Consider the following 142,892-nt stretch of genomic DNA (forward strand, 5'->3'; position numbering starts at 1 on the left):
TTAAATGGCCTGGGAAACAGAATTTTTATTTGCCCTTCAATATGCTTAGCTTTAAACCAGTTTAAAATTATTTAAAGGTGTTTGTTGTCTTTTTTATACAAGACCATATTTACATGCAATTATTATTTGTAAAAATAATGCCTTTCTTGAAATGCTAAGGTCTAGAGTGAAAAAGGTGCGAAAGCCTCCATTCAGAATAGCACAAGTGGTAAATTGACTTGGAGTTCCAAAAAATAAGATTATGTATATTGAACTTCTAGATTTTCTAGTTTGCTATTACTGAAGTGACAAGTCCATCTTGGTAAGGCAGATGTTACTGTATATTCGCTACCCAGATCATTACACTAAAATTACAAGCAATAATCTACTCTAAGCAAGTTTAAGCCAAAATGCTTTCCATTTGGGCACAAAATACAGCTGATTTCTTATTTTCATAGCAGTGATGCCTTGTGACTTGAATTGTGATTTTTATTTTTTAATTTTTTTTAATAGAATTTTGAATTAGATAGGTCTGGCTTGAGGGCAATGCAGTAACCACCTCCAGTCAGCTGCTGCAGACAAGTTATTGGAAAGTTCAAATTTTTTAAATAGGGAATTATGAAAAAGGTTGTTAACAGGAACACAGACAATTAAAGTGTTCACTTGAATCTTAAAAAATCTACTCATGATCTAGACTTTATCATTTCAAAGTGGTTTGTTTTTTTGTTTTTTGGTGTTTTTTTAGAATATGCATGCCAAATGTCTTGTCTTTTTCAATGATTTGTAATATACATTTTATGACTGGAAACTTTTTGTACAACACACTCAAATAAATGTTTTGCATTTTATTGGTTTCCTTCTGTCTATTACCCAAAATAGGTCATGTGGGCTGTTCAAGATGATTCATCCAAGGAGGTCTTTAAGCATAGAGAGAGGACGCAGAGAGCTGCTGTGCTAACAGCGATCAGCTGAATCACAGTGTGTCTCAGCAGGGATTGTGGGCTGTATTCCAACAGGGATACTGAGGGGTGTTCCAGCAGGGATGGTAGGATGCACTCCAGAAGCAAATGAATGCTTTCCTTAACCGTGACCAAGCGCTAGTGGGATGTGCTGTCCTCTGCTCAGTACCAACAAAAGCAGGGGGAAGAGTAGCAGGAGCTGGAGCAGAAAAAACCCTTCCCTTGCTTTCTCATCACCACTGCACTGAAGGGGTTTTTTAATTTAACCTACTTGACACTAAATAAGAATGAGAGCAGATACGTATCCCTGGCAGAGACGGATTCTTAGGGATGGACAGAAGTATTGCCACAAGCTGACACATTTGCCAGCTTGGCTCAACTTGCAGCCTACTTTTGAGTCTGTACTCTTTTTAAAATTGTCCCTTAGGTGGCTGTCCCGTGGTTAGCACTAGCTGATGATGCTTCTGTGGGGTGGTAGGAACGGCTTCTTCTTGAAGTGGGTAGATCTAAAGATGGGATGATATGGTTTGCAATATTCTGTGGGCTTGGGCTAGTGAAGATGAGCACAGTTTTGGCTTTAGCTCTGCTGTCATACTCAGTCCCCTCATGCCATCTCCTACCTGCACATGAGGTCTCACTGTGATAAATAGGTATGATTCCTGCTGACAAAATTGGAACAGTAATCAATATTTTAAAACAGTAGTTAAAATGTAACTTTTTAGGAGAAGTCTCCCCCCCTTTTCCTGCAAGTGTCTCCAGATGTTAAGTAAAAAGTAGGAGAACAGGAAAGAACCGAGATAAAAAGAGGCAAAACCTGGGAAAATTCCAGAAAAGTGGTAATTACATTAAATTTATTGCCTCTGTGTACCATGAAATTATTCGGATGTGCATGTATAGTATTTACTGACATAATATAGGCTTAGTACGCATGTGTAACCAATGGGTTCATTGGAAGGACGCAAGAGGAAGATGAGAGCCTTCATCCCTGCAACCCCTGAAAATGCAGAGACCCCTAAAAAGGGGATGGTGGAGTATGCATAGTGAAGGCAGAAATAGGCAGTGATGAGACCAGTGATGTAAATTGAAATAGGAGGAAATTGAAAATAGGAGGAAATAAAAGGTGACATACAGTATAAAAAGGTTAATTTTAAAGTGTCTTATTTGTACAGGGGACAGAAGACTAAGTCCTGCTCCATACCCCGCGGGAATGTATCCCGTGGTATAAATTTGCTTTTGTATTGTTATTTAGAACCAATGCTCAAATTAAGATTGCTGCTATATTTAATTTTGTCTGGAGGTTTGGGGTTTTGGGGAAGTTTTTTTTTTCTTTTCTTATTTTTTTTTTTGGATTAAAAATGAAGCAGCACACTCATTTATAACATCACCCTTGAAAAAGAGCTCCGTAGCCTTGTCCTCTCCAATTTGCTTCTACCTCGTCCCGCAGCATTCTTAATGGAGGGAAGTGTAATGGAGTTGAGGCAGACTTTAAGGGCATAGGCCTCTCACCCGAGTCACGTAAGGCAGAGGGAAGCCTCGAAGAACAGAAGGATGAATTCCAGAGAGATCCCAAAGGGGAGTTTCCGCAGAGATCCCAGCGGAGCTGGTGTTTCACCATGGAGTGCAGCTGGGCAGCGTTTGCGTCCCTGGTGATGCCGGTTTAAAGCCCCTTCCCGTTGCCTCAGTTGGTGGAGCTGCGCTGAACTCTGGTTACTCGAACGCTGCTCTGACCCGGGCCTGGCTCGGCCCCGGGGAGTCCCTTGGGAGCTCGCTCGGGGCCGCCTCCTCCGCGGCCGGCGGTGACACCAGGGCTCAGGGACACGGGCCACGAGTGGCGGCGGGATGGGTGTCCCCTGGCTGGGGACATCGCGGCGCGGCCCCGCGGAGGCGTCCCCCGGCCGAGGCGGCCCCCGGCTGAGGCGGAGCGCTCAGTCCCGCCCGGCGCGGGGGCGGAGGCGGCGCGGTGCCTGCCGGGAACCGCAGTCCCGGGCGCCGCCATTTCTCCTCCGGTAGCGCGGGGGTCCCGGGCGCGGTGACTGGGCATGGAGAGCGGCTTCGGCTCCGACTTCGGCTCCGGAGGAGGCGGCGGGGGGAAGCTGGACCCGGGGCTCATCATGGAGCAGGTGAAGGTGCAGATTGCCGTGGCCAACGCACAGGAGCTCTTGCAGGTCAGAAGGGGCGGCGGGGCCGAGTGGGGGTACTGGCTGGGTGCCGGTGCGGGCGGCAGGGGGCGGCCGGGCCGCCCCGCTCCCCTCGCAGCAGGGGCGGCGGCTGCGGGCCGCGGCCCTGCTCATGGGCTCTCTCCGCAGCGGATGACAGACAAGTGCTTTCGGAAGTGCATCGGGAAGCCCGGCGGCGCCCTAGACAACTCCGAGCAGGTGAGGACAGGCGGGAGAAGTGGGGACCCGAGGTCCTGTAGTTCGGGGCTGCCGCTGAGGTTCTGTGTCCCGCAGAAGTGCATCGCCATGTGCATGGACCGGTACATGGATTCCTGGAATACAGTTTCGCGAGCCTACAATTCTCGGCTGCAGCGGGAGAGAGCCAACATGTGACGCCTGCGCCTGCAGGCCTCCAGGCCGAGGGGGACCATGTGGGGAAGGGACGAGCGGCCAATCCAGGTGGTTAAGGGTGAATCCTGCTTCCTTCTCAGCCCCTGTCATAGCGGAGCAATAAAACCTCGCTGAACCTTTTGCATGCATTGGCTTTTATTAGCACCAGCGCCAGGAGGGAGTGATTTTTCTTTTTTTTTCCATGAGCTGTTCGATTTACTTCTTGCCCTTCCCAATTGTCCAGGCTGACCCAAGGCATTTTATCAGTCCCTGCTGAAAGGGCTGTGACACGCAATGAAAACGGGCCAAGCCAAGCCAGCAACACAGTATCCTTGCTTGGGATTCCAGTGTCGACCTATCTGTAAGGTAGTTACCCAGTCCCTTTTCATTAGTGGAAGAGCTGCAAGAAGATTCTCCTCATGCCACCTTGGCTTTTTCATCCCTTTTATCTGTATAGTGCTATGTGGGGCTATCTCTGGGCTTGTAGGCTTTGACTCAGCTCAAGTACAGCGTTGGGGAGCAGGACAGCCTCTCAAATAGTTGTATGAGCACGGCTAGGAATGAACAGGTTGGGAAGTACTTAGGTTCTTTATAGAATAATGTGTGTTATGTGGCTGTGATACTCTAGTTTCTGGTTTGGCTCTGGCACAGATGTTCTATCTTGGGGCCTACATCCTAAGCATAATTTTTTGATGGAGGAGCATGTCTGCGACAGGGGATGTGGGTCTGCTTTGGGGCACAACACTATTGTTTTCTGCTTACATACTGCTCCTGGAAAGGTGGGTTCATGCTGTGTGGTCAGCAGTGGATACAAGAGCTGGAAGAGGAGTATTGGAGATAGCCAGTGGCCATGCAGTGAGTTTTTTTAATCCTTTCTTTTGAAGCTCTTCTGTATTTTATAAAAGATTTCATGGTTTGCTGGACACAGAGACAGACTGGAAGAATGACATCTCCATACCTGCTAGGATGTTCAGAGGGATGTGATAGAACCTGAAGTGTTTTCACACAAGGTAAACTGTGAGGAGATATTTGGGTATTTGGACTTACTGTAACTGGAGTTTCCAGACTGTCAAAATGACCATTTGAAAATAAAGTATTTTCAGATATATTTGCTTAGGGGGCTTTTTACTTTTCTTTATGGCTGTATGAATTTTGTGCCACTGGCTCTGCAGCAGTCCCATTTCATTCATGGGAGCATCCCACAGGTGTTCCAGCCATGAATCTGAACCCATCTGGAGCTGAGCCATGCCTGGAAGCCAGGTCTCTCACCTAGCTGGTGCTATGTCTGGGAAGGTTGTAGATCTTGCTGCCAGCTGGATTGGGATGGAAGAAACCTCTTTCTATGCCCAGATGCAGACCTTAAAGCACCAAAAATGAGGAGGGGGTTTGGGCTAGGAGCAGCCATTTGGTTTTGGTGGCTGAATCAATGGGGACATGTCTAAGTCTGCTCTGCCCAAGACTTGGCACATGAGCTCTGCTGCAGTTCTTTGCTTGCGAACAAAGTTGTCTCTGTATCTTACGCTGGCTGGTAGGACCTGACAAGTATACTTTGCATCACTATCTCATCACTTTAAATTTTTCCTACCTAGCTTAGCTAGACAGTTGTCCGTGTAGCCATGCCTTAATCTTTGCTGGTTTAATCACCTGTCACCTAATGCAAAAGGAGCTGCAGGAGGGTGTGTGAGAAGCCCCTCCTAATAGTCTGCTATAGTCTGCCTGTGCAGTTTGAACTCCCAAGTGTTCTAGTCCTGAATTCTCTTGGGATCAAATAGTGAGCCAGGAGCTTATCCCTGAGTTCTCTAGTAGCACACACTAATTGGAAACAGCATCACATCCTCCCCAAAAGCCACTGCACAGCCCAACAGCTCCATCAAGTCAGTGAGGTCTGAAGCTTTTGCAGGGGCTTTGAGCTGGGGTAAAGATCACAAAGGTGTGTTGGCTTGGCTTTGGGATGACAGCTCATAGGCAGAGGTCAGCCAAACTCCATTAATCTTTGGCAGATGTTTCCAACACCAATCCAACTAGAAAGGTCGTGTTTTAATGCACAGTATATTTGGCCAGGTCTTAAGATGGGACAGGCTTAATTTATTTGTAGAAAAGGTCTAGGATTTGTACCTTTCTATGCAAAGCAGTTATTAAATGCCTCGGTGTAACAACCAGCAGGTCACACAATACTGGCATTTGCTTAATACCTGCAAGGCCATCTTCACCCCTTTGCAACATCAGGAAAATGTATAGTAGCTGTGGGGTTAGTGTATCCTCTGGCAGTTATTCCTCTTGTTCATTGCCTTCCCTGAGTGATGAAATGCAGTTTCAGAGCTTGAGGTTCTGCACAATCCAGCCCTGGACAGCTGTGACTTTGGTGTAGACACCAGGGAAGTATGGCCTGGCACAGCCATAGCCCCAGCTTGTGATTCCTGCTAGAAACCACTTCCCTGAAGGTTCTTTACATGCCAGAGGCCCACCTGCATCACCCTGCAGAGAGAGGAAAAGGATCCAGTGTCAAGCCACAGGCAATGCAGCTTCCTCAGCTGTGAAATGTTCTTTCTCTCTGGAGCATGGGCATTTGCTGTCCTGTTCCCCACTTCCCCAGGAGTCCCATTACAAGCTGGAGGACAGCTCAGTGATGTACCTGCATGAACAGTTTGAGGGGCTAGAGTTCTGGAACATAGAAGAGTGTGTTTGGAATTACAGTAGGGTCATGGAATAGGCTCCATGTGGTCTCTTGCTTAGCATTACTTCTCTGTGTATTTCCCTGACCTGTCACAGGTTAGTGGGGCAAAGTAGCATGTGTATGCAGGACGGACATGGATAAAAGCAGCAGCCAGTTGATGGATGGACAGACAGCTGAGCTAGGGGAGGCAGGGCAGGGCCCTCGTAAGAGAATATAGTCTAGGGACTTGGCACGAGCATGCTCTGTCCCAGCCACAGCATTTGCTGCTCTTGCACTCACTGAACAGCTGTCGACGGTGCCCTGTGGGAAACCAGCACACAGCATCCTGCTGCTGATCTGGACAGGGTAGAACTTTTTGCAGGCCTGGTCTCCAATCATGTTCACTGCTGCTTTTTGCAAATGCTTTGACATTAGACCTGAGGAGATAAGTATTGCTGTTAGCAGGTTGAAGAGCACATGAGAAACAGCAGCATGTGAAGCAGTGGGGTCTCTGCAGCCTTACTTGCTTGCCAGAGGGAGAGACCTGCTCTGGGAAAGTGAGTCACGCCTGGTTCAGCAGAGCAAACACAGGAAGGTCCCTTGCATGTGTAGTTTGTCAGGCAGCTTGGCTGACCAGACACAAATGGTATTGGGGTGGTCCTTGTACTGCAGGTGCACAGCTGGAGGAGCTGCTGTGGGGGTGGAGAACACAGTGGCTGGCATGTAGAAAGTTTGGGAAGGTTCCAAGAGGGCAGAGGTGTGATAAAATGGAGGAGTAGTGTGCATGGTAGTGGTGGAGGAGGTGATCACACCAGGGCTTGCCCAGCGTGGTATCCTCTGCAGTGTATGGCCTAGGATGGGATTGCTTGGGGTAGTGGTTTGGGAACTGTAGATGTTTGGGGTTGCAGTGTAGGTGGCACTGAGCTTGGCCATCATGGATTTGGGAGTACCTCCTTCCTTTGTGGAGCCCCAGCCTGTGATGAAGCATCTGGCCCCTTCATGGAAGATGTGAGAATTGTCTGGGAGACATATAGGTCTGATGGTCCTGCTGAATGTGACAGGTGTGCTCAGTTCCAGTAGTGCCACATCATAGTCTAGGCTGTAGACGTTGTAAAAAGGGTGTTTGTAGATACGGAATATTTTCTCCATTTTGCCATCGATGCCACTCAGGAAGGGTGTTCCTAGAAATGCCACCCACATTTTGGGGTCACTGTAACTGCAGAAAGACAGTAAACCTGGCTGTTAGGAGCATAGCTTCACAAGGAGGGCCATCCCTCCACTTGTGAGGCTGGCCACACCTTGGGAGGTCAGGACCCCTGTCTCCAGAACGGTGGGTGTACTCAGGCTTTGCTCCACCCATTCCTCTTCACACTTACCTGTAGGGGCATTTCTCTGATAGGGGTGTGTGCTTCCTGTGGGGCACAGCATCCCAGCCAGGGTGCTGGACCGCAAGGGAGGGGAAGGGCAAGTCGGCTGATGGAACTGAGGCAAGAGCCAGCTGACTTAACTAGTTCATCTCAGACTTACATGTCAAAGCAGTGAGCTGCAGAGAGCAGCCACTGGTCAGCAATAAGGACAGCCCCACACTTATGCTCCTTCCGCTGAAGCCAGAGACTGACTTGCCAAGGCCATTCTCCTCGAGCTGCACTGCTGCCACCCACGATCTTGCTGAAGGCCAGAGCAGTTGTTAAGCCACAGTCTGGAACAGAGGAAGAAGCACTCTGGTTTTAAGTAACCATAAATAAATGACTGCCTGCCTTCCATAACCTGTGCTGTGGGAAAACCTTCTGGGGGAGCGTGTACAGGGCAGTAGGATGTGATGAATTCTGTTCACCCAGCTGTGGCAAGGCTTGACAGACAGGTATATTTTGCAGACTTGTTATCACAGATCAAGTAAATAAGTAAATACGTTCCAGGGATGTGGTATGCAAGAAGCGGATATTTGGATGGACTGTCTGAGCTATCACACAACAAGGAATGTGCAGCCCAAAGTGCAGTCCCAGGGATGACAAGACACTTTCTGGGCTGCCGTGTTGTGCAGAGCTGTCTTGCCACCTTGTACTACCAGACTGACTGGCCAAAAGGCCCATGTGCTGGGAAACCTAATATCTAGCAGAGTAGAAGAGGCTGCACTCTCTCACAGTAAATTTGGAGCCGGCTCATCCAGCTTTATCTTGTTTTAGGCTCTGGCAGAGCAAGTAGGATCTGTACCACAGTGGGCTGGCCTAGGTCCCCAGTGTCTGGGCCCAAGACAGCCAGTGTGAATATGGTGGGTGCCACTGTGGAGTCCAGGTCATGTAGAGTGCAGCTGGCAGCAACCCCAGGCTACAGAGGAGAACTCACCACAGTTGCGCTCATCGAAGCCATTGCTGCAGTCCACAACACCATCACATTCAGGATTTTCTTTTCCGATGCACACCTTGCTGGAACACTTGAAAGTGAGGCTGGTACAAGGCACCACTGGAAGGCAAAAACCCATGGCCTGCTCAGTACCCTCTATGCTGGAGGCCTCCTGCCAACATGTCAATGAATCAGTTATCAGTTTTACCTGGGGTTTGGGTAGGCTTGGCAGTCTTGGTCATTCTTAGAGCTGTGGACGTTTCACTCATATTTGTGCTCATCTTTGTCCCCAAGGTGGTTCTGCTGGCTGGACTTGCAGGCGTTGTGCTGGGCTGGATAAAAATGGCTGTGGTAGAAGTTCTAGGGATGACTGAACTGGAAGGGATGCTTGTGCCACCACTGGGCAACTGTGAGATGGTGTCCAGGATCCAGTCTATGAGTTTGGTAATTCTGGAGTACACACCAGGTCTCATAGCCTGGGCACAACCAAATCCCCAGCTCACAATGCCAGCAAGGTAAAACACTCCTGGGGTCACCTCACAGGCCAAGGGCCCACCGGAATCTCCCTGTGGAAGAAGCAAGGCAACAGCTGCTTAGTCCAATCAGGTCTACCCCTCAAACACACCAGAAGGACTTAACCATGTCCAACTCTTTTTTCTCCAGCCTTGCAGGTCTTTCTGCTGTAATGCAGTGTGTATGCAGGGCATGTGTGTGCAGAAGTTGAAGCTAGGGTTAGTGGCTCAACCTGGCTTCTGTCAGCACCTTTCCATATAGCTGCCACCAACTGCTACTGACTCACTACCACAGGAGGACACCTGCTTCATCCAGGATTTGTCTGGCCAGACAAAGTGGTGGGATGTTGATTTAAGTAATTCTCAACTTGGTGGAGCTTTACTTTTCTAAATCTCCAAAGTAGTGGGTGGAGTTTTTGTGCTCAAGTACATATGAATTACACAGCTGGATTAGAGAAGCTCAGTAAATATTTCACAAGGATCTGCTGAAGGCAGAGTTAGCCCAGCTTTCTAGAACAATCTACAGAGTAGAGAAATCCCACACTTTTACCTGGCATGAGTCTACCATCCCTTCCATGAAGCCAGCACAGATCATTTGGTCAGTGAGGGAGAAGTTGTAGAGAAAGTTGCACGTGTTCTGTTCTATGATGCCCACAGATGCTTTCTGCAGGATCTCAGGCTTGGTGTCTGCATGAAAATCACAGAATTAGTGAGTGCAGCAGAGGGAAGGAACTAATGGCTTTTAGACTGATTCAACACATCTTTTGGGGAAACAGGCTCTAATCCACATGGGAATTAAGTTCAATATAACCTGTTTTTTCTGCAGCCCTGAACCTTGTGGCTCACCCCAGGGTGCAGTTTCGTGTCTGTGCTAAGGACTCTGCACACAGTTTTTGTTCCATGCTCCTGAGAGTTTGTGGGCTTCTTGTCAGCTGAACTTCTTTGGTAGCACATGTACCACTGTCAGGCCTTCTCCCTATACCAGGATCTTTGCTTATACTCATTGCTTGGAACATCTCTGTGACTGAGAGTGGCTGCTGTGGCTGACATACCATCCTGCCAGAACTCCAGCAGGCTCTGAGGCAAGTGCCTGACACTTGCTTAGCATGGTAGAGCTATTGAAGGCAGTCCAGCAGGTTTCTCCTGGTTCCCACCAAACTGCTCTCTCCATTTTCTTCTTTGCTGATGACTCATAGGTAACTTAAGGTAGTGCTCTGGGTACTTTAATTCTTGCTTATTCTTGTGTTTTTGTCAGTTTCTGACTGTCCCTGTTACTGACCCCTGTCCTATACATTCCCAGGACTGTGGGTCACAGTGGCACAAGCTTTGCTGCTCAGGGTATCACTGTTTCAAGGCAAATCAGCAGGTAATGCATAAATGCTTACCGTTCCCTTCCTGGAGGTCACCCCATCCAGAAATGAGGCATTTGTTGCCAACAGGAAACTTTTGCACGGCAAGAGGGAGGCACACGGGCTGTATGTATTTGTTGAAGACAAGTGGTCTTGCCAGTTCAAGTACAGCCACATCAAAGTCCAGAATCATGGGGTTGAAGAGGGGATGTAGGATCACTCTTGTTACATTGACTTTAATTGCATTCTCATCTGCTCCATTTAGTGATGTTGTTCCCATATAGGCTTCGATTTCTTCTGTCATTGTCCTGCAAATACATAAACCTAAATGTGCATACTCACATGCTTACGCCTGGCATGAATTCTGACATTGAAACTGCAGACAACTTTACATGATCAGCATGCAGCAGGGCAGCCCAGCTGAGTTAGGCCCAAATAACTGTTTCCAGCAGTGGCACCTGTTGGATATTACCTGGAGGAGCAAATAAATGTAATAATAATCCTCTCTTCAACTTCAGAAATTTGTGATTTCAGGAGTGTTCTGGCACACAGGTGGTGTCTCTGTATTCAGTAGGTCTTGCTGGATTTTTTGGTTTTAGTTGGATTTTTCTATAGCTGAGTTTTATTCTTTTTTTTTTAACCCCAGGTGAATTTTTAATATTCACTTTAAGGCATTTATTTAAAAAATTGCTTCCTTTTGATTGTTTTCCACCTGCTCTTGGTGATAATTTGGTATCTTAAAAAGACCGTCAAAAGGCATTCCCTAAACGCTTTGTACCCTTCACTATTGTACAGTCCTATCAAACAGTGCCTTCCCATTAGTTGTTTTTTTCCCCCCAGGTCTAGTCTGATCTATTTTGTTGTACTTGCTATGTATTCCACACCCAGCTCATCCCTGAGCCTTGTGTACACATTCACGCAGTGTTACTCCTGCCCTCCCTGTGATGTTGGAGCAGTCGGTGTGCTGTGCATTACCAGCAACATCCCGCTCATTTCCCTTGTTTTTACTGCATTCCTATGCTCGTTAATGGTCCCTGCCACAGGACTGCTGCTCTCAGGGCAATATTCACATGTTTCTGACCTCTTGTTTTGAATTGCAACAGCTGCTGGAGACACATCCTCATTCACAGACAGATGGCACTGCTGGTTTTGATGTGTGCTCACATTTCACACTTGCTTACCTTGCATTTCACTTGCTCCTTTATTGCCCAGCTGTTTAATGCATGCGGTTGTCTTAAAACCCTTCAGAGTTAGTGACCCATCTTTTCTACCTTCAGGAATTTATTCTTGACAAGCATTATCATCTTGCTACTCCTTTCTTTACCTAGGCTACTTATAAATATGGGCTTGGGTTCTTGAAGTTTAATAGAACTATGCAGGATTGAATTGACCATTTTCCCTTTACCAGCTGACCATGCGTCTCTGTTTCATATATTACAGGCAATTTTTTAAGGTTAAGTTTATTAAAGAAATTGTTTTGTGGCACCTTCTTCCACTTTTCTTAGATGTGTTGTCCTTGCTTCCTGCTCAGGCTGCTTTAACCTTTCTCTGCCTCATTCCAACCTCCCCACAAACTCCTTTTTACTATGAATATCTAGTTATAGCAAAAAAATAATGTCCAACATGTGTTCTTGATTTCCATTTCTTGACTCCAGTGCCACATTGAGTTTGGCTGTGCAGCTCTGTGCTGGTGGGCAGGTGAGCTGGAGCAGGGGAAGGGATGGGCTCTTACTCATTAAAGCAGTGGGCTGCCGACAGTAGCCAGCGGTCCCTAATGATGGTGGCTCCACAGAAGTGTCTTGAGTCTTCTTTCAGGCTGACTTGCCAAGGGATCTCTCCTCTGGAAGCATCTGTTCCTCCCACAATCTTGCTGGGTTTAGAGAACCCAGGCCGTCCTCCACACTCTGAACAAAAGTCAAAGCATGATTTGTTAGTATTCCTAGCAGAAGACAAGCAAGGAGAAACTTTGCTCTCTCTAACCAATAAGCCTTAGCAGGGACAGGTTAGTGCTGAGGTGTGAGACATCTACCCATGCCCTGCCAGCTGATAGCGGCACTGCCTGATGGTGGCCATATACAGCTGGACTTTCACACACACTACTGTTCTACATCTTGTTCTTGGCAAGTCGTCACTCCTGGGCCTTTCTTGAAGGCAGAGTAATCAATAGCTCTGTGCCTCTTAGCCTTGCCATTCCAGATAAAAAGTTTACTCTAGATTTAGAAAAATACCCTTCATCTGCATCTCCTTGCAAAGCTGCTGGGAGGGCTCCTTGAAGTGGACAGGTCGTCCTGCGGACACCTGCCCTCCTTCCCTTCAGGGAGAGATGCGTGGCTGCTGTGAAGGGGCAGCCATCAGTTTTGAACTGCTGGGAGCTCCTTAGGTGGCAAGCAGAAATAGGTGATCAACAAGTCAGATGCTGCTGTGCCTTAATGACCCATTCTGGGCCTGCCAGAGCAGACCAGTTACACAGCAAGATTACACAGAAGCAAAGGAGCACATGGAACTGCAAAGGTACTGAGTGACTTTGCCAGGCTGCTCTGGACTGAGCCAGGTTCTGTTTGGACCTGTACCTGCCACTCTGCCTGCAAAGGTGCACCTGCTGCGGGTGCTTATACCTTGTGGTCTTGCTGCAGTCACTGGCCTGCTGGCAGCTGGGGCTGGTGAGGTGGTAGGGGTTGCTCTGGTGGTGGTGTTGACCTCTTCAGCACTGACCATGTTACTGTTAGTCCTGAAATGTACTGGAGGAACAGTACGGACTACGGAGGTAGGGAAGGCAGAAATAGCATCCAAGATCCAGTCTCTGAGTTTCGTAACGCGTGTGTAAACCCCAGGCCGTCTGGCTTCAGCACATCCAATACCCCAACTCACAATTCCTGCCAGGAAAAACCTGCCAGATGGTTCTTGGCAAACCAGGGGCCCACCAGAGTCACCCTGCAAGAAAAGCCAGATGGTGAGCTCTCCCTGGGTATGCACTGAGCTTGCCCTGGCCACCCTCAGCATCCCTCTACAAGCTGGGGTCTCTCTGTCAATGTGTGTCCTAACTCGCTTCCAACCTAGTGATGAGTGGAGCATCTCTATGCTGGCCTTTGGGTGTTCCTCTGTGTGGGCACACTGTCCTGTTGATACACAGAAGTCTTGTGCCCTTTATTTGACAGAAGAACAAAGGACGCTTGGCAAAGAACAAAGACGTAAAATCTAGGATTTAGCATTTCTAAGCATTTCTTCGGCTTTCATAATTTGTTAAACCTCATAATGGTTAATCCTAGAAGCCCATCCATACACAGCGGGATGATGGGTGTTCATTGCCTGATACAGAACCCAGGGAGACCATGTTAATGTTTGCATCAGGTTTTCTTGATTTGGTCTATGGTTCCCTGGTCAGTTCTTGGTTATTGTGGGGCCCTGTGACTATCACTGATGGACATGTGGTGTCTGTGAAGCTGGTAATGCCTTCTGAGGATGAGATTGCTCTAGATCAGTAACAAAAAAACAGATGGGTCACATTCATCACCCAAACTTGAATCTTCAATTCTTGGCCCCTTCTCTGGTGTTTGTGCTGTATTTGGTGCAGAAATACGAAGCACTTCGACCAGAAAAGTGCAGATTTGTTTAGCTGGTTTCTGTTGGTGTGAACGGTCCTGCCAAACCACAGAGACAGACATGGAAACCACAATCCTCCTCCCATATCAGTTCTCCTGTCTCCATACTATGAAAGGCAGGCCTGTCTCCAGCTGACCATTTGCAGTCCCAGGATGGATAAAGGCTAACTAAAAAAACCACTCTGTTGTTCACCAAAAACTGTTGTGTATGTTTTAGTTTCCACTGCTGCCCTTTGCCTATCTGGATTTTGATCTGAAGACATGTGTGGAATATTGGTAGGCCCAGCCCTGATGACAGCTCAGGAAGAAGAGAGAAGTAGTTAATTAGCTGAAAAAGCCCCTAAGCAACAGTGCCCTGCTCTAAACAGTAGAGAATTTATCCTCATTTGTGTTCTTCTGTAGTCACTGATCTGTGCTTGGGTCCAAGGCAGGGTCTCAAACCTCAAAGGGAAACAGTGACCATAGTGTCAGTTCTGCTTCTTGAAGTGTCACTTGGTGCATACTGGGAGGAAAAAGCCTTATGCAGGCAGGTGTGCTGTCTTCTCTGGGCAAAGCTTACCTGGCAGGAGTCAACTTTCCCCTCCAGGTAGCCAGCACACATCATCCTGTCTGTGAGGACATGGCTGTAGAGACTGGAACATAGGTTCTGGTCTAGGAGCTCCACTGTTGCTTTCTGTAGGAACTCGGGTTTCACCACTGAATGAGAAAGACACAATTGTGAGCTCAGTGCAGGGAGCCCTGCACAGGATCAACAACTCAGGGTACAGCCCATCACAGCTGGCCAGGGCAAGGTCCAAGTTCCCTTCCCCAATGCCTTCTGCCCTGCTCACACCCCACCATGTCTCCTCTGCTGCCTGCCATGCTTTGCTTACAGAAATCCTCTTTGAGGTAGCCCCAGCCAGAGATAAGGCACTTCTTGCTGGTGGGGAAGTGATGGCCAGCATCCGGCAGGCATACGGGCTGGATGTACTTAGTGAAAGTCACAGGTCTCTTCAGCTCCAGCACGGCCACATCATAGTCAGCTGTGTCAGCATTGTAAGAGGGGTGTGGGATGATCTGTGAAATGTCCATTTTCACTGCACTGCCATCAGACCCTCTAAGAGAGGTGGTCCCTGTGTAAGCTGCCCACATGGCTGGGTCCTGGAACCTAGAGGAGAGACAGTGGGGGCTATGTGAGCCTGCAGTCACAACATTGTCCTGCAAACCCAAGCAGTCTCCTGCCCATCCTGCCATGTACTCCAGGAGTGATGGAAACTCCTAATTCTCCCTGTGATGGGGCAGAGTGGTACAGTGGGAGCTTGAGCAGATACGGCAGTTTTTGGAACACGGATGGAGGGTGGAAGGTGGTGTGACACAAACTTACTCAGTAAAGCAGTGTGCGGCAGACACCAGCCACTTCTCTGTGAGGATTGCAGCACCGCAGAAGTGTTCGTTGTTCTCTCGAAGGCTGACTTGCCAAGGGAACTCCCCTCTGGATGCCTCTGAGCCTCCGACTATCCTGCTGGCAGTCTGCATGGCAGGGCGACTCCCACAGTCTGAAAGGGAGGCATCAGGCCAGTGCATCAGGATCCTGCCACTGCACCCCAGCAACACACTCTTGGGGGCAAGTGGGAAAAGCTGCTTCATCTTTGTGTGTGCTGCTGGCATAGGCTCAAGCAGCAGGGTGGTACTTGGGATGTCACAGGGCAGCCTTTAACCCGCAGGCTTGGGAAGAACAATACAAAGCACTGGGCCATTACAGCACCCTCCCTGAAACTCTTCCAGAGCAAGAAACTGTAGAACAGCATCCTGACCAGTTTGACGAGCTCAGCTACTGCCTCATGATCAGCTTCCAGCAGCTCAAAGGTATGTGGCTCTTGTCCATTGTGCCAGTCCATCAGGAAGGTGGACTTTGTCACAACCCATCACAGTTAATGGGACTAAGGTGTTTCCAAGACACAGTTTCCCTCATCCTGATGCAGCCATTTACAATTGGCTTGAAAAGTCATGTCATATCTTTGGCTCTCTTCAGTACCTGAGAGCCAATGGTGTCCCACCTCTCAAGGTCTGCCAGCAGTGGGTTGTGGCTGGCCTCTATGTACAGGAGACCTGCTGTGGGAGATTCAGCACAGCCTCTTCCATCAGAGGCATCAGCACAGCCTCTTCCATCAGAGGCATCAGCACAGCCTGTTTGGCTGTCACATTCAGGGCTTTCTTTTCAAATACTGCCTGTGTCTCAAGGGCAGCTTCCTGGAGACAGTGAAGCCTGAGTCACTCATGTCTTCTGCAGTCCACACAGCAACTCTCCCCTGGCTTCCCCAGGGGCAACCACCACTGTATCCTTGTTCATCTGCTCCCTGGCTACCCCAGAGTCCCTGGATGATGGTGCTGGGATGAGAGCAGTTTTGAGTTTGCAGGCCCCTGGGCCACCAAGCTATGAACAAGAAGGGCCCAAGCACCTTTTGTATCTGTATCCAGGCTGCTGGTGAGGAAGAGGAGGAAGAGGCTGCAGAGTGCAGGTGCTGGCTGTCTGGCTCTTACCTGATTTCAGTCCCTGTCCATGGGAAGAAACCTTGTTGGGACCTGGGAAAAAGAGGAAGGAATCAGGATCAGCAAGGGCAGGGCAGCCCAGCCTCAGGTCCTGGGGCTGTGTCAGTGGGCTGGGGCTGCACCTTCATCTCCTGCCTGGTGATCTCTTTGCCCACCTGTGGCCAGTGTGAGGCAGGGCCCAGGTCCCTGCTGTGGACTTCTGCTCTGCCAAAGGGAAGGGGAGGAACAGCTCCCTACTGCTCTGCAGGCTTTGGGGTGACTCCACATGTGGAGAGAAATTCCCAAAAGCTGTGGCAGTGAGCTGCCTCTCAGGAGCAGAAGCTATGCAAAGCTGTTTGCCTAAAGCCAAGAAGACTCTCAGCACCTTCTATTTTGGCAGCACAAGACTCCCAAAGGGACCCTGCCCATTGTGGCAGAGGGTGCAGAGGGGGCTGCAGAGGAGCCCATACCTTCTTGTTTCCCAGGCTCATGTTTTTTTAAATTGGCTGGACCTGGAGTCCTACAGTCACACACAGCTCCACAATCACAGAAGGAAAGGAGAATTTATTGGCAGGTGGTTTCAGAGAGTAACTCAAGTATGAGAAACAGCAACCTGAGCTGTAGTTATTGCTACAACTCTGAGGTCTGCCTAAGGGCTGCTGTGCACAGGTAGGTACAGACAAGCCAGCCGTTAACCTCCTGGAGCTTCATTCCTTGTCCCTCAGACTGATTCCAGGAAGAATAGCTGCAAGAAAAGCCAAAGCAATTGCAATTTATGCTTTAGGTTCTGTCGTTGCTGTGGGCCCCTCAAGCTGCTCATGCAGCACAGAGCAGCAGGTCAGCATTAGTGTTGGAGGGGTATTTGAGAACCCTGAAAATGTCTGTTAAGCAGCAGCCAAGATACTGCCTGGTTTCTGCTGCTGTCTGGTGAAGCTGGAGCAGGTGGGAGCCAGGCAGATAATTTTATTCATTTGCTGGGTGTCTGGCAGCACCCCCATTTCTAACATTGCTGATGGGAACAAAGCCTTGACTGGACATCCAGAGCTAAGCCCTGCAGCAGTTTGGCTGAGACTAATGGTGGCTTAGCTATGTGACCTTGGGTGCCAGCAGCCCCAGAACAGGGCACCCTGCTCTGCCTGCCCAGCAGTGGCAGGAGGGCCATACCTGTGAGAGAAGCTGAGGAGATGGTTCCATAGGCAGCCAGGGAGAAACCCTGCTTGTGGAGGGCAGCTGCCAGCCCATGCCTGAGAGCTTCCTCCTCCAAGGTAGAGCTCAGGGGCTGGGAATCCTGGGGGGTGAAGAGGAGGCGGAAATGGACGATCACACTGGAGTTCCCATTCCTGCTGGGAAACAGAGAATGAGCGGGGACCTTGGCTTCATGATCAGTACAAGGGACAGGTTCCTGTACTAGCTGTCTACAAGGAACTCAAAGGAACAAATCTTATTCTTAATATTTGATTCTTAATAATTTAAGGTTTTTCTGGAGATGTGCTCTGGATTGAAGTGGTCATTTGAATTTTTTTTTCCTTTGGCCCAAAGCTGTGGTTGAACAAAATTGTTTTCCTCTGCCTTTCTGACTGCATTTCCAAATGAAAGAATCCAGAACATTGTTGCAATCCTAGATGAAAATCCAGCCTTGACCAAAAACCAGTTTTCCTTTGTACTAGCTTTGAACAAGAGCACAGGTGTGAGTTCAGCTTCTTGGTGAGGCTTGTCAGAATGCACTGAAATGTGAGCTGCAAGGTCTGCAGAGATACCTGACTACACTCACCTGTAGCCCAGGATGGTGCAACCAGTGCAACTCCAGTTCAGCTGGGAGTCCTGGAGACTGGACAGAAACTGCAAAGCAAAGAGTGATGGTCACACCCTTACTGTACCCCAAGGAAGTGGGAATAGATGATGCCTGGGATTTTGCTGGAATGTGGAGCTGTTGATGCATGGTTTCGTCTCTTTAAGCAGAAGCATCCATGTGCAGCTCATATGCAACCTTTTTCCCACCCTGGCTTTTAGGGTGTGAGGTACTACATCCTTTTTTTATGCCTTATCTCGTTTGCAAGGAATAGGTCTGAACACACATTTCCCATTCCATGAATGTCTCTCAGGGCCCTGACAGATCAACTCACCAGCCTCTCAAGAGCAGGTGTCAGCACCCTGTAGTAGTCCGAGTTCTCCATCTGTAAGCTGCTGTTGAATGGGATTCCTTGCAGCTCCACTGTGTGCTCAAAGCTGGCCTCTCCCACGGAATGGCAGGCTGCCAGAAAGGGAAGGTGTCTGTCAGATGCAGCTTTCCTCACGGCTTTGCAACATGGATATCATCATGTCCTTCAAACACCCTATTTTTAACAATTTGACCATCCCTGACCATCCCAGTTACCCCAAGGGTGCCCCATAACTGGACTGGGATACCCTACACATGTGCAGTAATAGCATTTTGAACTGAACTTGTTTGAACTTGAAAATAGTGGATTTTTGTCAAGCCTGAGACAGAAATTCATGAACAGATGGGTTCAGCCTGGCAGCCTGAGATTGGCCCTATCCTTGCAGGAACAGCCTTGGAAAAGTTCTGCTGGGTACTGAAGCCAGCTCAGAAACTGTGACTGTGCAGGTGGGATCTGTCAGTCATGTCATGCTGGGCTCCTTACCAGTGTGCTGGCCTGAGGTGGCATCTGGCTGTGAGGCAGCAGAAGCAACAGGAGGGAGATGGAGGAGGGAAGGAGATGGTGGTAATGCTCTGGAGTGGGACAATAAAACAGGCAGTGCTCATGGCTGCAAGTGGTTATAATAGGAAATGGCAGAGGCAGCAAAGTGACAAGAAATTTCAAAGTCACAGAGAGAGATTACAGGATAGAATCATAGAGTCATGGAATTGTTTAGGTTGGAAAAGACCTCTGAAATCATTGAGTCCAATCATTCCACTAGCACTGTCAAGGCCATCACTAACCCATGTGGGGTTAATGCTGCAGCTACATGTTTCTTAAATTGCTGATGGCATTGGGATTCTACCACTGCTCTGAGCAATCTGTGTCAGGGCTAGAGAGCTCTTTCAGTGAAGAAATTTTCCCAATATCCAATCTTAAACTCCCCTGACCACCTTGAAGCCTTTTCCTCTTTCCTGTCTGTGTGCTCTGGGAGCAGAGCCTGATTCCCACCTGGCTGCCCCCTCCTCAGGGAGTTGTAGAGAGCCAGAAGATCCTCTGTGAGCCTCCTTTTCTCCAGGTTGAGCCCCCCAGCTCCCTCAGTGCTTCTGGTGCTTCAGCCTCGCTCTGTTCCCTTCTCTGGACATGCTCCAGCCCCTCAATGTCTTTCTTGTCATGAGGGGCCTAAAATGGAACTCTGTCTTTGAGGTGGAACCTTACCAGTGTCCAGCACAGGGGGACAGTCACTGCCCTGGTCCTGCTGGCCAGACTATTGCTACAACAGATCAACATCCCACCCAGCTTGGGTTGTCTGTGAACTGAATGAGGGTGCCTATGATCTCCTCATCAAGGCCATTGATAAAGATATTAAACAGAGCTGCCCCCAAAGAGGCCCTGAGGAGCACCACTGGTCACCAGTCTCCAGCTGGATGTGACTCCATTCACCACCAGTCTCTGGGCCTGGTCATCCAACTAGCTTTTACCCATTGAAGAGCACACTCATACAAGCCATAAGCAGCCAGCTTCTCCCAGAAAATGTTAATGGGGAATGGAGTCAAAGGCTTTACTGAAGCTGAGGTAGACCAGATTCAGACCCTTTCCTTCATCCACTAGGCAGGTCATCTTGTCGTAGAAGGACATCAGATTTGTCAAGCAGGAAAGGAATAGTATCATGAGACACTGAAGATAAAATGCTCCAAAGTCACATATTGAGAACATGAGCTGACTACAGCCCTTGTAGTTTTTGTGCATCATGCAGAAAGATGTCTACATTTTGTCCTCAGTAGGAGAATTTTTGCTATAATCAGTGTAGACCACTTCTCTTTTGGAGCTGATAAACTGAAAGAATGTACCTGGCTGCACACTCACCCAGCAAGATCCCCAGGCAGAGGGCTGTTGTGCTGCCCACCACAGCAGCAGCAGCGGTTACCTTCCAGCCAGCAGGCCCCAGTCTCCTTCTCTGGGTGCCTTGCCCTGGCTTTATCTGGTCCATGATTTCTGAGCAGCTCTGCAGATGGGCACTGCGATTAAAAAGAAGAGAAGGAAAATGATAAGACTGGGATGAAATCTGTCATGCCAGCTAAGGTTACCCCAGAAGCTTCAAACATTGCATTGCCACAACAAGTAAAAGGGCAGATGTGTCCTCTGAATGTGCCTTAGGCTGCAGGTAAGAGATTCAAGTTGTAGGACCTGAACTCATCAACCATAGTGGCTCCTCCCTGCCTGGTTCCCCTTCTCTGTCTTCCTAGGAGGCCCTACTGACTGGTGGTGCCCATTGTGTTTGTGCTCACAATGGCCATGGCCAGTGGGAGCATGAACCAGCCTGATGCTTTCATGTCCATGTTCTGTGCAGGTTTTGGATAAATATTGAGCCAGTGTCCCAGCAGCACAGAACCTGCCTGGCAGCACCCTGTACCTGCTTTTCTGCAGGCAGTACCCCAGGCCTGCTTAGCAGCAGGGTTTCAAGGTCCTACTGCCCACAGTGCCAGGGTGAACAGGTACCTCAGCTCTTAGCAAGGGGCTTGACATCTTGGCTTGCTCCTTCTGCCTTAGACATCATTCCTTATAAAGATCCTAAACCCAGCTAGTGTCACTAGGGGATGCTTTGGTGCTGCTCAGGAGTCATGGAGCTGCAGTAACAGGTAGAACAGTTGAGCTGTAAAGTTCAACATTTATCTCAGAGTAATCTTACAGGTCTGCAAACATGACTATACCGCAGTCACATCCTTACATGGACATGAAACTGCAGTCTGAATAGACAGTTGTGGAGAGAGACCTGCCTGGGACTCTGACTCATGAATGGACCAGAGCTAATTGGCACTGAATACTTCAGAAATCAATATCTGCTCCTGCTGGACCATTCTGACCTGGCTATGGAAGTCTTGGCATTAGGCTACTTACATCCCCAAGGTGCATGTTATATGGATTAAAATTGTCTAAGTAATAAACCTCACCTTGTAGTTGTTTATGAGGCAGATTCCAGGGTGATGTTTCATATAGCCCAATACTATTCCACATTTTTTGCAGGAATTCTGGAGGAATTATAAAATCACAGTGGGTGGCAAAGCCCACTACAGCATTTAGCTGAGAGCTTCCAATGCCTAGTAATGGAGAGCAATTAATATGCCCTTTGATTACAGCTTTGGTGCTACCCTGATGAGCAGATTCTCCTTCCCTGTGGCTAGCATTGGCACTGGTGCTTCTGTTATTTTACCTCAAGTGGTCCTGCACCAGAAGCAGAGCCCCTTCATGTCACTTTTCCTGCCCCCACCTTTTCCTGGCCTTTGCTAGACTGTTTTCAATGTGTCAGTGCTTTTCAGGCACTGAAGATGCCCAGATGGGATATGGTGCTCCAAGTGTGAATTCAAAAATGCCAGCAATAGAAAGAGTATCTGTCTTGGGGATTTTGTTGTTGTTGTTGTGGGGGGTTTTGTTTGTTTTTGTTTTGTTTTGTTTTTTGTTTTTCGTTTTTCTCTCTGCAGTCTTGCTAGTATGAGCCAGACTATATTTGGCCTTTATTTGCACATTATCCACAATTGGGTATCACTAGGATGAAAACCAGCCTGTTATTATATTCAGTAATTACATCATTCAGACAAGTTAGTATCTGCAACAAGCCTGATGAGACAAGCGACACTGATTTCCTGTGTTCCTAAAATGTATTAAATTACTGTATTAACATTTCTCCCTCATAGGAAGGAAGAAGACACACAGTCCTGTTCAAACTAGCAGGCTGAAGTTGTCTCAGAATTTGTGGGGTCAGAGCGGAAATCCACAGAAGTCCAAAGGTCCAGAGCTCCTCAGCTTCAGAGTGAGTTTTTTGAGGACTCAACCTCTAACTGTTGGGAAACTCAGATTTACAGGAGACACCAGAAAAGCCTTGGCAAGGCACAGTCACCTCTCAAACTTACTCTGCTTGATATTGACAGTGTCAAGAGTATAAAACCCAGACAGCTCTTCCTTCCTCGGTTCCAAAGTCTGTCCTGCCGAGGGACATCTACCCTGGTCACTTCCTATCTGCTCAGACGGTGTTGTGAAAGTTTGGGCTGCCACAGCACCGATTCCCTACTGCTATAAATCAGACTATGACTTCAGAGAAGCTGCAGAGGAGCAGCCTTTTCTAATGTAAATGCATCCAGCAATGAAAGGAAGAGAGGAGGAAAGGGACACAGGGAGAAGCAACTCCCTGTTTCAGAAGAGCTTTTCAGTGTTTTCCAACAGGCGTCAGCAGCTCTTTAAACCGAAGCTTCTAGATAAGAGATTTTAGAAGGTCACTTCTTTGTGAAGGCATCAGACAGAGAGAAAGGGGAGAGGAAGAGAGAGTCTGTCCAAGATGCCTCTTTTTTTCTAGCAGACATTCAAATATTCTTTTTCAGCTGTAACTGAGCTAGGCACAGGTCAGCACTGTGGCCTCTGGGTTCCGCTAACAATGTCTCTGTTTGACAATTCAGCTCTGGCTAAGGGGAGACAAGTAGGAACCTGTTTTCCAGTGGTCCTTGTGGCCTGAATACATACAGATGAGGAATCTCTTCTTCCCTCTTTCGGTAGGTTTTGGAGTCACTGTTCCTCTTTCAGTGTGCTGAATGTGGGCACTCAGAAATCTAGTTCAGGTGTGCTGACCAGGGCAACAGTGGACTTCAGTGGACCTCAAAGGTAAGACACATCTGAAGAAAAAATACCCAACCAAAAACTATTGCAGACAAAATTGGCTCTGCCTTATTGGGTTTTTTTGGGATACAATCTTAGTTGTATGTAAAAGTCATACTACAACAAAAGGTACTTGGAACCCTAGAAAGAAGTTTGTATTAGTGATTGCAGAGGCATTTTAACTGGGAAAAAAACCCTATTTAGAGAGAAAAAAACCCTTTCTACTTCCCAAACCAATTAAAACTTGTCTTTGCTCTCCTTTTTAGCATAAGGAAAGTATGTTTTCTTTTGGTGTCAGTGGTGTGAGTTAATAAAGAATTAAAATGTAAATGGACATGTAAATGGAAAGCCCATTTTGCAAGACCAAAATTGCAAAATTGCAATTTTTTTGCTGAAAGAGAATAAGGATCATCTATAAATGCATAGTGGAGATCAGTGGCAAGAATCTACACACAGTCAAAAATATTGTGGCATAAAAATCAGATGAGTGAAAGGTAAATTTTGTTGGTGGGACAGAAATTAGGAGAGTATTAACAATCATGAGTTTCCAATAGGAATATTGAGAGTAAAAGCACATTAATTTTTTTTTGTCAGCTTATAATTGTAAGTGCTGTGAGAGCAGGGTGTGGGGAACTCTGACCTAAGAGAGTCCCCACAGCAGTGGGGTGTCTTTTCACTGTTGCATTTTAGCAGAGGAGGCAGGTCTGATGTGTAGCACAGTCAGTAAGAGCTATCCTGCAGACTATTACCATCTCTGGTTGTCCTGAGGATCTGCCATGGTGCTGGGAGGTCACCACCACCCCTGCTCTGCTGCTGCTTGGCAGCTCAGGGTTTGTTTTCTCCACAGAAATCTGAATTTTGCTCTAGGGCAGCTTTGAGTCATTCCATAGGATTTCCTTGGAGGGTGGATTTTATTTCTCAGCTGGTTCAAGTAGGGAAATTGTAAAATATAAAGTTTTATAGTAAAAATATTCCTTTACCCAGTTAGACAAACTGTCACTAACACTCACTCTTCTTGTCAAAGAGGACAAGTAGCATGTGTGTGTGATCTAGTGTGTGTATGTGTGTTTGATCTCATTTGTGTGTGTGATCTCATGTGTGTGTATGCACGCACATTTGTATGTGAGAAAACTCACGTGCAGCATTTTGGGGGTATATCACCTGCAGGACCAACAGAGGGACAAGGCAGGGCCCTGAGAGAGGCACCCTGGTTGTCTGTCTGTGCACCTGCCACAGACCCAGCCTCACCAAGGCAGGTGTCTCTCCAGCTTAGGTGATCCCATGATATAGTCACCTGCAGGATTGGCACAAATTGTGCTAGTTCCTGCTTCAGGTAAAAACTATCTTCTTGCTAAATGCCACAGCTGCTGAATCTGAAGCATATTGGTGACCGCCCAGTACTGTGCTGGTGGCTGGCCAGCAAAAGGGCTGGTTTTCTTTGTTCATCTTCACATACCCTTTCTTCCACTCCTTGGTACTCTCTCTTCCTTCATGTCACCATGAGTACCCCTTCATGTTTTCACTTCCTGAGGCCTTTTCTTCTGCCTTCCTAGCCTTCTCCAGTTTCTCTCCCCTCAGAACAGGAGTGTTTACACTCCTCTCTTGCACTGCACTGCCCCAGGCTTACTCCTGCTCTTGTCCAGCTTCTCCCATTCCCAGTCCGCCAGCCCCTACTAGCAGCCCTCTACCAAGGGGACATAAGCTGATGTACCCTGCTCTGAACTGTTGGCCAGAGGAAAGAAAGACAGGGAAGAAACACTGGTACCCATGTTTTCAAAAGTCAACTTCATTTACAGATAACAAATGCAAGGAAACCCTGATCTCTCCCATGGTGCAGTGCAAGAAAACCATTCCTGCACCCTCATGCAGCTCTCCTGATGGTGAGTCTGGGCTGCTCTGGGGTCTTTGTGCTGCATTTCTGTATTCTAGCATGCTTGGTTTCTCCCCCACACTGTGATGATAAAGGGCAGCCATTATGCTGCAACCATTTCAATAACTGAGTGTTAATAGAATATTTACTTCATCCCATAATAGGGTAGTGTGGCTCTTAGCACAGCAGTAGAATGTCTACTGAGCCTTCAGACACAGAGGTTGTAAAACTGTCTCATTGTGACATGTATATCCTCACCCAGATAGAGCCTTTGCAAAATGATGGCACAGGTATGAAAAACATGCCGCTTGCTCAAGGCAGACCACAAACTCAGCAGCAGATCTGCCTGCAGCATCAGCAAGTAATGAGCCCGTGGCCAAAGGCAAGTGAAGGACTATTGATTTTATCACCAAGACTTGTGGCACTTCAGAGGGGGAACACAGCAGAAGCAGGATATTTCTAGAGGGAGGTAGCCCAAAATCAGAAAGCAGACTCCAATATATCTCACTTGGTAGGTTCATTATCCAAAATCACAGCCACCAAAAGTACAAACCTTTGGTGATAGATCTGTCACCAAACCATGAGCTTGAACAGGACAGAGAGGACACTTACTTGCTGTAAGTGAAATGAGAAGCATGATCACAGGAGATAAGAGATCTGCTAGCAAACAGATCTGCTAGCAGAGCAAGGTGGTGGAAATAGCTAACCTCAAATATCTCTGTTAAAATGGAGTCAAGCCTAGTGATTTTTCCTTACAGTTGGAAATTTAGTTGTATTGAAATGAAGCTCAGAACTTGTGGCAGCAGCTACTGAGAAGGGTAGAATTGGGGAGTGGATTTATAACCAGTGGTATCTATTAGGTTGTGATGCAGTGCAAGGACATGTCAGTCTGGAGAGGCCAAGAACTATGTGCCAGTTCCTCCTTATGGCTCACTCCTTCTGAAGAGCACTCCAGAGAAGGGAGTGTTGGAATTTATCCCAACACTGTTGCTTCCTGGTGAGCCCATATATTTCCCCTTAAACCTTCTGATGAGAGGATCTTACATAATGAAAAAAAAGCCTATGTAGAGACAGCAGCAGCTTATCGAAGAGATAGAGAAACAGAGCTCTCAACATCAAAGGCAAACCTGCCTATGACCAGCAGACACAAGTTTGGCTACATGGTCTTTTGTTTTGTGTGATGTGAGCTTTGCCTACCACATCACTGGTTTCCTGGACCAGCCAACACTGTATTTCTCTAATCCTTTTGCTTTAAACCCATCTCCAGCTTCTATAATGGATGTATAGAGCATGTCCATGTCTCCATCTCTCTGTATGTTAACGTTTAGAAGCAGTTTTGCTGCACTTAAAAGGCTAAACCCTACTTTCAAGCAGAAAGAAACTCTTGTCACCTAGGAGAGTGCAGATTGAGCTGGACACCTCTTGTTATTAAGGTGAGTGAAAAGCCCTGACACTGCAAGCTCCTAGACCATGCACAGCCTTCAAGTGAGCAAATCTGAATGCCTCTGCCACTCAGATCAATGAGGATCCCAAGTCCCTGCTCAGCTGCCACACTCATCGTGGAGAGGCATCTGGTTCAGCTGTAGTCCTGCTCCCAGCAAGCCAAATGACACTGTGTCGGCCTTGTTTATTGTCCCTCTTGGTCTACAAATGTCTCTCAATTTACAAGTAAGAAGATCCTTGCCCTGCCTGCCAGCTCAGCAGTCTCAGCTGGGGCATGACAGACAAGCTGAGCTCCCCAGTGCTCGCATTATCAGAGGTAACAAAGGCTCTAACATCACTTCCACTTTGGAGACACTCAGCCCTAAGCTCGTTCTCTGGTAACAAAGTACTGGGCAGATTTGTACCTGCAATTACTTCTTAAACTTTTAGCCATGGATTACACAATAAAATAAAGGCAGCCTTGACCCCCCCAACTGCGCTGGCTTGAAAACTCAGTACAGATAGTAAATACTGAATACACATAGGGAATATCCAGTAAGCCAGGAAATCCATGTTTGTCTGGTTACTTTCCACAATAGAAGCACTGTATAATTTGATACTTTTCAGCTCATGAATGGCCGAGAAAAACTCACATGGTTAATTCATGGCATTTCCTTCACTGACATTCACTCGCCTCCCTTGAACACTGCCTGGCCCAGTGCAGAGTTGGTAGGAGAAATCTTGGTCTCAGTGAAGCTGATGGACATACTGGGACTAGAGGTTCTTGGAGGAATAGGGGCTAAAGCAGAGGTCTTAATTTTGCAAATAATCACATTTTATTCTTTCTTACCAGCTTACATACATTAGAAGCAATGTGTAAATTACATTTTTACCTAGCTTCAGCTGTTACAGATTTTCAGGTAGGCATTAGTGTCCACAGATACAAAACCCCAAAGCTACCCTGAAATGCATGCTCCCTCGAAGGAAAAATTCACACAGAGAAACCAGACAGTGATGAAAGATGTCAGTCAAGCAGTGAACTCACAGCACCAGAGTCAATGAGAGGCCGCAGAGTGAAACTCTCTGTGTATCGATACTGGGTAGTGCCACATGCTAAACTCCAGCACTGAAGCTGTGTGACCATGCCAAAACTTTGGCCAGCCCTCCTGCCTGAGGAGACTCTCCCCGAGCAGAGGCCCCAGGAGGCAGGGACACACGGCCTGCTCAAGTCCTGCACTGGGTGCTGTTGCTTTGTGTGACATCTCCTTACAGGGACCTCCCTTAAGCAGGATAAGTTTCTGTGCCGGAGATCTTTGCAAAGCAGCCTCAGGGCTTGAGGACAAGCAGGTGTGAAGCAGTGTGACTCTTAAGCCCTTCCCTTCAACTATGGGAATAAAGAACTGTCCAGCTACAAAAACATTTATTTAAGCTCAAATGATGGTGCCATTTTAAGCCCATAGATGTTGTTTTGCCTAGGTCAAAGCTGCTCACCGCCACGGCTGCTTCACTCTTGTATTTCCTACATTGATAATATTGGTTTTTTCAGCATTTGGGTTTGCATTACCGTCAGTTACTTTTTGGTTTAAGACTTTTTGTTTTCCATTAAGTACCTCGAGTTTTCTTTCTAGAACATTTCCTAACTTGTTATAGCTTTCAAATAATATAGACCATTCTCTGCATTTGGTTTCCAAAGTGTTTAAGAAACTAAGATGTTTCTCTTAACCAGTACTTCAGAGAAGAGGGTCTAGAGGTCACTTTTGACCAAGGCTCATCCATTATGTCACACATGTTGCTGCTGAACACACACTGGTTTAACAGGCAAAAGATGAAATGTGCTACAGAAATACAAGTGCGGGACACAACTGGCAGAAGGGTCAAACTTCCACAGACGTTCCAAGGAGAGCCCATTTCTGTAGCCAGTGGGTTCCTTTGGTCCAGAACAAATCCCCTCCAGCACCACCCACCTGTTCGTGCAAAGTGCTCCCAAACTCCCCTGAATCATTTTAGAGTTACATGGAATTGAAAAACACTAAAAAGCAATCCAGCATTACGTAAGGAAAACTACTTAGCCATCAGTGACCAAAAGGAAGTACAGAAGTTTTTTCCATCTATTACTTTCAATAAAAGGTGAGTTGAGCTGTATTCCCCACAGGCAATAAATTCAGAAACAGCCTATTTCCTCAGAGCCAGCAAAGCACGAGGAATTTCCCCAAGCAAGGGGGAAAATCCAGCCTGGAGAAGCAGTTTCAAACTGCAGTTCGTCTGAAAATCTGCGGGTGCAGGCAGCAAACCTGTCCGACCCTGATGGAGAAGCAAAGAGGAAGAACAGAAGGAGGTGGTGAAGAAAGAGGAGGAGGTGAATAAAGAGCAGGAGGAGGAGGGCTGCCTGAGCCCCCGGCCGGCAGGAGGGATCGCGCTGGGCGCTGGGGCGCGAGGGAGCGTCCGGGGCTGGGTGCAGCTGCAGGGAAAGGTGCAAGGCTTTCTCTTTCCATCTGAGCCAAGAAAGCCCGGCACCTTGAAGAAAGTAAAAAGGGCTCCTAAGAAGGAGCAGGGACTACTCACCTGCTTTGCTTTTCCCGTCGCCGCCGGGCGCCTTCCCCGGCAGCTCAGCCGCCCGGGCCCGCGGGGCGCCGCCGGGGGCGGTGAGGCACTGCCGGAGCTCTCGGCGGAGCTTAAAGGCACAGGCCGAGAGACAGGAACTGTTCAGCCTGAAGAGCTGGTTTGTCGATTTCACTGAACTTTGGAATTAAGAACTTTTCAACTCCAGCCCCCCCTCGGCCACTCCCCAGCTGCCTGCGTTGGGAACTGAAGCAGTGATGCCCCAGCTCCTGCTCTCCCCAGTCATGAGGCATTCCTGCAGGTCGCTACCCCTCCAGCCGCAGGACATAGAGAAAAACAGCTCCCTGAAGTGTGGTGGTTCATACCCACAACACTGAATTTCCCCCATCACCAGAACTTGGCAGCCCTCACACGGAAGCCACGAGGATGGTCTGTTAGCCAGCACTGGCCCATGCACACAGAAACTGTAAATGGAGCAGTATTCCCAAAAAAACCCTATTAATTTGCTCAGTCAGACATCCATGGCCCTTCCAGTTCATACTGTATTTATCATCCTCACAATCCCTGTGTTAGAACAGCCTAACTGCCACACAGGAACAGGCAGGCATTACCCAACACAGCCGCAGCAGAGGCCAAAGTTGGACAGAGTTCCTTGTGCTGAAGATATTTAAGCCCACAAGCGACCCTTTTGCCATCTTGAAAGGACAAAAAGTACATTAAAACCTGAGAATTAGTTTTGCTTTAGTCTGAATTTTGGTCTGCTGCTTGACACAGTCATCTCTCATTCAACAATCTCTTCTGTCCCTAAGTAGCTTCAACATTAACAGCAAGCTTCAGCAGTTCACGTGTTTGATGGCAAAGCAATGAAAGAGCATAGGATTCTAAAATTATCATAGAGTTGATTCTAAAATTATCATATCTCTGAAGTTGATTTTGTTTAGAGTTTATCCTTTAATTCCTAACATCTGCTGTGCCATGGATATCTCCAGACTGAGCAACAGCGACTGAAACCTGTTTTAGGTTTCCTGCTGAGCATCAGTAATGAAGACTTGGCTGGTTACAGAATCACAGACGGGTCTGAGTTAGAAGGGATCCAGAAGGATCATCTTAAGAGTCCATCTCTTAATTGAATGGCCCATATGAGGATCAAATCCAGAACTTTGGTCTTATTAGCACCAAGCTAATAACTAGAAAAATGCTGCAATCTCTGAACCTGAATGTTTGTCTGAAAGGAACAGGAACTGCTTGTGGTATTCACTGGCTCACAGTCAGACTGTGAAAGAGCTGAGTGAGGGATTGACACCCTTCTAATAGTTCATCAGATACAGAGGATTTGCCTGTATCTTTGTGTGAATGGAGACGCAAAACTACATAATCAAAGCCCAAAAGTAGTAAGGGGAGGAGGACTGCAATAGGACTGAAATAAAGGAAGAAGCCAACAAAATCTATAAGTGGTCAAATAAGTAAGAAATTAGGAACAGCAGTTTCTGCACTCCTGCTGAAGGGGCTGGGAGCAAACACATCAAAGTTAAGTGAGAAGACAAGTCACTGTGGATATGATCTCTGGCAACTCAACAGGGGCAGTTGGGACCACTCTTGTCTCTTATGTTTGCTGCACGTTTAGTCACAGTGTGCAGATGAAATGAACACTGCACTAAAGCAACATAATACTCAAAATTTAATAGAACAATCAGGAAAACATTGTGGTGCACCAGAAGGATGTCATATTTTAACAGTATTTAGCTGGTTTGCTACATCTCATGTTGGTATGCTGGAAAATGCTGTGCATGGGATATGGAATTATTTCCTTGATCAAGAAAATTTCTAGATGCAAAAAACCGTTAGGAGAACTTTACATGAAAGGATTTCGAAGACTGTTCACTTCATTTTGTGGCCCAGGAAGATCCTTTTACTGAGGGAAAAAAATGAACGTGAGGTTAAATGCTTGTGTCTCCTCGTTCTTTCCCTGTGGTGCAACAACTAGAGAAATGGAATGGGGACAGAAACTAGCTTATGAAAACTGTTTAGAAATGAAGAGCTTTTTATTATGAGAATCCCATCCTGACACATCAAGACATATGCCACATAATCTGCAGCACCACCCCCAAAAGACATTATAAGTGCAGATTTCCTTGTTTAATTTTCTTTATCTGCACTGGGAAGAGACATTTTTCATTCTTGAAAGGGAAAAAAGTTGGTTTAATTAAAAAGATTGGTTGATTTAATTCAATTTGAAATCTTGATTTCACAGTGATAAACTAATCAAGATATAAGAGAACATAGGTATAGAAAAGAATAATACTTGCACTAACTTTATGAGACACATTTGAGAAGATTCTTTTTAATAAAATTAAATTCTGCACTATTCATTTTTATAAATATGCAAAACTGATGCTTATGTGGCTTTCTTCTGCTAGAGTTTCCCTCTCTTTTTTTCCTCCTACAGAAATATCACAGAAATATTGAGTGACTCACTAATGTCTTATTAATTAAAGCTGCTTGAATTTCAATGGAATTGTTTTGAGAGTATGCAAGCATTGAACAGCTCTGTAATGGCCACAGAGTTGTGCCTTTTCTCTATCCCCATTCAGGTGGTACAAAGACACAGAATAAATACACTTTTCATTTGGACTTCTGGAGGTTATTTGGAATGGATTTATCACTTGAAATGCCTCACTTGGAGCACTACATCTACCTGTGGGGTCCTCAGATCAGGAAGGACATGGACCTGTCGGAGCATGTCTAGAGGAGATGCTCCAAGGGCTGGAGCCCCTCTGCTCTGGGGACAGGTTGGGAGGGCTGGGGGTGTTCACCTGGAGAAGAGAAGGCTCCAGGGAGAGCTCCAAGCCCCTTGCAGGGCCTAAAGGGGCTCCAGGAGAGGGACTGGGACAAGGGATGGAGGGACAGGACACAGGGAATGGCATCCACTGCCAGAGGGCAGGGCTGGATGAGATAATGGGAAGAAATTCTTGGCTATGAGGGTGTGAGGCCCTGACACAAAGAAGCTGTGGCTGCCCCATCCCTGAGGTGTTCGAGGCCAGGCTGGATGGGGCTTGGATTTAACAGAAGGTTTAATGGTTTAATGCAAGGTGTCCCTGCCCATGGCAGGGGCTGGAGAAAGAGGGGCTTTAAGGTTCCTCCCAACGCAAGGAATTATGGGATTCTGTGAATGTGACTATTGCCCTAATCACTGTTTAGTAGGTGTTGTGGATATTTTTGCCAGTTTTAAAGACTGGCTGCGGCTGACAACACTAATAATGTAACAGAGTACAGCTCACAGGGCAAAAGAAACCTCCTCAAGTTCAACAAGACTGAAAAATTCTTCTCCCGGAATCCCCATGCTACAGAAGCATGTGTTCTCTGAAGAAGAGAACATTCTCAGAAGAATGTTCTCTGTCTGTATTAGTGCAACCCCATGTCATGAAGCAGACTGGCCTAGGAAGGGGCAGCAGGCCAACTCTTGCTGCTCAGGCAGTGTTTCCTTGTAATCCTCCACATAAAAGGACTTTCCCTGCCCCACACAGAGGAAAACATGGAACATTTGAATGGCTGGGCTAGATGGTTGTGCATTGCAGACAGGATGCAGACATACCTGACTATAACATAACCTGCTCAGGAGTATCTGTTAAGAACAGGGTGATTCCTGGGAGCCACTGGAGACATATAGCACACTCTTCTGAAAGCTGCATCTCTTTCCAAGGAACTCTTCTATCTGTGAGCAGTATGCAGAGGTGATCCAGAGAGTCAAATCTGTCTTGGAGGTGGGACTGAAAAACTGTGAATATGGGAATTGTATTTTAATAGAAAAACCAGAGATCACAATACTGTATATGCCTCGTTAAAGTTTCCACAAGAAGAAAAACAGGATAGATTTGCAGCGTCGCCAAATCCTAGGGTCCCCAGGTGGTCCAAGAACTCCCCAGTTAATCTCCTGCACGTGAGGCAATGAGGTGATTCGAAATTTAGAAACTGACTGAATATATTTGCAAAAATGTATTTCAGCAGTTGGCACAGGTCTCCAGGTGGGAATTTCAGTGTGCCCTGAAACCAGCCTTCAGGCAGCACCTGTGCATAGAGCAATCCCTGTGCTTAACTGAGCCATCATCCTGGTTGGAGAATGTGGAGAATCCAGCCTTTCCTTCCAGAGTTGCCTGAGGGGGTTTTGCTGCAAAACTAAGCAAGGTGTACATAGATAAGATGCTTGTGAATAGCCCACACAAACTGTCCCTGCAGACGCAGAAACAGTCACGTAGGACAGATGTTTAGCAAATGCACAAGGTAGTCAGGAGGGGCTGGGAATATCAAGATCTGCACCTCTGGCACGGCAGGGAGAACTGTGGGGTCCACCGCAAGTGTTCGGCAGAGCAGCAGTTCAGTCAACAGTTCCTATTTGAATGGTGCCTATAATATGGGGTTTTTACAAAAAAACCCAAAACCAAACAGCTCCCCTGCAAAAAAAAGAAAAAAAGAGAAAGACAAAGAAAAAAAGAGAAAGAGAAAGAAAAAGAAAAAAAAAAAAAAAGAAAAGAAAAGAAAAAGAAAAAGAAAAGAAAAAAAAAAAAAAAAAAGAAAAAGAAAAAGAAAAAAGAAAAAGAAAAAGAAAAAGAAAAAGAAAAAGAAAAAGAAAAAGAAAAAGAAAAAGAGAACATAACAACCCCTCCCCAACCAACCCAAACACACAAAACTCCAAACAACATCTGTCCTTGTCCATTCTGTCTATAACATTCTGTCCTTGCCTATCCCTGTCTATTGTCTAGTAGGAATAAGCTAGTACAAGAAGATAAAGGCCACACAGTTTGTTCATTAAGCTGATTCTGTTTCAGCATGCGGATGTATGTCTAAATCTAGAATACCAGAGACTGTTTTAAATAATATAGGCTGAGGTTTACCATACTTTGGGACAAGCTTTTTGGCCAGATTGTATCTTAATATTTACTACACTCTATTTAAAATGAACCCAGTCTTTCTGGTTTTGAAGACACCTTTTCTGAATGGAAGCAGCTGTCTCTTGGTTCCTCAGTGACAGCTCAGACAGAATAGAAAGGCTGTTCTGCTGCAGCTGTTATTTTGAGTGGGTTGGATTATTTTTGTGTGTGTGTGTGATTTTTTTTTTTAATTTGGTTGTTTGTTTTGGTTATTGTTTTTTAGAGTCAGATATCATAAGAAATATCTCTATTTCCCTTTTCTCAGTTGTATTGTGTATTTAAAAGTGAAATGCAGGACATACTAAGCAGAAACACAGGGTGGAATTGTATCTGTTGTCAGTCTGTACCCTTTCTGGATACACCTGTGACTGGAGTTGTAATTCAGCAGATATTCAGCGGGATTTTTTTAGAAAAAGAGACTGTTAGTAAACACTTCCCAAGCAACAGCACTTCAACATGCAAGAGAGTAATCAAACCTAATTTATCAATACAAGTAATCAAACCTAATTTATCAATACAATCCAGGTTGCTCCTGGATCCCTGAAGTGTCCAAGGCCAGGGCTTGGAGCAACTTGGGACAGTGGAACATGTCTCTGCCCATGGCAGGGTGTGGGATGGGATGGGCTTTAGGGTCCTTCCAATCCAAACTATTCTGGGATTCTGTCAGGGTTACAAAAACCAGGGAGAGAGATTGCTTATGTGGACCGTGTGGGGCTGTCAAGCACTGTTCCTTGTATTGAGCAAGTTTTAAGGATTTTGTATGGAATCCAGCTCAGGGTGGGAGCTGTACACAGCAATCTAAATTCCAAAAGACATTTTATCCCAGAGTAAGAAAATTTTAAAAAGTGTGTCAAACTTAAGGATGATACAAAATAGCAAAACTCAGTTCAAAAATTAAGTATCTTTATTTGACACTTTTAGAAAATTTTTACAGTTTTAAACTAAAACAGACTAAAGGAAATTCCAGTGTTTTTTAAAAGCAAAAGAGAAGGAAAAAACCAGATGTCTGCAATGTGACTAGTTGACCAGTCATTTTCAAGTTTATTGTCTTTCATTGTATCTATATATGCTTTAAACAGGCTTCATTATTCCATAGAAAATGCACTCTGCAGAAACCCTTGGGATATTTGTCATCTCTTTGTCTTAAGATTCTGCCATCCCCGTTAATTTTGAAATAGGGATTTTTCCGCATTACAGAAGGAAAGCTAATCTACATCTGGTCACTGGAAATCCAGTGCATTACAATGCATTTACATACATAAAAAAATATATATTATGATATGCTGTGCAATTGGATACAAGGCTGTAATTCAGCCAGAGGGAGGGGCTGGTATCAAAACCATAAAGATCCATACAGACACAGGGTGGGAAAAGGCCACCCAGACTGAACTGAAAATCTGAAAATCTGATGCATGTACTATGGTAAAACCTACAGTTTTGGAAAAACAGAAATGTTTGCCAAAAATTTTTTTTACTACTTGGAAACAATCTTGCTTTTTCCCTTGGTCTTTGCAATGCCTCTCTCCTACTGTCAGCACAGGAAGGGATCAGTAAGGTGACACAGTCAGTTCTTTGTTACTACTTGCAAACAATAACAGCAGAAACTTCTACCATAGATAGAAGATACTTGTATCATAGAAAAAAATCACAGAATTACTGATTTATCTACCCTTGCAGATACCATGCAATATGCATAACTTTGCAAGTAGTAGCCTGTGTGAGGGAAGAGGGATGCTCTTCCCATGGAGAATTGACAATGCCACAGGCAGCCGCAACTGTGGAACTGATCCAGTGGTGTATGCCACTGACAGACTGACTGACAAGGTAAAGGAAATACAAGATAGAAACCAGGGAATCGGGGAAGGAGGTTCATTTTATCAGCATCACTGACTACATCCTTACAGAGAACTAAATTCCTCATTTTTTATGTCCCATCTGCACTTCATTTCCATAGCTTGTTTGTTTGAAAATTTTTCTCCGAATTTTTTTTTGGAGGAAAAATACTCCAAGTAAGTTTTCATACCAGTCTCCTACCCTGGCCAACTTCCTTAGCAGCTCTTTTTTGGAGGGAGGGGTTGTTTTTTAGTGTTTTTTTTTCTAATTAAAAAAAAATAATTATTAAGGAGCCAAACTGCACAGATCTTAAACCAGCAAAAACATATATGTTGGATCAAGAGAAAATCTTTCTTTCAGTACCTGAAATGAGCTTAGTTTATTCTTCACGTGTACATATGTAAACAGATGCATTTGCAAGTGCTAAAATGAACAATCTTTTAGTTTGCACTCTTCATAACACTATCCTACATACTACTATTTGAACACCATTACAAAATCCTTCCACAAAGACACCAGACATTTAAGACTGTTCTATTAATAATGTTATCTCCAAGAATCAGCTTCCTCTCTAAAAGCAGCTACTGTCAAGAATCCCAGAAATGAGCACTGAGCAAATGGGTCTTACCTTTAAGTAATTTCTATACTGCTTGAAATGTTTGCCTCCACACCCAAAGCATTTCTGATTCAGTTTCAGTAAAGTAACACTAACAGGGGTCACAGGGGGCTCATGGGCTGCTGCTGGGTTATCAGATGCCAGTTCCCCCAGCCTTGAAGGAGTATGGTCAGCAATGAGCAGAGCATCCCTGGGCAGGGCTGTAAATTCAGATTTTTCTTATGTTTTGCTTTCCTGTGTTGCTAGGCTGAAAGTACCAGAGTTCACAGTTCCTGTCAGTGGCTTTAGGCTTGAGGCTTCACGTGTTCAGCCCCTTGAGGAACGCAGCATCTAGCCCAGGGTCCAGGCTGAGCACAATGGTCACTTCCTTTTCATGCCTTTCCTACAGCATCAGGAGTGCATTGTGACAGATCCTTTCTTGCTCTCCCACAACCAGTGCTGGTTGTGGGACTCTCTATGAGAGTTTGAAAGTTGAAAGGTTGCTGGAGGAGACAAGTGGCAAAATATGAGTTGAGGACAAACTGGTGACATGCTGACCCCAGCACAGGCACAGCACTGCATTGAGTGGCCATCAGAGCAATCAGCCTGTTCCCCACACAGGCTGCTGCCAACTCACGGTCAGCTGCAACATCTCTCATATACATTTTTTGAAGTCTCCACTACTGTTCATGAAAAAAGTAGGTTATGACCCAAACCAAATTGAACTATGCCGCTGTGGGCTGTTTTTTACTTTGTCAAACTAAACCTAAACCACTATTTTGAAGTTTTTCTTCAACACAAATCAGAACAACTTCAGTCAGAGCAGAACAAAAATTCTCTTCTAGTTCCTTGCTGGGGAATGCATGTAAAAGAACTGTCCTCCTCCCCAAAAATCACCAGCTTCCCACTATCCTGGTGTTCAAGGCTTGGATCCACAATTGAGAAGTGGCAGGTTTGTGGCAATTTCCTGACTACAGATGTATGTTTCAGATGAAAAGAGCTATTTCTATCCATTCCAAACTTCTGGCTTAAAGAAGAAGTTATTGCATTGGAAACATCAGATATGACTCGTGTGTAACCCTACCCCAAGGGTCAGGCTCTGGGAAACCCTGCTGGCTTCACTGCACCAACTGAACAGGGTTCAGGTGTTGCTGCTCATGCAGTGTCACATTCCCAAGGCTCAAGATCTTTCAGCAAAATTTGTCTATGAGGTGTTGCCTGTCTGCTACTGCAAGGCTCGTATCAGCCTAAGCCATTAATTTTTTTAGGAGTTATGACAGAATCTTAGAATCAGAAAATGGTCTGGGTTGGAAGGGACCTTTAAGATCATCTCATTTCAGCCCCTGCCATGGGCAGGCATGCCATCCACTAAATTCAGGTTGTTCAGAGATACACCCCACCTAGCCTTGAACTTCCAGGGATGAGGCATGAGCTGGTGATCAGCTGGTTTACTTTGAAACCATGTCTCCACATATTTTCAGCTACCAATATTTACATGAAACACTCAAAGTCAGTTCCCAACATACAATGCATATCTCTCAGCAGGAAGCACCTCTCAACCAAAAAAAAAAAAAAAAAAAAAAAAAAAAAATCTAGCTTGCAGATCATCTCAGAATTTCTCAAACATCAGGATGAAGTTTGCCATCTGGAGCTAAACTTGCATGCTGACATGCAGAAAAATATTATGAGAAAATACAGATGATTGTGTACAGTACATTAGTTCCCAATTAAAGAAAATCTAATTTAAACACATTATTAATCACCTATCACTTATCTACAGATGGCAAAATACCATCTTTACATAATTTGAATATTTAACTGCAAAACTGGAAAAGGTGGAACCCTCATGGAAGAGCACATAATTGATAAACAAAGATGACAGAGAGAATCAGTGAAAAGAAAGTTCTTTTATGCCACTGCCTGAAGGCAACTTTTGGTAGCACACAAAACTGACTTGTTCTGAAAACATTCCACAGTGCCAGAATCAATTAAACAAATTAAACACAGACGACAAAAAAACCCCAAACAACCCAAACCTAAAATTATTGTGGTTTCTTTCCAGAGGATTTATCACTTTTACGGAGCAGAAAACAGAGTCTTTGTCTCACATGAGCTGAACTGTCCATCACAGCAGTTACAGAACACCCTGACAGCATTCATGATATATAAATTGTTCTGGGATAAAGTTCATGCCATAACATCATTAAACCCAGGAATCCTGACCCTCAGACTATCTGGATGGCTAGGCCAGGGCTTGTTGGCTGGCCCAACTGCCAGTGGCATGAAATTACTCTGGTTGGTGTGGTTCAGTTCTCTCCTTGAAGAATCAAAGGAGCTCATGCACTGGGTACTGCCCTGTCCTATTGAACCCTTCACCTGTCAGCCACTCCTAGATTTTTCCATCACCACCACCAAAATTTCCTTATTGTAATTAAAGTCTATTAATTCTAATCCTATCCTTACCTGAAAATGACAAATTGTTTTCCCAATTTGTAGCAGCACTTCAGATTTTTGGATATTTATCATGCTCCTAGGTCTTCTCTTTGGAGTAAACTCTTCCACTGCTTTTCTTGTTCAGTGCCTCCTCACACTTTCTGAGTCATCTTCAGTTTTTTCTTATCCTCCTTCTCTCCAACCTACCCAGCACCACTGGCAAAAACCAAAACTGACAAGCTGCTAGTGCAGCTCTGCTCTTCATGTCCTGCTCTGGCTGGAAAACCACATGCGAGATTAAAATACCTACAGATCCATTGTTCCTTGTAAATGATGCCTTCTGAACCTCTGATCATAGCTCCCGTCCTCAGCTTGCCTGAAGACACAGCCCTATATTCCTTTTAAAACATTAGACACTGTACCTGTTGTGGGAAAAAGCACCATCTCTGCAAGCTTTGGATGAGTATTTGGAGCTACTGGTATGTCTGTATTTTACATTTGTGTCCATGTGCTATGTGCCAAGTGTTGATAATCATTAGCTGTATACACTGCTGCTTGGCCAGCATATTCAGCCCTCAGTGTACTATAAATAGCACATCAAATGAAGAAAGCATGTACAAAATACTCTGGTTTGTTCATGGACAATCAATGAAGCTGCTGTTAAAAAGAAGTATAATGGGCCTTACATCCCATACAGCCTCTGTAGTGAAACAAAGCAGAAACACACACAGCCGTGGGGCTAAAGACAGGAACAAAAGTACTCCATCTTGCACTAAAACAGCGCACACAAGCTTTAACTTCGAGGCAACACTGTTCTCAAACATCCAATACTGGCTTTTCTAAAGAGCTGCAGGCAAATTCACAGCATCTCCCCGAGGCAATTTAATTCATTAATGACTGCAGCCACAGTCTGCAAGCCCACAATGCTGTTATTTCAGCAGAGATTACTGGCTAGGTTCCTCTGGCTCCACAGTCAGCACCAGTTTCCAGCACACTCGGAAGTCCACGGTAGTCATGATCTGTTCCCAGTTAGAACAACGCATCGGGAATGCAACAACCAAAGCTGAAATACAGATATGTGCATAACTGAAAAATACTTTCAAGACATCCTTAACAGCCATACTGAGGGGTACTGTAAGGAAAGAGCATCCTCTGAAGGAAAAGCTTGACCATTTATCCAAGACCATGGAAAATGTTCAAGAAATGTGGAAACTAAGTTTCCTAAATTAATTTCTCTATGAAACATGTAAATAAACCTTTGGGAAAATAGGCTGGGCTGCAGATTTTCTGTTGTGGCATCTGTCCAAGTTTAGAGAAAACATTTAGTATTTTCTCAAGTGTAATTCTTACATATGTGGATGTGCTTTTATTAGCGCCACTGGTAAAAACAGAATATATTTTTAAATCTATTATTTTGTGTTTCTTTTCAATATATTTAATTTTAAATGCTCTTCATTTGTGACAAGAAAAATAAAATCTACAAAATTTAAAGAGGGTTTGGGATACTTTTCTCTTGTCACCCTCAGTAAAGTCTTTCATATTCCATTCTACCTTCAGCTGCATTTGGGCAATCCTTCAGGAGGGAACAGACCAAAATGAACACTTGAGGAAGGAATCTGATCCTCACTATTGTGATCCAAAGAGTCAGGTTTTCTCAAACTGATTTTTGTTTTAGTGGTGTTAGTTGTTGTTGGGGATTTTGTGTTTGTTTGGGGTTTTTTTTGACTAAAAGAAATGCTTCCTCTGAACACATACAAGTTCTCAGGAACAGAACCCTTACTGAATTTCTCGGCAGATGAGGCTTAGTATGTGAAAGATATAAACAAGAAGCCTATCAACATTATTTTTAACATTAATATTACTTTCACTACTTCAAATATTTAAACTCAAGTTTGGTGTGGAATGTGTATCTGAAATCACCAAATAAAATCAGGATAATTAAATAAATTCAGTTCAATCAAATAAATTGAACTGATATGCATTATTTTTCCTATACAACATTAAGTTTTAAATTAAGCTGATCATGGAGGTTTTTTAAATATAAAAAAATACAGCCTTGGCTTTTGACGGAAGCGATTGAACTGCCCAGGATAAGGGTCTGAACAGTCACAGCCAAACTGGAGCACCAGGGTCACCTGATTTGTACAGTTCTGAGATAGTCAAAACCTGTAAATTGTTGCCACTTCACATGCTTTAACTGGAGGTACTGCGCTGAGAAGCTATTGTGGGTTTTTTCTCCCTGCATTCTTTGTTCTTTGGGGGAGAAAAAAGTTACACTTAAAAATAGATGGAAATTCCCCAAAATCTGAGGTGAAGCAGACTTGTCCAGAATGCAACTGAAATGCCTACTTCAGTGTGACCAGTTCTGTTTTAACTGAACTATGAACAATCTGAGAAATAAACTGTTTCCTAACCACAGAGGAGAACAAATGTGAAAGTACACTTTCAAGTAGATAATAATACCTAATGCTTTGTCTTCAGAAAGCTACTGCCTTTTAAATATACAGAAAGCAACTGCAAACAACATTCTGACTAAGAGATGATCAAGGCAAAAACCAACAGAACTTTGAGTCAGTCCCCAACTTACCTTGCTATTTGTCAAGTTCATTATTTAAACACAAGATTGCTTTCTTAATTTAATAACCATACTTACACAATGACTTAAATTAAGGCATAATCCAGCTGACTGTTCAGTAAAATGTTTATGTTGCTTTTTATTAATAATAACTGGTTCAGGTTACTGCTGGCCAAAGTAACAGTCCACTAAGGAGGAGACTGAAAACTAGATTGCTTTACTACTGTCTTCCATCAGGGCAATTTGTAAATTAAATGTAGTGTTGGTAATTGGACTCGGGGAACCTTCCAAAAAACTTAATAAATATCCTATCAGACAAGGTTCATGGCCTTAAGCAGGAGCTGGTAAAACTCTGAAGTCAGAGTGTGGTTTTAGAGAAAGCTGCTCACATTCGAGAGAAAGAATGCTACCACTGCCCATAGAAGCTTTCATCCAGAAAGCAGAGGGCAAACTTTTGTCAGACCTAGCCAAAAAGACAATGGCTGATATTTAACACACAGACTTGAAAAGAGAACCCTTCAACTCCAACATGCCAACTGGAGATTCTCAATTTAACAGCAATGCCCCTGACTGCATTGCTGCAACAATACTTTTGTAAATGACATTTTGGGTTCTCAAATACTTATGAGTATTTCTTCCATGCAATCTGGTAGTCATATCCAAGGATCCTATAATACTTCAATTTTCTATTTCAGTTTTGTGTGAAGTGTTTGAGGCTTTCTGGAACTGCAACTTAAGCGCAGAGCAGATTCCTCTGACAAAGGCAAATATACTTAGATGGAACAATATGCAAATCCCATCCTCTTCTTGTGTACAAAAGTTGATGCATAAAAGACTCAATCATGTTATACAGGAAAACACACAATTTCAGGAATATGAAGTAAGACCAGCTGCACCCCAAATTTTTAAATTCACAAATTCCTTCACATTGTAGAAGCGATGCAAAATAATAGGTGAGCTCCCAGGCTCATTCCAGAACCTGACAGACTATGCTCTGGCTACTCTTGGGACAAAGACAAAACATGACTTAGGCAGTTGATAAGTTACTGAGCAGCAAGTAGCTTTTAAATCACAACTGACTCTAGCACCACATGTGCTCCGTTGGGAATGAAAAAACAAACTATTTTTTTCAGAATTAGAAATCACAATTATATCCCTTGAATGAACAACAAATAGAAAGTCAAAGCCCCAAACATAAGATACATTTGCTCTTTAACATTTTCCCAATGAAAATACTGCCTGTTAAGCTTAGTATAGTGCTGCTACCTAATTTTTTTTTTCTTTACCTATTTGGCCTATATTTTATTTCTAAACATTCCTAATATGCATTTGCTTCCAGGTGGCATTCTGTGACCAACCCTGTTTATTACTGGAGCCCTTAGAGTTCACATGAATGCCTAGAAAGCTTCCTGGAGCTCTATTCACCCTGCCTTTTAAACTAAACTAGTAGCCCAGGTACATAGAAAACAAAGACAAAAATTAAGAGATGCATTTAATGCACCACGGTAGCATAAAGCCTTTTGGAGTAATGGTAATTTAACCATTCTCTGCAATTCCTGAATGTCAGTTTATAATAACGCATTCCCTTTTATCACTGGCTTTGACAAGTCAGGAAAAGTAAAGTAAACGGTGACAATAGGGAAAATGCCCCAAAAAAAACCCAAAAGTGACCATGTTTCTCTCAAGTAAGCATTGTAGCAGAGTTGTTCAATGTTTTTCCTCCATGTTAACCTATACCATGGTAAAGCAGTGAAACAGCCACACAAGCTCAAAGTACTGGGTAAATAAAGACTCTTGATGCTACCCTGCTATAATTCAAATGGAAAAAATGGTCAAAGGCATTCACTAACAGTGATCATTAAAACTCACACATCAGAACTCCTGGAGAGCACCATATTTCAGAAAGATGTTGTAAGTATACAGCTGTACCAAAGCTGGAGACAGAACATTCCTTGTTGGATTTGATTATCAGACTCCTAGTGAGGTTCCTCAATGAAAGCAAACCCTACTAAACCAGTCCTAAATATGTACTGGTTTTATATAGATATGTTTGTGAGGGAAAAGTACGGAGTTCTTATCACATCACTTATTCCAACTGTTTTTGTTCTGCATTTAGGCATTTGCTTTCAAGGTCATCCTTATTCTGAGCAGTTGGTTCCTCACTGTGGGCAATAGAGATTTCTGACTGGTCTGTCTTTGCACTGGTATCAGCCAACTCCTCTTCAGCCGACCCGGAGCTGTGCAGCTCCTTCACGTGGAGGGTGGGATTGGTCATCTGCTCTGTGTCTTGCTGAGAGGCTGGTACACTGCTGTCTTTGGGAAGTGGAGGGCAGTTGACAGGAGCTATCACCACGGGAGGCTGAGGTAGGTCTTTCTGTAAATGGAAGATCACAGTCAAAATGACGGAAAGCAAGAACTATTGTGTCCAGGTATCCGAGGTAATGGTCATACAGGATGAAGATTAAAGGTCCATCAACTCTGCTATCATTCTCCAGCAGTGAACAGATGCGTTCAGTTATCTTTTCCTTGTATTTTATAGGACACAAGGGGAATTTTTCCTTCCAGTAAAGTGTTTGCTTTCTGAGTGATCCTCACCAGTTTCAGATGTGCCTTGCTGTTAAGGCAGCAATGGGCACTTGGTCCTTGGCCACTGTCCAGTTCTGCCCACCTTTACTCTCAGTGTACAAGAACTGGCAACTTTTACATAAAATTTCAGATTATCTCAAATATTTCTCTAACAATTAAATTAATTTCCCTAGTGGAAGCTTGTGAAGGTTATCACAAATAGCTGAATAATAAAATAAAACTCACTGGGGAAACCTCTAGTTTGGAAGATTTGGCCTTCTAGTAAGTATTGAAAAACTAGAATCATGCATCATGATAGAAATTATTCCTTTTTGAATCAAGTTAATCTCACTTGCAGCATAGTGAAACAAAGTGATAATTTACTTTACTGGACTACATTTCCACCGTCATAAACAGTAAGCTATGAAAAAATATGAAGAAAATATTTTAAGGGTATATTTTATATAGTACTAAACCCCGCATTTTATCTAATATTGTAACCGTTCACTACTACTGATACTTTCAAGAGAGATCAAATAAGTAACACTTTGGCTGAATCAAGGATAGACAGGTCTGCTTTACTTTTGACTACTCTGATTTAAGTGGCCATAAACATTGCAAAAATCAGAAAACCTTACTGAGGCAAAAATAAGTATGTAAAAAGGCAAACAATCAAGCAAAATCAAAATCTTTGTGTTTGTGTGATAATACTGCAACATTTTACTCAACTTTAATTCTAGTTAGGTTTTTATAATATTAGTATTTCCTGAAGACACTCATATCAAACTGGTATTCACCGCAAAGCCGCTGCCCGTCCAGAACATGGCAAGCTCCCTTCTCCAAAGGGCCACTACGAAGCTGGTGAGGAGAGTGCAGGGCACCAGGTAGAGGAGAGCAGGCTGGCCCATCTGCATGAGTGCCAAGGCAACAAAGGTCACAAGAAGGCCTATGCCATATGCTGGAAGAAAAAAAAAAAAAAAAACCAGCACAAAACAGTTATTCAGATACAGCTTCATTCAAGCAAAACTAAATAATTGGCTAAAGAGAAGTTTTTCAGGCCTCTTTACACCATGTAAACCTGGAATGCTACAGCTCTTCTATTGATAATAATAAGTGAAAGCAGTGTGAACAGCCTAATCCATATTGTGCAATTAAATAATTACCTTAAGCAAAATAAATACATGAAATATCCCATCTCATATTTATATTTACGAATTCAGCAGATAAAGACAAGTATTTTGACCATTATAATGTGCTTCTTGTTTGAGTTGGCTTTGGCTGTTTCTTACTATCCTGCCACACAGCTAAAAAAAGCCAGCCTGCTCTAGGTTCTACATTTTTATTACTTTCTATTTAATCTCTGCATAAATGTGGCAAAATTTATTTAGCAGTAGAGAAGCAGTTTGGATCTCATAATGTAATTATTTTCAATTACATTTTCAAGCGAATGAAGTTAATCCAACTTTTTCTTCAGATCCAATCCAGATTGCAGATTTTTCTTCAGAAGGTCAAGAAAGACAATGAGGCGCTGTCCAGAGAAGGGAATGGAGCTGGGGAAGGGTCTGAAAAAAGCAGCTGAGGGAGCTCGGGGGAGCTCAGCCTGGAGAAAAGGAGACTCAGGGGAGACCTTCCCACTCTCTACAACTCCCTAACAGGAGGGTACAGCCAGGTGAGCTCCCAGGGAACAGGACAGATGAAACGACGAGATGAAACGGCCTCAAGTTCTGCCAGGGGAGATTTAGATTGGATATTAGGCAGAGCTTCCTCGCCAAAAGGGTTTTCCAGCCCTGGCACAGCTGCCCAGAGCAGTGGGGGAGTACCTATCCCTGCAGGTATTTAAAAGATGTATGGATGGGGACATGGTTAGAGGTGGGCTCAGCAGTGCTGGAGGACTGGCTGGACTTGATGATGTCAGAGGGCTGTGATTAGAATAGTAAGTAACTCTTTAAAGTTCTTGAAAATGCCTTTTTTGGGGGGAAGGAGGGGGGGGTGCATTTTCTATTATTTTTGAGAATTCCTTATATCTATATTTTGATATTTCTTATTGTTCCTTATTGGGATTTAAGTTTGTTGCCTCACATCTAATGTGCACACCTGTATGAAAGGTCCCTCTGTCCTCTCTGCAGTCTCCCATTAGGTTGCTGTGGACAGCAACAGAATCTCCTCTTTGCCTTCTTTTTACAACCCTGTGCTCCAGTCTTCTGCCATTCTGACAGTCTCCACTGAATTTACTCAAGTATGTCAATGTCTGTCTGGCACCAGGGATCCTGGTAAACCCAGTCTTAAGTGACAAATTGAGAGGAATAAGAACTCCTCTCATAACTGCTAACTCCATCTTGCTAACTCAGCCCTGAACGTGGCTCATTCTCAGTGCTAAAATAGCATACTACTGACTCTCTATCAAGAGAACATTTCTCTCGAAGTATGTTTGCAGAAATAAAGTACCAGATAAGACAACAATTTTGTTTTACTATATATGAGGCACAATATTTTGGAATATCAATAAAAGCATCTCTCTACCCCTGCTAGCAATGTCCATGAATCAATGTATTTTTTCAAAAGAATTTCTAAAAAAGTTGTTCATCACAACTTCTCATGAAATTTACTGCAAGCAATTTCAGAAGTCTTTGCTAGCAGAAGCACATTATAAGAAAGACAACGGGAATCTGTCAGATCCTATCCATCAGCAGCATTTAAGTTCCTGGCACGTAACTCTATGGATTTTACATACTAAAGAAGAAAACTTATTTAGAGCTATTATAGTCATCATAATAAAATTTTCTACATCATAGGTTATGGATTTTTAGAATACGCAAGAAATTAAGAACAAAGTCAAAGAATGATATCCCTGAACCTGAATTCTCATGAATAATCAACTCAAAGATTGATGAATCAAGAAACCACAAGTAGCTGAGCACACATAAAAATAGTGTAACTACAAGGCGTAGAATGAGACCCTTGGCAGCCATGGTAACAAGAGGCTCCCCTTATGTAAGGCAGACAAAACAGCTCAGAAAAGCAGCATCAGCCAGTTTGGTGATAGAAGATCTAGCCTGGAAAGCACCTTGCTAAATATTTCTGTTTAATAATAAAAGGAGGAACAGCATAGAACACACAAACTATGCCATGCAAGACTGATGACATGCTTGTAGAGGGAATCACTCCTGTAGGTCTTTGTGTTCAGGTGGCACTGTGGTACATACCTATTGTGCAGGCTACAAAATAAACTCTGGATGACTGCACCTGAATATCAAATCTATGGCAATAGGCTACCAGTAAGCCTAGAAAAAGAAAGAATAGTTACTACATGCTTTTGACCTAGTCACACACTTCATCATAAAAACAAAACCATCAAACCAGCTAGAAACATTCAAGATTTTTTTTCCCCCCAAAAAACTTCCTTGGCACCCTGTGTTTAAGCACCATGACAACATATCCAGGAGGCAGCACAATTTACAAAACTGTTATCTGATGGTAAAAGCTCCAAGTATTGAAAGCACTCTGAAAGTAAAGAGCTACAAATGTGCAGATCATAGATAAAAACATCATCCCATCCCTACTAAACATTTGTAAAAATACAGTGTTCACAACAAGAGCAAGAGTAAGTTCAGCCCTTCAAGCTGGTATTGAAGACAGTAGAATTTTATGGTTAATGACTATGCCAGCTGCAAGCTTTGGGAAGGAGGGAAGACCAATGGGGATGACAGAGTTCATATTTCCCAAAACATAAGAAAGTACACAAATTATTTCTCAAAAGAAGTCTGAAAAACCAAAATAATTTTTTTTGCATAATTTTTTCACCTGCAGTGATGCCAGCTATAGCTCTATATAATATCTAAAATCAAATTTGAGAGAAGGTATGGTAGAAATCCTGGATGTAGTGTGACTAACAGAAAGTTTTGAGTGGTCAGGCATCTGTACTTCAACTGTGTGCAAATGGACAAATAATTTCCTCTATCACCATACTACTGAAGATGCTTTGTAGTAGAGAATCAGTTGCTAAATCAACTCTTGTGATTTCTCTTCATTTCTTGACATCACTGCATGTGAAACTGAACTGTAAGATTAATGTGCATTTTTCTTGTTTAAAAGGTAAACAGTGCACAAAAACCCTATACTTGAAAGTTTATCAGATTTAAGTAGTCAAATCAAACCTACAACTTGAAGCAGGAGTACAAGAAGAATAAACTAATAAGACAATACAACACATAAAATTCTTAACATGCTGAACAATACCTGGAACTAAAATGTCTCCAAATCCTAGGAGAGAAAAAGGCCTGTCACATAGAGCCAATGGTGAGGAATTCAGTCGTGGAACCTTCAGGACCATTGGGAGCTTAGAATGAGAGAGACATATATCTGATGAAAAGCATAGTGACACTACCTACCAGAACTTGTTCCAGTTTTACTCAAACTGTAGGCTTCAAATACAGCAAACATATCTTTTTATACATTCATTACATACAATATTACTGACAACTAACAAAATGGATTTAAGATGGGAGCAATGAAATACCTTCTAAATACTATGTTAATGTCGAAGTCCTCACATACAATTGGGTATCAACTCTGCTTTAGCTGCAGGTATGTAGGAAATTCAGGTAAGCTGCTACATGCATAAGAAATAATAGTTTATACAGTTCATCTATCTGGGTGCAATAAAAGTCCCAAAAGACCAAAGACATGAGTAATTTTAAAAAGTCATTTTTCAAATCACTTTAAAGACACTTTCCTGCCCTCAGTGTTCTTATTTATTATATAATTTGCAATGCAAGGCACAGCACGCCATGGTCCATTGCATTCTCCTTGTTATAGTTCATTTTCTTTTCTTATAATAGTGCCAAAATAATTTTATATACTTATACTTTCATTACTGTTTTATACAATTAATTCTGTGCATAAAGTTGAATCCAAATGGATACTAAAGGGGTACAGGAGAGAAGAACAAAAGAAGTCAAAGATATTAGTCTAGACTGTGGACTGATGCTGCAAACAACTATTTGCTATTTTCACACGTGACACTATTACATTCATTGCTGAAATAGATCCAATTAATCCTTAAATTAACAAAACCAAATTTTCCTAGAGATTAATTTTTTTGTTTTGCTCACTATATGTCACTGTCTCCTACATCTCACATACTTTCCTCCCTGAGTCAGCCACATCTTGTAAGGTGTTCATGCAATTGGCTGCTGTCCAACGGTGCAAACCCACCAAACACTGACTTCTGTTTTCTTCTGTCTCAAATTGTGTTTCTCTCCTTTACCTATAGCCTCAGCTTTTCATAAAGCAAATGTCAGAAAAGGGAAGGAGGGGGAGAGACTGATTATATGTTTTATCTCTTTAGGAAAAGATGCTTATGCATAATTAGCAGCAAGTTAGTATTTAAAGATGTGGTCATGTTTTTGTGAGGCTGAGCTAACCAGCTTTTTTATACTGAAACCGTTCAAAAAATATAAAGGAAAACGAAAGCTGGTGTGATGAAGCACAAGTCTGCTTTGCCTCTCCAGAACAAACATTCATGAGTACTTATTCCCACATTAAGTTCTTTGAAGACTGGCATCTTCATTTCAGCTTTGTGGTCTTGAATTTGAGAGAAGTTGCAAGTGTAATAGTTGAAAGTTAGTGCCAGATTTTCAGACAACATGGAGTACCTTTTCACGAGTGGCAGAATCAGATGGGCCTGCAGCCACCTCCACCATTATACTCTCCCCAGTCTAAAGAAAAAAACGAGAAAATTGTAAATCAGCACTTCACTCAGAGGCTCTGGGATCATTTAGGAACACACAGAGAAACAAGCCATTACACTTTGCTCTGTGGGTAGCAGGCAATAGAGAAGTACCATACTTACCTTTGTTAGAAAAGGTGTGATAAATACAAAGAATACATCATACACAAAAAGAACCAGGAGGAGTAAGGTGCAACCCTGAAGGAAGAGATAAGATATTTGGTATTAACACACTATGCATTAGCAAACAGCAAAGAAATAATAATTAAAAGGCTATTCAAAAACAAAGCTAACAGACTAAAACAAGTAATTCATGTACTTTTCTTAATTCCTAAATATTTTAGATGGAGGAATAGGGTGCTGCATGCACCATAAAAAAAGAAAGTAATTCTTAAACACAAAATTACATGTTAGTGCCAAAAATTCTTTATCATGTAAAATCTGGAAATTATGCCCTTTCAATTTGCTGGGAAATATGAAGAAGTTCTGCACTGGAGGATGCCAGGCATAGCTTAAAACACTATACATGATTTTACTGTCACTCTATACAAACTTAGAGGTGAAAATAATCTGAAACAAGAGTTTGAAGAGCTCCTTAAGGGACAACTAAATGACTAATACTGATTTTTGTCTTAGGATATTGACTAAGCTCAGAAGGATTTGGAAAAAACACTAGACTGATGCATTAGCTGTATGTCAACTAGAAAAACAAAATCAAACCAATCAAAACAAAACAACCAACCTCCCCCCCCCCCGCCCAAGATAACCAAATACCAAATACATAAACAAATGGGTGGTGTGTGATTTACTAGTCAACACTCTACAGAATCTACAGAACAACCACATGACACTTATTAGTCTTCATTATACTTGTTCCACCCCTTTTTTCCACACTACATAGGAACAGAAGTGCATTTCCAAGTTAATATACTCCATTTTAAGTGATTCTCTGTTCAAACACATACATGCAAACTTCTCTTTAATTTTCTTCTTATAGTCTTTAACTTCTGTTAAACTTTCATACCTTAAATGTAGGCAAGCGAATTGTTTTCAACATGTAAAGACAGAAAGCAATTCCTAAAGCATCTTGCAGAACCCAGGCCCACCTTAAAAAGAGGAGAGTAACATTTTTGCAGGAAACAGCAAGAAAGGCAGACCAAGCCTTGCCTTCACTAAGGAACTGCTTGGACAACCCACCACCCTGCATCCCCCTGCCTTTATTCAAAGTACTTGCTTTGAATAAAGTACATTGTTGTCAGCATGAATTTGCAAATGGGAAGTTGTTCTTCATCAACTGGATAACCTTCCACAAAGAAGTGCCTGGGAGATGAGGGAAGAACTATGTAATAGTGTCTGTCTAGACTTCAGTAAGGCTTTCCACTGACAATCTCCCATAAAATCCTCACAGAGAAACTGACAAAGTACAAGCTGAATGAATGGTAAGGTAGACTTAAAACTGGCTGAATGAGGTCAGTGGATACCAAAAACGGGAAGTGCTAGGGTCTTTTGTCCTCTGTATAGGTGTGCACCCTTGTGTGCTGAAGCAAATTTACATTTGGGCATGTTTTTCAATTGTGTTTTGCAAGGTGAGTATAAAAGTGCTCTTTGCTTTACTCTCAACTGCTAGGGTCAAAGAGAAGTAGGACCTGAGACAAACAACACCAAGGTTCCCCAAAAATTGCTATGCTCTAGGTATAATGAGAGATGATGCTGTTGCATCAATAACTGTGTACTTGCTGATGGAGCTTTGCGCAGGAGACACTCAGGCCCACTTCAGCTGTGAGGCAGAAAATGGATCCTAGTCCTAAATATTGTAGGTTGGAACACCTCTATAGTACTGCTGTACATCTCAGTCTGACACTTCTCTCCTTAAAAGGTCTTTCAGAGTTGATGATTCCTGGATTTGAGTTCTCTTATTGATGATCCACACAGAGCACAGATCCCACAAAAGCAGTAACATGCATTGAAGTCAGACATCTTTGGTATCATCATCAGAAACCTATGCCAGCATTTCAGTTCCAATACTGAACTTCCAATAGAGGAACCAAAAAGATGAACACAACCTATATACATGGAAAAACTGGAATATCTGGGAGTGAGGTAAGAGGTAAAAAACCCCAAACAAAACCAAAACACTCCATAAAAGAACCACCTCTAACAAAAGTAGTAAAAACATACTACAGTTAGTTACTACAGCAACACTGGGTGTAGAGAATTACCGGCTCATATCAGAAAGCTGAGAGAAACTGAAGGTATGACAATCTTACCAGTTCTTATTCTCATGAAGAAAATAAGTTAGACAAGTTGTGTCCAACTTGCCATACCACTTCTGAAAAGCTGTCTAAAGTCAAAGAGATCAGAATACTAACGAATACTGACTGGGACTCAGAGAAATTCAAGCTTAACAAGAGACAGTCTGTAATTTAAATGAACAAGAAAATGATGTACATAAGGAACAACTAAGAATTTCTACCTGTCTCTACTTTTTTCCCCCTCTCATTCCTAATTTCTGGATACATGTAGACTTCTGTGGATGTCAGTTACTTATACTATAAAAGTGTATTACAATTTTTAGCACAGAAACTAAAATGTACACTTACTGATCTTCATTTCTGAAGATTCCCCAGACTATGCTGACAGAGATACAAAATACTCCCAAGAGCAACATCCGGACCTGGGGCCGCTTGTGAAAATAAGGCAAGTTGTTGTCTGGGATTCTGAAAAAGAAGCACACCAAAACTACAGTTGTCTGTAAGAAAGACAGCCTCTTTCTTATAAACATTTTGAAGCATGAAGCCACCTTTTAAACCCCACACCTACTCAACAGTATAAAAACCTAATTTCCCCTCTTAAAATTTTGAAAGTTGCCACATACCTACACTTTCCCAAGGGGAATCTTCTTACAAAAGGAGACAGACAACTGTAAAGACCAATTGAGGCAGCCAGGCAGAATATTCCTATTATAACATAGACTGAGAGGAAAAAAATATTAAGTTCAACTAGGATAGGGCAAGAGATGCTTTTTCCATATCCTGGCTGAATAAAGAACAGTCAGTCAATAAAACTTACTGAGAAATAAGGCTTACATTTCAACAGTGAATGGTAAATTCAGAGACTTCAAATGATTGATTAGATTTGTGCTCTTTAAATATCTAATTCCGGTTCCTTTTACTCAGATGTACTTTATGCAATACCTACTTAAACAAATCAAAACATCTTTTCTAATCTTCTTAAAGCTAAGTCAAAAGCCTCAAAGGCCAACTATGGTGAAGCCTTCATCTTCTCTTTATGAGTGTACAGGAGCTTATAAGGGAATATTAAATTAGCTGAGTAGCAAAATGAATCAATACAGATGGGATCCATGTTTCACTACTTCCTCAGAAATACGAAGAAGCATTAGGCTGTGATGGGGGTTTTTTGTCAGTCTGATGAGTGATCAATAGAAAATTATATTCTTTATAAAGATAAAAAAAAATCCTTGATCTTGACTTCAAATTGAACAATAATAAGAGTGAAAAGAATAGGTCTGAGAACACCTTTAACAAAAATAAAAGGTGGAAAATACTAAGTCTGTATCTACTTAGTAGGCTTTAATATTTGAAAGAAACTTTATGACCAACCTCACAAAAAGAAGGATTAGAAATCTACTCAGTGAGTTTTCTTACAGTACTTAAAAAGAATATTGGATGAAGACACATGACAGAAGAGACACGTTTCCTTATTATTTTCACAAAAAATATGTTCTTTAACTATGTCGGCCTTGTGATAATGAAGATGTACTAATACAAATACAACCTTAAGAGTACCTAAGTGGTCATAGAAGAAATAAAGGAGGACGAGCATTGAGCAGCACATCACTACAAACACACAGATCATTATGGGAGTCACATCCACTGTTTCATCATCATGTTTCTCTGCCCCATCATCACGTTTGTGCTTCATGTACCTCCTGAAAGAGTAACATGGCTACCATCAGTTCATTCCTTCTACAACAAAATACACAAGAATGTTTAATCTTCAGCAAAGGACACAAGGGGTTGAAAACATGACACAACACCAATGCCTGCTTTGATTCTCACTCAAATCAGTGGAGCACCACATTTTCCATGGATGTATGAACATCAGCTGTAATGCAATGCAAAACCAGTAACTGCTGTGTTAACTTATCTAGAGTACTATTTCATTTCATAAAAACTCAACTGAATCCTGAAAAGCACCACAGAATAATTTGCTAACTTCAGAAGAAATCCTTAAATCGGGTTGCGTGTACAAAATGAACGTTAGAAATTACCTCCTTCTCCCAGGCCCACTTACTGACAAAAGTGAACATAAAATTTCATTTAAAAATTGATCACAAACATAGCATATGTTAGCTATCCAATCAATTTGATTTGCCCTACACCAGTAAAAGAAAATTTTTTGGTTTTTTTCAAAGTATTTTTGTGGTTGTTGGGGGTTAGGTTTGTCACTTTTTCAGGCTAAAGAATTTTTTCCCCATAAGTTACCAAGGAGATCAAGTGCTGGATACGTAAGAGTACTTAAACAAAGAAGTGGCAAAACCAGGTTGGGGAGATTTTTTTTTCTTCATCTGTTAGGGAGGGGTAAACTGCCTTCTCTGATAGGAAGCCAGCCATTAAAAACCAGGTGGATCAGTGTTTCTTATCTCTGCTCAAACGGAGCAGTGTTGCTTGTCTCTGTTCAGTCTTCCACTACTCCCATGGGAATATCTTCTGTTAACGGACCATTAAAGCTCACCAATGACATGACACATTACATCATACTATTGTAAGATGCTTTACCCAGGGAGGAGGAGCCAAACCATCTTCACCCAGGTAAAAGGGAGCCGCAAGTGTCACCAGACATCCAGGGAAGGAAAACTGGACCCATCTCTGGACCCTTGGCTCCACAGGAGCTTCCAACAGGACCACATCTGCCACTCCAGGAGGGCTGACTTTGGACTGTTTCCAACACCCTGACCAGCAGGGAGTCAGGTTGTATTTCTGACTCTTTCACAATTTTCTAAAATTTCTTATTTGTTTGCTTGCTTATTCTTCTGTACTACAACATTTGTATTTTTAATATCCCTAGTAAAGAACTGCTATACCTATTCCCAAAATCTTTGCCTGACAGCCTTTTAAACGCAAATTTGTAATAATTTGGAAAAGGAGAGGAGGTGGGCTTACATTCCAAGGGAAATTCCAATCTTCCCTGGCAGATACTGTCTAAACTAAGACACTGGTGAATTTTTGCAGAAGCCCAAACAGGAAGTCTGTTACGTAATAATTTTCTTTCCGACTTTTTCAAACGTTTGGTCTTTTGACATGGCAAAATCCTAAAATGATCTGCATGCAATTTAACTTCTAATGATTTCCTACAGTGACCAAACCAATGCAGGGCTCAGGGCCTTTTAAACATCACATCAGCATTTTCCCATTCTGACTACGGTCTCCTAACCTCAGTAGCAGAGCTGCCAGGTGATGCTTACATAAACACTATGTATTTTTTTCTTCTGTGAAAAATACATGAAAACTGGTATACTGCATTCAGTTACTCACTTTTTCACATCTCTGCTTCCTGCCCAGTAGCCTCCAATTGCAACAGTCCCCACGGCCATGACAAAGATAATCACCATGTTGTAGTCCAGCACAGGCTCATTTGGTGCGTACATTGCTCCTTTCACTGAGCTGCCAAAACTCTGTGGAGGTAAATACAAGTTGGGTAGGACATCCAAAAAGCCACCTTAGCAAGTATTCACTTGTTTATAATTTTCACTAAGCAACCTCAGAATCAGGCTTTACTATAAACACGTAAGAGCCATCTATTGACTCTTCTATTAGTGCTATTTATTTTCAGTACCAGGCTGTATTTTGATTTTATTCCAAAGATGAGAAATAACCTCTCAAGAGATTTGATTTTTTTTCCCCAAAACTCAATAATGCAATCCTCATGAATACACTCTCTACAAATTCAAAGCTCCTAAGGTGGATTTAATACTGTAGAGCAGTGACTCATTTACGTGAGATAATATAAATGAGAGCTTTTAATATTGAGTTTACCTTGCCAATATCTAACATATCAGTATAGCTAAGCAGAGCCACAGGAATATCAATCTCTTCATACTGACTCCTATTACCTCCAGGAGGAACCTGAAAGACAGTATAAACCAGGTAAGAATATGTTTTATTTCTGCAAATACTCCTACTCTTTCAAAAGTGCTAAAGTTGCAAGTTCTGTTCCTGCTAATTTGAAAAATATTCTAGAAGGGAACTTAATGACAGCAAACACTCAAAAGTCAAAATATATGCCTATTCCCAGTGAAACTGAAATAATGTAAGACTGTAACAGCAAAATGCAGCAACCAAATTTCAAGCAGTATTTTTTGCACATCAGGGTCATGGGTTTATGACTGATGTGTGTCTCTAGTATTGACCAGGACTCAAACCCACTAATTTTATCTTCAAAACACAAAATACATGCCATTGATGCTCCAGCTGGATCTAAGGCACTAGATTCAGTGTGGTAGTATGATGGGGTCACAAATCAACCTCATCCTTTGACTCCAGTATTTCATTTGGAAAAAGGGTAATTCTGAGCCCCTAACTGGAATGTCACATGAGCTTCATGCCAACTCTTCCTACTTAAATGAGTGCCCCTTGTTTCATTCATTCATCCATCAGATACATGGTTTCCACACATAACTACGCAATGTATATACATGCAGAAACACAGGTGCATTATTTAAAGAGAAACATCAAATACCAGCAATGTGTACTGAAGACAAAACAATATCTAGCATCAGAGTAATATCAGCAGCATGGGAAGATAAAAAGCAACTTACCAGTCTCTCTCTACTAACAATCAGCAGCCCACGAGCCCCATTTATCTGAGCAAGCCTCACTTTCTCATAGAAAGTGCAATTTCCTCGCATCACCATGGGGATTTGATTATTAAATCCCCCATCAGGTACATCAGAAGGAGAACACAAAACAGATGCTGTCTGATCCTGCAGTTGCAAGAGTGACTGAAAAAAAGAAATGAGATAAATACATATATATAACATAAAATAAAAGAAGTCAAGAGCAGAAACCAGAGTTTCTAAAGAGTAATTTAAAACTTTCCAGTAATGGAGTGGTATTCTCAGAGCAACATGAAAGTTGAAACAGTGCTGCCTTCTCTATTATGTAGCGTCCTGCCTTGTTTCACCTTATTGTACAGAATTCTGCTGGTAATAAAATTTGGGATATGACCTTCATTTGCATTTATTTTCTTCAGCATCATCGCTGTTCTGACGCACACAGCCAGGATGTGGGAGGATAACAGCAAGGTTTTATCTTTGCTGGGGTGGCAGAGTGGCAGGCTGGGCTGATGAAGGGTATGAACAGCTAGAAACACAGGATGGGGAAAAGTACAGAAGCATAGGCAATAAACTTCCATGTTGAAACCTACCGTATCCAGTGACCTGAGATAGTTGCAAGCCAAATTCCTTAGTTTTGGCCCTCCTCAGACCAAAAGGCCTCTAATCTGGTGTGTTTCAACAGGAACATCCCAAAGACACTTCAAGGTTTTAGAAGTAACACTGGCATGAATTGTTCCTTGCAAAATCTAAACAACCACCAGCATCTTTGCCCAGTTCTATTTGAAAGTTAACTGAAAATTGCAATTATCTACCAGACAACCAAGCCGTGCTAAGACAAGCAGGTTTCAGCCCTTGCTGAGGTGAGCTGTTAGATTTGAGAAGAGTCAAGGTAAAGTTTTAACCTGAAAAAATGACACATGGAACAGTCTGTATCAGAAATCCACAAGTATACAATATACAATACCACTGTAATGGACTCTACTGTTTTAGGAAGGAAAGGGAAGTGCTAGGTTGTCAGTAGCTTCAACCTTTTTCAGAAAACTGCTGTCTCTAGCCTGACCTCTAAAGACAGTGAAAGGCTTCTACACACACTTCCTCGTTGCCCAAGTTTCAGAGCACAATACAAATGCAGAGTGAGCTCAGAGTGGTGCATTGCATTGCCTCAGTGAACTGTACTGCTGGAGTACTGAAGGGGGAGGAGCAAAAACGTGAAAGAAGGGAAAAGCAGGAAAGAACCAAGGAAGGAGACAGGGACAGGCAAGGGATATAGCATACACTACCCAAATGTCAGTCCAAGCCATTCTGGACTATATCGGCTCCTGCAGAACTACTGAGATATGACTCTATTGAATTTTTAAGAGACTGATTTTAATAAGGTGTCTACAGCACAGTCCTCAACTCTCGTAAGTACCAAAATCAGTCATGCATGTGCTGATTCACATCACACAGTCAGGGCAAGTGCAAGAGTTTATCAGCTGAGTCTGTACAACGCAAAAACTACTACTGATGAACCTAGGGACTGATCTACAGTTGCAATAAACTCACGAGAAATAACTGAGACTTGCCTATACATTGGTAAGGAGCACCAATAATTCTGTGGGACACTCAATTGGCTGAATAAAATGAACCAAGTATCAGTCAACTGCATTTTTCCCTATAAGTAGCTCATTCAAAGTACATTTGCTGATTTCATCATTCAGCGTCAGTAACTTTCTCACAGAAAAGAGTGAAGAATTTACTCATTTTTCAGCTCATACAGCTTTGGATGATGCAGCAAAAGCTTGACACAGTTTATGACTACTCAATCTTACACTTGGCACTGAGAAAGCACTAAAGGACACAGTTCACTATATAAAAAAAGCCATGTGATATCTTCTTGTATCATGCTGATGTACAAAATCCTTTGCAAGCCCAGACAGGTGCCATTTTAATTTCATTGATCACATCATTGAAAAGGAGTGTTTTTGTTTTGAACAACAATAGTCATTATCTCTGTACAATGCCTGGAAATGAACATTGTTATCCTAGCACTGCCTAGCGATCTTAAGAGATAAAATATTTTCTAAGCAGAGCAAACAAAGCAGTTACTTCAAAGTCTACAAATCTAAGTATGAAATCAGAAGTTTCCTTGTAACAAAGGCATTTTTTATACATTTTTTGTCATCAGTCAGCTAGGTACTTACAGCTTTACCCAGATCGTGTGGCAAATGGGCCCACTGAGAGTTGAAGAGAATACAGTAGTCTTTTCCTTTGCTGCTCCCCTTCTCTGAAAGGACATGTACCATCCCATACTCACAGTACACCTGAAAATGCAACAAAAATTTCACAAGAATTATAGGTTAAATAAAATATCAGAAGTGAAGGGAGTAACTTGCAGTTGACTGGGCTGCTTTGTAGTCTTAAAGAAAACCAAAACAGTATACAAAGTTTCCATATCAGTGCAGGGAGTACAATGGAATTTGTTATTATTTCCATCATGCTTCACAGAAGGACTTCAGATACATTATGCAGATTCCCTCCTACACAGCAATTGGTCAAAGAATAAAATGAAACAATATTGGATATGTTTAAAAAAAACCAAACCAAACAAACCAAAAAGCCAACCTCAAACAACACAGCTAGACTGGTCCACATATGTATACATAACCACAGCAAAGGAAAGAAGTTGGACTAACGCAGAACAGATATGAGACTTGGAGTATGCTGCAGCCAGTCCAAAAGAGACCATGGAGATGCTCCAAGGGCTGGAGCCCCTCTGCTCTGGAGCCAGGCTGGGAAAGCTGGGGCTGTTCTGGAGAAGAGAAGGCCTCAGGAAGACCTCAGAGCCCTTTCCAGTGCCTAAAGGGGCTCCAGGAGAGCTGCAGAGGGACTTGGGACAAGGGATGGAGGGACAGGACACAGGGAATGACTTCCCACTGCCAGAGGGCAGGGATGGATGGGATATGGGGAAGGAATTCTTGTTTGTTGGGGTGGTGACACCATAGCACAGGTTGACCAGAGCAGTGGGTTGCCTCCCTAGAAGTGTTCAAGGCCAGGCTGGATGCAGCTTTGAACAGCCTGGACTAGCCCACCCCTGGGCTGGGGCCTGGACTAGATGATCTAAGGTCTCTTCTCAGTCAAACCATTTCATGATTCTACGGATAAGACACCAACTCCTGAAAGTACAGCTTGAAATAATGATCAGTTCTAGATTCACATCACTACAAAACTTAACCTTGGATACTTTTGCTGAAGATGTGGCAAGACCCAACAGTAGCAGCAGCTCTTTTTCTGTCCTGGGTAGCACATGTAGACTCTCAAGTCTACCTACTGCATTTACTTGTAACTGCTTCAGTGACCAGTTGTCACTGTTGTCAAAACTGCAACATTTGCAACATGTACATTATGCAAAAGATAGCTAATCACTTTATAAAATTGAAGGTGACATGCTATGAGTATGGAATATCTCTTTCTCAAATCACCTGCCTGATTGTGACATGCACATGTTAGAATTGTCCTGAAATCTCTGGAAACTGAGATAACAGAACCCAGATCCTGTAGTAACACAGAGAAAGAGAACAAGAACTACAGCAAAAATAAACATAGTAAGATGCAGTAAATCTACGAGTTTTAGACATCTGTTTTGTGATACACAGTATGTAACCTGCTTGCTCACTGAACTGCTCACACTACACCTAACTGCAAGATGTGCTGATTTTAACACAAATATTTTCAGCTTCTTATCACTGCGAAAAAATACACAGCAAACAAGTAATTTCCTTGTTATTTTGGTTATGTCAGATTGTACCAGGCTATTTCCTAGCAAAACAGAAAGATCTGAGGGCTCACAAGGAGGTACTTTCTTACACAGTACCTTAAGAAAGTACAAATATTTTCTTAACACAGACTTTTTCCCACACCTTATTCTTCATTATGAGGTCTGTTCTTTTAAATATCTACGTCTATCCTTCCCTTCCCTGTGTATAGTGACACAATTTTGTGAGTACTAGGTATATTCCTCACCTACCCAAAAAGCTGAGCCAAAATCACCTACAAGGCTATATATATATACATATACATACATATGTATGTTATGTATGTTATGTACGTATGCATATACATAACCTGCAAAATAAAGTACTTCTGTGGAGTTGATGAAGTTGTGTGTTTGTACCCCAAGTTCTAGCAAATGTTTACCCAAAAGGTAGGAAGTCAAACAAAACAACAGTGGAAGTAAGTACAACTTCCCTAATACTAGTGGTGGTTTTCTTTAACTCTAATTAGCAGTGACTTCATTCTCATATTAACTGGGCCAAAATAACTGTAAATGCTCCTGGATCTTGGAAATGGTTGAATAAACACAAAGTGTATAATAAGGTCTGCTTGTACTGTTCTAAGGACTCTGAAATAAATCGTCCTGGCCATTTCTAAGTGGCAAATAGGTCCTTGCTTGAACAAGAAGGCATCAGAGCATCGCTTTAACAATCAGTCATCAAGTTCTACAAGACACTTCTGTGCTCCTCAGGAAGCAACACTGGGATTGCAGGCTCTGTCTTGGGAGGATCGTCAGGCACCACCTCCATTCATTGAAAAAGTGTAAGTTACAAAGTCTTTCCTTTATACAAAATAGTGAATAGCTCCTCAGTGTGAAGTTTGCTCATATACATTCTGTGACCACCTGATCAGGTTTGAACATCAACACATTAAGAATTTCACATTAAGATCTGAACAGCTGTTGCAAAAAGATTTTAATGCTTCAGATAAAAATACATTAAGATAAAAAACTAGCACTCAGAAAGCAGGACAAAACCTAACTTTTAAAATGTAATTCAATTATACAAATCCAGATCAATGCTTCTTTTTGAAGGAGAGTCTTGCTGATCTTCAGTTGCTGCTTTAGAGTCTCAAAGTGCTCTTACAGCAACTTCAATGTTCAGGTAGTGCTGCCTAGTAGCAGATTATAAAAGGACAATGCTGAGAGCAAGTGCAAATCATATCTGTATTTTAGCTTCATACAAGCTATTAGATAGCCAGGAAAAATTTGACCACATATTAAATGTAGGAGTCTCAAAATACTATTTCAGCCCAGTGATTTGGAAACACAGTCCTTAGGAACACCAGTGTTAATGTGACTGGATTATTCCTATGATCCTTTTTGTGTTCCCAGAGCATTTGTTTCCTAGCATAACTGGAAGTTTCTCCATTTTATTGAGGACACTTGCTAATCCTTAGCGAACTTCCACTTAGCACTTAGAAGTTTGTTTAAAAACATACATAAAATATCTGAAACGTACAATAAATGATCTGGTTCTCATTTGAACTAGTCACACATTTGGTTTCTGATGGAACACTGTCATTCACTAGTAACCCATTCACTAGGGCTGGGAAATCTTCAAGTAGACCAAACCCTGTTCAACCTGGACTTGAACGTTTTCAGGAACAGGGCACCCATCTCCTTCTCTAGACAACCTGCGCCAGTGTTTTACCGCATACATTGTAAAATTGCTCTTTAACACTCACACTGTGCCCAGCAGCAATGCATTCTGCTGCAAGATGTCAGCAAAGCAGTAAAGAAATGCCATGGTAAAAATATACAGAAAGTAGAGATTTTTATATTTAGCTCTTCCACATATAAATGGTCTTTGTTAACACATCCAGTAACTTTTTCTCTTTTTTATAACATTAGTGTTAACCAAGTCCTTTAGAACCAATGACATTTGTCCTGAAGCATGCGGGAGGTCACAAAGATTATCTCAGTGTAGATTAAAGCAACTTGAGCACAGTGCAAGTTTCCAAGACATGTGTGGAGAAAGGGAGACACTAGTGTGCATATGCTGTGAGGAAACAAGAACTCCAACTCCCTGCTATAACAGACTTGTTAATTCATATCTCAGGTATCCAACCATAGCACCTTAACTACTTTCAACAGAAGCAAGTAATTTAGAAAAGTAACCTGTATTTACTATCTTGATTTTGACTTCCAAGAGTAACAAGCAACAGAGAACAGAAGAATGTTCCCTGGTTATTGTATATGGCCTAACTGGGCTTAGATAAACAAACAAAACATGGAGTAACTTAGTTTTGAATATTATATGCACAACTCTCTCCAAAATCTTCCGGCAGTTTTATAGGAGCTAACCACTGTAGTTTAAAAGTTTTATGTGTATGCGAAACAACCAAGCTGTACAGTTAAAAATTTTACATCTATAAGATATATGGCATACATCTTTAAAACGAGAGTAAGTCCAGGGTGTGTTGTTACATTTCCGTGGAGATAACCATTACTGGAATTCAGGAATAATTCCTAAAAGGAAATTTGCTTTCTGAGCTATTTAATGGATGTTCTTCAAAGGAATATTAAGGGAGTAAAAGGTTCCTAATGTAAAGTGCTCAAAACATTTTAGAAACTATGTGGATTTGTGTGCCAAAAGCCAAATAAAAATCATGCATGGGAGGAATTAAAGGCAATATAAGCAGGGTTAAAAGCATAAGAGGGAACAGATTTTAGAAACTCTGTGGAGAACATAATCTATGGATAATGTGGATTAACAGACATTTTTGCAAAGCTATTATCACTTAGAATCAAAGCATAGTTCTGAAGTTTGTTCTTACCCACTCTGATGTGGCCAGTTTTGTTTTTATTCATGTCAGTAGGTATGAGACAAGAAAAGCTCAAAGCAGTGCTGCTGATGCACTGGCATAGTGGCAACGCTTATGATGATTCCTTATTCCTACAGACCACTTCATATCCTAGATTAACCAAGGAGAAAATGCCATCTCCTGTGCAGATACTATCCAATGTGACTACAACCCCAAAGGCTCTTTTCCAAGTGTCTGGATACCAAGCTTAGCCTTTTCCAAACACAGAAAAACAACAGCTGCTGTAACAGTAAGGTGTATTATAATACTTGCTTCTTAATGATCTTATGGCTTCAAAAGCACACAACAGGGTAAAATTAACACAAAAGGAAGTGTTTTCTATAAAGCTGCAAAACTGGAAAAGATTTTCACTTAACAGAAATGTAAAATCTGAGGGCAGAGTTTAACAGACAAACGAGCTAATCTAATGTTTGTGGCATACTTGCTGGCTCTGAATCTCATCAGGGCTTTCCACAGATTAATGTATAAAAGAGAAGAATACTCCCCAGGCTTTTTGCTGTGCAAGTTTTTTTAGGTGTATTAATGTATCTCAGAGGCAAGCACTGGACTTGCAAGTCAAATGATGGAAGAAGGTGGAGAGGAAGAATTCAGCTCACCCATATTTCAAGAAACTGCAGTGTGAGTGACAGAGCCAACCTAATGTCTGTCTTGTTTGCTCTTCTCTGCCTCTGGCCCCACACTCACCTGGACATCCTACACACCTTTTCCACTTTCAGTAGCTCCATTAACTGACCTGGTGAACCACATCTCAGAGAGATTCCACAGACACTGGGAGCTGTGTTCCTTGAAGAAGGAATGAATGAGCTATCCTACTTTTACAGTATGTACCATATGAGTTCTCGGGAGCTGGAGTCATTCTTTCCCATGAACTGCACTGATCCATCTGGAAACAACAGCAATAGCAGGCAGCAAAGCTGCACTTAAGTAAAAGACTCCTTCAACACTGTACATTGCAGAGAGCTAAATATTCATAATACAATAATTCCAGGAGACTAAATCCACCACCTTAATGCAGAATTTCAGTCTTTCCAATTCTTTGGACCCATATCATAGAGTGTCCTAATTTAAAATACAAACCCATCACCTCAATTCAATATATTTTGCTGTAAGCTGCTATAGTGAAGGCCAGCTAGACCCAACACATTCGCTGCAGATCATGTTACTATGTTCCTCATTAGTCAAAGGCTCACATATCTGCTGTTGTTACAGGACAATACCTGGAAGGAATGGGCACTTAAAGGCAATGTGAGAACTCAAATACCAAAGCAAGATCTAAGTGCAGATTGACTTGGATCTGTAAGATCACACCACTCTTAAAAGTGTTCCCAGATGAGGACCCAGTTTTGGAAAAGCCATGCTTCAGTAGCCAAGCTGATCCTTCTCCCTAAATCAGACTATAGAAGCAAATGTGGACACTACCTCCTCTTGCCCCAGGGAGAACAAACAAACAAACAAACAAACAAATTCTATTACCCTGTTTCAAGGAGGGAGACAAAGGTATATACTCACTAAGGCAAGAGTAAGGCACCGAGAATGAGTACAGCTGGTGCACAGCAAATGTACACAGCAGCTCCTGACAACAGCAGCTGTCAGCTCTGTCCCCCAGAATAACTCCAGCCATCAGTCACAGGAGTACCAAACCAGGACGAGTGCAGCAGAGCACTAGAGCACTCTTCTCTGCCTCATGCTAAAGGAGGATGTACTATACAAAACCCTTCCAACAAGTGCAAGCACGAGAGATGAAGAAGTAATGCACAATATGGAGTATTCAAGCAAATTTTTGAAACGCTAGCTAGACTAACAGAAATATATTGGCAGCACACAGTACATCCACTTTTCACTGCAGCAGCAGGACTATTTCAGAACCCTGGCCAGTCTGCCCAAGCTTACTCAGGTACAGTAACACTTGCACTGGACAAATATACCAAATGCTTACAGACAGGAATGTGCTGCAATGTGTGGAGCTGAAGACAAGACCTCCATGTACCCACCAGTGGACTATCTCACCTGCTGTCCTTCTGCACTGCCATGTGCTCACCTTCCCCATACTGATGGATCACACTGACTCCACGCCAGTCTTTGACTTGTTCTTGTTAATTAAATCTTATTAATTAGGCGGCCCTACACCAACACTACCAGTCTCTGTGAAGCATCAGTGGAGATGACAAAACACACGGGGCACGCAAGTGCATAATGAAGAGATAATGAAGATAAAGGTAGTGGATGAAAAAAGGGTACAATACAGAAATAAAGCTAGCTGACAACCAGACTACTCTGTAACTAAAGATTACTGGCAAGGAATCAGTAAGGAGGCAGAAGGAGAAGAAGAAAATATTAGAGTTCCATACTGACATGTTACCCCAGCAATATTCAAGAAGACATAGTATGCTCCAAATTACCTAATAAACAGTCAAGAAGTCTAAATGATATACCAAATAACATTTCAAAATTTTCAGAACACAAAACACTGAACTTAAAAGGCAAAAGCTATGTACTATGCAAAGCAATTGCTAGAAATCCACTCTCTCCTGTATCAGGACTACATACCTAGTTCATCACACCCTTAGAAATGTATCCCACAAAACCAATCAATATTTTAGTAATGACAATAGAAGACTCAAGACAGGCTATAGAGACAGAGTGAGCAGAAATCCCTTCTTTTCTGCTGAATGCTTCCTTATAGGGAGTGTTTCAGTCGGGATAAAGCCAGAATCGTCCCTGCGGTCTTCGGCCCGGGGGCTCGGATGGCGAGGATGCTGGGCTGGGCCCACGGGGGCCTCGAAGTTTTAAGAACTACGAGGAAAACGCTCGTTACTACGGAAAGAATAAAAAAAAGTCTCAAGCAACCCCAGACCCACAGACAGATGAACACTGCCCAATCACGGAGGGCAGGGCCGGCAGCCCCATGTCCTCCGCTCCGGGGGCGGCTGCAGCACCTCCGAGCGCCCACGGGAGGCGGCTCCGGGCACGGAGAAGCCGCACAGCCCGCCTGGGCCCGGCTGCTCCCGGGGCCGCTCCCCGCCCTCAGCCAGGGTGCCCGCGCGTGGCCCGCGGAGTGCACAGCCCGGTACAGCCACCGACCTGTGGCAGCAGATGCAGGAGAAGCCAGAGGTGGAGCCGGGCCGGCCGCGCCGCCATGGCGGGCCTGCCGCGCCGCCGCCGCTTTGTTCCGACCTGGGCCGGGCCGGACCCTTCCGCACCGGCGACCCAGAGCCCGCCCCGCGGCCCCGGACGTCCCGCCCCGCGGACTCGAGCCGCCAACGGGCTCCGCCGAGACGTGACGTCACTTCTGGCGGTGCCGAATGAAATGGCGAGCGGCGGTGGCGGCGGCGGCGGCGCGGGGAAGATGGCGGTGAGGAGTGGGGTGGCTTGGGCTCCGTGGTCGTGCGGCGCCGGGCGGCGATGGGGCCCGTGCCCGTGCCCGTGCCCGTGCCCGTGCCCGTGCCCGTGCCCGTGCCCGTGCCCGTGCCCGTGCCCGTGCCCGTGCCCGTGCCCGTGCCCGTGCCCGTGCCCGTGCCCGTGCCCGTGCCCGTGCCCGTGCCCGTGCCCGTGCCCGTGCCCGTGCCCGTGCCCGTGCCCGTGCCCCGCCGCTGCGGGATCCCGCAGTTCCGGGGCTGTGTGTCCGCGGATAGTTCGCTGTAACTGGCCGCTGTGCTCTGCCCTAGGATAAGGAGAAGAAGAAGAAGGAGAGCATCTTAGACCTCTCCAAGTACATCGACAAGACCATCCGGGTGAAATTCCAGGGCGGGCGGGAAGGTGAGCCCCGCGCGTGGCTGCAGTACGAAGCTCTTTTGCCTTTCGGCGTTTTCCTCAGCCGCTGCCTGTCGGCTCTGCCCTGCTCACGCTGCTTTCCCACCAAGAGAAGGCGAGGAGTAGCGGGTGCTTTAACTTAGTAGTGGTTGCAGTTACTGGTGTGAAGCTTTTGTCGTTTAACTGTCCCGTTCATCTCCTGGGTGCACTTTTATCTTTATGGCTCATCTGTGTATCTCTCTTATTAGTTGTCTTGAACAGTCTTTTTTTTTTTTTTTTTTTTTTTTTTTTTGGCTGGTTTTTTTTTTTGGTTGGTTGGTTGGTTGGTTGTTTTTGGTTTTTTTTGGTTTTTTGGTTTTTTTTTTTTTTTTCCGTTACAAGAGTGTACTTAAAGGAACAAAGAAACATTTGTGGATGTAACAATTAATACAGCTGTCGTGCCTTTTATCTCTTGACGTGGTAAGCAGGCCCGGAGTTCGTGGTTCAATATATGCCACCGTGCCTTTCCATCCCCGTCCTTTCCCAGCTGGGAAGGCGCATCCGAATGCGGTTGGTGCCCCCCGCAGGCACTTGTTTGTCTGAGTTGACCATCTGCTGCATTTTAAAACTCCACTGGGACTGATGCTTACAAGGGCTTGGAAGCTACTTGAACTCCTTGCTGATAAGTGTATTTGTCAAGCTGAGAAGTCACTCTGTGTAATTTTGTGATATATTCAGCCACTAGTCTTGTGGAATCATATTCTCCATTAGGACGAAGTGCTGGTCTATCTGCAGTGCCTTCCCGTGAGGCAGTGATTATGCTAAAGACATGATGTGCCAGGAGGGCACCTGGAAGATGGGGGTTTTGAGGAAAGAACTTAAAATATGTTCTTGCTTCATTTTTAACCACAATATTTCATTAAGGATATTAATTTTGCTTTGGAGTTGTCTATTTTTTTTTTTGTGTGACTGGTACTGATTTATTATACAGTATTCTTAAAAGACCCTTGAAATTGGCTGAAAGCAAAAATGTTTGTGTCTTGAAGAACATTTTGAAGAATTGATTGAGAAGGCTGTAAGTTTTAATTGGTGCAATGCAGACCAACTTTTGGGTACTTGCCATTGATAAAGGGGATACTATTTAATATCTCTGGCCTCATTTGCTTGGTCTTACCTGAAGGAGGGAACAGGTTTGGGGAACTGAATGTACCTTTGATGAAGTCTTCTGTTGCTGTATACCTTGTTTTGGTCTTAATCATTGTTTTCTGTGTGGTCTTCAATAGCAAGTGGTGTCTTGAAAGGATTTGACCCTCTTCTGAACCTTGTGCTGGATGGTACTATTGAGTATATGCGAGGTAAGTAATACACAATCTTTGGAAAGCTTCTCCTCCCTGAGTGGTTTTCTTGACAGAAATCTTACAGGTCTGTGAGTGAATAAGCAGAAACTGTAGATTAACATCACCCAGACTGTAGTATGCTTGACATAACTATCTTGTAAAGGAGATAAGGTGGTAGGTCTATAGGACCTGACAACATACACTCAGGGTTCCTGAGGGAATTGGCTGATATAGTTCCCTAGCTACTCTAAAACATTTAAAAAGTGATGGCAGTCACGTGATGGGAAAGAGGGGAACACTAAATCCATTTTTCAAAAGGGTAGAAAGGAGCCTGGGAGCTCCTGTCTTGTCAGTGTCACCTCTTGTGCCTGGGAAGATCATCAAACAGATTCTCCTTGGAGCTCTGCTTAGGCATTTGGAGGACAGGAATGTGATTTGAGACATCCACCATGGCTTTACCAAGGGAAAATCCTGTCTGACCAGCCCAGTGGTCTTCTGTGATGGAGCACTCCATCAGTGGACAAGGGAAGGGCTTACAGATGTCTTTTATCTGTGCTTCTGTAAAGCCTTTGACACAATCCCCCACAACATCCTTCTCCCTAAATTGAAGAGAAATGGATTTGATGAGTGGACTGTTTGGGGAATGTGGAATTGGTTGGGTGGTCATATCCCAAGGGTAGTAGTCAATGTCCTCATGGACATCAATGACACAGAGTGTCCCTCAGGGATCTCTGTGGGGACCAGTACTGTTTAGTGTCCATCAGTGGCACAGACAGTGGGATCAAGTTCACCCTCAGTTTGCAGGTGACATGCCTGCAAAGGGCGTCAGAGGAACCCCATGAGGTTCAGCAAGACTCAAGTACAAGGTCCTACAATCCAGGCTGGGGGATGAACAGATTGAGATCAGCTCTGCTGAGAAGGACATAGACATGCTGGTGGATGAGAAGCTGTAAAATATGTGCTTGCAGCTCACAAAGCCAGCTGTATCCTTGCCTGCATCCCTGCTGGGGATGGGGGATTCATCCCCAGGGAGGGGATTATCCTCCTCTGCCTCGTTCCCACCTGCAGAGCTGCCTCCAGCCCTGGGGAATGACATCAGAAGGATGTGGAGTTGCTGGAGCCAATCCAGAAGAGGCTATGGAGATGCTCTGAGGGCTGGAGCCCCTGTGCTCTGGAGCTAGGCTGGGAGAGCTGGGAGTGTTCATCCGGCGAAGAGAGGGCTCTGAGGATATGTTATTGTGGCCTTTCAGAACTTTAAAGGCACATAAAAGGAAACGAGAAGGGGTGAGTGCTTCAGCAGGCCTTGTTGTGACAGGGTGAGTGGTAATGCGTTTAAAGTAGGGTTGATTTAGATACAAGGAAGAGGTTGTGTCATTTTTTTTATACTGAGGGTGATAAAAACACTGGGACAAGTTTCTCAGAGAGGTGGTAGTTGCCCCATCCTTGGGAACATTCAAAGATGGGACTCAGAGCAACTGGGTCTAATTAAAGATGTCCCTGCTTCTTGGAGGGGGCTGTACTAGATGACCTTTAAATGTGATTCTACAGCCAAAGTTAGATTAAGCACATTCCCTGTGATAGAACATCACTGGTACTCCTTGCTTGAGCTCATCTGCAGTTTTCTCATTGGCTGCCCTTGTCCTCTAGAGCTTGAATAAAGCAGTTTCTCTTTCTGCTCTCTGATACAAAACATATCATTTGATAGGGCAGTGTTTTTGAAGAGTGTTCTCCTACCTGCTTAAAAGGAAACACCTGAAGCTTTGAATTTTCTCTTTAAAAGGTAGATTTAAAATGTATTGTTCATTTCTATTGAATACAGAGGTATCTCATGGAAGGTAGAACTGGCTGATTTGTGAATGTCTGTCCCAATCCAGCCCTGTCTGGCCTGACTTGGAAATGGACTCTCTTTAATAGTGCATTGAGAAGTCAGGGTCTTTTTCTGATCTGCATTAATCCCCAAGTGTTTGTCTATAATGATATTTGAAATCAGATCAAGAGCTTTTTTTAATCACTTGCATGTATACTGTTGGTTAGATGAATGAAAGGGCCTTTGAATTCTTCAATAAATGTGTTGTGCTTTTTGTTGTATACAAAGTAAATTTCTTTATTGCTTGCTGTCAGTAAGGTCATGAAAATATCAGATGTCACTGCTGCAATCACCTGTTAGTCCATGTGTTCAATAAAACAAAGCAGTTATGCCAGGAAAAAACATATATGTCTGTGCCTTTTGAAGTTGATGGAATATGGTTTCTTTTTCTTATTTTCCTGTTCTAACCATGGATCTCTGCTTTTTAGATCCAGATGATCAATTTAAACTAACAGAAGACACACGTCAGCTGGGACTTGTGGTTTGCAGAGGGACTTCTGTGGTTCTGATTTGTCCACAGGATGGAATGGAAGCTATTCCAAACCCTTTCATTCAGCAGCAAGATGGCTAATGCTTTCTTTGGATTGTCTCTGAAAACTTCAGGGATGCAAGTCATTGGAGAAAACTAAGAAGTGTCCTGTTTTGGGGGGGAGTTTGAATGTGTATTTGTTAGTGTGAAAAAAAGTCAACTTTTATTTTTGTGGCTTTCATAAATGATGAGAGGATGGGGAATGTAAGAAGTATGCTCTTGTTTTCCTCCCAGCCCCCAAATAAGTGCATAGCTGTGTTGTTTAGAGCTGACAGAACATGTCAAGAATGAAGAGAACATGTTGTCAAATTTTCTGAGACCTTCTTGATCTTGTGAGTTTTGAAACAACCCCATAAAATTAGCTAAGAATGCCCCGAATATTGGTTATATTCTTTCAATTTTTAAATACATTAAAATGTATTTATTCCAGATTAAAAGCCTAAATACAGTAGAACATGTTTTTCTTCCTCTTAGGTATCAGTACTCAGTGAAGGAAGCATTATGTTGTCGTCTTCTGCTGAGTTAGTCTCTTCTGTGGCAGAAAATTACTTCCTTGTGTAGTGTCATCACCTTTACAAGGGATGTAGCCGAGGTTGTTTTCAGCACTTGTTCCAGAATTGGTGGGCTGTGATTTGTGTATCAGCAGGCTCACACATTTCTACAGGAGGACTGGTCTAACTTGTGGGATAATTCTTGGTTGAGTTACCTGAAACTTATGGAGATATCTATTTGATACTTAGAATTTTGGGGGAAGAATATTTAATATCCTAACATTTGTTCAATTGTAGGCAGTGTCTGGAAGTACTGCATATTTTTATATTGTAGCTATCCACTTCTGGTTTTGCTTATTATAACTTGATTTGTAAGTAAACATTTTTATTTCTTTTATACTACAGAAAATGGAAGATTTGAGGAGTTTTGAGTGAATAAAGACAAATTAATCTGTTTCTAAATGTCTGGTTTTTAGTCTGTAAAAGTGCACTACAGCTGACATAACAATTCTCCAGCCATAAGTCTAAATTAAATTAGTTCAGGAGGTGCATAAACACTGCAAGATCAGGAGGAACCAGAGCAGAAGCCATGCTTCAAATGGAATTGATGGGAAAGGCCTGGTGGCATCTCATCCCTCTTCTGAGGCATTTTAAATACTGCCCAGTTGAGGTATATGCCTGGAGCCTGTAACCTGCTTCTGCCACTTGCTCTTGCCTTTGTAGAGAACCCTTTATGAGGAGGTTGTAGCAGAGTGAATTGTTTTGCTGGCAGCAGCAGTTTTGTTCCTGAAGATTGTCAAGAGCACATGGCAAGTACAGGTTGTTTTGTTATTTTGGCCACAGCATTGTTCTCCCATGCATGGCCTTTCCTGCGTCAGCTCCAAAATGGGTGGGAGCTTAGAGTACATTTCATTTCAGTGAATCTGACTTGCAGGAGCTTCTGAAACTACGGACCAGGTGTTTTGTGTGTTGTATTGCTTGTGTGAACTTGGGTGTGTCTGGATTTTAATCTGGGGGCTCCCAGAGCTGTCTGTAAAGTTGTGCTTCTCACAACCTAGTTTCTTTCTAATGCTACAAAACTTGCCTGTGAAACTGCACAATTCAAAAGAATCCTTATTTAGAGTGTGTGGAGTAGAATTTGGTTGCCATCAGCCTGAACTGAGTCTTGAACTGTCCTTTAGGTGGGAGAAAGTGCAGCATGTTATTGGCATTAACACCAGCAATCTATCTTTGCACTCTGAAGTATAGCATCAGAAACTAACCTGCTGGGGCCCTCTGGGGTGGTTTCTGGGCTCTCAGTGTCAGATCTGCCTGAAGCCATGGGTCAAGTGCCTAAGCTCTGGAGAGGGGCATGTTACCAACATTTCCTGCTCAGGTGATTGGTTGCTTGGACTTTGTTGTGAGGTGCATGTCTCTCTTTTTCTGCAGCACAGACTTTGAGGTTATACTGGGAGTCAAGAACCTGAGAAGAATATGAAAATGATAGGGGACAGACATTTTAGGAGGGCCTGTTGTGATAGAACAAGGGGTAATATTTTATGCTAAAAGAGGGGCGATCCAGACTAAAAATAAGGAAGAAAGTTTTTATGATGGACATGGTGAGGCACTGGCACAGCTTCTGTTTGCTGAGCTCTGCCAGGAACTGGGAGTGAGTCTTGCTGGTATGGGCTCTTTGGGTAAGAGACTGCAAGGTCACTATGCAAATCTTCACATAATAGCTTTGGGAAAATTCACTGTGGCATTAGGTGTTCCTTGTCCTACATTTATGTTTATTTAATGCATTCAGACTGAGGATGACTGAACATGTGAAGCCGTCTATGTTTGAATGGGGGCTTACTGCTTCCTCTTCTCTCTTACTAAAATTAGATAAAAACTGTAATCACTTTGGTATTTAATTAAGCTTGAACTAATGAAAGATAAGTTAATGGTTGCTTTTTTCTAAATGGGTTTAATGTTTTCTACAACTTCTTGATATTTACTCAGTGCTTGGGAATCTTCTGGTTGTTTTTCCTGCTTTTTCTTTTTAGCTCAGGCTCTTTGCTCGGCTAACAGCTCCCCTTATTTGCTTTTACCAGGCCTTACCTGGTAAAAGTTAGATGCCAGTCAAATCTGCTTTTTTGTTGTTATACAGCTGTTCTGCTGTTGCTGTTCAGAAAGCAGTAGAAAAGACAGAAGAGCAAGTCAGGAGAGTAGAAAACATTCTATTTTTAGAACAAGATTGGCTTATCTCGTATTTATCCTAGCTAGGGGGATAGTGTTTCCAGAGACCTCATATGGGTAAGGGCTGCATAAGACTGAGTTAAAATTAACTGCCTGGCAGTCTACAAGCATGGAGCCTGCACAAGAACCACAGGAGCTAGAACCTCAGACAGAAATGATTGCAGATACAATTCTTGAGGTTGGAGAGAGACTCTTCCAGGTCAGCCGTAGGGTGCTTTCAGTACACAGTCGATATTTTGAAGCCATGTTTTTTGGAGGAACAAGAGAGAGCTCTGAACAGCACATAGTGATCAAAGGGATCAATGCAGTGCCTTTTCAGGCACTACTTGAGTTCACTCGCACAGCCCAAGTGCTCATAGGTCAAGAAAATGTGACCAGCTTACTGGAAACAGCTGATTTTTTTCAGTTTGACAGGGTGAAACTCTTGTGTGAGAAATTTCTGGAGAGAGAACTGCATGTTTCTAACTGCCTGGGCCTGATGACCTACTCACACCAATTTGCCTTTACAGAGTTGTATGTGTCTGCGATGAATGTGGCTCTCACTCACTGGGGGCATGTGATATACCAGGAGGAATTTAAGGCATTACCCAAGGAAATGCTGATGCGGCTCCTGAAAAGTGATGACCTCTTCATTTCAAGAGAGGATGTGGTCTTTGACAGTATTATGATTTGGATAATGGAGGACCCAGCAACTAGAGAAGAAGAATTTCTGGATTTGGTGGGCGAAGTCAGAGTCACTTTTCTGAGTTTGTCCTTCCTCGATATCTTGGTGAAACGCAGCAGGCGTGCTGGAGAGACAGATACCTTTTCCAGACTAATTCGGAAGTTAGACAGCTGTCCCCCACCCAGCTGGCAAAATCCAAAACTGTGTCCTTATGCTGGTCGGAGCTATGACACCTTGTATGTCCTGGGAGGAAAGCATGACAAGGAACAGCAAGAATTATTTCTCTTTCAACCTAAAACAGGGACCTGGCAGGCTTGTTCTCCACTGCAGCGCAGGAACTTCACCCAGTATGCAGTGGCAGCAGTAGGTAACTTACAGAGAAAGGAGACTGAGCAAATGAAAGAAGTTTGAGACTGAGAGTTCATGCAGGGAGTCTGGCTGTTGCTGTAAAACTGTTGTGCTCAGCATTGTAAAACCTCACTCATATTTGGGCTCATATTTATTCAAAGAATGATTTTGTTTTCCTTAGTCCTGGGAGAATGCTAGACAACACTGTTCTCATGCAGCAGAAACTACAGTCTGCCAAGCTCCTTACCTTGGCTTTATCTAGAATTAGTCTAAGGACTTGGCTATAAACAGTGTAATTTTTGGCCCTCTCTTTTGTAGTGGTTTAGACAGATGACAGGCAACTTCTGATTTACAGTTGCCATTACATCAAACTTATCCATAGATGTTGGGAAATCATGCTTCAAGACTCTCAAGCCAGCTCAATACTATGGCTTCCTATGTTAGTATTGGTAATACAGAATATTCCTTCTATTCTGGTAAGAGTTTGGAAGTGAGATCCCCAAGGTTCTTTCCATCCAGTGTTTCCATGATTCTGTTCAAAAATGGGAGCAGGCTTGGAAAGACTGGCTGCATACTGTAGGCCCAATGTATCTGTGTGGATGAGGAATTAAATACTGCAAACTGATTGACAGAGCAGTGATTTTCTCTCCTCAGCCTGTCAGTACAGCTCAGGGTGAAATGAGAACCCCAGCTATGAGGAGCAATTTTTAGCCTTCACGTGACAAATATTTTCTTTGCTGTCTTTCCAGGGAGCTTCCTTTTTGTGACAGGAGGATATTTCCGGGATGAGTTTGTGTGGTACAGTGTGGATTGGGTGCTTATCTACAACTGCTTGGACAACTGCTGGCTGGAAGGGCCAGCCATGAAGAAGTCCCGCAATAGCCACTGTGCAGTAGGAGTGGGGCTCTACCTGTATGTTCTTGGCGGGAGCACAGATGAAGGGATAATCCCAGCAGTGGAGCGCATGGCTTTGATGGAGGCAGAGTGGGAAAGCATGAGTCCTATGGCGCAGCCAGTGGAGAGAGGAGACGCGGTCAGTGTGGGAACCAGGATCTATGTGGTCTGTGGCCTGGATGAGAATGGGCATGTATATGATGGAGTGCAAAGGCTGAACACAGAGACAGACAGCTGGGATGTCATCTCATTCTCCCCTCTTCCAAGGTAGGAAATAATATTCTGGGACCTGGCAGAAGATGAAGGATTCCAGTGTTGGTCCTACTCCAAGAAGAGGTTAGACTGTAGAAATTCAGAAGTCCTGTTCCTGCAACACTTCTGTGATTCTCTGTTTAAACAGGACTTCTGATTTCAGGACCAAGGTTACTCTGAATATTTCAGGGGCCAAATCTTTCTGTTGATTCTGATCAAGGGTTTCTTCTCTCTCAGGTATGACCTCTGCATCACATCCCTGAATGGGGCTCTGTACACTGTAGGAGGTGGAGCTTTTCGATTTGATGTGGAGACAGATGAATGGACCCAGGTGAACGAGGAATGCTTGACCCAGAAGTTCTTCATGGGATGCAGCACTGTGAATGGACAAATTTATCTCCTTGGACAGAGGAAAGGAAACAGTGCCCTCCCCACTGTAGTTCTCTTTGATCCTTACATTGATATGTGCCAGGTCATAGATAACAAACTCCCTTGCCCCCTTCCTATTCATGGCTGTGTCTCTGTGCGAAGATTTGGTATGTGGGCATAAGAGTGGAAGATCATGTGCTTTACAGCTGAAGGGAGTTGGATTGCATCAACTTTGGCCTGTGACATTTTTAAAGTTTTGTTCCTTTGTAACTTTACCAGTTTTTTTTCTACTTGACAAATGAACTTGAAGCAAAAGCCAGTGAAAACTTTGTACACACAAAGGCTGCAGGTCATTATTGAAAATGGTGGTTGGTACTGTTATGGAACGTAAACTCCTTGGGGTTGATGTTCAATAAAGGGCTGTTCTGACCTTTAACCTCTGTGTCTCTCTGTCCTTTGAACAGCTGGAAAATCAGTGCCTCAGTATTAGAAAATATCATAGGATTTCAATAATAAATCAAATGTGTCAGGGGAATCTTCAGCAGGATTATAAGCCCATAGTGCTCTAGGACAGAGCAAAACAACCCCAAACAGCAATTGCTGTCAAGCCATACTTAATATCAGTACCATTTTAGCTTGAAATAAGGGAGTTTCACAGGTTATGTAATTATGGCTAAAATTACCTTTATTCCAGGCTTGAGAGCACCATAGAAAGAGTGAGACAATTTATGGATTCAGGCAGGTAATGACAAACATTAGCACACTGAGTCTTAAGAAACTGGCTTCAGTTTCCTTAGTTGTCTTTGGGTCCACAGCTGCAGAGACTCAGAATACAAATGCCCATCCCAAAACAGTAAAATGTGTGTGCAAGGAGCAATTTCCTGCACATAGCTGTAATTAAAAACTGTGTATGAGGAAGAGCATTTCCTGGGCAGAACTATGGACTTAGGGTGGTAGGGGTTTGATCTCCAAGGGCACTCAGGCCTCCCAAAGCTGGAGAGAGAGTCTGCCCTACTGGTGCAACTGGGAAGCAAGCTGGGAAGGCTGCACTGGGATTAATACTGTCATCTGTGCTGTCAGAGTCTGTTCTCTGCTGTTACACAGCAAGAAGGTTCCTGAGCTGAATTATTAACATCTCTAGTGAAGGGGAGAGGCCCTAAAAACTGAGAGGTGTTAGTCAAAATCAACCCTGCCACTGTGACAGCTCTGTCAGGATAGCATGCCTGCAGACACAGAGCCCTCTAGGTCCAGTTTGGCTTCCTCTCCTTGCCAGCTCCCACTGCAGAGCTGGAGGCCCCATGATGGGGCTGCAGCAGCCAAGGCTGGGCCAGTTCTCTGGGACAAGGGGCCAATTGTGCCCTGGAGGCTGTACAAATCTTTTAAATGCTGACATTCTCATGTATCATTTGGGATTTTAAAAGAAAGCATCGTGCTTGAAGGGACAAGGTACATTAATTCATGGGCAAACTCTTGCACCAGGGATCCCGAGGAAGGATCTTGTACCCCGCCAAAGTGCAGCTAGTGGGGGTGAGGTGACATCCTGCTCAAAGGTGATGTTCTACAGAGAGAGAGTAGCTGCCTGCTTTCTAGCATTGCAGCCTGCAGACCCAAGTTCCAGAGACCTTCAAGGGAAAGCTGGTTCAGCCTTTGAGTAACACGATGTCAGACTGCCAGCAAGCTTCAAAGATTTTCCTACTAATATATGATCTAATACTCTAAAAGGATTTAATGCAAAATGTACATAAAACAGATTTTTTGTTGTGCATTTAATTTTTTACATTTAATTAATTTTTTTTGTTATACTATAAATTCTGAAAATTAGATCTTATGCAAGAAATTACAAGGTGGAGCATCATCCACCCCCTCAACTATCTGGTTAAAATGATAGTGTTGTAACGCTCCTATTTTCCAATTTTAAAAATGAAATCTCAACAAAATTAATACATCCATATAGAAAGCTTCCATTTACTATGTATAATTTCTGGTGGAAAAGTGTGCATTTGGAAGAATTTAGTTCCTTTCAATTTTAGGAGACTTCTCCCTAAATAGACATTCAGTAAGCAAAATCTTTTAGACATTAGAACTATTTTGTATAATTCATACAGCAAATACAGTTTGTATGATTTTGCCAGGCCTCAGTTGCAGAAATGGTTTATCCTAGAGCCTGACCATTTTGTACTTCCCAAGTGAAAACTTATTTGCCATTTAAACCAGTTCCTTTCACATGCAAGTGCTTTCATGGGGTGACTAGCAATGACTGCAACTGTCTTTTGAAATTGGAAATTGGTTAAATCTTCCCCAGTTTTAGTTTATTATCTCCTGGACCTTTTGCGAAGGCTTTCAGACAATCACAGACAGGAGTCGTAACTTCAGCAGCTTGTTCAACCCCTCTTCTCTTTATACAGTGGGACTTTGGCTGGTATACCCTTTTTTTTCCTGGATGAATGATCATAGAGTAGTAGTAAAAGAATAATCCTAACAGAATGATTATAGAAAAAAACTCCTGAAGTGACTTAACTTCCTATACATATGATGAAATTCACCTCCACCCAGGCCTCCGGCACACAGCAGTGAAGTCCTGTCCATCCTCTCCCCCAGCTCCTGTTCAGCTTTCCTGCAGTCCAAAGACTGCCTGGATCCTGGTGTTTTGCAGCAGGCCCTGTGTTAATCTTTGTCCTTTGCCAGATCCTCTCCTATGCTCCTGTCACTCTCTTCGGTGTCACTTCTGGTATCTTGTCTTTTCTGAAGAAAAGAAAGTTTAAATTATATTTGAGAGGACCAGTCATGCTTTCATTCACAGCCCTGGGGGCTTAACCTGGCAGCTAAAATAAAAATAAAGAAGTGTGATCATGTCCTTAAAAGCCAGTCGCTGCATTGGGAGATTGACTTTAGCTGACAGGTGTTAAATCTATAATGATTTCACCTAATTTTTGTCACCCTTGTGATGCTCTTGTAAGGTGACTTCCTGAAAATAAGTTAATATTCTTCTACATATAGTAGTTCAGCATATTTTCCTCTGCAGTTTATTACTGTTGAAGTTGTGAAAGCCAACACAGATTTGTCCAGCAAGCATATGAACTGGGCTTCTTATTTTGCTATTGTCTACAACCTCGACGAGCATATCTGTCTTAGGTTAATCAAAAGTATGTATTCTATCACTGTCTTCATAAACTGTTATGAAGGCAGGGCAGTGTTCTTTATCTCTTCCATGACTCAGCCCTGATAACACCTCCCTGGAAATATCTTCTGCAAATAGGCCATCAGGTCTCATTGCATGACTCATAAATTACATTATCCCATTGTGAAATGCTCCACCTAGGAGAGGAACCAAGCATTCGTACCTCAATATAATCTGAGGTTTGGAAAACCATGAGGAGCCTTACTTACTGGATTCCAAGAGGAGAAGAAGAACATAACCTCCATGGACCTTCAGAGGAAGATCAGACCTTTCTACAGGATCAGCGTTTCAACGGAACTACATCTATCACTTCAAGAGGACCGCAGCCACCATTGAATTGGACTGCTACCACCACCCTGATAAACAGGGTGTCAGGTTGTATCTGACTGTCAGTTTAAGCCAGTTGCTTTCTGCCTTTATTTTCATTTTCCATATTAAATTGTAGCTCTGATTTGGAAGCTCCCTCTAGCTTGTTTTCAAACTAGTAAAGTATCCTCCATAATTTCCACAGAAAAACTGCTTTTTTCTTGTAATTTAGCTTCGGTGAAGAGGTAACTCAAGAAAGTTGAAAGCACAGCACCACCATGGTGGAGAGGTTTTTTTGACCATGGGTCTTCAAAGCTTTCACAAATCTTTTCAGATGCTTCCACAATGCCATTTCCCTACATTAGCAAGGCAGGCTAGGGAACTGCCCTCTCCAATGACAACATTTCCCTCAGTGATCCCTATACAAACTATGGCATGCGTCAAGAACCTGTGGACAGCACCCAAAACTCAGAGATGCAAATACACTGTGTGCTATCTACCAGGCTTACCTTCCTTCTCCACTTCGGACATACCAACAGGTTCCAGTTCTCCAAAACTACATACTGAGAAGCCATTAGGCAGCGAGGAGAAATGTCTGTGGATGGCTCCCAAGTCACTAGAACATAGCTGCAAGGTAGAAGTGAGCTCCTGCTCTGGTCTTTGTGACATATGGTATCCATACAACTTCCAACATATGCCTTAAGAAGCTCTTGGGCTGTTTGTGGGGCAGTCCCATTTCTCTCCTCCTTTCCTGCAGAACGGTGGGGGAACAAAGGAGACAAAGATTTTTCATTCCTCACCACAGAGGATGACACTGAAGATCATCTGGATAATCACATAGGACCAGAAAATGTGTAACAATTGCAGGATCATCAGGTAAGCATTTATGAGATAGCTTATGGGGAGCAACAAAACTTTTGTCACAAAGTAATAGTATACACGGTGGGAAAGAGGGAGAGACGCAAATTAGAAGACACAAGACTAAAGCAGCCTAAATACCTTCACACTTACAAGGATCTTTCTGTGCAATGACTTGGCTGATGTGTCCCTGGGACAGAGCTGAGCTGAGCCAGGATGGCACCACTAGGCTTCATGCTGTGCCCAGCTCTCGCAAAGCAAGTCCCAGAGGTCCTGCAGAAGCTCTGTATTAAAATCACCAACAATGCAATAGGCTTTGCAGGCAGGTATGCTATCAGAAACCTGCAATGCTCTCTTAGAAGAGGCAGGAGCTGGCAACATTTTTCCTAAAATAAATCTTGAGAGGAACAATGGACAAAAGTGAAACCATACATTTAAATAAAAAGATAATACATGGCTTTTTAAACTGAAGTTAGTGAAGAGTTAAGGGTACAAATGACCAGCTGGGCACAGCATTATTTTTAGCAAAAGTCACAGAAAGTCTGTATCTGTGGAGCCAATATTTTCTGAGCCTGAGAATTGCTAGGTCTTCCCAAGGGAAACTTTTCAACAGTTTTCTTTTCCTCAAAACAACCTTGTGTAAACAATATTCCTTTCCCGTAACAAGGTGTTGTTTTCTATCTCTGCTACTTAGCCAATGGGAGAGGTGTCAGTCCTATGGTCCAATAATGTGCCTCCTTAGCACAGCTTTTTATAAAAGGGCTTTTATGAATTGTAAATAAAGCCTTCTGACTTCTACTGCCTTCTGATTGGAGTCAAGCATCTTTGTTTTGTGTCCTATTGCAACATGTATTCTCAGTGACAAGATCAGAAAGGAGGACAGCACTGGTTTGAAAATGGAAAGCAGACAGCACAGAGAACAGTTCAGCACAGGAGAGAAATGATGAGGTGCTAGTACGTGTCTTCCTCCACAAGTAACCCATGACATTTTCTTGGGTTTTGTAACAAAAAAACCCAAAAAGTTTATTCTATTCCATCTGTTGAAACCCAGATAGGGAGATTTTCTTTATTTGTTGTAGCTCCAGAAGGGAGGGGTTAATTGCCTTCTCTGATAACAAGCCAGCTGTTAAAAACCGAGTTAGCAGTGTTTCTTATCTCTGTTCAGTCTTCCACTACTCCCATGGGAATATCTTCTGTTAACGGACCATTAAAGCTCACCAATGACATGACACATTACATCATGCTATTGTAAGATGCTCTACCCAGGGAGGAGGAGCCAAACCATCTTCACACAGATATAAAGGAGCAGAAAGTGTCCCCAGACATCCAGTGTTCCCACGGGACTCCCAAAGGAAGACTGGACCCATCTCTGGACCCTTGCCTCCAGAGGATCATTGCTGCTTCCAACAGGACCACATCTGCCACTCCAGGAGGCCTTAACTGTTGGGCTGTTTCCAACACCCTGACCAACAGGGAGTCAGGTTGTATTTCTGACTATTTCAGAGTTTTCTAGGATTGCTAATTTGTTTGTTTGCTTGCTTATTCTTCTGTACTACAACATTTGTATTTTTAATATCTCTAGTAAAGAACTGCTATACCTATTCCCAAAATGTTTGCCTGGCAGCTTTTTAATTGCAAATTTGTAATAATTTGGAAAGGGGGGGGGAGCTTACATTCCAAGGGAGACTCCAATCTTTCCTGGCAGATGCCTGTCTATCTAAACCTAGACAGACATGAATATATTGTATGCTCTAAAACCTTGTTGGACACAGCATGCATTTGCTTGTTTTCCTAGACCTCTGCTGCTTGCTGTTGGTGCTGAGATGTGCTAATCTCAATGGACCCTTAGTCTGATCCAGGACACCTGTTACTTTCTTTGTCCTTACATTATGGTACAGCAGGTTGGGATATTGGGGCTTCACACTTTGTAGTGGAGACAATTGAAGTTGTACTTTTTCTCAGGCAAGTTGCCTCAAGGTTTTATTGCTTCTTATTAACCCACCAGATGCCTTATAGGCATCCAGACTAAATGGCAACACGACCAAAGTTCAAAACTCAGCATCTTCAGTGGAGGTATGCAGCAAGGGCAGGGACATAGGACAGCAACAGAGACTTATCCTTTTGTGTGTGTATAGCATGTCCTATTTTTCAAATTCTTCTTGGTGTAACAAATGAAATGTTTGGTTTGAAAGAAAACTTAAAGATTAGACTATAATGCTAGTGTTGTGGAATGAGTTTATGGGAAGTTAGTCACTATCAGCTTTTTCAGGTAACTTGGCAATGGTAAAGATAAAAGAACATTTTCAGCCCAGTTAAAGCTGGAAAAGTTGCCAGATGTGTGTACGCAAAAGCCATTCTCCAAGGCTGGTACCTGAGTGTGGCTTCTGGAGGAATCATTGCTGATGCCCTCCCAGCATGTTGAGTATCCCCCCTCCTGATTCCCTCATGATTTTCTTGTTTTATTTCAGATACATGGTGGATCATTTAAATTTCCTGTGCTGGTTTTTCTATAGTAATTATATCTTAATAGACCTTTGTGCTTTTATAGTCTGCTAAGAATTTCTTGGGAAATTCTTACCAGTATGATTTGCACCTTCTTTCTCTCAAAGGAACCAGTGTTTATAACATTAGGAGTGGGTTTAGAGAGAAGAGGCCGTGGCTCTGGATTAATTAGAAGCATCAATTCATTAATATAGTTAAAACCCTAGTGGGTTTTTTTCTGTGGGTTCTTCTGTTCCAGTTGAATTAGTCTTTGAACTTGTAGTGTTCTGTTCTCTGCCTTTCCCCCCTCAGCATGGAGGGTCACCTCTCCAGAAGCTGAAAGAGTGCATAACACCCACATTCAGAGGGCAGCAAAATGTTACTCACATTAACGGGAAAATGACAAGCTGAGAGATGATGAAAACAACAGCAAAACATTGAATACTGCTTCACAGAGCCACTTCCCTTTCAGGTAATGGAGTATCTTGGCAATCTGTACAGAAACAAATTTTCGTATATCCCTTGTGCCTGTGATCTCTTTCTAGGGACTGAGGGATTTCCCACATCCTTCAAGGATGATCAGGCCTGTAGTGATGTGTCCTAGTCTCTTTACATCCAATTACCTTTCCCCAAGATCAGTAGAACTAGCACTTTCTAAATGCTTTGTCACTAACTTACATGTGTCTCACTCACAGGCACTGCATTGACATGTGTCATGTGCAGCAACCCACACAGTTATAGTGCTGACCACAGGCACGAGCACAGGCCTGCAACCCAGAGAGCAACTTTTTACACAGGCAACAGTTTTAAACTAGGACAGATTTAGATTAGATGTTAGGAAGAAATTATTTACACAAAGGCTGGTAAGGCCCTGGCAAACATTGGCCAGAGAAGCTGTGTTTGCTCTATCCCTGGGGTAGGTTGATTTGGTCTTGGAGAAATCTGATCTAATGGAAAGTGTCCATGCCCACGGCAGGGGGTTGGAATGAGATGGGCTTTAATGTCCTTTCCTACCCAAACCATTCTGTGATTCCATGATTTCCAGGTGAGGGTAACACACCTCTAAAATATAATCAGAGGCATCATGGACCAGCATGACTATCATCCCAAACCATATCATATTGGCATAGTAGGAGACAAAGATCAGAGTGATGGTGGCAATGTGGTGGATAATCTGTTCCTTAAAGTCCTGGCATGAGAAGAGAGATTGTCAGCCTTACCTTGCCCAGGCAGCATGTTTCTGCATGCTGCTGCCTCACTAGGATGTGTAAAACACCTCCACAAATCATCAGTGCTTCCCACCACACTATAGCTCTCTGAGGTCCTGCACAATCTTAAGAAGAGAATTTTGTCCTTTATGCCAGTTTATGGAGACCCAGATAACTACCTGTGAGATATACATAGGTGCAAACATGCTGGAAGACAGACATTTTAAAGTTTCTGTGAATCAATCTGTCCTTCCAAAATTGCTCTCCTAATACCCCATATTTTCTTCCAGATGCCTCCTCAGTCTATTGAAGGCCTTTTGTAATGACAGTAGATTGCTCTTGGCCTGAGGCAGGTCTCCTATCCCCGGGCTATAATGGAGGAGCTCTTCAATTGCCCATACCTCTTCAATTGCCCACGCTGCAAAAGTCACACATACATTTACAGGACCCTCATCAGGGCTAGGCCCCTCCCATCAGGGGGGCACAGATCTCTGGTGTGGATAGCACCTGTGAGCTGGGAAAGGCCGTGATGCCATGTTCCCCCAGTGCCTGTCCCTTGACCAGCCATGGGGACCCTAGCCCCCAGCACCTCCATAGCCTAGCAGACAGGAGGGCTATGCCTCACATGGGCAGGGCCCAGTGCAAGGTGCAGTGGTGGGATATGAGAGCTGAAGGGTTTCACATGCACAAGAGTCTTCGTAAACAGCACTTGTGCCTTCTCCTTTTCACCCCCAGGTGTGGGGGGTTGGTGCTACTTTCTGGCTAGCTCCTGCACCAAGCTCACATTTAAGGGTACAGCTTGGGACCTTCCTGATTCTGTGGGTCTTGGCCTCAGACAGAAGCGTGATGATGGGGAGGAAGAAAGGAGGACTCCACGTGGGTTTTAACCTGGTTTATTTCACCCAGAGAGTGACCCACATAAAAGTGACTTTTTTCCCTCTGGATTTCACCCTAAGTATCGGGGATGTGGAAAGGGGAATGGTACAGGTCTGGAACCAATTACAAAGGGAAGGGGGAGTGACCCAGGACAAAAGACAATTAGCAAAACAATTCTATACATAAAAAGGGGTGGAAGAAACAAGACCCTGTCAAATCACACAGCATTCCCACTAGAAGCTTCCAGGCTTCAGGGAGGGATTGCAGAGTGATGGACAGGACTCATAACTTGGGAAAGACCAAAAGGAGCTTAACAAAGGGTACACAGGACACACATTTTTAAAACAAAGAACAAAAGCATGCAGAAGTTTGGCAAAACCCCAAATGCACCACAACACCCAGGGAGCTGACAGCGGGACAGGGGCATAGCCTCATGGTAGAGGCTGACTGAACCATCTGGTTGTGGTTGTGCTACTGTCACTCACCTTCCTCTTCACATCAAAGAGCAGGGTGGCCACCAGTGAGCAGCAGAAGGAGAACTCCAGGAGGTAGAACCAGCCCAGTATGGGTGGTAGAGGCTGTAAGACAAATGACAGGCAGTGTGACAGCTCTGCCTAGCCCTGGATTCAGGAGAGCGAAAGAGTCTTCTCCTTCATTCAATCCATGTTTGGGACAGCAGGTGTTGGTCATGCCTAAATTTTCCTGTTCCAACTGACTGAACCATTTGCTGATGCATTGACAAGGTAAGTTCAAGGACAGGACTAGTCCTGGTCTGTCTGCAAAGAGACTGGGAGCAGCTGGGGTGTCCCCTCTTCAGGGATGCAGACATGTCATCTCTATCCCTGCTTTGAGAGGTCAGATGTCCTGACTACCTTTTGTGCCACAGAGTGCCACTTCCAAACAGACATGGGTGACAGAGAAAGTGAGAAGAGGTGCCTGCTCTGAGCAGAACTCTCCATGGGCTGTCACGTGGAGAACGTGTGGGGAGCTCACCAAGCAGGTGTCAAACTGTTTGCTTAAAGCATAATGTGAGGATGAGAAAATAGAGGGGTGTTGAAATAAGACAGGTGGATATAATGAGTTATAAATATAAAGCTTTTTGTCATAAGCTTGTGCTTGTCTCCATACTTGAAGGTTTTCAAAACTAAACTGGAAAAAACCTTAGGTAACCTGGTCTGATCTCACAGCTAAGTGCTGCAAGCAGGAGGCTGGACAAGAATCTTTCTTATCTCTCTTCCAGTATGAAGTATCTTGTGATTCCATGTGTTTGCTGTTCACCGGTTGTGAAAATTTCAACCAGCATATGGTGTGGTCCCAAAACCAGAGCTTCTGTGCATAGAGAAGGCAGCAGTAAGAACCCAGAGACTTTTAAAGACAGGTAATGACCATGGGAAGAGGTATTGTAAGAACTCAGTGTACTCATGCTAGATCCAATCTGGCCCTGAGGTTTGAAGAAAGTAGTTGGCAAAATGCATTTATCATTAGTGAATGTACAGGATGTCATACAGAGAGTCTCTGGAGCAGTGGGTAGCAGCCACAGTCAGGACAGGGTCTGCTCTTGTCTGAGATGCAGGAGCTGTGTGTGGATAACTGTGGAGAGCACTTACACAAGGATCTAAGACAAGAACAGCAGGGTAACATCACTGACACCTAGCCAGTTCCACCCAAGCAGAAGGGAACTGCTGACTCAGGGTTAGGTAGGATTCTGCTCCTGAATCCCTGAATTTGTCCTTTTTTGGCTTTGCACCCATAGTCATGACCACACATCATATTCGGATGGACTCTTTAGAGTTGCCTGGGATCATCAGGTTCATTTGAAATGAAAAAAGACCCCTTGAAAGGTGTAACTTCACAGCATGACCCTGCTCACATACTTATATCATACAGAAGAGCCAGTCCAGAGAAGAATGAGGTGAAATAAAATGTAAATCTCAAACTAAAACAGAAAACAAGGAATTAAGACCTCCTCCAGAGTTGAAATAACTCCCCAGGCTGTGCTCAGGATGCCTACAGGGGAACTTGTCCTTGTTTGGACAGAGATGTGCAGAATCTCAGCTCTGTTGGCACATGGAACCATGTGCTTTAAGGCATCAGGGTATCCACAGCCCAACCAGGCTCTGCTTTGGCCGAATTCCTTAGGCATTCCATCAGTGTTAAAGAGGATGCAGTAAGACTACCAAGATGCCTCTCTCTGTCTCCTTTTGTTGTGTGGATGTTGTTTGTAGATCACTTATCAAATGCTTATACACCCCAAACAGTGGAAGGCACCCAATTTTTCTCAGTGATGGCACAGGAATACTGGGGGATTTATTACTTTCTTCAGAAATGCTGCAGTAGGAAGCACTGAACAAATTTCAGGTGGAGAGTTTTTTAAAACATAATAACATGATTGAAGCAATGAATAATTTATTTTTTAGAGGGGGAAGAGGACTAGATCTCTTACCTGATGGGAGTCTTTATGTACCTACAGCATTAAACTTCAAGGTGAGAACCAGGAATAATTTGATTGTATTGATCAAGAGGCTTGCTGACTCCTCTCTCCACCTTGACTCCATGTATTACTGAGATATGCAGGATGATTTGATATACGAGAGCAAACAACCTGTGGAAAACTAAAGCTGTGAAGATTTTTGTGCTTTCTTGTGTTGTTCAGCCACAGCAGCTCCCCTGGTAGTGTGTTTGGGGTAAGGACAGGGCAGAGGGTAGTGATAATGTGCAGGCCTGTTGGAGGTCTCCATTAACAAAAGTTTACCCATCCACTTGGCCTCACAGAACTTCTTTGTCAGCCTGGGGTGGCCCTGAGCCCGCCAGTGCCTGAACAAGGTCTCCACTTTTCTGACCAACAAGTCACTTTGCTTGGCCAGTGAAACCAGCTCCTCCTGGAAAACAGAGCAGGGAGGAAGAACCGAGCCTTTTGGAGGCTGTCATTCCCTGTGAGAGAGGAGGAACTCTGCACCCAGGGCCTGCTTCTGCTTGTTCACCTTTGCCCAAAGTACACCTTCCTTTGAAAAAAAATTGTATCCATTCTGTTTGCATTTGTGAACTCCCAGATTGTTTAGGCCATTTTAAAACTCCAATTCAGACATATCTAAATGCAGGTTCAGAACTAAGCAGAGCCTCTCCCTGGTTAAGTTTTGACAGCTGTACACAATGGAATGCAATGTCTGGTTATAAAAGTCCAAATACATTTTTTTTCCCAACTGTGATACAATTTTGGCTTATGATTATCAGCTACTGATGGAAAACTTGAAGATAAAAGAAGTTTCAGCTTGTAAAGATGAAGAAACAGACACATGGATCACTCCATAATGTCAGTAAACCATTTAGCTGTTGAAGTGACACAGTCACAGGCTCAAATGCATCGATTTCATCATCCTCATTTTCTGCATTGATTCCAAGTAACATGACAAGAGTTAAGGTTTATAAACTGTGAATAAAATTAATGTAAAGGTGAGCTCATGAGCATTTTATAATTAATCTGACAAAGCTTCATAGTGATTAAGGTAAATTATTTTTTAAAATCCATGCATCAGTGTGAGTCATGATCTAGGCCCAGAGACTGGTGGTGGATGGAACTAAATCCAACTGGAGATGAGTTACCAATGGCTTTCCATAGGGCTCAGTTTTGGGGCCAGCCCCATTTAATATCTTCATCGATGATCTGGAAGAGGAGATCGAGGGAACACTCAGTCATTTCACAGATGACATCAAGCTGGGTGGCGTGTTGATCTGCTGGAAGGCAGGAATGCTCTGCAGAGACAATTTGACAGCCGGGATCAGTGGGCCAAAGCCAACAAGGCAAAGGGCCAGGCCTTGCCCTTGGGTCACAAGAACACCAAGGAACCATCCTTGGTTTGGGGCAGAGTGGCTGGAAAGCTGCCAGCGGTGGAGGCCTGAGGGTCCTGGTCAATGGTGGCTGAACAGGAGCCCAGGTGTGCCCAGGTGGCAAAGAAGGCAAATGGCACCTGGCCTGTACCAGCCACAGTGTGGCCAGCAGGACCAGGGCAGTCCCTGTACTCCTGTGCTGGGCACTGCTGTGGCATTTCAAATCCTGGTTTCAATTAAAGGCCCCTTATGACAAGAAAGTCATTGAAGGGCTGGAGCATGTCCAGAGAAGGGAAAGAGCTGAGCGAAGGTCTGGAGCACAAATTTGGTGAGGAACAACTGAAGGAGCTGGAGGAGGGCTCAGCCTGGAGAAAAGGAGGCTCAGGGGAGAGAGACTTTGCTCTCTACACTCACTGACAGAAGGTAGAACAAGATGAAATGGCCTCAGGTTGTGCCGGGGGAGGTTTAAATTGGAAAAACTTCAAGCCCTGACACAGGCTGCCCAAGACAGTGGTGGACTTTCCATTTTTGAAGGTATTTAAAACATCTGTAGATGTGGTATGCAGGATCATGCTGGTGGTCTTGGCAGTGCTGATGTCCTAGGGGGACTGTGATGCTTGTATCCCCAGTTGTCTGTTCTGTGTGTGCTGTATGCTGTGTCCTGGTTCTGAGAGGGAAGCAGGGAAGGAAGAAGCACGCAGTTTGTTTTGAAAAACAGCGTTTTCACTCCTCTGCATTTTTTCTTCCTCGGGACGATGTTGTTCGTTGGATGCATGGACAGCAGCCAAACAAGGGTTTTTTTGCTTTTAGTTTAGCTAGCTGAGGCAGAGAAGTTCCCTGGACTGTTTTTTCCCTTTTTCTGGGGACTGTTTAAACTTGCTCTGGACTGAAAAAACCCAGAACACTGAGCTTACACCTGCGGCCACCGGGTCTGGACCTCCGGAGGGACTGAGACTGGTGAGAAACCTGAGTGAGCTGAGCTACACTCACAGCAAGAACTTCTTCAGTTTTGCCATCTCTCTTCGGAGCAGTGAGAGGTTTTGTTTTTTCATATTGTTCATTCTTTATGCCTGTGGGCATTTTGTTTGTCAAATAAATAGTTTTTTCCACTTTTCTCCAATGAAGTTCTTTTCCCAGACTGGCTGGGGGGAGCGGCCATTTAAATTTGCTCTCCAGAGGAAACCCATTCAGAGATTTCCTCCAAAATTTGCCCTAAACCAGAACAGCTGGGAAACTGGTTGGTCTTAGTGATCTCAGAGAACTTGTCCAATCTAATTGAATCTGTGATTCTGAAGGACTTGCAGTTCTGCCAAAAATAAGCAGCCTTAATAGACTCTATCCAAATGGGTGATGGCTGCTTTCCTGCCTCTGCTCCACTCACCTTCACCTGTGTTCTGTCAGTCTCTCAGTGTTGTGAACTGCAGCAGTCAATCATCATAATGAGGAACTTTCATTATCAGCTGATTTTGCTCCCTGCCTTTCCCTCCCCCTTTTTGGGGGCACCTGCAACAATACACCGCTGAGAACAATCCATGTTGGTCTCTCATATTCAAGTCAGGTGGGTTTCCTCAGGCTAGTGAGGAACTTTTCTGAATGCCTTTGCAAAGCTGAGCAGGGTGCAGGTTCTCTCCATTACATGTGCTCACCAATTCTTTGGGGTAACTCCAGCAGAGTGAGACAACTTTCCCACAGACCACCCCATGGGGCCTCTTTCCTATTATGTTCATATCTGTTTCCAAAAATTCTATTACGTATAGTACTTACTGCTCTGACCAGTCTGCATGTCAGACTACAGAGGGCAGTAGATTCTCACATTCCCCTTGGAACCTTCTTAATTTTTTTCTGATAACAAATGGTTTGAAACAAAAAATGGCATTCCACAGTTGTTAGCTGAACTCCTCAAAGAACAAATTTCCTCATGCCATTGGGTTTGAAGGTTTGCTGTTACTAAGTTAATCTGTGCGCTAGATAACATTTTCTCACCTATTGGCTTGAATATTCCTACTCTTGGAATATGGCCTCACTGAGATGTCAGGTATTGGACCCTCTCCCCCTCAGCTGGGGAGCCATGCAGGGCAGCTTACTGCATTTCTTGGCTCTAGCCTGATTATCCCAGTGTTCCTGCTATCTGCCACCATTATCTCTGAATCCAGCTGTCTTGCCAATGTTTCAGAGACTGGTGTTGCCTTTCAAGTTGTTTCTTGGGATATTTCTTGGCCTGCTTTATCACATGCTTACATTCAGATGACAAAGTTATAGGTCCTTTCCCTTGTTTAGACATGACTTATCTTTTTGAACAAGGCCTTGCCTTTATTTGCAGGCACTGTGCTGTAACTGTGAGAATGAGAAAAGCAATGTCATTCCAAGTGCAGCCATCCAAGAAAAGGTTCCCTTGGGCATATATTCCTGAATTAAATAATATGAAATAATGTAAAAATGGAGAGCTTTGAAATTTACTGTGTGCAGGAAGAAGGAAACAACGATGCCAAATTATTCTTTAAACAAGATCCAAAATGGCACCAGATGTCCATGTCTACTGGAGTCAGCAGATTCATGTCAGCCATAATTTTGGGGTAGGGCAGCCTGTGGGCCACACTGTACCAGCCTTGACTCACTCACCTCACAGCAGCCTGGAAGCATCTCTATATGCTCTTTTTCTCATGGCTCACCTGGAGCTGGATGCCTTATCTCCCACAGTTGCTCACTGACATTATGTGGGCACACACTGTGTGATGCACATCTCATCTGTGCATATGGGGGATAAAAGTACAGAGGAAAGAGAGTCAGGCCCTGATGTGGTGCCCAGTGCTCCATCTGGAGATGGAACTCTTTTTTAGAGAGTAAGTCCTATGAGGAGAAGCTGAGGGAGCTTGGGACGGTCAGCCTGGAGAAAAGGAGGCCCAGGGTGATCTTTGCACTCTCCACAACTCCCTGACAGTAGGGTGCAGCCACGTGGGGGTTGGGCTCTGCTCCCAGGTAACAAGTGACAGGAACAGAGGAAATGCACTCAAGCCATGCCAGGGGAGGTATGGATTGGACATCAAGAAGAATTTTTTCATGGAAAGTGTCATAAATGTTTAAAGTCAGACCTTTGTTAGTTATAGGGGTATATGTATGTATCTTATAAGTTCCATTTCCATTCGCAACTTTGTACAGGTTGTTACTGCAAGTTTTGTATAGTTGTCACTGCAAGTTCTGAATAGTTAGAAAATGTGTATGATTGTACAAGTGTAAGAGGTGACAGTTGAAGGGTTATCAGAGTATTGACAATGCTTTAAAATACTAATGCCAGAGAGAGAAAGAAAGGGGAAAGGGGGATCCTTCTTCCTCCACAGGAGGCTCCAGATCAGACCATCACTCTAGGTCATGATTGGTGGACACAACTGACCAATCATTCGAAGGCAGGAAGGAATGATTGGTCCAGAAGAACTCTCACTAAGGACCAATAAAACCCAAGAAAATGAGCCAATCACATCAAGGATCCTAAATCCACCAATCAAGGAAAGAATGGAGGATATAAAAAGAGACTGATGGTCCAAGGGAGTGCCTTTTCCCTGAGGGATAGTTGTTTCCTAAAGGAGGGAGGGCCCGTATAATATTATACGTACCTTACTACTCTGTCTTGTCATAAAGAGTTAGGGACTAGCCCAGTTTTTTTGTTGTTCCAGTAGTCATTTTGTTTCAATAAACAATTGGCTTTTTTTTTTTTTTTTTTTTTTTTTTTTACCAAAACCGGATCTATGGCCTCATTTATAACAACTCAGCTGTTAAACACTGGAATGGGTTGTCCAGGGAGGTGGTGGAGTCATCATCCCTGGATGTAATTAATAAGAGACTGGACTCAGTGCTCTGCTCTGATTGACAAAGTGGTGACCGGTCACAGGTTGTACTTGATGATCTCAGATGCCTCCTCCAGTCTAATGGATTCGGTGGTTCCATGATCTGCTCTGCAGGGTTTCTCAGCAGAGAAGTGACAGACTTGCTGCAAGTTTTCCACAACAGCTGTTCTGTAGGGGGAGCTGTGATGCCCCATGTGAGAAGAGAGGAGGGGATGGATACACCGAATTCTTAAACACTATCACACTACTCAGAAACTTCCCAGCCCTGGAGCAAACATAAAGAGAGAAGGTGGAGCAGTGCAGGGAGGAAGGTGAATGCTTCTTCATGCCTTAGCAAGTTGATGACAAGAAAACAAATTCAGCAGCTGTTCTGCCTCAATGACTCATCACTGTTACGCTCAGTTTCTCAGCTAAAGGTAGCACTCAGTAGTTCTTGCTTAAATCCAACAGCTCTCCCGTATCCTTGATGTATCTTTCACAAGAACCAGATTTGCCTCCTAACAAGCTTATCTCAATCTTCAGGGACACCACAAAGCCCTGAGGATCAAATCCAGCAGGCATTAACATACACTGGCTCCACTGGGCATTGTGCAGACTCTGGGAAGCATTCTGCTCCTCAGAGGAGAGCTGGTGTGATTTTACAACAGGGAACTTCCCTAGCCTCTTAAAACCTCACAAAAAAAAGAAGAATAGATATTAATTTCTCTCCTCCTACCCTTGCAAGGCCAAAGCACTTCTCCAGTGTTGCCATCTTGGACTTGCCACTGTTCTGGCAGTACCAAATAACCTGGCCTGCCCTCAGGTCTAGTGTAGGGGTGCCCCAAATCGTCTCTTGTTCCAGTGCCCAACACAATATTACTGAGCAGGAGACAAACCTGGCAGCTGCAGATCCTTATTGGCAGGGCTCAGTGGGGCTGTGTGTCCTGCCTATGCAAAATCTTTCCCTGGCAATGATACCCACATGGATCTCCCTCATCACACATCCACCTGTAAGGTGCAACCATCCAGATTTACCTTCTGGTGGTTAAAGAAGTAGAAAAGAGACCAGATGATCAAACCTTCAAAAGTAATTTATAAAGAACATTTACATTCAGTAGTACAAAATTATATATATCCCTCCTGAGCACACCACCTACATAAGGGTGAGACCGTACACTCAGATCATAGCATACAGAACATGTGCTTCCAACTTCCAATTATCCCAGAATTACAGAATATTATGCATTGGAAGGGACCGAAAAGGATCGAGTCCAACCCTTAGGTGAATGGCCCATACAGGGATCAAACTCACAACCTAACCATGCTCTCACCAGCTGAGCTAAGGTTCCAGAGACAGATACCTTCAGCAAATCAAGATTTAGATGACAATGCAGGATCCTTCTCCCACAGCATGTTACTGCTCTGGAATCATGCATGCTGGAACCACTTTTTCCCTTCTGAAATTATCCAATTCCAGTTTAGAAATCCAATTATCCAAATGTATTTTGACCAAAACAGAAGATGAGCATACACGAGTTCAGATCAAAGCTTCTCAGTCACATCTCAGGTGACCTGAGTGGAGTGATGATAATCCTTTGTCTTTCTATCCTGTCACTTTCTTTAGGACTTAAACATGTGCACCCCCTCCTCAAATAGGGCATTTCCTTGGTCTATGTCCCATCCTCATTCAGTTAAAACTAAGTAAAATAAAGAGAGGTGTCTGCACGGTCTCAGCAGTCTAAGTTCCTGCACTCATTACAGTGAATCTGTTAATACGTCGGTTTCATAGATTAGGTGACCTATAAAACATAAATTCACATAACACTAATTAAAATGTTTTAAGAGATTGCACAATCCAAAAATCTAAGACTACACATGATACAAGACATGGCAACTAAGCAAATTGAATCAGCACTACATCATGACTTCATTGACCACTGCTTTATATTTGCTATTCTTGATACACCTAGGCAAAGGTCTTAGAGTTAGAAGGCCATGCTAAAGCATTATTCCATAAGGTTCAGCAGATTTTCTCTGGACCCTTTTTCCTCTGATAGCAGGGTAAATGTATCCCCTTCTTGCCACAAGCTGACTCACCGTGCCAGTCACACCAAGTTGAAAACATGAGCACTTTTATCTGTGTAGTCTTCTAAACTACATAGTTCCTTGTCACTGCCCTTCTCTTGACTACTTCTTTCCAAGACAGGTTTAAAGGATTACCTAACAGTTGAGAAACAGCTGTCTGGATTTTCCAACTCTTCTGATGGGATTTGGATCAGTACTCCTCCAGCCTGGGCTTTGGAGTTCCTTCTTTAGGGGCAATAAGTAGGGACTGAGATCTATACCAGTACAAAATTTGTCACTGGCACAAAGAGTACTTCCTTTAAGAAGAACATGTTTTATATTATGTCTTTCCAAAGCTTTATTTCATTATGCTCAGTTGTAATTTTGTAAGTGTATACAGGGTACCTGTTTTCTCAGAAGAGGTGTCCCAGTGGTAAGATTTGTTACTTATCAACCGTAATAATTACTGGCAATAGACCAGGGCCTCCAGAGGCTGATACAAGCTGAACAGATTCCTAAAAAACATTAGGTGGGTAAAACTTGACACTGCCAGAATTTATCCACCTTTTTATTTTTAAAGTATTTTTCAAGATTAACACATTTGACAACAATTATGGTACAATCTTAATACATGTCAAACCTCTTTGATCCCTTGCTATCTGTTTTGAGGCTACAACCTACAGTAAGCTTTTACTGAAGAAAGATAAAACACTTCCTTCAAATATCACTGACTATAAACACACTGATTTATGGGAAGCAGGAATTCAGCTACAATACTGCAATTGCACTCCAATTTGTCTACACAGTGAGCAAAACTCTTTCTACAAATAGTGGCCTGGGTTAGCTGGAGGCCAGACCAGCAGCACATGGACAGCAGCTATCTTTCTTTGGCATGGCCGTTGGCAAGGTGGGCTCTGTTGTCCAGGGGCTCAGACCCATTCCTCTGGATGTAACCATTGCTTGTGACATTGCTGAAATACATGGTCCCATTTTTCTCCTTTTCTTTAATTTTATTTCTTTCTTCATCCTTGTCACTTTCTTCTGTGTCACTTCTCATGTCCTTTTCCATCTACAAAAACAGGTAAGTGAGAAGCCAGATAAACTCTGCAGTTGCACAAGCAGCAGTGATGGCTGAGTGACAGGCTGACCATGCACCTGCTGCCTCAGCCACTCACCCCCAGCACAGTCCTGCTCTGTCCCCTCAGCTTTTACATGACCCTTGGGAACAGATTCTCCCCACCTCTTTGATTTCAGTCTCACTAGAATCTCATCTATGATCCTGACACACATTAGGAATTACAGGCTGCGAAGAAGAACAAAGCCACAAATGCCCAGGACTGAGGACAACTGTGTAAGCCTGAGGAGTTCCACATTGCTGCCTTGGTCATCAGCATGGGGGAGAAAGATGGGGTAGGCAGTTAATCAAGCTCTTTTACACTTTCCTAAAGGGACAAGGAGCTAACTTCTGCCTGCATGGCCTGGGTGGTTGCAGGCTGACAGCACTGCTTGGAACAGGCTGGAAACATATGCTTCCTAAAGGCTCAACACAAAGCCACGCCATTCTGACTACATTCAGTTTTATGGTCAGGCTTTTCCTCTTCCTGTTTATTGACTGAGAGACCTGTAATCCACTTCTGCAAGTATTTAATTAACTGCCTTAAAAGGAAGGCAAAAATATGAGATAAATAAAAGAAATAATGAGAAAATATGAGATAAAATGACAGTTTAAAAAAAGCAGCTCAGCACTTCCTGGCTTCTCAGGCTGTCTCTACTCTGCCATATAAGATGCCAATATTGGGGATAAATTCACAGTATCACACTCCTTGTTGGAAAGAGGGAAAGCTGCAAACTGCTTCTGTGACTTGAGCTTTAGAAATTGCCAGGGGCAAATCAGGCGCTGACCAGAAATTTAGTCTCCATTTATGTATGGCTGTACATTCTTTTTGAGATTTCTCATATCAGACTGAGAACTCTATTTGGGCTCATGCTCTTTCCAGAGATCACTACAACCAGATGCAGAAAGGATTTAAAATCTAACTTGCACTAAATTCAGTCTGTCTCCAAGAACAATATGGGTGGGAGATGCTATCTGCTGTGAACAACCTGCACCTCGGATCACTCTGGAACTGGCACACCAGGAAATATGCGGAAGTCTGGATCTGTAGTATAAGGACAAACCATAGTCAATATTTCTAAACATAGACATTAATAGCCAGAGAATGTGTCTGAGGACTTAAATCTGGCAAGATTCCCAAAGGAACTATAAAGCTGCTCCCTCTATGAGGGAATGAAACTTGTACTTCAGGATCTAGGCTGAGTTCTAATTGCTTGGGATTAGGGAACATCATGTCAGAAGGTGCTAAAGATTATCCTGCAGGCAGAGAGGAAAACTGTGGAGACTAGAAAGGCCTGCAAGAAGAACATGAACTGATTGCAGCAAGAGTTCCATGGCTCTCAAAGTGATAACGTCCTGTATTCTTGCTGATACTACTTTGGGCTTCTAAGTACTGTCATTGAAACAGATCTGTTTAGGACAATTATTTTTTGCTTCTTACTGCTCAGTACAGAAAGTTCTCAAATATATTTTTTTATCAAATCTGGCAGATCAATTTTAGATAAAATAGGAAAAATTCTGGATATGCTTCAGGATTTTCCTCCCTGATGGTGTTCTTCCTAATAAGACTATTTATTACCATGTCATTTTACACTAGAGTAACAGCAGTGGCAATTCAGCCCACACAAAAGCTAGGAAAAGAATAGAAGGCTGTCTTCAGTTGTGTCTTCATTTCCAGTCCTGTTTCCTTATCTGCAAGTTATTTGTCCTGTGCTACCTTAAGGGAAGGCAGATAAAGAAAATGGGAACAACATGGATAAAGAGGAGCTTTTAATGCTTGCTCTCAGTTCCTGTAACACAAAATTCCTCAGTTGGATACTTATAAAACAAATCATCCTGGGCTTTGAGGTCAGTTCCCATGGGGCACTGAGTGGTCACCTTTGGACCGTGTCCTTGTCATGTGGCCAGTCATGGCTTTAATTTTGGGAAGAATTTCATGTTGAGCAGCAATTTGGTCTCATAGCAAATACTGCAGGCCAGAAAGAGTGGGATGTGGAATGCATTTCATTTCAGTTTATACAGCTGGGGCTCAGATATTCATGTCTGGTTGCTCTGTGCCTGTTGAGCACCACTGCCAGGTGCAGTATGGAATGGATTATAATTTGAGCCTGCCCATTGCCCTCCACTGCTGCAAGAAGATCCTAGGCAGCTGTTTTAGACAGAAATACCACTGTGGGAAATGTACAGCGCTGTAACACAATTGTAATCAAAAATCCTGTACAATAAGGAAACAGTTCTGCACTGACCTCACCAATCATGACAATTTCCCCTTCCCTGATTTCTTAGCATTGTTACAAATGCAAATCACCCTGCACAAAGTGTTGGGATTTTTACTCAGATGTCACTGGCTTTGTTCACAGACATCTCTCCTGGAGTCGATTCCACATTTTTGTTGAACATAAGCATCAGAAGTAGACCAAACACTGTAGTGACTTATAAAATAATTTTGGTCAGCTTTCCCTAATATTACTGAGTTTTCTTCCACCTCACTCTTGGTAATATACATGTATAATTACACTCGAACACTAAGGAATCCATGCCAGATGGACCTCTGAATTCTCAAGCAGTCTAGGTGGACCCTCCCTCCCTGTGTGAGGTAAAGGATGTTACAAACTAATGCATACCGTGCCCTGGAGGATGAACTTGTAGACCATATGAATAATTAGGCAGGACCAGAAGACATGGAGCAGCTGCAGAATTATCAGGAGAACATTCACAAAGTAGTATCCAAAGAAAGGTTGGAATATCTCCATGGAGTAATAGTAGGTGTTATAAAGCACTCTGCAAAAAGAGGGGATTGAAGTGGAGGGAAAGCATGTTGTTAATAGGGCCACAATTAAGCCCTAGAAATTTGTAGTCACAGAGAAAATTTCAGATCAGCCACTTCCATCTTTACCTATCACATGTGAGGCCACTATCAGTTCCCCACCCAAAGTACACAGGCTGGAGCCACTGGCCCAGGGCTCCTCCTCTGCAGCACCCTTCAGAGCTACAGGACTGTTCTATAAACTCCAAGGCAGAGCACCTTTGTTTACTCCAAGATAGGTGCAACAGCCATGTGGCACCCCAGCCTGTGCGAAGGGCAGGAGCACATGCTTCACAACCAAAAACTAAAGGCTGCAGCACCCAGCTAATTGTCCTGTCTCTCAGAAGGTGCCTTTCCATGTCCCCTCACTGTAGCAGACTCACGTGTAGGGGTAAATGACCAGGCGGCTGATCAGGAAGACAGCTGAGAAGACCATAAAGAGGCTGTCACAAGTTTTTTTCCACTTCATGTAATTGAATATCTTAGTTGGCTGGAAGGAGAAAGAACAATAAAACAACAGCCAAAATAGCATCTGCACACACTCCAGGGGGTTAATGAGACAGGTGACACAACCCACATGCAGGTAACCACAGCTCTGCCCAGCTCTCAGCTGGGCACCCTCGGCTGGGTCAGCAGAGCAGCACGAGGGATCTGTGGGATACCCCAGTGCCTGGCCCATGTTCTATTAGATAGAAGGGCATTCTGTGACTGAGGAGCACCATTGCTGATTAGGCTTTGCCTGGCTCACCTCTAGGAAACAATCAGAAGCATCATGAATCACCATCACCAACGTCCCAATGCGGATGTAGTTGGCACAGTATGAAAAACTGATCAGGAAGATGGTTGCAGCATGATGGACTATCTGCTCCTTGAAATCCTGATGGGAGGAGAACAGCAGAGAATAAAATACATAATGCACTCCTGCCCCAGTCCAAGTGTGGCTCCTACAGGTAGCAATTATGTGTCCCTACCTAATGACTAAGAAACCTCTGACTACAGAGTCTTACCCATGTAATTCTTTTACCAAATGCATTCTAGAAATGTAGGCAACCAAGAGATACAGAAATGAAGAGCTCATGGTGTAAACTGAGGATCTCACAACAAAGAACATTCTTTCCCTCCGCTAGCCATGGTCTGATGCTGCACGCTGTTTGTTGGGACACTGGCACCAGGAACACAATCAGCTTTACTGGCAGAGAACCACCTCTTTTCCTGTCTCTATGATCAGTGCAGCCTAGAAGAGTTACAGAGAGCAATTTTTATGTTTGGATTTTAAGTTTGAATTGAGAACTCTGCAGTACTTCACACCTTTCTGTGTCAGGGTTGGTGTCCTCCACTTCCCAGAGTAGAGAGAGGAATGAAAATTGGACTTGGCTAGCACTATATACACGGTCTTAGAGATCACTCTCCTAAGTGTTCAGCTTGTGTCCTGTTTGTACTTGATTCTCTGCTAACACTGCCACTCACCTTCCTCTTGACATCAAAGGGCAAGGTGAAGACCAGTGACCAGTAGAAGGAGAGCTCCAGCATGTAGTACCAGAACAGGGAGGGCTGGAGAGGCTGTGAGAGAGGGAGAGACAGGGAAATACCCATCAGATACATCAGTACAAAGGCTGCAAATGAAAACTCCTTTCAAGGCAAAAGGCAGCTGTAGTGGGTCCATGCTGACTGGATGCCAGGCAGCCACCAAAGCTGCTCTGTCACTTCCCTGCACAGCTGAGCAGAGGAGAGAAAATATGACAAAAAGTTCATGACTAGAGATAAGAACCGGGACAGATTGCTCATAAAATAGTCATGGGTAAAACAGACTCTAATTAGAGATATGAATTAAGTTCATTGCTAACAAAATCAGAGCATGATTATGAGAGGTGAAATAAACCCTTAAAAACACCTTTCCGTCCCTCCTTCCCAGCTCTATCTCACACCACAGTGACACAAGGAGATGAGAATGCGGATTATAGTCTGCTCATCACCCATAGCTTCTCCTGCTGCTCAGGGAGAGGAATGTTTCCCCTGCTGTACTGTGGGGTCCCTCCCATGGGAGACAGTTCTTCAAGAACTTCTCCAGTCTGAGTCCATTCCACAGGCAACAGCTCTCTGTGAACTGGCACAACTAGTTAATCTCATGGAATAAGTTCATCCTATGGAAAACAGTCCTTCCCAAACTGCTGCAGCGTAGGTCACTCTTCCATAGGGTGCAGTCCTTCAAGGACAGACTGCTCCAGCATGGGAGCAGGCCTCCTCTCTCCATGGGTCTCCCACAGGGTCACAGCCTCCTCACAGGCATCCCCCTACTCTGATATGGGCTTCTCCTCCCCGGGCAGAGGATGGATCTCTGCATCCCCCATGGATCCCCATGGGCTGCAGGGGCACAGCTGCTTCACCATGGTCTTCACCACAGGCTGCAGAGGAATTTCAGCTCTGGTGTCTGAAGCACCTCCTACACCTCCTTCTTCACTGACTTTGGTGTCTGAAGAGTTGTTCCTCTCCCATGTTCTCAGCCCGTTTTTCTCTGGCTTCAAATACAACTGTGCAATAACTTCGCTTTTTTTTTTTTTTTTTTCTTTATTTTTAAATCTGTTATCACAGAGGTGTTACCCCTATTTCTAATTGGCCTAGCCTAGGCCAGCAGCACATTCAAACTCACCTGGGATTGGCTCTGCTGGACATGGAGGAAGATTCTGGCAACTTCTTACAGAAGTCACCTCTGTAGCCCCCTGCTACCAAAACCAGGCCGTGAAAACCCAGCACAACAACCAAATCAGCAAAGCTGGATCCTGCAGCTACAGGGGGAAATACTTCAACTGAACAACACACTCACTTACTAAATGTCATCTGTGCAAAGATTAAATCAAACAGTAGGGGAAATTCCACTTTACCATTCTGTGTCAAACATTTAGGAAACCACCATGAAGAGCCTGACTATTTTTAGGATTTCTTCAACACTATTCAGATTCCTGAGCAGACAGTATGTAGTTTTAAAAACTACATAAACTAATTCATTATAGTGGAAAAGGAATAGCTGAATAAATCATTCCCCTTTTAGGCTTGAAGATGCTTCAGATACCCTGCACTCTGTCACAGATTTTCTACTTTAATCAAAACTAATGGGGGGGAATCCAATGCCATCAGGAAATGTAAATCACTTTCTTTTGGGTAAATTATCTGGGCCTTTACAGCTGGGAAACTGAAAGCTTAGACCCACTCAGCAAGATCTTGTTATTTAACAAACAATTTTTGCTGTTGTGGCACTATATGACCTCCTTAAACCTGAATCTATTTGATAAATAATTACTATGACTAAAGGGGCTTTGCAACCGTTTCCAAAGGAACATGAAGTATTGCACTCCCAAATACCAACTGGTTATTTATGACCTTCATAAATTTTAGTTTGTTTTCCTTTGTAGCACCAGTGATTGACCACAAGAGGAAGCACAGCTGGATGCCCTGGGGCTTCCAGGGAGGATATGAACATCTTCCTAGCTGGTGTGCTGGTCACACTCCAGGTTATCCAAACAGGAGGTCTGGATTAGAAGCTGTTTTATTCCCCCTCCCCCAAAATCAGACTATTCAGGAGAACTAGCATTTCTTTTGTAATTGTCTGTAGCACAGGGCATGGTGTGTTTAGTAGAAATGGTAAATACATTTGTTGTTTCTGCTAATACACAGGTTGGTCCTTGACTTGCTCTTTGCCAGTGGGACATGACTAGTCCTTTTGGTCTTCTTGGTTGTTACAAATATTGGAAAATGGGTGTGTGTTTGATTTACATGGAAAGGTTTTGGTAGTGGGGTGGGGGCAGGGGTGGCTTCTGCGAGATGCCAGAAGCTGCCTCCTGTCCAATAGAGCCAGTTCCAGATACCTCCAAGATGGATCTGCCACTGGCTCCATGAATGATAGGGGCAGTGACTTGAGGAAAATGTACTTAATAATGGAAAAAAACTGCTGGGCAAGAGTGGTGTGGAGAGAGGAGTGAGAATAGGAGATAGAACCCTGTAGACCCTCAGGTCAGTGCAGAAAGGAGGAGGAGGAGCTTCTGGAGCTGGAGCAGAGATTCCCCAGCAGCCCCTGGTGATACAGGCTGCGCCCCTGCAGCCCATGGAGGTCAACAGGTAGCAGAAATCCACCTGCAGCCCCTAGAGGACCCTGACTACAGCAGGGGGATGTGGCCTAAGGAAGCTCTGAGCCTGTGGAGATCCAGTGCTGGGGCAGGCTCCTGGCAGCACCTGTGGCCCTGTGGTGGACCCACAATGGAGCAGTTCATTCCTACTGGACTGCATCCTGTGGAAAGGACCCACAGTGGAGAGGTTCATGGAGAGCTGTCTCTCACTGGAGAACCCTACTGCCAGAGCAAGGAGAGAGCTGGGGCAGGAGGAAGGAGCAGCAGAAAAAAGATGAGATGAACTGACCACAAACCCAATTCCACATACTGCTGCACCTCTGCAGGGGAGAAGGTGGAGAATGTCAGAGCAAAGTTAAGCCCAGGAAGAAGGGAGGGGTGCAGGAGGGCATTTTTAAGATTTGGATTTATTTCTTATTAAACTACTCTTATTTGATTAACAATAAATTAAAACAATTTTTTCCCAAGTCAAGCCTGTGTTGCCTGTGATGGTAATCAGGAAGTGCTCTCTCCCTGTCCTTATCTCAACCCATGACCCTTTTGCTAGATTTTCTCCTCCGTTTCCATTTGAGCAGGGGAGAGAAAAATGGGCTTGGTAGGTACACTGTGGCCAGCCAGGGTCAGTCCATCAGAGTGTGCCATTATGGAGGCCCCTAATGATTTTGACAAGACGTGTACTGCAAGTATACAGAGCAGGAGACAGAGGGACCCAAGTGATCCTTTCAGTCTTACATTCCTATTCAAGCCCCACTTGTTTGTATGGTTTATTTTTAGATGATACCAGGTACAAAGATGTTCTCTCCAGATGAGGGTCTGACTTTGAATTCTTAGGTCTTCTGTGTCTGAATTTAATTCAGTGTCCTCTTTTTGTCACTAATATAATCTGATTTTCAAAAAATACAGAAGCACAATACAAGATTTATAGCAGCAATTTTCCTTCTTGTGTGACTCACCTGTTGTGGATATCCTGTCCAGCACTCTCTATGGTCCCAAAGCCAAGGCTTCTGCAACAAAAATGCAACATGTATGTGAGAATATCAGATGAGTTCTTTTCTTATTAATTGTCTAATTTCTTTAGTTTGTAACTACTATAGACTTCGTTGTGTTTTATTACAGGCAGAGCAGGCCTTACTATCTGGAAGCCAATTGCCAAGAGATTTCCATAAGGACTTGCATCTGCTTGTGACATTTTGAAATTGTGACTATTTGCCTGAAATCTCACACACTATTTAGCTGTCCCAAATAAAATAGCTCAGAGAAGACCTCTCCCAACTTTTTTTAGTGTTGTACAAGCTTGAGGTGGTGGTGATGTTTTGAACATTTAAAAACAACCTTACAAGTATTTCATTAGTAATATCTGTGATTTAGACAATAACACTTAAATGTGGATAGAAGGCTGGAGACTGGTGTGTCAGGTATGTGATTTTTCCTCTAACAGTGAAAGTTAGGCTCAGTTTGTTAAGTAATGAACCTCTGAAAAGATCCTACTCTGTTTAATAGAAAATTTTTAGTTTAGGACTTGGTAGTTTTGAAACTTTCATAGAAATATGGCAAATAAAGTCCCCAAGAGTCCTCCCTGCATGGAGCATGCTCTGCTCAGAGCTGTGCCCAGACTGGATCAGAGCTCACAGAACACAGCAGTGCCTCACACCTATAAGGGTATTTTTCTCTGAGTTCTACAGGGCTCCAGGTATCAGAGCTCAGGCATTTCTTCTCACTGAGCACTGCTGATGTGTGGGCGATACAGAGGGGAGGCAGGAGGCAGTGGTTTTAAGTGCAGTGGTAATTTGAAAAATACACAGTCCCTGCTGACTGGGAGTGAGGTTGGGAGTAGAATTTACAGCAAATACCTGTGCAGAACCAGGAGAAATGTGTGATAGAGAACCAGACAGGACAAAGCAATAACTAGGAAACAACTATGGCATACTCTTTACCTAAGCTAGGAAGGAACTCCAGATTCCTGAATTTCATCACTCCTCTATTCTCAGCAAATACAGCTGATTTCTGGTGGCCTACTGGAAGATTACTTTCCTTTGTTACAGGCTGTTTCACTGACACGTGGGCAGAGGTTTTTGCTATCAGTACAAAATTACTAATACAGAATTTAAACATTTGCTTTTTCCTAAAGAAAAAAGGAAATTTCACAAAAACACATGCATGTTAAAAAGTCAATCAGGTTACAAAGTAAACATGTGAAAATCAGGAAGTCTCACAGGTATACATACACTGTCATGCTAGTTCTTTGTCCTTCTTTTTAATGTAGTTATTTTAGTACCATTTAGGTAACAGAGTAACATATTTGCTACACAATCTAGAGGTGCTGTCTGCAGAATGGATGTCTCCCTTCTCTTTGAAAATTTTAAGATGTATGCTGGATACAGACATGGGTCACAAAAAGTGAAAATGGTATTTCTTCCATTAAATGGACAGATAACATGCTGAAGAATATGATTTCGTCCCTTTTTGCCACAGGGCCCTTGTACAATGCTAAGCAGGTCATCCAGACCAAATTTCAATAGCTGGTCTCAAGGAACAGCCTTCTGTTTTGATGTACAGATCTATAGAACATCGGATCTGGGATTCTGATACCTTCACTCCTCAGCTAGCTGATCCTATAATCCTCATACTTTTGAGTACCTTAAAATCTAACTTGAAAGTCTGTGTAAGTTCAAAAGTCCTTCACTTGTTACTATGAGAGGTTACAAGGAGAGTTTGTGCCTGCTGCATCCGGATGTGCATATTTTCCATCACTTAAGTCATCAGACCATACCAGAAGACTTTGGCAAAGCTCACCTAGGGAACCAGATGCAGCAAAATATTCAGGGGAACCTTTAAAACAGAGGAAGCAGATGGCCAGTGCCCCTATTTCCAGCTCAGTCATCACAGCTCAGGGACTAGAGCACATCCATAGCTCCTGTTATCACTTCTGCCTGGTGAGGCAGTTCAAATTGTATCAAGAGAACTCACTATTTATCAAATTGGAGAAAAGGCTGAGGTATGAGCCTGACCCAATCACATTCTGGCTAAGGGAAAGAAAATTAGCAGATAAAATTATTAAGTTGCAGTCTGTGCTCCAAAGGAAGCCAAATTTCTTTACCTTGAAGAGGTATTGGATACAACACACAAACAGGCTTCCAGCTTAGGTAAATGTTCTATTTCCTACCCTGCAGAAATTTACTTTTACACAATCCCAATTGCCTTCTGCTTTGCCAGAAGAAGAGGAAACATCTTGGTTCTGGAGTCCTTAAAATAAGCATGGTCCAGTGTGTCTGTGGTCTCCGAAGCGTGCTGTGCAGGGGATACACACCAACTTGTGTGGAAAACCTCTAGAAGATCTGAAAAGGCATGTTTGACAACAAACTGCCATTCATGCAGGCATTGGCTGGGTAGAACAGCAGGTGACTGTGTACTCACATTGTACAGGACAGTGAGTCCAGTGAAGAAAGAAATTATGTAAAATGTAAATCTCCAGCTACAAAGAAACAAAAGAAAGGGCATTAGAATCCCAGTCATTAACCCCTGAGCTGCAAGTCTGTGTATCTTCACATTAAATCAAAGAATAACACTATTAAGGCAAAGACACATATTAGTATGTTCAAGGTTTGACCAAAACAGGAACAGCTCTTTGCCTGTTACCAGCACATTTCCCAGATTTTACAAAGAGCAATTCCTTTGCTGTAGAGATGACAGAATCACAAGAATCTTGCTGACTAAAATCCCGTAGAGAATATCCCAAAGCTTCCCAACAGTAGCAGATGCATTTGTAGAAGTGAAACAATGCCAATCTCTCTCCTAGGCCTTTGGAGATCCAGCCTGCTCGATTTGTTATCATGTAACTAGTTACTGTCACATTTGGCCAGTGAGGGGCCGGTAACGATTTACCAACATTAAACTCACACAGAAGTACATACAAACTGTTTGCACAGGTCACTGGACAGAGGCAGGTCACCTGAATATGCACACATGTAGTAAGGAATGAAGGAAATTTCATCCCAACAGAATAAGCAAGTTATTAATAAATGAACCACAGGAAATATTCAAATGAATAAAACTGTCTAAACCAGTCCTTTAATTTCCAAAAATCTCCATAACAATTCAGATGTAACTGCATTTTGAGAGACTCTACCTTTCAATGAAACCCCCATGAATTCCAAGGCAAAAATGAAGTATCAAAAGCTGCTATGTCACATCAGAGAGACATTCTGTCTACAGACTGCACATGACGACAGAGGGCAGGTAGAAGGACACTATCCTCAGTGAGCTGGGCAGAAAAGGATTTACTGTTTCCTATTTACTGTAACTATTTACTACAAGTCATTAGAGTGCAGGGAGAGCTGACATTTCATCCAGATGGAGGCAGAGTAAACATTGTTGCTTTACAACTCCTTATTCACCGTTTCTGTAAATACTTGTAACTATATGGAATATTACAAATAATTAATACACATGATTTTCTTCATTTTGAATTAGGGTTTTTAGGCAGGTGTTTTGAATTACAGGTGGAGTGTTAAATGGAGCACATGCTGATGAGCTCTAAGTTGATGGCTATCCTACAGGTGGTAGATCTTTTAGATAGATGAATACTACTCCAGGTATTTAATGATTTCTTTTGCCTGTGTGGCTTTCCTGGGAAAACCCAATTCCTTCACAAATAGTAGTACAGCTTCTTGTAAATAAGGCATTCCAACCAAGCTGTGAAGAATCCTCCTTTTCTGTGGAAAGCTGAGCCAGCACTGACATTCAGATCTGTCTGACCTGAGATTTATTTTGTGCCTCCACATAACAAGGAGGATTTCCACACAGCTGTTTCCAAGGCAGTTTTTGTTCTTTGCTCACAAGCTTCCATCCCCGTGGAAGAGAGCCAGTTTGTGACTTTCAGGATGCTGAAGTCAAATGACATCAAAATCCAATCCAGCCTGTACTTTTTGAAAGCAACAGCAAGCAAAATAGTTGCAGAAAAGGTGCAGCAGAAGGATTCTCCTTGCAGAGAGGCAAAGGTTCTCTTTGCTATGGGAAAGGCAACAGAAGGTGTGCCTTTTTAGTAGGTACTGAAGCAGCAGCAAAATCTAAACAGCAGAGTTTTTCAGGTTAAAATGTGTGTCAAAGCAGGATGCCAGTCTGATAAAGTCAGAAGTAAAAGTCAGAAACAAGGGCCCAGAAAGGAATAAAGGTACAGCAGTAAAAGGAGATTTGGGATTGCAAATAAGGGGGGAAAGCAAGAAATGTTTTTGTAACAGAGAAGCAGGAGAGAGCTACAGCAGAGCCAGGTGGGTCAGAAAAGACCCAAGATGTTCTCTGTGTAGGAATAGAGGGTGGACAGGGAGCTGGGATCTCTCTGCATAGGGATGGAGGGCAGAGGGAGGCAGTGAGCTGTCTGTGGAACTCAGCTCCGGTGGAAACCTGAGTTATGGCTTGTGCTCCTGCTCACCAGGCCTCACTGAACTTCTTCGACAGGCTGGGCCGGTCCATGTTCCTCCGGTGCCGGAACCACTTCTCTACCTTCCGTACTGGCAGGTCACATTGCTTGGCTAAACTGAGCAGCTCACCCTGGAAAACAGGTGAGACAGCAGGTTCAGATCCAGATTCAAAGGTCAGACAGAGCAGTATCTCATCTGACCCACCACAGAGCCCAGCTGGATCCCCTGGCCAGCCCAAGTCTGTTCAGGCTAAGGCATCTTTCTGAAAGCTGTCTGTTCCTAGTGTAAAGGTCTTGGATAGTAGAAAATATTTCCATTCCCCTCTAATCAATTGGTTATAAATGCTGATGTTGAAACTTCTCATTTTTTTTAATGTGAATTTTCCCAGTTTCAAACTGATCTTGTCTCCTCACATGAATTTGTTGCCAAATCACTTCTTCACCCTGTCTTCAGGGACCAAATCCCTCAAATCTGTCACTCTAATAAAGACCACTGCAGCTTAAATTATATTTTATAGTTCCGCACTGAATCTTGTCATGCCTCTCAGCACTCTGATGCAGTATCATGATGACTGTCATGAGCAGGGGCAACATCATTTTCCTACTGGATATTCTTCTGTTGTGGTAAACCTGTTAGGGGTAATTCCTCAATATATAACTCACAGAAATCCAGCAACTACCTTCCTTCTTGTCCTGAGGCTGTTAAGAGTTTGGCATGTGACATTAAAAAAGTTTGTCATGTTTTATATTCCTACTTGGAAGTGTCATCATGGATAGCCTTATTTTTTAAGTAAAGCAATAGTTTTTCATGGAATGTATTTACCTTAATTGGTATCAGGTAAGAGAGTAGCCTACATACTTTGAGCATGCTGTACAAAAGTAAGTTCATTACCAATCTTCAGTTATGCTGCTTTAAGATATGCTGTTTTTGGAGTTCTGTTGTGGTGGTGGACACAAATGGAGGTGCTAATTTACATTCTCCAACTGCTCCATCATGTGGAATTCCTCCCAAGAAATGGCTGCCAAGGGCTGCCAAATCTCATCTTGTATTGGACAAGTAAAAGCTGCCTCTAAGCAGCAGTTTGAGAGCTCACGGGAGAGGAAGGAAGCCAGCAGACTGAGTGGAGAGAGCCAGGCAGCAGTTCCTGCTGCACCTCATACTGCTGTCTAATGGTGAGGATCTGTTCCAGTGTCCCAGATCTGTGGGGAGAAAAGCACCACTTCAGTGCAGTGAGGGTGCAGGGAGAGCTGTCAGAAAAGCCTGGTGGCAAAGCCAGGTTTTGAGTTAGATCTCTGCCATAGAAGCAGTTATACTGAGAAATGTTTGGATTTTGGGGACAGAAAGGTAAGTGGAAGGTCAGGGCCTACCACACTTACAAGTGCCCCTTAAGAACACTCCTTCCTACTGCTGCAGAGATGGGCTGGCTGTACTGCCCAGATCAATGCCTGTATTTTAATTTTAGCCTCTTTTCCTTTATTTCTAACCTGGTACTACCTGTCCTGGGGGTCCTCATGCCCCACTGCAGCACAAACCATGCCGCAACAGCCTTGCTGAAGCAATGTGTTTGGAGTAGGATTCTTCCTTGGAACTGGAACCCATGGTGAGCCCTCTGCTCACCATCCTTGATAAGAGCTCCCAGCTAATGCTTCGAGGCCAAGAGAAGGCCTACAAAAACATGCTGAAAGAAAATCAGATTCTTTTCCCTACCACAGAGTTCACACCCAGCGACTTCACCAACCAGGTTAAATTCTATATTGCCTGACATTTCACAATCCTGTTAATAGTTTTTCCCATCAGCAGCAGCCATTATAACTCTGGATCATCTTGCCAATTTCTTGAAAATCACTCTCTTTATCCCTCAGGGGAAAACTACCCACCAGTGTGTTTTTAGGTTTCTGAAGCCCCTCACAATCTCTGTGATGATGACCAAGACTCTGGCTTCTTGCAAGGCCAATCTCAAACTCATGGACTGCACAACAGAATGACCCAGTCTAGGACTAGGAGATCAAGCAACTCACATTGGCTGAGCTGCAGGGACTAGCAATGTGGGAGCCCAAGGCAGGTGAAGTGATTAATTTTTTACAGGACTTGCTAGTATACAAAAAGAAGCCATCACAGAATGACTGGTGTTGGAAGGGACCATGGAGATTACCTCGTCCAATGGGCCCTGCACAAATAGAGCCACCTAGAGCCAGGTGTCAAGGACAATTTATATCCTTTTCCAAGGATAGAGATCTACAACCTCCCTGGGCACCCTCACAGTAAGAGAGTGCCACTCTCAGGCAGAGCCGCCTGTGTTGCAGTTGGCGCTATGTATAAGGTAAGCAGGGAGCAGGAGCTGTCACTGTTTCTTTTGGCAGCATAGTTTCCTCCCAGGTGTTCAGAAGCAGAACTCAGAGCTGATGGCATTGCAGGAGCACCCTCCTGGTCAGCTGCTCTCAGGTAATCAGTGCTGCGGTTTCCTTTGTTGAGCTTCAAGATATGAATGGCACTGCTCAACTTCATGATTCCAAATGGGATTTTCTTTGGCTAAAGACATGAAATCTACAGGAAAGCAAAGGAAGAAGGGACTCACCTCTTCAGGGTTCTTGTGGCGTGTACTATAGAATGTTTCCAGCACGGGGTTGGGCTGAACTTTTGGTCTCTGCTTGTCTCTCACACCCAATTTGGTACTGAGGGGCAGGGCTATAGCTCTGCAAACAAAAACATAAAGGGTCAGCCAAAAACAGAACAGTGATTTCTGATTTTGCAGCACTGTTAAAACATGTTGCAGTACGTAACAGCTGCTTCCCACATGTGAATCTAAACATGAGTATCATGTTGAGCAGTAAAATCACGAACTCACAGTAGAAACTGTTGGACTTATACTCTACTGCTCTGAGCTCTTTGCTGTGATATTCAAAATTACATGAGGTTGGCAAATGCTGTATCCTCCTTTGTCAACTTCTGAATCACCAATTGTGTCTCTGGCTTGCTTGCAGCTGATGGGGCATACCACAGTGGTGATAAGGCCTAAATGTTGTTCCCTGCTTAATCTAGAACATGGAACATACATGGCATCCACCTGAACTAAGGCTTTGGCTCAGGACCAAGAGGGAGGCTCTGCCAGAGGTGTAGTATTAATGAAGAAGAAATGTCCTGCTGAAAAAGGAAGCCACTTGGTCTTTCCTGAAGTAATTTACTTCCATGTTTCCTAACATAAATCAAACATAGTTGCAAAATAAGGACACGGCAACTACAAACCTTGTCACAAGGAATGGATGTTTGCACTAACTGTGCATGTTCAGTCTTTTACAGTGAAATAAAGAAAAAAAAAAGTCTGTATAAATAGAAAAAAATTATCCAAGGAAAACTGTTCAGAGAATTCCTGTGTTCAACAACTCAACTCCTCCACTACCAATACTCCTCTCTACCTCAGCAGCAGGAAACATTTTCATTGAGGATATGAAGTGAGATCATTTCATTGAAGGTATGAAGTGAATATGGCACAAACAAGAAACTTGTCAAGCAGTATTATTTTTAAAAAATACCTAAATCATCTGAATTTTACTCTAATTTCTCAAGAATTAGCTGTTCTTATTATTGCTCCCTTTTACACAGTGCCACTGGGAAGTGTCTCTGCTACTGCAAACTGGCGCTGAAGCTGGTTTGAGCTGACAGCACCAATCAGAGGCAGTGAGTGCTGAGCCCCACAGCTGCTCTGCCTGGTCACTCCTGCTGTCCAGGCAAGTCCTGTGATCAGTTCTTCCTAATGATTTGGACACAGATTAAGATTTTTTTTTTTCACTTTGCTTAAGCTGCAAAAGCTATTTCACTATGTTGGTGTTTAAAGGTGTTCTGCTTCAAAAAAATATGGGATATATTTATGGCTGTGGTTTCTGCTAGTTATAGAGCTTATACTCCGTATGTACATCTTTAGGGATTATTTCAGATCCAGCATCCTTCAGAAGGATCTTTTAGAAGTTTTCTTTTCAAGAACTGATTTCTTAATTTATTTAACAAATATTATAAACAATTTTATAAAAAGACCCCCTACCTAAGGAATGATGTAACTTCTGTTAAACCACAGAAGGGGTACACATTTTACTCACTCATACAACAGCTCTTTCTCACTTTTCTTTTGCACAGCCACCCACCTGTCTGTGTATCAATTGTTCTTTGTCATCATCTCTGGGAAATTCCTTTGGCATCACTGGCTACAGAAACATTCAAAGATGTACCAAGACCAATGAAAATTATGTTTCTACCATAAAAGAAGGGCCAGGGCTAAGTATGCTTGCTGGCAACAAGATGTGCAGTGATCACAAAAACACGGGTAGAGCATTGACTAGTTTCAGTGAAATTTAGCAGCACTTTGGCAAAGGACTATACCCATTGCTGGGAATTCTGGGTTTTCGCTCTGACTGCTCTCACAAAATGTTTTAAGTGCATCTAATGACTTTTTAATATGAAGTGATTGGTTTAGTAAGAGTGATACTGGACCAGCAGGTCCTGTGCTAAGAACAATAACACAGTATTTCAATAATATCCATAACTCCACTGAAGTTGGGAAAACATCTACCTTAAGCTCTGCACTAGATCTTGGTTCTTATATTAAACAGTTCCTTGAAGTGGGCCTGATCTTTCCCTTTCAAAGATCAGGCATCAATATAAGCGCCTCTGAAGAGGAAGATGTAATCAATTCTATGGTTGAAAACAACTTTATTGCCACTTCTTAATCCGGCCATATTGGGAACTGGAAATTATGAAAACTGGGCATTAAACGGAAAGTTTTCCAGACACATTAAAGCAAAGAGAATGTTTCTGTCAAGTGTTAACATAGCTTGCCAACAAATTTATGTTACTGAAAAACTTCTTAAAGTGTCCTGACAGATTTCTTAGTTTTGTTTAATTCCTGACTTCTCTATATTTCCTGCTGATTTCTTGTGGTCATGGATAAACACTGTAACAGAAACAAGCCAGTTGCAGTGGATGAAGAGAGGGTGTAACCAGTTACAATTACCTTGCTGTTGAGGTTTTGAGTTTACCCATGATTTATGGAACCAATCCTACTTTTATGAATACCATTGGGAAATCAAGGCCTGAAATTCTTCCTAAGGGACATTTGCATGTGTTGGCTCTGTGCTCTGACTCAGTTCTTAGTTAAATCCTGTTCTAAGCACAGCCCTAAGAGGATGATGCTTGTACTGATTTCAACATCACAGATACATCATCTCAGTAGCAGGGACGGCCTCATCATGCCACTTTATCAGCTCTCTACGAGACAAAAGGGTAAATCTGAGGACTAAACTCTATCCTTCTCAGAGTCAGACACAGTAAGGGAGATGATTCTCATCACCAGCCTACTTCTCTCACTCAATGGCAGAGGTCCCACCAAGGCACTTTATTCAGTAATCACAGAACAAACTGTCTTGTGCAGAACCTGTTGAAGTTGAAACTAAATGGACTTATCATGAAGAGGCCTAAACTGCTACTCCCCCACCTTTCAAATGTGGGCTACACTCCTTCTGCAGAGGCTTTCAGTTAGTGTAAAATACAAGAAATAATTTAACTTTGGGGAGTGGATTTTTAAAAATTATTTATAAGGGTGCCACTTGCAAATACCTTCAAGTACTAAGAAATGCAGAACCAGTGACAGCAGCAATCTGAACTTCTATTCTTTGAACTGCACAGTCTCTTTTAGTCTCCTGCTTTCCTTTGGCAGAGGGCTATCACTGTGCTCCTAGCGTAGTCTCTGCCTTCTCCTGCTTGCAGGGGAATGTTTCACACCAGTTAAACTGACTGTTCCATTTGATACAAGGTCTGGATTCACTACAGTGTTGCTGTCCAAACTGAGTCAGGTCCATTTTCAGTTAAATGCTGCAATGTGTCCGTCATCTTTGCACTAAGCCCTGCCTGTAAGATCTTAATAGGAAACTGTTTCCAGATCCTTCCTGATTACTAATCAACAACAAAAATCTCTATGCAAAATAAACTTTAGAAAGGTACATTTCTGAATAAAATACTCAAAATTGGTGTCCTTTCTTTCTTCTGGTTTTGAGTTCAAACATCTGTTCCTGGCAGATGAAGAGCATCCATTTCTTTAAATGTACAACATATGGCTCACATCCTGTCACCACCCTTCCACAAAGAAACCTACTATTTGACTAAAACCCTCTTCTAGTGAAGTCTGGGAGCTGTGTGGATTCAAATTCACTGACAATTCCTTTCAATCACCTAACACCCAAAAATTTCTGACCAAGTCCAAAATCAGACAAATCAAAAACTGTACATAAAGTCTGGTTTTCAATGACTTTACTGTTTCTCAAAACACTTTAGTTGCTACATTTTACTACTCACATAATTAAGAAACACTTTGCAATACTCCTTCAGAACCATAGCACTCCAAGAACTTGATTTTTACAGAAATGGTCTTAAACATTACATAACTAGAAGAGAAGTCAATACCCTTGCAGGACTATGTCCAGGGAAAAGTTCAGCTAAAGTATAAGGTGCTTAAAATCAATCTCCAAGTTATGTTTGCAGGACATATCTCGTCACAAGTGCAATCTGGAAATATTAAAGGAACAGGGGAGGAGGATCCCAAGTTCTAGGTCCTCTCTTTTCTCAGGACATCATTAACTGCTTCCCCCAGTTCCTGCCTCAGTACTGTGGCATAGCCCAGCACTGCAGCAGTAATGGGTTGCTTCACAACCTGTGAGCTGTTTCTTCCCCACAGCCTCCTCAGCTCTCCCAGGCCACACCCAGATACCACGGTCCTCTTCCCACAGCTACCACCTCATCACCAGCATAGCTGGCTCTTAGAAGGATGTTGCTGTCTCAGTTTTCCCCAGTTCAGCCAGCCAGTGCAAAGGAGAGGAAAATCCATCTTGAGGAAGCAGGTTCTTTCACAAGTTTAATGCCCAAAAAAAGGATGAAACAATTGGTCCCAGCACAATGGCCAGTGCAGACACTGCAGAAAATTCTCTAGACTTCCCCCACCTCTTATTATTTACCGAGAGTTCTGACAGTTAAATTGCATGAACACATTATAATATCTGAAATCCCAAGGCAGGAACTATCTAGAGAGAGAAAAAACTTGGCACCCAATGCACAGTTGCACGTAATAGCTGGTGGTGGCTGAGGGTAGAATAAATTGCCAGAGGGTAAACTACAGCCACCAAACCCAAACCTGTCTACTAGTTACAGCCACTCATTTTGATCTGCAGACTAGGTGTACAAGGATATACAGTCAGGGTTATCTACAGAGAAAATGAGAAACAAACACACATTTCCTTCTGCAATTCTCAAACTTGGTGTAAAATTATTTTAAATAGGGACAGTGCCACTGTTAAAAGATACAGATAAGGCAATGGAGAAACTGAGGGCTGGATTCACACCTCACCTTCCCAGGGGAAGCTTTCTTCTCCAGGATGAACTGGATATGAAACAGTAATGATTCAGAATTAGAAAAAGTCATGCTGAAATAAATGACTGCAGAGTTAGGACAAACAAGAATACAGCTCAGAAGACTGGCTTGTAATTTGCATAGGTAACATAGTGCTATGATTATAGGTTTCCTGGACCTGTAAAATGGGCTTGTGATACTATCTTTCTCAAGGGTGTGACATGCAGCTTTTATTTAATGAAGTTTGTGAATCAAAACAGCTTAAAAATTAATGAGTAGGACCAGCCTGTGGAGACACTCCCAGCTGGGGATGCACTTGGAAGGGAGAAGGAAAAATATTTTTTTTACTTGGCCATTGGAATCTAAAAGCAGTTGGAAAATATATTTAGATTGATTGGAAGTGGTGTGGCAGGAGGTAGGCAAATAAAGGGACAGAATCACAGAAGCACAGAATGAATGCTGAAAGATCACCCAGCCCAACTCTGCTGCACAAGCAAGGCCAGCTCCAGGGGCTGAGCGGGCTGTCCAGGTGGGTGTTGTGTATCTCTGCCCATGAAGAAACTCTTCCAATGTTCAACCACCCTCATAGTAAGAAGAAAGTTTCTGTATGTGCAGATGGAGCATCATGCATTTCTGTTTGTGCCCATTGCCTTGTGTCCTGTCATGAGCCATCACAGGGAAGAGTTTGACTCCTCCTTCTTCCTGGCCATGTCTTGCACTGGGTAGCCATAAATCGGCCAAGTGCCACTCAATGTGGCACATGGGCCCAATTTCCAGCTCTACACCAGAAGTGCATCCATGTCACTGACCAGCAGGGCCTACCTGAAGGAGTATGGAGTCCAGCCAAGTCTCTGCATCAGCAGGGAAGAAATGTGAGTCACTTGTGTTTTAATGGCTACCTGGAGCACCTTGGTATCCACACGAGAAAAGGTAACCAAGATGCCTGTGTCCCCAGGAAAATACAGGATAAAAACTATGGAATTTATGGAATGCACACTAAACATACTGTTTACAAAGAAGAGATTTAAATTCCAATTTTGTATCATCCTAAAATTATTATTTTAGTTATTAATCACACAATTGGTTTTAATAAAATGCCCCAACTTACAGCTAGTATTTTTATGTAAAAACATTCTTGTAGGAGAGCTCTGAATCATTTCAACGTCTATATGTTTTTCCAAGCTATGCTTGTGTCACAGAGAATCTGCACAAGAATCATCTTTCTAGTCTACAGGAAGGTCCATTTCCATTTTGTTGTGCAGCCACTTTTCAAAAAGGAATGATAAAATGGTTTTTAAATTGTCATTTTCCCCTCTTTCTAAACTTAAAACCATTGAAGGATTCAAAAGTTTACATCTTCAAAGAGCTGCTAAGAATACTGGGTTTTTAATATACTGAAAAACACCTTAAAATGTATTCAAAATCATGAAAGGGGACTTGTTCTGCAGTCTTGACAATGGTTAATGCTATAGTAAATTTCAGTTTTCTACCAGGAAATCATGTTGTGTCACTGACCATATTAACTACTGACCAAACTGCATAAATCAATGGCACCAGTTCAGGACTTTAATGAAACTCAGAGTCAATGGTACCTGCATGATTTCTTGCTATACCTTTGTCATAATCACCAAATTTCCTGTACTGAAGTGTAATGTGTGAAACCCTCAAATGTTGTGGCCAGAAAGATCCTTGAGTCAGAGTAATTTCTTGTGCCATCACTGGAGGATGATATAACAGCTTACAAAAAGTAGCCCCAAAAGCAGATCTGGTAGCAGAATAAAAGGAACAGAAATCCTGGCAACACAGCACTGAAGGGTCTGTAGCAACTTCAAGTCAGAGGAAGCAGCTACAAATGTCTTTTCACAGCAGTGGAGGGCAGTGGCACTGAAAAGACCATGTGGTGGTCAGTACCACACACAGACCCCTGGGCTAGACAGGACTGATGCTGAGGGCAAGGGCTCATCCCAGTCTGATACATCTTATTCAGGCTTATCTATCAGGTGCAATACTCCAGATCCCCATCACCCAAGATAAAGGAGACTTAACTGTGTGATGGGGTCTTAACATGATTTCTGCCACACTCGACTCAGAAACAGCACACACAAACCAGAAAAACACACTCATAAACCTCATCTAGACTGACCTGTTTTATGTGTAGGAAGTCACAATGTTTGCAATTAGACCTTAAGGGTAGGGTTTGTGCTCTACATTCAACACACTTCTTTAGCTAGTACACAGGGCTGAAAAGAAGGAGCTGAAAATATGCCTATGTCAGCAGACTTTGTGACATGGAGTGTTCAGTCATGCATTGGCACAGACAATATAAAGCCGCCTTTTGGATCCAAACTGCTCCCACTGTACCTAAGAAACCCCAATGAGTATAAAGTATCTTACCTTTCAAAGGCACATCGGATGACTACCAAGATTAAAGCAAAAGGGATACTGAGCAGGAGATCACGAGGTTGAGGGTAATGAGTGTCTTCAGATTCTTGCATGTCCTCCCAAGTGATTCCTGGGGGCAGCCAGAACTCGTGCTGCCACAGCCACTCATACAGAGAGCGAGCCATCCTGGAAGGAGAAGAGACCAGAATAAAGTGAGCTTTGCACACAAGAAAACCTGTCAGCACAAGCCGGTGAAGCCAAGGAAGGATTACACCCCTTGCTGAGGTTGCATCTGGCTGTCGAAACAGAACAGCTGTGGGATGCAGACCTGCCCCAGGAACTGATAACCTGCTCACAGATTCCTAACGTGTGCTCGGTAAATGCTGACTTCTGGCACCAAAACAAAACAGAGGTAAAATGGAGATAAGTGCCTCGAAATTCAACAGAGTATTAGTACCAAACTTCTCAGGTTCACAGATTCCTCTCTATAGCTTAGTACTGTGGGGATGGAGGGGATGCAGCAAGTCTGCTCTACTTTTTTTATGTATATATCCTTATTTTTCAGGTTTTGATCTTTTGTATTTATTTGTTTCTATTTACAGATTTTAATTTCATTATCTCTGTGTGTGTGTGTATGCACTATACTTATTATTCTGAGACTTCACCTTATAAAGAAAAAAAATAATCTTTTCACTTTGAATTATTAAGGAAGGTACTTCTGGGTAAGAATTTTTGTGCTAGGTGGATTTTGTGTTGGATTCTTAATGTAATTTTAAAGACCATGCTTGAGTGTGGAATCTACAGATGTGATCAGTGAATTTAGCAGCAAAAAGGACAGCAGAATTTTGATATGACCATTCAACACACAGTTGAATATAGTTTGTAGATAACTCTAGCTCATACACAAATATGAGCTGTACCACCCTCCAATACAGGTTGCTCATTCTTAGCTGGTAACAACCAACATCCCAAATATAAGCTCTGAAGTCAAACAGACTCTGTGCAGGCACAGAAGAAGGACATGGGAATGAAATGCCCATTGAGATAACCACAACAGTGCCCAGAAAATGCCACCTTAGGAAACCAAGGGAAAAAGCACACAATTTTAGTGTCTGGCCCAAGTATTAAAAAGCTTCTCTTCAAGCACAGTGCCAAGGCCTGGCCCATTTTCTGCAAGAACTGCCTATCAAATAAAAAATGAATCAGTCATTTTATTTTTGGAGATAGCTTTAATTCTGATGCAATTTCTCTGCTAAACTCATTCTGCAGTCTTGGAGTCTGAGGGATATTTTCTGAATCACAACCATGGAGTCTTAGAATGGGCTGGGTTAGACAGGACCTTGAATCTCGTTCCCCCTCCTGCCTTGGGCAGGGACATTTTCCACTATCCCAGGCTGCTCCAAGCCCCATCCAACCTGGCCTTGGACACTTCCAGGGATCCATGGGCAGCCACAGCTGCTCTGAACAACCTGTGCCAGTGCCTTACCACCCTCATGGGGAAGAATATTTTCCTAATATCTAATCTAAATTTACTGTCTCTCAGTTTAAGCCATTCCTCCATGTCCTGTCACTCCAAGCCCTTGTAAAAAGTATTTCTCCATCTTTCTTGTAGGCTCCCTTCAGGCACAGGAAGGAAATGTAACGTCTTTTCTTGATTTGGACTTTACTATTCACCTCAATGAGTCTTTTGATCTGACTAAAACAGGATGCTGTTTCTTAAAATTTTGACTCATTTCTCCTGGCAGTTGGACAGCCAATTCAGCTTGAGGACAAAGCTGATTAAAAATATATGTGTAATTGATAGTAAGTGGACACCAACTTTCTAACCACTTATAGAAAAATATATATTATATATATCATATATAGAATCTATCATATCTAGAAAGCAGGAAAACATTTTCCTTTTTCTCCAAAGAAAAAGGAAAATGGTCTTATGAAAAATGCATCCTTCTGCACTGTGCACTGCCTGATTTCAGCTTTTTAGAGTAAAACCCACAGCATAAAAATCCTCCTAAAAATCCGGAGCCTGAAATACTGAGGAACTCCGACCATAAGAAGTTGAAGTATGGCTTCACTAGCACTAAAAAGAATATCCTGGTCTTTTACCAGAGTTCAGTTTGACAATAACCAACAGTATTTTCTTTCTGGTGTAGCTTCTGGACCTCTGGAAACTGCAGTTTTGATCCCACTTCCAGGCTGCTCTCCACTCCTTCTTCTAGCTCTCCTTCCAGAAAATGCCTGGACAAAAACCACTGGCACACAAAATGGAGATAAACAGTGTTTGTAGACCCATCAAATCCTGTTTTAAGAGTCTGACAAACAAGATGCAACAGTTTTTGAGTTGCCCACCAAATCTTGAGTCTCTACAGCTCTCTGGGGTCTAGAGTACACCTACCTGCCCCACCAAGGCTGTTTGGAGGTGGGAAGATCTGCTATCAACCACCTGTTCTTCTGGCAGGGCTGTAGCATCCTTTAGCAACAGTTCCCTTCCTTTGCTTTAAGTGCTCCAGCAAAAACACCTGAAGCCAGGACCATAGAGGTTGGTGATGGCTCACTAGTGACAGAGCTAGCTGAAGCACACATATACACCAGCCAGAAAAAGCTTTTCAAACTACTCAGTAAACCTGCTGCCCTCCAGCAGCTCCATTTGGGGGACACAGCCCTGTGCCCATGGGACAGGGTGGCTGGGCCGAACCAAGCCTTGGTGAACCATTTTTTCAGGGTGTCCACAAACTTCCTACAGACTGTGTGAACCCAGGTTTCTCCATAAAAATCTACATTTTTAGAGCAGAATGTGTCTGCGTAGAAGCAGACTGTAGATGGACTTAGCCTAAGATGAATTCAACATCCTGTCACCATGATGCATGGTGACACAACATCAAAACAGCTTGTGTACTTCAGACAGTACTGGATACCAGCTTGGAAGTGCCAGATAACCTAAGTGAGGTGCCTCAATAGAAAAGAACTTTACTGGCAATGAACGTACCAATCTCTAAATGCTGGTAAATTTTCTCAGCTGTTAAAAATCTCAGCTCTAGTTGGGAAAAGCATTAGGAATACCCAGGAGAACTCCAGGGAGAAATTACACTTCCTCTTTGGCTCAGCTCTTCAAAAAACATCTCTACAGTAGGTTTCCCACTGTGCAGACAGAAGGCATGCTGTGGAAAACTGCCATCACAGCCAGCTTTGCAGCTACGCAATCCCACATTCTCCCTCCTGAACTGGATATATCTGGCAACAACACAAAAGCACACTTGGTAGAGAACAGCAGCTGAAATCCACTGGGGATTCTCTGTGGGAGAATACAAAATAGATGTCCAATTTGCTAAGGGGGAATATACAGATTCAAAGTGCTGAGGGAGCAAACAGCCATTACGTAATCTACTGTCATGTGCAAATTATAGATAGTCAGGATCACCCTCACAAAATATTTTTTCATCTTTGCAGTTGTCTTTACACATTGCAAAAATACAGAACAGGCTACGACATGAAGCAACGCATATATCTTTTGCAATTTATACAGGTCAAGTTCTCAGGTCAAGGCTGCTGGAAAGCTGAAGACAATGGTGTGTCCTAAAGGCCCTTTAAGTACCCACAAAAAAGTATAAGCGGCCCCATTTCTTTCTCAGAAGTTCTTAACACCTCACACAGCGTCTGTCCTGCACTGTAACTTTGTAACACGCAGAACCAAGCCCTTCAGCTCTGAATACAAACCCCTTCACAGAGAGCTCAGCAAGAACAGAGATAAACAACAGTGGGAAACACTGGATAGATCAACATAAGGGCTTTACAGACAAGCAACAAAGTAGTGAATGCTGAAAGAGCAGCTTTAGGTTGGTTGTAGAAGGTAGATCTAAGGATGAAATCAAAAGCAGAGAAGTATCACAGCCACACCATGGGGACAGGGAGGACAAGGCTTCAGCTCTTCCCAAGCTCATAGTGCACCAAGAAGAGACAGGCAAAGTGGAATTCACAGAGCTCCTTTGATGTGACACAGCCCAGAAGGTCTTGAAGCAACTGGATTCTACAGCCCAATGGCCCCATCCACTGTATTTACTTTTTTGAATCTTGCCTTTTCTAGCGTTGCTTGTTTTTTCAGTTTTTATGAACACAGGGGTTTTATCTGAATCCTCAGCATTACAAAGATCTCTGCTGCTGGGCTTGCTGAGCTGCCCCAAGGAGAGCAGGAATTGCTGCATCCACAGTGCCTGCAGCAGAGCAGCACTGCAGGGCTCCCCACCCTAAGCCACAGAACACCACTGTACTTAGCTCCTCAGGGCCAGGTTTATACTCGGTTTCGCTTTCGAAGCAGAACTGTTGGAGAAGAAGCAGGGCATCCAGCTAAAGAGGTTACTCCTTGTCTCACAGGTAAAATGGCTAAGCAGGTTTACCCAGGCAATGTTAATAGTTGCTTACATCTTCAAAGAGTTACTCTGCTGCTTCACTTACAGACTCCATTCCCAAGTGAAACATTAATATATAGGTACAGAAATATTAATGTAAATTTACATGTATGAATATAGCAGATAAGGGTGGAGAGGAAACAGAGAGAAACAGCCTACACGTCTTGGAAAGAGTTCACTACAAAAGCCTTCAAGTGCTCAATTACAGCAGACATAGTCCATTGTCTGCAGATGGATTATACAGGTTTGTGGGTGAACCATGCCACAGGTACAAACATCCCTGAAGTGGCTCTGGGCCAAGCCATTTAGGTCAGCCAAGTCTTATTAGCTTAAGTGCAGCATCATGTTAATGACCTGGCTGCCAGACCAGTGCAGGGATTCCTGCAGCAGCCTTCCTGGTGCAGCCAGTTTTCCCAGGATGCAATCATCCCCAGCAGCACAGCACTGCCACAGGGGAAGTCACTAGTTAATGGCAAAGCACACCACCATAAAGATGCAGTTATGCTGCTTCTCGAGTTGAGCTGCTTTATTTTTCCATGGGGTTAAGGCTAAAGAAAACCAAAAAAGCCTCTTCAGTCTTGATATGCTGGAGACCAAAAGGGAGAGGCTTGTCTTATCTTCTGGAGAAATTGGGATCAAGAAACAAAGTCCTCCATATATTTCTAAAGATTCCTGTTATTTCAAACGAGAAGAGTCATTGTGTTCCTGCCCTACAGTGGTCCATATTGCCTAAATTTGAGTTTCCACTGCCTATTAAGCATTTGAACCTTTAGCTAATTTTACTAAGAAATCAATTAGTCAAGAACTCCAGGGGTAAATTCCCTCCTGATAGCTTTTCTAGACAGTTTTGCATTTGATACTTCCCATAATCCTGATGTCTTCAACTAAAATTACTTGTTAGAGCTACCCAAAAGAAATCACTAGTTTAGATATGAAACTTACTGCATCTCTTTTAGGCATGAATAAATAGTTTTAACAAATAAAACTCTGACTAACACAGCACAGGCTATCTTTTGAACACTCATATTATATTTAATATCGTAATCTACATCTCCAAGGGTTTTTCTTTTTTTAAACTTTCACGCTAATGATCACAATACTGGTATTATAGGATTATAGCTCTAGGATAATTCTTTTCTTTTTTTTGTAAAATCTTTTATACATTTCTTCCAATATATATCAAAATTTGGTAAAATTTATAAATTAAAAAATCACTAAAGATTTGGTAAAACATGTGGATAAAAAAAATCTTTCTTCCAAAATTCTTAATTACATATAGCATTATTTTCAGCATACTGAGACAGAGATTAGTTAGAGTCTCCTGCCTGAAGGGAATATATTATGCTTTTCAAATTTCACTTCAGCTTTGATATGTTCATTTTCATTTCCTCATCTCTGTTAGCCATCTTGGAGTCATACGTGCTTTCAGATATTGTCCTATTCATAACAACATTTCTCTTGCCCAAGATCCCTTTTTAAACTATGTTTCTCTTGGTTCTTCACCATTTAAAGGCTTTTCTTATAATGGAAATTTAACCATGGATGGACAGTGTCTAAGGAACTCAGCTGAAATTCATCAATTAAGAAAAAATGCCTAAGAAGGTCCCCCCAAAGTATTGAAAAAATATTTAAACCTTTCCATATAGTTTCAGTTCATGAACTACCCATTGACCTTAGCTCTCCTAGCATGCCTCTACACCCTGTCAAAGTAACATTCCTACAGAACCTACTACTCTCTACATCTCCATTTCTTTGAACTTCTTTTGCAGATTTTTACAAGCCTGCTTGCTCTGGCCATAACTGATGCAGAATCTCCAATCACATGTACAGATTTTGATATTAATCTCTTTTTACCTGCTGCTAAGTCTGCTTTATTTCTCTAGTTTCCTAGCCTTCTTATCTCTTTCTCTTGTGACTCTATATGCCCTTTTTCCTAAAACTACAGCTTCTGGCAGAACTTTTTTTTTTTTTTCATGAAGTAAGATGTTTCAACTCTGACCAGCAGCAAGAGAAATGAAACCACAACCACCTTACCTTTGCAATCACCAACACTATGTTCTCCAGGCTCACCTTCCTCACTCAGACTGTTCTCCATAGTATCTTCTTTGGAAGATAATTGAAAATTTGAAATTATTTGTGTAGCCTTGTTTCTCCACCAATGTGCAGTGACTCTCAACTTCCTAGCTTTCAGATGTTCCCCTCAGTTAGGTCTATCAGCTGACATTTCCTACCAAATTATTTCATGTCTGCTGGGTATACAAGAATAAATTCATTTTCCAAATCATGTGCTGCTCTGTTCAAAGGCAAAAATATTCATGTATACCATCTTTTGGGAGAGCTCTGTTCCAGAAAAGCCATAAAATGCCCAAACAAACATTTGAAACTGCAAATATAAGTTCTATAATAGACAAACTTGCTTACCTAGATCTGCAGAGAACATCTTCCTCACCCAGGATAAATTACATACTAACCTCCCATACCTTATGCTCCACTTGCCAGCTCCTTTCCTTGCTGGGCTGCTCTGCCTGGCTCCCGAGCAGACTGCAAGGTATGACCGACAGCATGGGTTTCAGCTGATGTCACTCACCACGTCAGAATGCAAATCAGGCAGCTCTTCTCATTCAATCATCCCTCACTGAGGGGGATGAGTACAACTTCCTGGTTTTCCCCAGGGAAAAACAAGCATTAGTTTATTCAGCTAAAAACAAGGCCAGAAAAGGCCCTAAATACTTCTGGCTTCACCATGTCTTTGTTCAGAAGGTACTCAGAACAGTGTGCCCAAATTTTTCTTAGGCTCCCTCTTGCTACCAATGTGCTTTCAGAAGCTGTTCTGGGTGCTCTTTACACCCCTCACTCCAGCTTTAGCTTTCTAATCTGCATCCTTCCTTGGCCAGGCAACACTTCTATATTGCTCTTGGTTATTCATACTACTCCCACCTTTCTGATGCTTCTTGGTTGAGTTTAAGCTCAAACAACAGTTCCATGCTCATGCCTGTTTGCCTTCTACCATTTTTGTTCCTGTACATATGTGCTTTGAACTGGCTATCCTGGAAGATCAGCACCTTTACCTGTCATGAGAGTCTCTCATAAAATCCTGCCAAGTACATTCCTAAAGAAGTGCAAATCTTTTCTCCTGAAACTTAAGAAAATCCCTAGAAGGTACCTTCAAGTTTTGAAATACCACAGCTGTTTCTGCCATATTTTTCCACCAAGAACCTGGAGATACTTCCCTACTAATGCTGCAAAAAACAAGGGCTGAACTGCAGCACTCATCAAACTAGTCTAAAAAACAAAGTGCTGTATTAAATTATCAGGGTAAAAGCAACAGAGACAAATGCTGAAGACCTTTTCTCTTTGGCTGGGACCTAGTCCATGACTGAATTATTAAATGAAGTATCATTCCTATTTTACTTCCAAGGCAGAGTGAGGTAACACAAACCTTGTTGTCCTGGCACTTGAGAACAATGTTCTGCTACTGAACATTACCCTTATATATAAAAAAACCCCAAAAAATTCTGTGAAAAACCACTAGAGATTGCACGCTGATTATTTGGTTAAGGCCACATCACTGTGCAGAAAGCTACAGAACATACTACTTAGTAAGAACATCAGATACCACTGGTGTCCAAGTAAAGCAACTGAGGCACTCAAAGCACCAGCTACATCTCCACAAAACATGGACATGCAATCCCAGACCTATGTGTGTTTCCTCAAGAGTGCAAATGAAATATAAGAAGGAGGCACCTATAAACCCCAAATAAGCTACTTATCAATTTCTTTGCATTTTTTTGTTAATTCTTTGTCCTGGCATCTACTATTTCCTCCAGTCTCGCTGTAGAAAGAGCCATCACTGTCTGACATCACTTGATAGAACTGACAAAGAAAATCAAGTTATTGGCCTCAGGCCACAGTAAACTAAGAGGTCAGGTTGGAAGATCACTCAAAGAATCAAGAGAGGTCTCCTAGAACTTCTCACATGCTCTTTCTCTAAATTCATCAGTACCAGAGTCAGGAAAGCTTAATGAGATCGTGTCCTTCAATCTAAGAGACAGTAAAAACTGCCCAAAAACTTCCAAACAGAAATGCTATTTAACCACAAAGATTGTACCAACAAGCAGTTCACCAATAGAAGCCTTTTGACAGATTTTGCAAGAGAAAGGCACGAAAAGGAATCACACTGTGGGAATACACACTGAATAAAGCTCAAGAGTTTGAATCTGGGCAGCAATAACTATGTGAGAAACTCTTCCAAAGACAAGCTCTGGCCTTACAACCCAGTTTATGTGTATGGATGTTCAGATGCTGGAGAAGCAAAAAATACTTGCCCAGATAATTCATGACAATACATATCCCTGACACTTTTTCTACTGCAAACTGAAATCACTCAACTGATTATCATGAACCCTGTTACTCAACTAACACATATCAGGCCTCAAAAAGTTTAATTCTAACTTAAAAATTTGGAATAAAAAGCAGGTATTAGGTTCAAGCTTCCAAGCCATACTCGAATCACAGTAAAATACCAACACAGCTCTCAATAAAGCCTCTTTTTCTGAGCTTGTGGGACAGTGCAACGCTTCTCCAGTACATTACCTGAGTCTCCAGTCCTTTCAAAGCATAAACATTCCTAAATAGTCATACTATAGCAGTCTGATGGCTCTCTCCTAATTTATCCTCTAAGAATCACCCTTGGCAACCCTATCTGGTCCCTTCCAGGACAGAGATGAAGAGCTCCTCCTCTTCTGTCCTTGTGCCTTCAGCCACACGCTAGGTTCTGCAGTTTGTAGCGGCTCTCAGAAGCTCTTAGTCTGTAGTTTCACCTACAACTCCTATTTCCCTGCAGTCCAAAGTGTCACCATTGCTCCTAATTCATAGAGTCAAGCCCTACACTGAATCAAGCACTCTTATCCCTCTTTCTCCCCCAACCAGGCCATTTCCCCAAAGACAAGTTTTCTATTTCATCACACCAGCACCTCTGAGCATCCACCTCAACAAAGCACTGAACTCCTGAACAACTGATCTTGGGTCAAAACGAGAGAACCTGCTGTGTTAAATAAGGAAGCCTAAGGGACCGATCTATGCAACCTCTGCCACAGACCTCACAAAGATGAAACAGCAAAGTAGAATTGGATCATCTTGAATGCCAATGTAGATTAGAAAAGTGCTTACCTATCACTTGGTATCAATCTGTTGCATGAAGCTGAGGGAGGTATCCTGTATTACAGTGCAGTATACCAACACATACAGTGAATAACTTTTCACACAATCCTCACTCCCCTCCCTTATGCAGGAGAGACACACACACTAATTACTTTCTGTGATTTGGCTGTAAATTTCAGTATCAACAGTTCCATCAGTTTCCCAGGTATTTGTTCCTGCAAACTCTCCTGCCTGTTCCAGAGCTTAGAAAAAAAATTAATTAGGCTAAAATTAAGATTCTTTAATTATACCCCTACCTGTAAAACTAGTACATGCTTTCATGGTGTTTCATTTCAAAACACAAAACTTAAAACCTTATCTGAGAACATCTAGATTCCCAACGTTATTGCAAAAGCAAAATATGTCGAAAACATTGAGAGAGCAACTGATAGAAAGATTTCCCTTTCTCCAAGATTAAAAGCATTGAGACTCACTTTTCACAATCATTACTGCTTAATGAGTAGAGCCATCTATCATATCATGACATTCACTTGAAAACAAATATGAATTATTCTTAATTAGCACAGATATCTTAAAAACAGTGTGATAGGGGCAGCTTATAAAGCAGAATGTAAAACTCCAGTTGTTTCCATAGGCATTGTCCTCTTCTCTATGCCGGAGTAGTGCCTAACATGAAGAGAACCTGCCTCCAACCGAGCTTTAGCTGTTACATAAACAAATAGGACAGGGCATTCCTTGTCAAGATTTGAAGGCTGCAACCACGCTGTGCTATTCATCCAGCAATTCTGGCATTAGAGGATGGCTTAACTATATATGCAGTGGAACCCTTTTAATGAGTGATCCCACTGGACACAGATAGGGTTTATTCGGATTGCTCAGCCCTGGTGGTCCTCTTGGTCTTCTGACGAACACAGTCACTCCTTAAACTGGACTCGTCCTGCTGCTCTGCTGCCGAGGAACCCTGTGTTTGCTGCGGGCACGAGCGGATCTGAGAGAGCATTCTGACATTACATCTATTCCCCCCGGGCCAATTCCTCTGCAGAACAGACAATAATTTACCTCACTGCAGCCGGCTGTTCTGCCCTGCCTGAGCCGACACCATCCCGCCTGCAGGAGCTGCAGAGCTGAAGACCCCAGCCTCGAGCAAAAGGCGGTGCCAGCCTCAGCCAGTTGGGTCCCCCAGCACACCATCAGCACCTCTGGCTTCCGCAGCACAGCCCTGATTCATGCTGGCTGAGCTCAGGGTTTATTTTTAAAATACCGATACTGAGGGTCACTTTCTCCTTGCTTCAATTCACCACAAGTAACATTACAAGAAAAGTCACACAGAAGTGATTATTTGGGGAATTCTGCCTTCATGCTTCTAATTCAGTGTCCTCTCTAAACAGAAAATTTCCTCTGATCTTTAAAAACATTAAACACAAACTGTGACATTTCATCTTTCAAACCATGCAGAAGGACCTTTCACATATGTATGAAGACAGACAGATGAACAACAGGAAAGCTGTTACCCAAAGGCTCTTGTAGTACCTCAGGGATAAAAATAACACTACTTATTACAAACAAAATAATCTGAACATAGACAGTTTACCTCTTTCACAATTTATTTTTCCTAATGTGTTTTGATTCAAAGCCTCGATATTTGTTGGCTTGGAAGGCATCTGCCATACCTGTGGCTACCAGTGTAGCAAGCTCACAAAGAAAAGAATTTGAAGAATTTCTTTATTTTTGGAACTGACTTTTAAAACAAAGACACTAGTTCTTATCAAAACCAGTTTCAGTAAAAGGTGAATCAGTCTTGAATTTATGGTATTACTGTAGTCTTCTCTGAACATATTTCCTATTTTTCCAAATAAAACTCCTGATTAATTAAAACAAAAACATATTGGAAAAGGAGTGGGGAACACGCATTGGGTTCTTGACATTGCGGTTTAATTCTGGACAAACCTGCTGAGGCATAGTCATCAGTAAAGATGAAAACACTACAAAAATGACCCCAAACAGAACAGCCTTATGTGGACTTTCAAATGGGAAAATGATGACATTTGTTTTCTTTTTACTTAAGAAAGAACCTGCTGTAGAGTGCCAGCAGAATTAAACATGAAACCTTCAATACAGATATACTAAAGGTGAATACTTGCATATAGCAGACCCACAATAAAATACAAGCCATTATTTGAATGAGGAGGGTGGCTAAGGGCACAGAGCACAGACTTGCAGACACCTAGTTAAGGTGGAAAACACCCTAAAGCCAGGTCCGTGTGTGAGATCAGGAGCACCAAGTCAGGTGAGCACACAGCAGGCCCAAGCAGAAGAGGTCTGCCTACACCTGTGGTGGCCAGCATGCATCCAGTGGAGAACAACACTTTGCATCCTCAGCCCTTCATGGCAGCTTCACCCCAGTCTGGGCTGGGTAACAGCTCTTGGAACTGATCCAGAACCAGACCGTGCACTGGGCATGCCAGGGCCGTCGATGCTGCTGGGCAGGGGGCAGTGCCCCAGCTCCTGGCAGAAGTTCCTGTACACCTCCTCTCAAGTGTACTCCAAGTCTAGGGACTCCATAAACTGCAGCTTTTACAACAGAACCTGCAGTGTGTGCCACTGCAATGAAACAGTGCTGGAAATGTGTAAATTTTACACCTGTAAAATACTCCATCAAAGTGTTTAATTACTGAGTTAATATCAATTAGAACAAGGATAACTAATTTTACCAGTAAGAAATAATTACAAGATTTTGATTTCCTAAAGAACAATCTATTTTCAAGTAAGAATTTTGACTTCTGCTTTTCCATTACATGAAAGCATGGTTTTTCTCCTAGAGGGAAGAAACCTGGAAGAGACATTAGAAATACAAGCAGGATATAAAACACAGAGCACAATAAATAATTCTGATGCCAGAAATCTTATGGCACTTTTGTTCTTATCAACAGGCTCTAAATTCACAGCTAAAGTGGAGTCAGTTAAAAACTGCATACCCCTCAGTTCAACTGCACCCCCACTGGATTTTGTTGTGTACTTGTTATGTCATAGTCATGTCTGGACGCATCCAATGAGTCTAAATTTATTTTTTTTAAAAAAGTGATTTTTCAGATAATGCTGTGATATAATGACTCAGTTTTCGGCATTTCAAAGAACAAGTACATGTTACTTACACTCTACAGTATGAAAAATCAAGATGGACTATTTGTTCTGACTTGTGCATGTTAGTTCTTTGATGTTCTATAATCTCCTTTCTTCTAAGTTTGCTTTCACCTGAACAAAGCCTAAGACTGGAGGACCACAATGTGAAAAGAAACAGATGTCTTTCCTTTAAGATTATATCAGTGTGTAGAGAGATCCACCACAGTCCTTAAAATGAAACTGCTGCTCTTTCCAGCATGAAGATTCCCCTGCTGAGACAGGTTCCTTTCAACCAAGAGCCAGTGTAAACCAACAGTCATCAAAGACTGGACCCTGGCCTCCACCTCTTCCTAGCCAGCACTCCCACTTCACTGCCCCTACCCCACCATGCTCAATACAGGAATTTGTGAGGTTTCACAGAGAACCAGCTTGAGAAAAAGATTTGGGTTTAAACCAAACTTTTTTTGGTTTTACTTGGTTGTGATTTTACGCCATGCCAGTTCCTCAGTGCAATTCACTTCCTGGCTTCAAAATCATTTGTGCAGGCTCAATGCAAGGTGTAAGGGGAAAAGACAAGTGGCCCAGACCTGGCAAAGGTGGTACCCCTCTCTACAGAAATGCAACTCAAGCTAATGAAACTGTACCTCCACTGAGCTCCAAATGCGCATCTGCTACATCATACCTGGAAATATCTGGATTCATTTCATCAAGTCCTTACTGGCCTCTGCAAAAGGAACCTGAAACAAAACAAAAACAAAACACACACAAAACAAACAAACAAACAAACAAACAAACCCACCAGAGAATTAAGACTAAATATAGGATAGATGCAGCCCCAAGCAATTTCTGGGTGTACATCCGCAACTAACTTGCAGGGACCCTCTGCATCATATCACACCAAACACCATGCCTATATTTCTCTCCTATTTCTCTCAGGAGTGAATAGCAAGCTTATAGAACTATCCCCTACTCATCTTTGATCTGAAAAAGTAGTGTACAATAACACTCCAGCTGCATTTTACCCTCTTGCAGAGAAATTTGCTATGAATTAGGATCTGAAGATTCCCTGAGGGATCTTTCACTGACAACACTGCTTCCAAAGTCTGGACAAATCATCATGATCTTGGCAGGCAGCAACCCAGCCACTATAGCTCAGCTGTGACATCCCTCAATCTGCTGCAAGCACTGGTCACAAACTCAACTCGTGTGCTAGTTCTGTGCACAGCACTCTCCAAAAAGAGGAGTCTCATGGACTTCTACCTTGGAACTGCCTTAGAAGAAAATGAGACAAAGCTCAGGTGCACCCACATGGCTGGAGCCTTGACTCCTGTAGCTGTATTGACTAAACTCTCCTTCACCATAACCACTTTTCACAAGCAGAATTAGCAGGTTTGCTGTTTGATTTTTGTGTATTGAGCCCACATAAGCTGCTTCCTAGAATAATGCTAAAAAAAGTGATCTACAGAGGCTTTCACTTCCTGCCCTGCCCTGTAAAGTATTGTTCTCTGCCATAAACATGTCAGAGAAAAAAAATTTGGATAACTCTCTGAACCTGAAAGCATTTTCCCCCAAAAAGCTCTGCAGGGAAGAGTCTAGGATATTACAAAAGCTAGAGTGATAATACAGATGAAAATTTAGAAAAACACTGTCAATTTTCTTGTTATGTATCTGAAAGAACAGAAACCAGTTGAACTTTCCTGATACCTTTTTGTTTCTTGAGCCTTTTTGGGCTCATGAATATCATTAAAGATTCTCATTAGCTGCCTTTCAGAAAAAATATGAATGGCAGGAATGCCTGATTCAGTTATTTTTGTGTTTACTGGACACTGACAGGTTTATAAAAGATTGGCTGTTGTCAAGATATTGACTTTCCAGACCTCATGCTGTCCTTCAGAACAGACATCATCTAAGTTCTACACTCAAAAGGACATCAGAAACTGTAAGTGGTGTTATAAAGGCCAATGAAAATGCGCTCCATCAATCTGGTGACCTCATGAACTGAAGAAAAAAAGCTCCATCATGAGGAGAAGTTTTAAAAAGAAGCCTTCTTTAGCTCTATTTCACCAGAAAGGCATACTGAACTCTGAAGCCTGTGATGATGCCTGCAAGAGTACACAGCCTCGAGGCTTTAGAGTTCTGACAGGCTGGTGTCCTCAGACAGACTTGGGAGGCAAAAGCAGATAGTTTAGACATCCCCAAGCACCACTCATCTCTCTTTTGGCAATGCAGGGTCTCCCCAGACGCTGTCCAACAATATGGGAAAAGGACACCCACTCAGATGAGTTTTTATTTTTATTAGAACTGAAATACAGAATTAGTTCCTTAAGCCCAACATGAAAGGCTGGCAGCATGAATCTAATCTTTGCCACATGTGAACAAAGAAGCCAAGTCTCTTGTAGTTACCGGTGTGACAGACAGCAAAAATAAACCTATTTCTGTGGATTTTGGTAGACTAAAAGGACAGGGCAATAATAATTTTTTATTGCAGATGTTTACTCTCCTTCCAGTCTGGAAGCAGCTGGCAAGCTGCAAAGTCTCTACAGTATCTTATCTTCTTAACATAACTCTGATACGAGATGGGAATTAGACTAAGAAAATTAATATTATATGCAAATTTCAACAGATTTTAACAGCTAATAACCCCCAGCAGCTTTGATTCTCAGTAAAAAGCTCTTTTGGCTTAACATAAGAGGCAGTTTTCCATTTTGGCAGCTTCTTTTCTGCTCTGAGCACAAGCATCTCACGAAGTCTTATCTTCCAGTGTACAACCACCAGGTTAAAAAAAGTTTTGTCCTTTTTATATATTTTTTTAACAGAAATGCAGAAAAAATTCTTCTGCATTTTCAACCCCCATGGCTATCTTGATAAACCTGAGCTTGTAGATTCATCAGTCACCAATTGCATCTCACATCTCACCCCAATTCTCATTGTTGACTGAAGCAGAGGTTGGTTCCTTCTGAGTACAAACTTCACCATGTGTGTCCTCTCACACACACTTTCCATGTGACTTTGACAAAATTAATCTCACAAAACACCATACTACATTTTCAAAAGAAGGAATTACCTTCAAATTATGATAAATTGATGTAAATAAATATGCATTTTCCAATCTGGTGAGTTAAAATTCAGCTGTTGGACTGCAAATTAACACCGGTCTGTTCCAGAAACACTCACCCCATGCCCTGACACCTGACTTTCCTCTTATCCCACTGCCATTACCTCCTAAAACCTAGCAGCTGGTCTGGCTTAAAACAATTCCAAAAGTGGAATTTGCTGTCGAGTATCTGATTTGAGGTTTTTGGAAACTCCAGTCCAAAGTTAGGGTCGGGTTTTTGTCCTTATCCTACTTGAATTTTGATCATTACACAAATCTTTCTAAAAACAATTCAAATCACGAACGAAATGCCTCCTGCCCAGCTTTGCCATCCTTTTCTCTGGGAACAATTTCCAGCGCCAGCAAATCTTCCCTCAATTCCATCATTTTTCATGCCGCGGAGTAAAAGCGACAGCCCAGTGCTCGCCCCGCGCTGAGCAGAGCCCGCGTTGAGCAGAGCCCTCGCCCCGGCCCCCGGCCCCCGGCCCCGGCCCCGGCCCCCGGCCCCCGGCCCCCGGCCCCCGGCCCCCGGCCCCCGGCCCCCGGCCCCCGGCCCCGGCCCCCGGCCCCCGGCCCCCGGCCCCCGGCCCCCGGCCCCCGGCCCCCGGCCCTCGCCCGCCGCCCGCTCACCTCCGCGCTCCGCCGCGCCCCGAGAGCGGCCCCTGCGGCCCGGGCGGAGCCGGCGGCGGCCCGGGCACGGCTCCGGAGGCTCCCGAGGCTCCGGAGGCTCCCGAGGCTCCGCTCCCCGCCGCCCGCGGCCCTGCCTCGGCCCGGCTCAGGGCGGCCTCGCGGGGAGAGCTCGGCGCGGCTGACCCGGGGCTCCTTCAGCGAAATTGTAGCTGCTCTTTACACGGAGAAACAGTAGTTAAAAGAATACATAGTATTTCAGCCGAAACAAGGAGAAAGTGCTCCTTCTGTGGATCGCGGCTTTGGAATCAGCGTGGTACAGCTGTATTATAACGCCGGAAAACAAAAACAACAACAACAACAACAACAACAAACCAAAAAAAAAAACCAACCAAAAAAAAAAAAACCAACAGAAAAAACCAAACAAACAAAAAACCCAACACAAAACCAAAATACACCCTTAAGATGATCTATTCTGTCCTGTTTTACGCAGGCCAAAAAAAATTTCACTCCGTCATTCCTGCTCTCAAGCCTGAGGAGCACAGATCCTGTTTGCTGTTCCTGTACTATAATGCATTCTTGGAGCACTTAAGGCTGCTCCCTTGTCTCACTGAAATGCTGCCCATCAGCTCTTTCTTGCCAGACTTTTCTAAAGCTGTAGTCAGCACAGTTATGATGAGCATGGTTATAAATACCTTTGCAGACAGAAATGTGAGCAATTTTAAACAAACACAGTGACTTGCTTACCCATTTGAGTCCATCTGCTCCATTCCCACTGGGCAGTGCACAGCCCAGCTGCTGGCAAAGGGATGCTTGTAACAGTCTCTGTTACAGTAGCCAGGTTGCCAAAGTGTATCAGAGAATATAGTTGCAGGAAGTACTGGGGCCCTGGAGTTACAATCCTGTCACGAAACTGAGGCCGTCTCCAAGCCTCAGGGGACCCCGGTGCTCCTACACGCAGGTGGTTGTCCAGTATCTCCTCATGTACCATCACCGAAACCAACTTAAAACAGTGCTTGATCTGCAATGCCTATATTTATACAGCCAGTTTTTCTGGGGCTGATCCAAAGCCCACTGATGTGAACAAAACCTCCCACTGACTTCCAAAGGATTGGGGTTCCATGAGCAAAAGACTGCTTGTTTCAGTGTGTGAAACAAGATGGAACAAAAACATCTAAGACCTCTGGAGCAAAGAAAGGTGCTTAGGTGTTGTTTGCCTTTTATTTCCTTTGGGTTCGCTGTGACTCTTTTAGTTACAGAGGCGTGACCAAAGTCCTCCCACTCAGGAGGACCTACCAGAGGTCCTCAGCAGAGGGTCCCCAGCACATAGACCTGCAGCAGCACCACAACCCAGCACAAACCTGCCAGGCTCCGCACAGCTAAGCAGCTCAGAACACAGAGCCTTGGTGAGAAGCCTTAACCCTGCATGCCTCAGCAGTCCATAATCATAAATCATGGTGAGTTTAGAATTACAAGTGCTGAATACTGCTACTCAATCCCTCAGCAGTGCTGCCTTCAAGCCATGAAAGATACCAGTCTTTTTGAGATCTGTACCTTAAGACATCCAAAGGGGTCTGAAGGATAAAGATGAGCACAGTCTCTTACCTATCAGTTTTTTTCAATACTTCATGAAACAATTAGGATACGAGGTACTTAAAAATCACTTACCATTTTAGAATATGGACTGCTGAACCCCTGCTGGGTTAATATCTATGTGACAATATATTTATGAGTATACACAGGTTTATAAAAATATAATCATTTATCCAGCAGATGCTCACTGTGAACAGGATGATGCTGTGTTCAGAGGTCAAACGAGTCCTCTAGTTAGAGTCCATGAGAATTGTACCCTCTGATACCCTGTTCAGTGAGTCCAAATAAAGCTCAACAAGCCCAATGGCCATTTTGTCTGTGAGCTCTGAGATGTGATGCTGGACACTGGAAAAGAGGAAGGGTGGCCTTTGCCATTGGGAACAGCACCCTCAAGCAGAAACATGAAGTTCCTCCCAGTCAGCATGACCTGAGGTAAGCACAATTAGTTCAGGCTGGAGAAAAGTAGGCTCTAGGGAGACCTCAGACCCCCTTTAAGTCCCTCAAGGGGCTCCAGGGGAGCTTGAAAAGGACTTTGGGCAAGGGCCTGGGGGGACAAGACAGGGCAGAATGGCTTCCCACTGCCGGAGGGCAGGGCTAGGTGGGATACTGGGAAAAAAATTCTTCCCTATGAGGGTGGTGAGGCCTAGCACACTTTGCCCAGGAAAGCTGTGGCTGCCCCATCCCTGGAAGTGTTCAAGGCCAGGCTGGATGGGGCTTGGAGCAATCTGGGATAGTGGTAGGTGTCACTGCCCATGGCAGGATTTGGAATGAGATGGACTTTAAGGTCCTTTCCAACCCAAACCATTCTTCGATTCTATGAAACTCCAAATTCAACTGAGCACTGATTCCCCAGAGCTGTGCCCATGTCTGGCAATGGTGAGTGAATGCTTGTGCCTGCTGTGGCACATGATCTGGGCAGAGCTGCTGGGCATTGCAGCCTTACTGGTCCACCTTCTCATTAACAAATCTCACCCTTGTGTGGATTCTTGCATTTCAGCCACTCTTGAGTTGTGACTCTCATGACACTTCATCCTACTGTCTTATTCATGCACCTCTGAATCCTAATGAAGATCCCAAAGCCATTATAACTCAAGACCAGGATACAGCATTTTCATGGGATTTGTTCATCTACCCTTGGAAATAGATCCTGTTTATGAAGAAAGAGGGAGGCTTTTCTTCAGGAGATTCATGTCCTCAGGTCTTGAGAGAGGATGCTGTGAGACAGTGTCTAACTAGAACTCACAGAAGCTTTATAAATTACACTCTCTCCTAGGTAGTGTGCTTTGAACAGGTGTCTGCCATCTTAGTTACCCTGAAAACAGAGTAGCTGGTGGGATTTAAAGAATATTCTTGATTAGGAAAATTTGAAAATCTTCTAGGTCTCTTTCCATCTACTGATGACTATTCCTGTAAAAGCAATGACTTCTACAAATTTTCTGGAGTAACAAGTAACAGCTCCTCTTTGAGGGTCAACACCATCTCAAGACATTCTTTTACTGCTGTTCACACTACTCCCTAGGAAGATAATGAGCAGCTTCCTGTTAACACCATTGTATGGATATTTTGGTTTATGTATTTTCCTTTTTCCCACTTAGATAATCCTGAACTCTGTGCCATTTAGTTTCTTAATTTGTTCAAGCCTGATGCACAATTTTTTATTTGGGGACATCAGGTCTCTCTCATCTGTCTCTCAGCAGCTGTTTGCTACCTGGACTCTGCCCTGAATCCTGCAATGACAGACGATGCCAATTGACACAGCTCCATTTCCTCCCTTTCCCGCTGACACCCCACCCCAATATTCTGACACCAGTGTCTGCCCTTACTGCATCATTTGTTTTCTGAACCCTAGGATCAGGTTTAGGATCACAGAGGGACCTCAGATTCTCTGCAAGAGACAGCATGTCCCACATCCCATACACATCACTGCTTATTGCAGTTCACTTACCTGCTCCTGCTGCTGGCATCTGCTGCCCTGTCTTACTTGCACATTTTCACTGCTCTGTATCAGCCTGATTTGGTTGTCCTTGGGTATCCTTATAATCTTAGGTATGCAGAGAAGATGTCTTTTTGCCTGGTGCCAAAGTTCACTATCTTGAGTGAAAGGAACAACTTTGTGTGTGCAGTAGAAAGGAGATAGATGCAGCCACCATGGACACTCAGACACCATGTAAGCCCCTCCCCCAGCTCTGTGGGGAGGCACAAGGGAACCGCTTTGTTGCTATTTTAAGTACAGACCGAAGTATTCAAGAGCCGTTTGTCCTCTCTGTGCAGCCTGGAGGACTTGGGTTACAAGCCTCAAAGACCAACTATTGCGTGTGCTGCTCCAAGGGATCACAGGCAGGAAGCCTGTCCCAGGATCTCTGTCCTTCTTGAAAGGATTTCTAAAGTATCTGACCTGTGGCTAATATTAGACACTGCAACTTCAGCAAGCAATCTGGTGCCCTTTCTATACTGCTTGGCTCTGCCCATTCCTTCTGCGATTTCATCCCGTAGCACCATTTTCAGGGTGAATGTCAGGACCTCAGGACTCACACCACTGGACATTTTAGGGTCCCTTGCTGATATTCTTGTTGAAAAGGGTGAAGTGTCCCAAGCAAGCCTGCTGAAGTGTCAGAACATCTTCCCCTCCCCTTGCAGAGCCAGCACAGAAAAACTCAGGATGATATACTGGATAGCTGATTTTATGAGAACCAAAACTGACTTCATTTCCATTCATTTGCTTTTGAATTTCATTCACAGGTTCTCTGACACTCATACAGAAGTACTGAGATGAATGCATCCAAGTGGTGTTGAAGTAACACCAAGAACAGACAAGACTGGCTGCTAAGTCCTCATCATGTCTCCCAGCTCCTCATAAGTTGGTTGCCATGGGCTATATTTTGAAGACACCTTTCATCCTCATCCCAAGGCTCTTGCTCCAGAGAGTGCCAGGGCTTCACCAAGCCTTGCCACAGCACAGGTGGGACTCTGCAGCCCTGCAGCCAGCCCTAGGAACTGAACAGACTAGAATATTTCAGTTGGAGGGGACCTACAACAACCATCTCATCCAACTGCCTGAGCCCTTCAGGGCTGACCATAAGTGAAAGCTTGTTCTTAAGGCCATTGTCCAAATACCTCTTTTACATTGACAAGCTGGGGGCATTCTCAAGGAAGCCCATTCCAGTGTTTGGCCACCCTCTTCATAAGGAAATGCTCCCTCATATCCAGTGTGAACCTTCCCTGTAGTAGCTTTGAACTGTTTCCAGGAGTGCTGTCCCTGGATCCCAGGTGGAAGAGCTTAGCACCTCCTTCTCCATATCCCCTCCTCGGGAAGCTGCAGAGAACAAATGTCAGCCCTCAGCCTTCAAAGGAGACAAGACCATAACCCTCAGCTGCTCTTCAGCAGCATGCCTTCCAGCCCAACCAGCTTGGTTCCCCTCCTCTGGACTTGTTTGAGGACCTTCACATCCTTTTTAAATTGTGGGGCCCAATTTATAGGATTGCATGCCCATTATATGGAAGGACACAGAAAGGACTGCAGTTATTACAGCTATAGTCAATTGTTTCAGGATGTGCTATGCCAATATTTATTTGCTGTGCACAGTCCTTTGCAGAGGGGAAATGATGGTCTTAAAAGGTACTGGGCACCAACTTGTTTTCAAATGTAATTCAAAGCATAGATTTTAGCTCATAAATCCTGTGTCACTTGCAATTCTTGCTGTTATAGACTGGGGGCACTCAAGAAAAGGGAATTTGTCTCTGTTGTGGTTTGATGCTGGTTAAGACACCAGGCACCCATGAAAATCATAATGAAGGGCTCATGAGTTGAGATAAGGATTGGGAGAAACATTCTAAGGGGAAAACAGGCTCAAACATAAAGGTATAAAGTAAATTTAATACTAACACAATCAGAAGAGAATAATGAAGAGTAAAAGAAGCCTTTCAGTTTGTCACTTGAGATCTTTCTTCAGTTTGCTTAGGGAGAGTAGTCTTTTTCTTCTGCTATTCCATGGGGTCTTTCCCATGGGACACAGTCCTCTGTGAATGTGGTTCAGCATGGTTCTAATTTCACAAGTAGCAGTCCTGCCCAACTTGCTGTAATGTGAGTCCCTTCCATGGGTAAAAAGAGTCTTCCCAAAACAGCCGTGTCATGGCTCACTAGTCTATGGGGTGTAGTATTTTAAGGCTAGGCTGCTCTAGTTTGGAATCAACGTCTCTCTCTCTGTTCCAGTCTCCCACTAGACCACAGCTTTTTTAGCATCCACTAGCTCCAGCATGAGCACCTTTGCTCATGAGTTGCGAGTGGATCTCTTCATTCCCAGTGGAGTTCATGCATTACAAGGGGACAGTTTGTTTCACCATCATCTTCACTACTGCTTGCAGAGAAATCTTAATTCTGACACTTGGAGGACTTCCTTCCCTTCTTTCTTTCCACTGACTTTGGTGCCGCCATGTTGTCTTTTTCCACGTCTTCACTTCTTCCTCTTTCTCTGGCTAGGAGGAAAAAAACTGCTGCTCGTAAGTACCATTGCCAACAAATCCCATCAATTCCAAATTTCTGTAGCATCTCACAGATCTGAGAGGCTGATTTCATCTAATTGTGCATTGGGGAATCACTCCCCATGTTTCTGCTGCCAGCCAAATGGCCAGCTGCCATCGCACAGGCAGTGATGCTGCACCAGCGCCATTCAGTGCCTCTCTTCATGCAGGGCACTGAGAAGGGGAAGTTTCCGCTCCCATCCCTGCCCTTCTGCCTGTGGCACAGCTGGCTAGGGGTGGCCAGGCAGGCAAGGTTCACTGTGGCCTGTGCCAAAATGGTGATGACCGTGGTGGCTGTATGGCCACACCTGGCCTCGGGATCACCTCTGGCGGTGGCGCATTATCACAGCTGGACTGAGGCTATACAGATAAACTTGGCCATACATAAGAAACCCCATTTGGCTAGCCTAGTTCGATATAAAAAAATAAGCAAACAAGTCCCTAGGTGAACAATGATTTGAACTCAAACAGGGAACCCCAGCTAATCCCATTCAATCCTGAATGCAGACACATCATTGGCCAGAGAGGTGGGTGGTGTTGAGACCCTGACCAATCAGTTGTTCAGGCACAGGAATTGTGAACCCCCTATAAAAAGGGGCAGCCATAATAAATCTAGGCTGTTTGTCACATGATCCTCAGTGAGACCTGTTGTATGTCTGTCTCCCACCTACCACTGTAACATAATAGCACCTCACCACCCCTTGGAAGAAACTACCCAACGCACCATTTTGATTTCATTCTTAAATATGTCATCACACAGGTGTTACCAACCTTTTGAGTTGGGCCAGCAGCATGTCCACCTTCAGAGCCATCAGAGATTGGCTCTGTTGGACATGGTGAAGCTTCTAACAGCTGCTCACAGAAGCTACTTTAGTGGCCCTTCTCTGATACTGAAAACTAGGCTGTGCAAAATCAGCACAGTCTCTAGCCTCACTCTGCCTGGTGATGCCTGCTGATCTATCAGACTCATGTTTGGACATATGGAAGGGTCTGTGTTGTGACACTGAGCCTGTGTCATGGCTAAATCCCAGCTGGTAACCAAACACCATGCAGCTGCTCCTCACCCACTTCCAACCTGCCCCTGCTGAGAAGAATCAGAAAGAAAAGTTAAAGCTCATGGGCTGAGAGAAGGACAGTTTAACAATCAAAAACCAACCAACCAAACAGACAAACAAAACCACTAAAAAAACCCCACCAAAACCAATAATAATAAACCAAATACTAATAATTGTTGTGAAAAGGAGACAGACGGATAAAATGCAAGAGGAACAAGTGAGGCCCAAAACAGTTCATCACCACCTGCTGACCAATGCTCAGCCCATTCTTGAGCAACAATCAACCCCTCTCAGGAAGCTCCCCCAGTTTACACACTGGACAGGATGTTCTATGGTGTGGAATATCCCTCTGGTCAGTTTGGGTCAGCTGTCCCACCCACACTCCCCTCTAGCTTCATGTGCAGCTCCTCACTAGCAGACCATGAGACACTAAAAAATCCTTGGCTTGGGGTGAGCGCAACTGAGAGACAACAAAATCAGTGTACGATCAACAGTATTCTCTTCATGAATCAAAAAACCACAATGAGGTACCAGCCACTAGGAAGAAAATTAACTCTGGGAGCCATTGTGCAGCTGGAAAACTATGACATAGTTGCCATCACATAGACATGGTGGGATAACTCGTATGACTGGTGTGCTGGAGTGGGTAGCTGTAGACTCAGAAGGGACAGGCAAGGAAATAACCAAGTTGGGGTAACCCTATGTATGAGTGAGCATTTTGACTGCCTCAAGCTTAATGATGGCAATGATAAGGTTAAATGCAAAGGTTTATGGTTAAGGACTGGGTGAAGATCACTGACCATCATAGACTGACCAACCAGGAAGAAGAGGCAGACAAAACATTCTATAAGCAGCTGGAAAAATCCCCACCGTCACTGGTCCTTGTTCTTGTGTGGGGCTTCAACTTTACCGAGGTCTGCTGGAAATGCAACACAGTGGAGAGAAAATGAGGTTCCTGGAGTGCATGGAAGAGAACTGCCTGACACAGCTGGAAAGTGAGACAAGCAGAGAAGCTGCCCTACTGGACTTGCAGTTTGTGAGCAGAGGCAGACTGGTGGGAGATGTGACAGCTGAGGCCGTTTGGATGCAGCGATAATGAAGCTACAGAGTTTTTGATACTGGAGAAATAAGGAACAGGGACAGCAGAACTGCCACTTTGGACTTCAGGAAAGCAGACTTTGGTCTGTTTGGGAGACTGATTGAGACCCCCTTGGGAAGCAGCCCTGAGGGGCAAAGAGGTCCAGGAATGCTGGACATTCTTCAAGAAGGAAGACTTCAAGGCACAAGAGTAGGCTGTCCCCATGTGCTGAAAGACAAGCCGGTGGGGAAGAGACTAGCCTGCCTGAACAGGGAAATTTGGCTGTAACTCAGGGAGGAAATGAGCATTTATCATCTCTGGAAAAAGGGGCAGGGAACTCCAGGAAGACTATGATGATTCTGGGAGGAGGTGCAGAAAGAAAGTTAGATGGGTCAAAGCCCATCTAGAAATTAATCTGTCCACTGCTATAAGAGATAAGTGGATAGTTTTCTGTGTTTTTATAGCTGTATCAGCTGTAG

At 43.4% G+C, this 142,892-nt stretch overlaps 6 protein-coding genes and 1 pseudogene across 8 annotated transcripts; 3 read left to right on the top strand and 4 right to left on the bottom strand.

Annotated features, from left to right (window-relative positions):
* The first annotated feature begins 2,887 nt into the window (after positions 1-2,887).
* On the top strand, positions 2,888-3,629 carry TIMM13 (translocase of inner mitochondrial membrane 13). The gene is made up of 3 exons (XM_066336083.1): positions 2,888-3,103; positions 3,245-3,313; positions 3,389-3,629. The coding sequence occupies exons 1-3, from the start codon at positions 2,978-2,980 to the stop codon at positions 3,485-3,487; spliced, it is 294 nt and encodes a 97-aa protein (XP_066192180.1). The 5' UTR covers positions 2,888-2,977; the 3' UTR covers positions 3,488-3,629.
* Positions 3,630-5,535: 1,906 nt separating this feature from the next.
* On the bottom strand, positions 5,536-31,818 carry TMPRSS9 (transmembrane serine protease 9). The gene is given in 20 exon segments (XM_066336393.1): positions 5,536-5,959; positions 6,438-6,574; positions 7,088-7,353; positions 7,665-7,836; positions 8,481-8,597; positions 8,686-9,043; positions 9,540-9,676; positions 10,375-10,646; positions 12,071-12,242; positions 12,954-13,269; positions 14,497-14,633; positions 14,810-15,084; positions 15,301-15,473; positions 16,072-16,166; positions 16,458-16,499; positions 17,610-17,788; positions 18,217-18,284; positions 18,569-18,696; positions 29,082-29,190; positions 31,756-31,818. Coding segments are annotated over 20 exon segments (3,378 nt in total). The 3' UTR covers positions 5,536-5,797.
* Positions 31,819-42,259: 10,441 nt separating this feature from the next.
* Positions 42,260-66,441, bottom strand: SPPL2B (signal peptide peptidase like 2B). Of its 3 annotated transcripts, none has more exons than XM_066336353.1 (15): positions 66,309-66,441; positions 58,772-58,891; positions 56,571-56,753; positions 55,789-55,878; positions 55,288-55,427; positions 53,539-53,681; positions 52,608-52,704; positions 52,333-52,449; positions 50,757-50,838; positions 49,856-49,930; positions 49,659-49,721; positions 48,241-48,340; positions 47,208-47,285; positions 44,802-44,962; positions 42,260-43,813 (listed from the first exon to the last, which is right to left on the bottom strand). In XM_066336353.1, exons 1-15 carry the CDS (start codon positions 66,363-66,365, stop codon positions 43,526-43,528), a joined length of 1,794 nt encoding a protein of 597 aa, XP_066192450.1. In that variant the 5' UTR covers positions 66,366-66,441; the 3' UTR covers positions 42,260-43,525. The 3 variants fall into 3 exon arrangements, with proteins under 3 accessions (XP_066192450.1, XP_066192451.1, XP_066192452.1); XM_066336355.1 differs by having other exon boundaries at positions 43,693-43,813; positions 44,734-44,962; XM_066336354.1 differs by lacking the exon at positions 55,789-55,878.
* Positions 66,442-66,468: 27 nt separating this feature from the next.
* On the top strand, positions 66,469-71,636 carry LSM7 (LSM7 homolog, U6 small nuclear RNA and mRNA degradation associated). The gene is made up of 4 exons (XM_066336358.1): positions 66,469-66,579; positions 66,893-66,983; positions 68,240-68,311; positions 70,589-71,636. The coding sequence occupies exons 1-4, from the start codon at positions 66,535-66,537 to the stop codon at positions 70,729-70,731; spliced, it is 351 nt and encodes a 116-aa protein (XP_066192455.1). The 5' UTR covers positions 66,469-66,534; the 3' UTR covers positions 70,732-71,636.
* A 108-nt stretch (positions 71,637-71,744) lies between these two features.
* On the top strand, positions 71,745-76,363 carry LOC136371958 (kelch-like protein 24). Its single transcript, XM_066336357.1, has 3 exons — positions 71,745-74,431; positions 75,162-75,573; positions 75,796-76,363. Exons 1-3 carry the CDS (start codon positions 73,510-73,512, stop codon positions 76,106-76,108), a joined length of 1,647 nt encoding a protein of 548 aa, XP_066192454.1. The 5' UTR covers positions 71,745-73,509; the 3' UTR covers positions 76,109-76,363.
* A 2,228-nt stretch (positions 76,364-78,591) lies between these two features.
* LOC136371768 (ceramide synthase 4-like) lies at positions 78,592-88,488 on the bottom strand (annotated as a pseudogene).
* A 6,608-nt stretch (positions 88,489-95,096) lies between these two features.
* On the bottom strand, positions 95,097-131,165 carry LOC136372043 (ceramide synthase 4-like). The gene is made up of 11 exons (XM_066336510.1): positions 131,131-131,165; positions 117,778-117,951; positions 110,572-110,689; positions 108,008-108,126; positions 105,994-106,051; positions 103,533-103,583; positions 99,929-100,021; positions 99,210-99,338; positions 98,845-98,951; positions 98,280-98,436; positions 95,097-95,610 (listed from the first exon to the last, which is right to left on the bottom strand). The coding sequence occupies exons 1-11, from the start codon at positions 131,148-131,150 to the stop codon at positions 95,419-95,421; spliced, it is 1,218 nt and encodes a 405-aa protein (XP_066192607.1). The 5' UTR covers positions 131,151-131,165; the 3' UTR covers positions 95,097-95,418.
* Positions 131,166-142,892: the final 11,727 nt, after the last annotated feature.

Source organism: Sylvia atricapilla, chromosome 26 (assembly GCF_009819655.1).
Source record: "Sylvia atricapilla isolate bSylAtr1 chromosome 26, bSylAtr1.pri, whole genome shotgun sequence".
Lineage (NCBI taxonomy): Eukaryota > Metazoa > Chordata > Aves > Passeriformes > Sylviidae > Sylvia > Sylvia atricapilla.

What these genes read in the sequence shown, in the direction of transcription:
- LSM7 (XM_066336358.1), top strand. Translation starts at nt 66,535, where the DNA reads ATGGCGAGCGGCGGTGGCGGCGGCGGCGGCGCGGGGAAGATGGCG. An exon ending in GCGGCGCGGGGAAGATGGCG is followed by an intron (nt 66,580 to 66,892) that starts GTGAGGAGTGGG and finishes GCTCTGCCCTAG; the next exon opens with GATAAGGAGAAGAAGAAGAA. An exon ending in ATTCCAGGGCGGGCGGGAAG is followed by an intron (nt 66,984 to 68,239) that starts GTGAGCCCCGCG and finishes GGTCTTCAATAG; the next exon opens with CAAGTGGTGTCTTGAAAGGA.
- SPPL2B (XM_066336353.1), bottom strand. Translation starts at nt 66,365, where the DNA reads ATGGCGGCGCGGCCGGCCCGGCTCCACCTCTGGCTTCTCCTGCATCTG. An exon ending in TTGTTAGTAGAGAGAGACTG is followed by an intron (nt 55,879 to 56,570) that starts GTAAGTTGCTTT and finishes ACTGTCTTTCAG; the next exon opens with GTTCCTCCTGGAGGTAATAG. An exon ending in TTTTGTAGCCTGCACAATAG is followed by an intron (nt 44,963 to 47,207) that starts GTATGTACCACA and finishes TTTTTCTTCCAG; the next exon opens with CATATGGCATAGGCCTTCTT.
- LOC136371958 (XM_066336357.1), top strand. Translation starts at nt 73,510, where the DNA reads ATGGAGCCTGCACAAGAACCACAGGAGCTAGAACCTCAGACAGAAATG. An exon ending in GTATGCAGTGGCAGCAGTAG is followed by an intron (nt 74,432 to 75,161) that starts GTAACTTACAGA and finishes CTGTCTTTCCAG; the next exon opens with GGAGCTTCCTTTTTGTGACA. An exon ending in TCATTCTCCCCTCTTCCAAG is followed by an intron (nt 75,574 to 75,795) that starts GTAGGAAATAAT and finishes CTTCTCTCTCAG; the next exon opens with GTATGACCTCTGCATCACAT.
- LOC136372043 (XM_066336510.1), bottom strand. Translation starts at nt 131,150, where the DNA reads ATGAATCCAGATATTTCCAG. An exon ending in AAGAAGTTCAGTGAGGCCTG is followed by an intron (nt 106,052 to 108,007) that starts GTGAGCAGGAGC and finishes GTTTCTTTGTAG; the next exon opens with CTGGAGATTTACATTTTACA. An exon ending in AGTTCATCCTCCAGGGCACG is followed by an intron (nt 95,611 to 98,279) that starts GTATGCATTAGT and finishes CTGTTTTTGTAG; the next exon opens with ATGGAAAAGGACATGAGAAG.
- TIMM13 (XM_066336083.1), top strand. Translation starts at nt 2,978, where the DNA reads ATGGAGAGCGGCTTCGGCTCCGACTTCGGCTCCGGAGGAGGCGGCGGG. An exon ending in ACGCACAGGAGCTCTTGCAG is followed by an intron (nt 3,104 to 3,244) that starts GTCAGAAGGGGC and finishes CTCTCTCCGCAG; the next exon opens with CGGATGACAGACAAGTGCTT. An exon ending in CCCTAGACAACTCCGAGCAG is followed by an intron (nt 3,314 to 3,388) that starts GTGAGGACAGGC and finishes TGTGTCCCGCAG; the next exon opens with AAGTGCATCGCCATGTGCAT.